Source organism: Apostichopus japonicus, chromosome 17 (assembly GCF_037975245.1).
Source record: "Apostichopus japonicus isolate 1M-3 chromosome 17, ASM3797524v1, whole genome shotgun sequence".
Classification (NCBI taxonomy): domain Eukaryota; kingdom Metazoa; phylum Echinodermata; class Holothuroidea; order Aspidochirotida; family Stichopodidae; genus Apostichopus; species Apostichopus japonicus.
The window spans coordinates 24,293,833-24,438,011 of NC_092577.1; the positions used below are offsets into that span (position 1 = coordinate 24,293,833).

The 144,179-nt window shown below is 38.2% G+C and overlaps 5 protein-coding genes, 1 long non-coding RNA gene and 1 pseudogene across 11 annotated transcripts; 4 read left to right on the forward strand and 3 right to left on the reverse strand.

Moving 5' to 3' along the window:
* The first annotated feature begins 6,118 nt into the window (after positions 1-6,118).
* On the forward strand, positions 6,119-19,543 carry LOC139984972 (uncharacterized). Its single transcript, XR_011799243.1, has 4 exons — positions 6,119-7,353; positions 8,652-8,726; positions 9,255-9,296; positions 18,649-19,543. It is a non-coding gene; the product is annotated as an uncharacterized lncRNA (long non-coding RNA).
* LOC139984966 (uncharacterized) lies at positions 9,985-17,360 on the forward strand. The gene has a single exon (XM_071999128.1). The coding sequence runs from the start codon at positions 10,267-10,269 to the stop codon at positions 17,188-17,190; it is 6,924 nt and encodes a 2,307-aa protein (XP_071855229.1). The 5' UTR covers positions 9,985-10,266; the 3' UTR covers positions 17,191-17,360.
* Positions 19,544-21,717: 2,174 nt separating the features above from the next.
* On the forward strand, positions 21,718-85,003 carry LOC139984967 (ATP-dependent 6-phosphofructokinase, muscle type-like). 2 transcript variants are annotated; one of them, XM_071999129.1, is made up of 23 exons: positions 21,719-21,865; positions 39,145-39,363; positions 39,576-39,649; positions 40,081-40,158; positions 44,989-45,234; positions 47,808-47,917; positions 49,231-49,384; positions 51,510-51,605; positions 53,843-53,935; positions 54,541-54,666; positions 59,043-59,107; positions 59,884-59,974; positions 60,802-60,948; positions 61,762-61,832; positions 62,082-62,172; positions 62,799-62,951; positions 64,368-64,532; positions 65,411-65,472; positions 72,806-72,917; positions 73,832-73,931; positions 76,345-76,488; positions 79,086-79,197; positions 79,743-85,003. In XM_071999129.1, the coding sequence occupies exons 2-23, from the start codon at positions 39,159-39,161 to the stop codon at positions 79,873-79,875; spliced, it is 2,628 nt and encodes an 875-aa protein (XP_071855230.1). In that variant the 5' UTR covers positions 21,719-21,865; positions 39,145-39,158; the 3' UTR covers positions 79,876-85,003. The 2 variants fall into 2 exon arrangements, with proteins under 2 accessions (XP_071855231.1, XP_071855230.1); XM_071999130.1 differs by lacking the exon at positions 76,345-76,488 and having other exon boundaries at positions 21,718-21,865.
* A 3,633-nt stretch (positions 85,004-88,636) lies between these two features.
* LOC139984971 (uncharacterized) lies at positions 88,637-110,015 on the reverse strand. 2 transcript variants are annotated; one of them, XM_071999136.1, is made up of 5 exons: positions 109,861-110,015; positions 93,065-93,214; positions 92,352-92,408; positions 90,729-90,869; positions 88,637-88,902 (listed from the first exon to the last, which is right to left on the reverse strand). In XM_071999136.1, exons 1-5 carry the CDS (start codon positions 109,870-109,872, stop codon positions 88,789-88,791), a joined length of 474 nt encoding a protein of 157 aa, XP_071855237.1. In that variant the 5' UTR covers positions 109,873-110,015; the 3' UTR covers positions 88,637-88,788. The 2 variants fall into 2 exon arrangements, with proteins under 2 accessions (XP_071855237.1, XP_071855238.1); XM_071999137.1 differs by lacking the exon at positions 93,065-93,214 and having other exon boundaries at positions 109,861-109,887.
* A 3,085-nt stretch (positions 110,016-113,100) lies between these two features.
* LOC139984969 (uncharacterized) lies at positions 113,101-117,549 on the reverse strand. 3 transcript variants are annotated; one of them, XM_071999135.1, is made up of 5 exons: positions 117,394-117,549; positions 117,091-117,254; positions 116,377-116,433; positions 115,476-115,598; positions 113,101-114,611 (listed from the first exon to the last, which is right to left on the reverse strand). In XM_071999135.1, the coding sequence occupies exons 2-5, from the start codon at positions 117,250-117,252 to the stop codon at positions 114,459-114,461; spliced, it is 495 nt and encodes a 164-aa protein (XP_071855236.1). In that variant the 5' UTR covers positions 117,253-117,254; positions 117,394-117,549; the 3' UTR covers positions 113,101-114,458. The 3 variants fall into 3 exon arrangements, with proteins under 3 accessions (XP_071855236.1, XP_071855234.1, XP_071855235.1); XM_071999133.1 differs by having other exon boundaries at positions 116,365-116,433; XM_071999134.1 differs by having other exon boundaries at positions 116,365-116,433; positions 117,420-117,512.
* A 4,435-nt stretch (positions 117,550-121,984) lies between these two features.
* On the reverse strand, positions 121,985-137,297 carry LOC139985202 (uncharacterized). 2 transcript variants are annotated; one of them, XM_071999466.1, is made up of 8 exons: positions 136,939-137,297; positions 135,882-136,263; positions 134,746-134,897; positions 131,102-131,192; positions 130,304-130,657; positions 129,626-129,800; positions 127,097-127,206; positions 121,985-125,300 (listed from the first exon to the last, which is right to left on the reverse strand). In XM_071999466.1, exons 2-8 carry the CDS (start codon positions 136,251-136,253, stop codon positions 124,971-124,973), a joined length of 1,584 nt encoding a protein of 527 aa, XP_071855567.1. In that variant the 5' UTR covers positions 136,254-136,263; positions 136,939-137,297; the 3' UTR covers positions 121,985-124,970. The 2 variants fall into 2 exon arrangements, with proteins under 2 accessions (XP_071855567.1, XP_071855568.1); XM_071999467.1 differs by lacking the exon at positions 136,939-137,297 and having other exon boundaries at positions 135,882-136,344.
* Positions 137,298-137,769: 472 nt separating this feature from the next.
* LOC139957823 (U2 spliceosomal RNA) lies at positions 137,770-137,842 on the forward strand (annotated as a pseudogene).
* Positions 137,843-144,179: the final 6,337 nt, after the last annotated feature.

Below are 144,179 nucleotides of genomic sequence, written 5' to 3' on the forward strand. Positions count from 1 at the left end.
ATTTAAAGCCTATATGGGTGTTAATTTTACCGATATAAGGGTACCTTTCATCGGAAATTTCGATGCTCCTTGCCAACCGATGATGGCGCTCCGCTTAGATAGTGGCGTATTAGATAGTGGCGTATACCAAAAGTTGTACATCACCATTTGACCATATGTTCTACTATCAATCCTCTTCAAATTTTTAAACGATATTTAACTATGTAGATACAATTGCAGAAATCAGATCCATATTTCAAGGATGGGTACATGCAGCTTAGAGCACTCGGGAAGTGCCGTTTCCGGCCATCTGGAGCCAAAAAAAATTATTGTACGCTTCGTGCCCAACCGATGGTGGCGCTCCGCTTAGATAGTCTTCCTGGCAGGTTTGCCCCCCCCCCCCCCACTTTCACAACTAAAATCCCGCCCCTGACCTGAGGTGTTAGAACCGTATCAGTTCGAGCCTGTTAAACGAGCCGAAATTGAAGCTCCACAACATATCGAAGAACAACCCCGTTCGGAACTATTGCAAGGAACATACAACGTGGTAAGAATTTATTAACGAAGCATTTAAAGACCAACTATGGAGACTTTTCGATGAACATAAAATCCCACCATTTTTCATGTATGTAATCCTTAACTGACTCCAATTACATTGCTGTAATTAACTTTACCAATTTCGGACGTTAAATAAGTGAAAAATGGGACGAAAAGTCAGCTTCTATTTCAGACATTCCTGAAACATTCCTAAGACATCAGGTGACCATGTGACGTCAACGTTTGTATACCTCACTCACAACTATACTTTTAGTGTGTAAAGTCGTATACTTGAGCTGCCAAAAACATCAACGATATTACTCCTTTTTCCTCAAAATGTCACAATTCTGTGTTGTTGGAGGTTGCAGTTATACCTCATCCAACAAAAGCATCAGCTTTTTTAGATTTCCGAGTAACAGAACCGACGTAAAACGCCGCAGACTTTGGATCATTTTTTTGAGATCCACGCGGAAAGATTTTTCAGCACCCGGAGTATCTCATGCCCATGAGTCCACATGCATGACCCTGCTTCTGTGTATGCAAATGTCTCATTCTGTGAAAATTATATACTGTCGATAGCTGTGTCGGACCATGGTCGGACATAGCTAACGTGAAATTGACCGTAAACACGCCCTGGACGTCCTTACATGTAACATTATATCACGCAATTGACAGTAATATATTTACTGTAAGAGATGACCGTATATATATATACCGTGCCAAGGGTATAGCATTGTTAGTACATGTACGGTAGTTAGTTACAACTCTCGCCGGCGTTGGCTCACAGCATGTGTAAATAGCCATGTTAGGATTTATCTATTTCATTTGTTGTATTCCAGTATCGTGAGTTCGTGATACATGTGTAATATTGTCCGTTCTGTTTATTCCGACATCTGCATGGTCCAAGGAGTTGAATAAAAACGGTAGTATGTAGCGATCGGACATTTTATTTCGTTAGTGACTGTCTATGTGATTGTGGGATGTTAGTACTGGTCAAGGCCTGTTTCAACTAGACCTAACTCTATGTAATTACACAGACTCACGGTAGTTTTTTGCCCAGGATTGAACAAGAAACGTGGATTAGGATATTCACTGCTAAATTTGTTTATTGACAGGATACTTTTTCTGTGTTTGTATACTTTTGGATATTAAAACGAGTAAGTACTATGTAAGTATATTGTACCGTACGGACGTATTGACGCTACGCTATGTAAAAGATGCCTCCATTTGAGTGGAAATTTTGCTAATAAAATAAGCAATTTCACTAAAATTTCTGCTTATAATTGTCTTAAAACTTGTTATTAACCTTCATGTGTTCTTGTTTTAAGCTAACAGCTTTTCAAACGCTCGAAATTGGAAGTCAAAAACAGTACAGTTGTTCGCTATCTGTGTACAAACAGTGCCTATATCAGCGTTTGATTTTCGCGGTATACAAACTTTGACGTCACACGGTGACCAGAGGCTCCTTTGGGTCAATCTCTGTTTTCAGACATTCCAGAGGTTCATGTCACGTGACTACCCAAAATGTCCATTTTCGTGGTCGTTTTTGGTTCCTTGCTTTAGCAAAAGGAACCTATGCAGTCAGGTTGGCGTGTGTGTGTATGTATGTATGTGTGTGTGTGTGTGTGTCTGTGACACTTGCTTGGGTACGCTCTATCTCAATAAGGGAATGTTGGATTGAGGCCAAACTTGGACTATAGATCCGCCATATGGAGAGGGTGTGCCCTATTGTTTCTGGTGCCCACAAAGGTCACCAAAGGTCAGTTATGGTCCAAAAACTGAAAATATTAAAACTGCAATAACTCCCAGTGCCAATGTGCGACAAGATTGATATTTTGGGACAAGTTGTGAACTGGTTAGGGGAGCATTTTCAAACATAACGGTCATGTGATCCGAGGTCACCAAAGGTCAATTAATGATAAAAAACTAGTATTTTTGCAATAACTTGAGAACGAAATGTCTGTTAGGGTTGGGAGTTGCCTCAATGTAATCCAATTGTCGACCCGCATCTGGGTGACCTTTGACCTCAATTTGACCTCTGGTGACCTTTTCGTGTTTTGGGGATTTTTACAGTTTTGATGTTATTTTCAGATGTCAAAGGTACCTTCTGATCATAAATGTCAATAGGTTGACCCCGTGTGACCTTTATGTGCGAAGTTATATGGGGTCAAAGTTTTTCGGTCGGAGTTAGGATGGTTGTACAGACTTTTCGTTTTGTTTTTTGGAATCAGGAGATTAAACTACATCTGAATCCAAGGTCAAAAGGTCAAAGGTCACATTAGAAAAAATGTGCTTATTTTGGGAGGAAACGAGCAAAAAAGAAAATGTTTGGTTTTGATGCTAGATTTGGATATCAAAGGTACCTTCCGATCAAAAATGTCAATGGGTTGACACCCGTGTGACCTTCGTGTGCGAAGTTATACGAGGTCAAAGTTAATTTTCACACATTTAATGCAACAACTCCCAGTTCCAAGGTGTGATATGGTTGATATTTTTGGACAAGTTGCAAATGGTATAGGGGAATATTTTCAAACTTACCGGTCATGTGATCCAAGGTCACCAAAGGTCAATTAATGTCAAAAAACTAGTATTTTGGGGGTAGAAAATGGGCAAAGAAAAACATGTTTGAATTTTTATAGTTTGATGCTCTAATTTAGGTCTCATCAATCAAAAATGTCAATAAATTGACCCAAGGTGACCTTTGTATGTTAAGTTATATGAGGTCAAAGTTAATTTTCAGACAGTTAGTGTAATAACTCCCAGTGCCAAGGTGTTACACAGTTGATATTTTGAGACAAGTTGCAAATGGTATAGGGGAATATTTTCAAACTTAACGGTCATGTGATCCGAGGTCACCAAAGGTCAATTAATGATAAAAAACTAGTATTTTTTGCGATAACTTGAGAACAAATTGTCCGTTAGGGTTGGGAGTTGCTTCAATGTAATCCAATTGTCGACCCGCATCTGGGTGACCCTTGACCTCAATTTGACCTCTGGTGACCTTTTCGTGTTTTGGGGATTTTTACAGTTTTGATGCTATTTTCAGATGTCAAAGGTACCTTCTGATCCTAAATGTCATCAGGTTGACCCCGTGTGACCTTTTTGTGCGAAGTTATATGGGGTCAAAGTTTTTCGGTCGGAGTTAGGATGGCTGTACAGACTTTACGTTTTGTTTTTTGTAATCAGGGGATAAAACTACATCTGAAACCAAGGTCAAAAGGTCAAAGGTCACATTAGAAAAAATGTGCTTATTTAGGGAGGAAACGAACAAAAAAGAAAATTTCTGGTTTTGATGCTAGATTTGGATATCAAAGGTACCTTCCAATCAAAAATGTCAATGGGTTGACACCCGTGTGACCTTCGTGTGCAAAGTTATACAAGGTGAAAGTTAATTTTCAGACATTTATTGCAATAACCCCCAGTGCCAAGGTGTGACACAGTTGATATTTTTGGACAAGTTGCTAATGGTAAAGGGGAATATTTTCAAACTTAACGGTCATGTGATCCGAGGTCACCAAAGGTCAATTAACGTTAAAAAACTAGTATTTTCGGGGGAGAATATGGGCAAAGAAAAATGGTTTGAATTTTTATAGTTTTGATGCTATATTTACGTCTCACTGATCAAAAATGTCAATAAGTTGACCCAAGGTGACCTTTGTGGGTTCAGTTATATGAAGTCAAAGTTAATCTTCAGACATATAATGCAATAACTCCCAGTGCCAAGGTGTGTCATGGTTGATATTTTGGGACAAGTTGCAAATGGTATAGGGGAAAATTGTCAAACTTAACGGTCAAGTGATCCGAGGTCACCAAAGGTCAATTAATGATAAAAAACTAGTATTTTTGCAATAACTTGAGAACGAAATGTCCGTTAGGGTTGGGAGTTGCCTCAATGTAATCCAATTGTCGACCCGCATCTGGGTGACCCTTGACCTCAATTTGACCTCTGGTGACCTTTTTCGTGTTTTGGGGATTTTTACAGTTTTGATGTTATTTTCAGATGTCAAAGGTACCTTCTGATCATAAATGTCATAAGGTTGACCCCATGTGACCTTTGCCTGTGAATTTATAATGGGGTCAAAGTTTTCGGTCGGAGTTAGGAGGGCTGTACAGACTTGTCGTGTCGATTTTTGGAATCAGGTGATCAAACTACATCTGAAACCAAGGTCAAAAGGTCAAAGGTCACATTAGAAAAAATGTGCTTATTTTGGGAGAAAACGGGCGAAAAAGAAAATGTTTGGTTTTGATGCTAGATTTGGATATCAAAGGTACCTTCCGATCAAATATGTCAATGGGTTGACACCCCTGTGAGCTTTGTGTGTGAAGTTATACAAGGTCAAAGTTAATTTTCAGACATTTAATGCAATAACCCCCAGTGCCAAGGTGTGACACAGTCAATATTTTTGGACAAGTTGCAAATGGTATAGGGGAATATTTTCAAACTTAACGGTCATGTGATCCAAGGTCACCAAAGGTCAATTAATGTTAAAAAACTAGTACTTTGGGGGGAGAAAATGGGCAAAGAAAAACATGTTTGAATTTTTATAGTTTTGATGCTATATTCACGTCCGACCGGTCAAAAATGTCAATGGGTTGACCCCAGGTGACCTTTGTGTGTGAAGTTATATTAGGTCAAAGTTAATTTTTAGACATTTAATGCAATAACTTCCAGTGCCAAAGTGTGAAGCGGTTGATATTTTGGGACAAGTTGTGAACTGGTTAGGAGAACATTTTGAAACTTAACATTCATGTGATCCAAGGTCACCAAAGGTTTAATTAATGTAAAAAAAAACAAGTATTTTCGGGATAACTTGAGAACGAATTGTCAGTTAGAGTTGGGAGTTGCTTCAATGTAATCCAATTGTCGACTCGCATCTGGGTGACCCTACTTCTCTAATCAGGTTTAAAATTGCAATATTTTCAGAGGTTAGATATGTAAAAGTTGTCCAATTGATACATTTTGACACCCTCAAGAATCTATGTTGCCTCCAGGTTACCTCCGTCCCCCCTCCCCGATCCCGGTTTACTTAGTCTGGTGTCACCAATGGTGTGATACTCCATGCTTTATCCAAACCTTACCTCAGCTTTTGGACATTTTGCCAACTTTTGTCATTGTGAGGTAAATAGATATTTACACACCCAATAATCTATGTTATCTCTCCCCCTCCCTGTTTACTTAGGCTGATACCACCACTGGTGAGATACTTCATGCTTTATCCAAACATTGAACTTAGCTTTTGCACAATTTGCTAACTTTTGTCATGGAGAGGTCAAGCAGCAGTCTTCACTTCAGATTATTGTCAGCAGTGATGACTGATAGAATGCATGCATGAGCGTAATGGTACAGAGGATATTTCTCCATCTTGACACGGAGTTCAGAATCAGATAATTAACAGCATTTCAGGCCTGCAGCATTCAAAACCATTCTTTCACTCTATCTGGATCGATCGAAACATATTGCAATCAGCTTTGATGACTTACAGCGACTTTGCTTTATAGTTTGAAGAAGATTTGTATTGCAACACTACTATTACTAGAAGACAGTCTTGGCTACAGTATTAAAGGTATGTTACTTTTAATTATTTTCAAATAAGTACGGACTTTATTTTCTTTGGTTATGTAATACTGGATACTCATTGTAAATAGATAGTAAGTACAGACTAATTTTGTGATTGCTAGTGTGGAGCTTGGGAAAGCTGCCCCCCCCCTCTATTTAATTTTTGTAGTTATATGTAATTTTGTTTACCTATCCGAAATGGAAGAACCCAGCAGGAAGGAGGCCAACACTTGTGACTTGCTATAACACATGTTGGACTGATTTCTTAATCAAGGATTCTTTCTTCCTCTTTTACTTAATAGGTGAGTTGTTTGCATATTATTTGTATGATACTAGTTAGGTAAGATACCCTAGATACCATTGTAATTCTTATGTATAATCAAAATGGTCAGATTCACCAGAAATCTCAGTATTTCTATGACTAGTTAGTGCCATACCCTAAGGACCTTAAACCTGTACAGTGTTATTATATAGGCAGTGTAGAGCTAGCACATATATGCTACTCCAGGAGGCAAGCTGTGGTCCACCACAGGGAGCATATGAGGTGTATTGTCTGTATCTCCATGTCATTGGCATATGTCATTAAGTTAGACTGATCCATTATTCAAGGGTTATGTATCTGTTCACACATGTGATTGGTTATTTAAAAGTAATTTACATGTTTCCATGGTACCAAGTGAGATGATGGTATACTCATGATTTCTATTTTGAGCATGTAAGCAGGGGAAAGGATAATATGTCTCTGATTCATGTGTTTAATGCATTGGGTATATATAAAAGTTAGTTAAGTTTACAGTGTGCTCAACAGGTATTTGAGGGTTAGTGGAAATGGAAAGGAGGAAGGTGATGGAAGTAAAGGTTAATTCAGAGTTGCATATCTGTAGGTGTGTGCGTGAGTTTGTGTGTGTGTGAGGGTTGAAATAGTATTTGTTATTGTGACAATGAGATGATGGTAAAGATGAGGAAGCATAGTTAGAGGGAATGAGGGTTATGATAGAAAGTGTAAAGAGTTTGCTGAAAGATCTGTTAATGGGAAAGTAGTAAAGATGATTATTATCAGAGATCGAATGAGATAGGATTGTAAAGATGTATCATTGAAGATGATATGAGTAATAAACACTTGTGACTTGCTAAAACACATGTTGGACTGATTTCTTAATCAAGGATTCTTTCTTCCTCTTTTACTTTATAGTTTATAGCTAATGACAGCAAAAGAGGGTTACACTAGGATCAGTTTCTTGCTTGCAGACTCTCACCATTCCCACCAAAAATAAATACAAGTATGTATAGGCTAGTACTAGTATAGCATGTCACATTGTGTAACATTTTGTAAGATTTTACTGTTTATAATTTAAACAATGAGCAGTTTGCTAGGTTACCATAGGTATAGACTATAGTAGCACTACTATTCATTTAAAAGTAATGGCTAGTAGTACTGAGTACTGTATAGGCTACTGTACTATTATTACTGTCTCCACAGTCACTCTGCGGTCTACATATATGAAGCCTATGAAACTTTAAAAAACTGGCTCTATGTTACTTTAAAAAAACATCTATTGGTTAAATATACTTATGTAGTAACGAGTATGATCAGTTTACGTATGCATGTACACCTTGACCCCTCAATCTAACCCCCATCTCACCAAAGAAAAAGGTGATATACTTTCTTCAATTTATTACAAATTTATTAGTATTGCTAGGCTAGTTGTACTTGTTCAAGTTGTTGTAGCCTCTTTATATCGATTCAAAGTAGTATTAACAACCTACACCTGGCCTTTGTTGTATCTTAAATTTGTAAGGTACTGTATATCCCACCTAATATGTTACTTTCACATTTGATCATTGCTTTACTTCAATTTTTGAAAACATGTAAATCTATATAATTATACTTGATCAGTACCACTGTCAGACTTTCAGTTCAGCCAAACATTTCAGAAAAGTCCTTTACAAATTTTGTTGTAATTGATTGAGGACCAAAATTTAATGGGGAATCCAACCATAGTAAAAAAATAGTAATAGAAATGTTAATTTTGGGGTAAACAACCAGCAATGTTGGGTATAGAAACATATTGAATACGTTTTCAGGATTAGGCCTAGAACTAGGAGTATTGAAGGAAATGTATGTATTAATAGCCTTGGCCTTTTATTTTGTTATTTGACTAATGTTAGCAGCCAGGTGGATGAGAAATCAAATGACCTTGGAAAAGCCATAGTACTTTACTAGGTTTGTAAAATTCAAGTTCACTTCATTGAATCTAGGCTTAGCCTATGTCTTACTCTTGTTAGTCTTAAGAAGGTTTTAGTTGTGCTCCGCCCCTGGTACTTTCCTCTCATCAATTTCCGCACGTACAGTCATTTACATTAATGAAAATAATATGGAAACGGTCCAAGAATAGTGTTGTTTGTTTACATGTTTTGAAGCCAGAAAGTCACCATTATCTAAGCAGTATGCGGAAAGTAAAGGTGGGAGAAAATCAGTAAAATAAGTGTAAGCTACCCCATGTTGGCTGGCCCCAAAGCCAGACTCAGCCATTTTTTTCTGAGATAATGTTTATTTTCCTTTATTTGTATTTTGCAGGTGAGCTATATTACAGTAGTCACCCAAGAGCTTCAAGTTCTAGTTTCAGAGTCAACGATATTGTTCCAAATCAAGGTATACATATCTTTCCTTCTGTTGTTTAAGGTTTCCTTGGTATTTTGCAATTGTCGAGATTCAGTGCCAAATAAAATCTTCAGGTTGGATGGTATGTAAGAGAAATTACCAGGCGTGGTTTACGAAAATAACTGTCACCTAGTTAGATTTTTATCAAGACCACTCTTAACTCGAACAGAATTGGCTAGGCCCATGGGTAATTTATGTAGTCTAGGATAGGCTTAACTTTAAAGTTAGATAACCCACACATTAATCAGGCTGGAATAGGCGTAACTTATACCAACAGTAGTATGCTGAAGTCTGTTAATGAGATATGGAGAAATACATTACATTAATATTAGGCCTAAGTTTTCTCAGTGTTTTCTGTTTACATGTTTGAAAGGCAGAAGGCACCACTTTCTATGCTGTGCGAAAAAGTAGGGGTGAGCGACAATAAGTGTAAGCTACCCCATGTAGGCTGATCTTAAAGCTAGACACAGTCATTTTTTCTTGAGAACATGTTTGTTTTTCTGTATTTTTATTTTGCAGGTGAGCTATACCAGTTCAACACCCAAGGGCTTGAAGTTCTGTGTAAGTTCCATCTTATTAAAAGCCATCCCAGGGCTTACAATACTGGTTCAAACTTGATTTTCATTAAGTCATCCCAGGGCTTACAATACTGGTTCAAACTTGATATTTATTAAGCCATCCCAGGGCTTACAATACTGGTTCAAAGTTGATAACTATAAAGCCATCCCAGGGCTTACAGTACTGGTTTAAAGTTGATAACTATAAAGCCATCCCAGGGCTTACAGTACTGGTTTAAAGTTGATAACTATAAAGCCATCCCAGGGCTTACAGTACTGGTTTAAAGTTGATAATTATTAGCTATCACTTTATGTTAAGATAACTATACAGTTTACTTGGTCAATCAAACCAGCAGTTTATCAGGCCAAATATTATCCAAACTTGATGTCTAAAAATTGCTGACAAGTACTGAAAAAAGCTAAAAATATCAAAAGTACTAATAAAGCAAAAGAACTGCTACAAATTACTAACAAAGCATATGTAAAGCACTGAAAATACTTCAAATAAAAACCCGGAAAACTGCTCAAAATTACTGACAATCAGAACAAAGTATAGTGCAAATAATCATAAAAATAAAAGGAAAATTTGAAACATATATATCAAAGGTATTCTTAAACAGTTCTGATAGAAAACCACATACTACTTGACAGTAATTAAAACCCACTTTAAGAAATCCTTATCACTTCGTGAAATCATTTCTAGGCGACTCAACAAATACTTTGACATAAATCAATTTTAAGCACACAAAAAGAACTAAACAATATTAACAAGAACTTCACAGAGATACAAAAAGTACTTCAATTCCAACATTGCAAAGAAAACCATTCCAGAAAAAATAACACACATTTTGATCAAATGCTTGTGATAGATATCCAAAATCCACAACAGCATTTACAGTCAATCACTCTCTATATACACACTACTATCCCACAGAAACTGTTGTCGGAAAGGAGATTGTCCACAATATTCTGTCATGCCACGAACAAAAAAATTGAGTTACAGACAGCGAAACAAGACAAGAAGAGAATCAAAGCAAAATATAACATCAAACCAAACTTGCCAGTCACAACAATATGCTAATAAAACTCTCTCTGAAAAAGCAATAGAGCAACATTCAGTTGGTCAATCGAACATTACTGATATTAACTTGCAAAGTATACACACTTATGACACGTTTACTTTCTTCCCTCCAGATGACTTATGGCGTGATGGAAAGATTGCTATATTAAAGCAGTTAATAACAGACAAAAACGAACAAATTCATACCAGTTCTTATCCAAATTTCCCAGATATTTGCAGTCCAATATTGTATACTAATACTGCAAGACCATGTAATATTTGGAGAATAGTAGGTGATGGGAATTGTTTCTTTAGATCTTTGTCATTTATAATAACAAAGTCTGAAAATAATCATCATATCCTAAGACGCTTGATAGTGCAATCTCTTCAGGAATGTGACCTACCATCTACTAGTAAATCTGTTCAGGATTATATGCAAACATCTCATATGTCAGATGATTCAGTGTGGGCTACTGAAGTGGAAATAATGACTGCTGCAAAAGTTTTACAAACTGACATTTATACATATGCTGTATCTGGTAGTGAATGGAAATGGCTACGATTTCCAGCATGTGGTAGTCTCTCAGAAAGAATAGATACAAATAAACGTGCAATTTACATACAAAACACAAATAGAAGTCACTTTGATGTTGTGTATGGACTTAATAATACTGATCTCTGTCTTGTAGCACAGAACCTTGAATCTGCACAACCAAAAACAACAAGAGATCGTGTGCAAGAAGAACTGAACAGACAAAACTTGTGGCAACAAAATAAAGATGAACAGAAACAGAAAGTGAACATCACTAAATTACCTCCCAGTAGTAGCTGTTCCAACAGTACTAAACGTATGCAAAAACTTAGAGCAACTAACAGTGCATACAGAGAACAAGAAAGGAAAAAAGACATTACTTACCAAAGAACTAGAAGACAAAACAAGATGTACTGTCAAGAACAAATTCAGAAGAATGTAAAAAGAATGAAAGCCAAGAGGACAGATTGTGTGAACACTCAAAATGAAAGAACAAGAAATACCAAGCGAATGAAAGATATCAGACAACAACCGGACTACTCTCAAAATGAAAAAGTACAGAACAGGAAACGAATGAAAGACACAAGACAAAATGAGGAGTACTCTCAAAAGGAAAAGAAACAAAACATCAAACGGATGAAAGACACAAGACAAAATGAGGAGTACTCTCAAAATGAGAGGAAAAAAAACATCAAAAGAGTGAAAGACAAAAGACAAAATGAGGAGTACTCTCAAAATGAGAGGAAAAAAAACATCAAAAGAGTGAAAGACAAAAGACAAAATGAGGAGTACTCTCAAAATGAGAGGAAAAAAAACATCAAAAGAGTGAAAGACAAAAGACAAAAACTGGAATATTCTCAAATTGAACAGATACAAAACATCAAACGAATGAACACTATTCGCAAAAATGACACCTACTCTGTCCCAGAAAAACAAAAGAATCAAGAACGTATGGCACAAGCTAGAACAGATCCACAGTTTGCAGCTAATGAAATCAAATCCAAATACAACAAGAGAACCAGCTGTAACACTTCATCAATTCAACAATTGCAAGAAAGCTTTTTCAACTCTATTTCAGTAGGTCCAGAATATGTGTGCTGTTGTTGTGAACAGTTATGGTATAAAGAAAGTGTCACTAGCTTTGTACAGAAAACAGCAAAATCTACTTTCAGCATTGCTTTACACAATCCTTCTATCAACAACAAATTGTGGATTTGTAGTACCTGCAAGGAATATATTAATTCTGATAAGATACCACCATTAAGCCTTAACAATAACATGAAGTTTGTGACAATTCCAAAAGAATTACAATTGCATTCTCTTGAAGAGAAATTAGTAGCTCTTCGTATACCATTTATGCAAATTCGAGAACTTCCTAGAGGGCAACAATTGAATCTGAAAGGAAATGTGGTAAATGTTGCAGCTGATGTGTCAAGTACATGTAGACTATTACCACGCAGGCTAAATGAAAGCATGACTATTCCTGTCAAGTTTAAGAGAAAACTTTCTTATAAGCACTCAGTTCAAAGTGAAAATGTCAGGCCCAATAAAGTAATTGATGCTGCAAAATGGCTAGTTGCAAACAGTCAATTATACAAAGATGAAAGAGTCTCAATTGATCAGAATTGGAATGAAACGATACAGCAGATGGATGATGATTGGCACGAATTCATAGAACCTCCTGAAAAACAATCTGACAAAAATGAAAATGCTGACTTACCAGTAGGTGCAACTCCTTCAATTCAAAACAACAATGAAGACAATCCAGATTCAGATGATGATTGGACAGAAGCTCAAAATGATGACATGCAACTTACAGGTACATTAGATACTATGCTAACACCAGAATTTCAGGAACAAAGCCAACTTGCTTATTGCGTAGCACCAGGTGAAGGAAATAGACCTATGGGCTTATTTCAAGACAGTCTTTCTGAAATACTTGCATTTCCAACATTATTTGGTGGACAGCTAAGAAGTGACAACAAAGTTAAGGTACACTACAGCACAATTTGTAAGTGGGAACTGCGCAACAAAGATAGAAGATTTGCCAAATCTGTCCAAAACATATTCTACAAAACCAAGAAGCTACAAATAAACCAAATACAGCAGAAAGTAACACTTAGTATGAGAAAGAAAAAAACACAAGGGAAGAAATTAACTGCTCAACATTTCAAAACAAATGAAAGTATCAAGCAAATCTTGACCCTAGATGAAGGATTTAGAGTATTCCGAACATTACGAGGATCCCCTCCCTATTGGGAAAGGTCCAAGAAAGAACTGTTTGCAATGATTCGACAACTTGGAATCCCAACATGGTTTCTGTCATTCTCTGCTGCTGAAACAAGGTGGCTTCACCTACTCAAAATCCTTGGAAGAACAATCAAAAACAAACATTTCACAGATGAAGAACTTTTAAACATGAATTGGAATGAGAAATCTGACCTTATCCAGAGTGACCCTGTCACATGTGCACGTCACTTTGATTACATGTTTCGTAGGTTCTTGAATAATTTCCTGTATAGTTCATATCATCCAATTGGTGAGATCATTGATCATTTCTACAGAGTTGAGTTCCAACAGAGAGGTTCCCCACACATTCACATGCTAGTTTGGGTCAAAGATGCACCTTTATATGGAAATGCAGCTCCTACAGAAGTAGCATCATTTGTTGATCAATATGTCACATGTAACATACCTGACACAGTCAACCAAACTGTTAACTTGCAATCTCACAGCCATGCAAAGACATGCAGGAAAAAGAGACAAGGTGTTTGCCGCTTTGGGTTTCCTATCCCACCAATGCCTAGAACCATGATTTTAACACCGTTAGAAGTTAAAGGCAATGACAAAACTACAGAACTGTACAAGTGCATAAAGGCTTACTTGGATGATTTGAAACTTGCTGAAGACATTACTGACACATTTGAAGATATGTTGACAAAGTTGGGAAGCACAGAAAGAGATTACATTCTTGCTATACGTTCATCAATAACATCAGACAAAATCTTTTTCAAAAGATCACCATCTGAAGTCAGGATTAATGGTTACAATAAAGTCTTGCTAGAAACTTGGAGAGCTAATATGGATATTCAATATGTGCTGGACCCATATGCATGTGCCATGTACATTGTATCTTACATTAGCAAAGGACAAAGAGGTATGAGTAACCTTATGCAACGTGCAACATCAGAAGCAAGAGAAGGGAACATGGACATCAAACAGCAAGTACGACACATTGGAAACAAATTCCTTAATCATGTTGAAATGAGTGCTCAAGAAGCAGTGTATTTGGTATTACAAATGTCACTCAGAAAAGCCTCCAGGCAGTTTGTGTTTATAAATACCTCACCATTAGAAGATCGAACAATCCTGATCAAACCATTGGAATATATTCAACAGTTGCCAGATTACTCTACAGATATTGAATGTATGGGACTTATCAGGAAGTATGCTGCCCGACCTAAAGCACTACAACATTATTGCCTTGCAGACTTTGCAGCTTGGTTCGATATCACTAGTGACAACAAGAGCAATGAGAGTACTAATAATGATTATGAATTAGATGAAAATGATGATGACCCTTCTATCAAATTGAACAAAGACAGCATTGCCCAAGACTATGAATCACATGATAATGCTGATGGCCATGATATGCAGGATACTGGTGAGGTCAAATGCTATACAGTTGGTGCATTAAACTTTAGAAAAAGAAACAAAGCCAAGATCATCAGATATGTTCGGTTTAACAAGGAAAATGATGCAGAAAAGTACTACAGAGAGCAACTGATGTTGTTTTTTCCTTGGAGATCTGAGAATAATATCATAGAGTCATGTGATACATACCAAGAACGATACCTTCAGGTTGAATCCGAGATTAAAGACAAGGAAGCAGAATATAACCACAGTGGAGATATCATTGACCAGGCAATTGATGATATTGAAAATGAAGACCCTGAGATGTATGATGAGATTGCACCAAATACAGAACATATGGAAAAGGCTCATCGAGACGAAAAGGATAAACAACAAGTGAAAATCCCTTCCAATGAATCACCTGAATTGTATGATATTGGACAAGACATTGGGATTGCAGTCAATAGTGCAAACATAGAAGAATTGCAAAAACCTCGCTTGCCAGATTCAGAATATAGAACTCTAGTACGCAGCCTCAATAAAAAGCAGAAAGACTTTTTCTACTATGTACTGCATTGGTGCAAAACAAAACAAGAACCACTGTACACATTTCTTACTGGCGGAGCTGGTGTAGGAAAATCTCAAGTATTGAAAGCTCTGTACAATGCACTTTTGAAATACTATTCTAGCCAGCCTGGAAGTGATCCAGATGATACTCACATTCTTCTAATGGCACCAACAGGCAAAGCAGCATATGGTATCGAAGGCAGTACCATTCACAGTGCTCTACTCATTCCAGCTAGTCAAGGATTTCATTACAAGGCATTAACATCAGACAAGTTAAACTCACTTCGAGTGAAGTTCCGAAATTTGAAAATCATTTTCATTGATGAAATATCTATGGTTGGTAATGGGATGTTTACATACATAGATAAAAGACTGCAACAAATTATGGGTAGCAAGAAAATATTTGGAGGTGTTAGCATTATTGCTGTTGGTGATCTCTTTCAACTCAAGCCAGTGTTTGATGGATGGATATTTAATAATCTAACTCATGATTATGGTCCACTTGCATCTAATTTATGGAGAGATCATTTTATGGCCTTTGAACTAACTGAAATCATGCGACAAAAAGATGACCAGAGTTTTGCTCAACTTTTGAACCGACTAAGAGAAAATAGACAAACAGATGATGATTTGAAGCTGCTGAACACTAGACAGTTTACAGTCGACAATGTTCCATCAAATGTTACACATGTTTATCAGACAAACCTAAGAGTGAATGCACACAATGATGAAGTTTTTTCCAAACTAGACACTCTAAAGCTCACAATTAGATCTCAAGACATTGTCGTAGGTGATGTCCCAAACACAGTCAAACAGAAAATACTGACTTGCATACCGAACAATCCTCAAAAGACAATGGGATTATTCACTGAACTATCGTTGGGCATTGATCAAAGAGTTGACCTCTGTCTCAATGTTTCAGTTGAAGATGGAATGATAAATGGTGCTACTGGTATCATCAAGTATATAGAGAATGTACATGATCAGAACATTCACACTATATGGGTACAGTTCGATGACATTACTGTAGGTAAAGCATGTCGACACTCTAAAAGAGAACTGTATCATTCAAAGCTTGCTTCAACATGGACACCAATATCAAGAAGTAGTCGACAGTTCAGGATTGGTCGCAACAAAAATGCAGAAGTTATGCGGAAACAATTTCCCCTCAGACCAGCAACTGCAAAGACAGTCCATAGATGTCAAGGAGATACAATGAAAGAGATAGTTGTTGATATGTCAGGTGCTAGATCACAATGTCACATACACTATGTTGCATTAAGTAGAGTGACTTCCATAAATGGATTATACATTCTTGAACTTAATCCAGAAAAAATTAATGTCGATCGAAATGTTGTCAAGGAAGTAGAAAACCTACGATCCATACGATCATTGAAAATATGCAGCCATGCATTTGAAAGTACGGACAGCACTACCATCATTCATCAAAATGTAAGATCACTGAAGAGACACATTTCTGACATAATTCATGACAGCACAATCACATCTGCTGATATTCTACTTTTCACTGAATGCCATATATCAGAAGCAATACCAAATGATGAGCTGTTCATTGAAGGATTTACACTATTCAAAAACATCCCATCTCATGCTCCTGTCTCAAATTCCCCATATGGCACTGTAATCTACACTAAGAATAATATCACAACACTGACTGAACATACTCTGAATACAAATAATATTGAAATCTCCCTGACGACCAAAGACACATGTGCTGGAACTGTTCAAATTGCACTAATTTACAGGTCTAATAAGGTTCCCATGCAACAATTCCATGATGAATTGAGTAACTTTCTAAGTCACATAGATCATACACAACAAACATTGATTATTGGTGATTTCAATGTTGATGTACTCCAAAACACGCCAGAGAAAAAGAGCCTTCTCTCTTTATTCACAAGAACATTCAAATACCAACAAATCATACTCACTCCTACAACAGATTATAACTCATGCTTAGATCATATCTACACAAATATTCCTACAAGTAAAACAATTGGTAGTGGAGTCCTTGAGAGCTATTACAGTGATCACAAAGCAACATGGATTTCTCTGCAAAACTGCCATGAAAACACAACAAGTTAAACCAAAATATGTGTACCATATGTCTTATGTGCTCAAATTTGAACCCAATTTTGAAGTAACTTGAAGAAACTTTTATATTTCTTTAAAAAGTGGAACATATTGATGATATTTCTTTAAAAAAATGGAACAAACTTGATCAAACTGAAACCACATTTGATGAACCTTGCAAATTTTAACAAGTATTTAAAAAACAAGAACAAAATTTAAACAATCATGAACAAACTTGAACACAATTTGAACAAATCTTACCAAAACTTGAACAAACTTGAACCAAATTTGAATAACTGTGAGCGAAATTTGAATAAACTTTAACCAAATTTGAATAATATTTGAACAAAGTTGAACAAACCTTGACCAAAATTTGAACAAGGTTGAGCAAATCGTGAACAAAAATTTAACCACTTCGAATAACTTTGACAATTTTAACAACAATTGAACAAACTTGAACAATATTTTTAATTTCTTTAAAAAATGGAACAAAATTGATGAAACTGCAACCAAATTTGATTAACCTTGCAAATTTGAACCAAAATTTAACAATCCAGAACAACATCAAGCTAAAGACAACAAGGTATCACGTTTCATTACTGTCTGCATTTTGTAGCGACACAAACAATTCTTCACTTGCAAGCAACAGAAAGTTAACTTTCAAATATCCAAGTCCATACATATCAATGACAATCATATTTACAACATATAACTTCTCCAGTACTCAAAGCAAACTTGAAAAGTTAGACATTTGTCGGTCACACATGGAATACAAAGGGCTTTTTGATTGTTGTATATGTCAGTGAATCAATGCAGCACTAATTATAGTGCAAATTATACACCTCTTCTCACAAGCCTCTCACCAGGTATATTAAAGTGAGGGTGATGAACAGAGCCATCAGTTTCAGATATACCCTAACTTAGAGGTAAACCCAGTTTGTGTGTACAAAATGAAACAATTTTTCAGCCGAATCTCCCAAAAATTAAAAGAGATGAAATATGTGTTTTGAATTTGCACATTAAATTAGTTATAAATAACAATGCATCTGTAGTTTGGTGTAAACAAAGAAAGTGCATTCGAACCTCTGCCACCCAGACCAAAATGATCCATAGTCTAACGCCTTGCCCACTGTGCCACTGCACAAGCGTAAGAAACCTGAATTGTTCGACATATAGGCAATAGGCAACTAATGTCGTGGCAGATTTAAAAATACCCCCTCCTTGTTATAGAGGCCAGCTGCCCACCCCGTTGCCAGTCCTATCTTTACGAATAACATTATAATCAGGAATTATAATAATTGATGTTGGTATATTGTCATGAAACCAGTTTTTCGTAGTTACAGCAAACCTAAAAGAGCATTCAAATGGAAAACACAAAAGGTCATTAACTTCTCATTATTTTTTCAGAGACTGCAGGTATTCAAATGAATTAACATGTTAATATTTGTTTCTACAATCTTTTCATTGCAGATTCATGGGCCATAAACTAGGCTCATAACTTCAGTAAACGTGAGCGTAGAAATGGACCAAAAGAACATACAATTCACCATACTTAATAAAGATTAGTTACAATAGCTGACCCTCCCAACCGATAAAACGCACAGCTTTCTTGAAGGAGCCACCATAGAGGACAAGCTCCAGACTGAAGGATGTGAAGAATACAAGGAAGCACAATAACCAAAATCACAAAAACTATACCATCTGCCAGCACTTCAGCTAACTCTATGTCTTCATCCAGCTCTACCTCAAAACAAGGTGTAAAGACCCTGCAGTTCTGACAATGGTGTTCAACATAAAAGTACTCTGTATTTCTTGATTTTAAGATTTTAAGGGTTCCTAATAATTTATTCATTTCTGGTCTACATTTTTTGGCAGAATTGTCCAAAACCAAGTTTAGTTAGGAAAGCAGTATATGTTAATACAATATGGTTCATGGAAGAAATGAGGGGATGGATAGCAGGCGGGTAGTGGTGGGGCTTACATTACAACAATATTTATTTTAAAACAAAAAGTCATAATCATTTACTGCCATTAAACCTCAATCAACACTACATGGTCTCTTTCCTTTTATATATAGTTGTAAATAGTTGTGTAGTTTAAGTTCATATATTTTATATAACAACAGTACAGTTTATATCTAGTATTTGAAAAAAATAAACAATATCCATGTATTTGAGATATCTGAGTATTTGTCTTTTTTCAGTAATTTGACACAAGTTAATTTCGAGCATTTAATGCAATAACTCCCAGTGCCAAGGTGTGACACGGTTGATATTTTGGGACAAGTTGTAAATGGGGTGGTAGAACATTTTCAAACTTAACAGTCATGTGATCTCAGGTCACAAATGTTATCAGATCTGTTGACCCGCTTGGACGTGACTTTATATTTCTTACATTTTCGACGCCACATTCAGATCTCAAAAGTGCCTTCCCGATCAAAAATCCGATCACAATTTGTGATCACAAATGTGTTGGCTATGTTGGTTACTTTATGGGTACAAGTAGGACCACAATTTAACTTGGACTATTTCAGCCCAATCTTGCTATGATAAAATTCTGTTTATTGTCATGTACCCCTGCGCAAGGAACCGCAGTGCCCTTGGAATACCACAATTTAACTTGGACTATTTCAGCCCAATCTTGCTATGATAAAATTCTGTTTATTGTCATGTACCCCTGCGCAAGGAACCGCAGTGCCCTTGGAATACCACAATTTAACTTGGACTATTTCAGCCCAATCTTGCTATGATAAAATTCTGTTTATTGTCATGTACCCCTGCGCAAGGAACCGCAGTGCCCTTGGAATACCACAATTTAACTTGGACTATTTCAGCCCAATCTTGCTATGATAAAATTCTGTTTATTGTCATGTACCCCTGCGCAAGGAACCGCAGTGCCCTTGGAATACCACAATTTAACTTGGACTATTTCAGCCCAATCTTGCTATGATAAAATTCTGTTTATTGTCATGTACCCCTGCGCAAGGAACCGCAGTGCCCTTGGAATACCACAATTTAACTTGGACTATTTCAGCCCAATCTTGCTATGATAAAATTCTGTTTATTGTCATGTACCCCTGCGCAAGGAACCGCAGTGCCCTTGGAATACCACAATTTAACTTGGACTATTTCAGCCCAATCTTGCTATGATAAAATTCTGTTTATTGTCATGTACCCCTGCGCAAGGAACCGCAGTGCCCTTGGAATACCACAATTTAACTTGGACTATTTCAGCCCAATCTTGCTATGATAAAATTCTGTTTATTGTCATGTACCCCTGCGCAAGGAACCGCAGTGCCCTTGGGCTCTTGTTGATGGGTTATAGTAGGTTTTCGAAGATTATTTTTTACACATGTTGATTATGGGTATGTAAACTCCTAAATTAATGGAAAATCTCAACAACAAAAATTGCCTCCATATTTGGTCTTTAAAAACAAAATCCAGTCCATTTTGTCCATGTGTTGTTGGAATTCGCGGAACTCCCTAAATCGTATTGTGTGTTGTGTTACGGTGACTTACAACCCAGTGTGTTGGCTATGTATTCATATACATGTACAAGGATCGCCACTTGCCCATTAGAGGTTTCCTGTTCTCCAATCTGGTCTTCGGAGTTTTGGTCATAATGTTTTTTTCCGTCCTTCGGCCATCGATGAAAGCTAATTGCATGGGTTATGACATTTGTGCAGCCCCAACAACACAACGGACTGGCATTTCTCTCGGATATTGTAAAACAAACTTGAGCTTTCTATCGATATAGCGTAATACAGTGGTTGTTCTCTCAGTGTAAATGTGTGTGTATGTGTGACGGTAAGATCGTCGCGCATCCGGTACGTGCCTGGGCTTGGCACTTGTGTTCCTTACATGACGTTACCATTGTCTTGTTTTGAAAACGCATTTTCAGATATCTATTTTCGGATGCGAATATTAAAACGTAAATTTCTAATTAGTCCTTGAGGTTTTCAAGGTGATGAGGATAGTTGTGTACATAGATTTTTTCATAGATTCAGAGGAAGTTACTCTTGATTAGTTGGATTTTTTCGTGTCATGGCCTCTTTAATACATGTAAAAGGCTGAAACAATCTCATCGAATATCACATGTATGCAGAAGTGGAAACCTAACATTAATATTTTGTTCGTAGTTACACTGCACGTAAAAACATCGCTTTCGATATACGTGGAGAGAAGCCTACTTTTTCACTTGTCATTCAAAATCGACGTCCTGATCATGTGTGCCCGCCGCGGTCGGATAAACCTTTGTTCCTTCATTTAAAACGGATTACAAGGTAACATGAAAGGATCATCGTCCGACCGCGGCGGATAAAGCACTCGACCATTGTTCACCAAGTCTTCTTCCGACCAACAATAGCGCTGTTCATGGCAGTTTACCGCGGTCGGATCCCGCATAGCTGATTTTGTATATGGTGCTCTTTTTGCGTTCCATAGCACGCACACTCATCCATTATCATCGAAACCAAAAAGCAAGTCATATTCTGAAACGGAAGTGACGTTGAGGTCGACTAGGTTGTCGAAACACTAAAACGAGCGGAGAGCCCTAGCCGTCCAATTACAGTTACAGCAAGGGTCTCATTTTTTTACCTGGTGTACCTAGGGTACCGTGCTGTGGGAGAAACTTGTAATTTGTAATAACAAATAATTGACAGAGGTAGTGCATCGATGTTGCCGAAAACGTGAGTATAATCATGAGCTAAGTATAGGCTAAGACTTTTCGAAGAATACGCATATACTAGTCTAGTAAGTAAAACTGGGTACCGTTGTTTTCCGCACACGTTACTTTCCGCTGAAACAAAACGGTGTTTTCCGCAAACAAATTTGTCAGCGGAAAACAACGTTTTTTTCAGCGGAAAGTACCGTTTCTTTTTGGGAGGAACAGAATGACTTACTGAAATTATTAGGCACATGGAAGGATTTAGGAAGATGGATAAGATAGGATTTGACTGTAACAGGATAAAATGTAGCTTCGAGACTAGGGATTTAGGATACAGTAGCTAAGGTTGTACTTGTAGCTTAGGCTGTAAGGCTTACTTATACAGCCATTTTATTTCCAGCGAAAATCAAAGATACCGCCTTTTACACCTTTTTTTTAAACCATCATTACGCGGGCCGAATTTTTAATACTTAATTATATACTCAATCCTTCATAACGCGGGCGTCTCTTTGCCCTAGTATTACTGTATATGCTTCTTTAATAATTCGTAATTACAAACACCCCAAGCCTCCTCTAAATTATACGCAGCTTAACTTTTCTGACATGAACTCAGTCTAACCATCCTTGATCGACGTTCTTTGATACTTTCTCATGTTATTTTAATCATCCTGCCTGAATTTGGTATCTCAAAATTGCGGAAAAATATAGTGTACAGGTAAGTGAAAAATAGGTGTTTTCCGCAGAAGAATTTTTTCAGCGGAAAGTAACGTATGCGGAAAACAACTGAAACCAGTAAAACTTCACGTATCATCCTTAGACCTTAGCTTAGGCGTATATAGCGTTCGTCTTACACGACTTACTGACAGGTGTATCGGCCTACGTTAGGATAGACCTTTATGGAAACCTGTCACAGTAGTCTAAGATTAGAACCTACTCGCCAAAGCGTACACTTCTTGTGCCACTATGATTGCTCTTCAAGTGTCCATAGTACAGATCAACAACATTAAACTAAGGTTAGGCAGATACGATGGTTGACTCATTCACGGTGGAAAGATGAAAATTCCAACAAGAAAATTTGCTTGGTTGCTTGACATTTGTTTTTGAGAGTGGGTTGGGTATCAGTGCTACTGTATTTGGTGTGACGTTTTGGTTCACATAAGAAGTACAAGAACAGTAGGATGTATCAGGTTTTTGAGTGGTCCACACAAATAAGTTAGCATACATCAACACCCGACTGAAATTTATGTTGGTTACTGTTATTCCTAAACAAGAATATATGCTTTGAATATCAAGAACGTTAAGAACATATGGAATATAGAATGAAAACCATATCAATCTCTAAATCACCGATTTAAGTTCTGCCTCAGTAACTCGGCTACCCACAGTAGACACCCATGATCTGGCTGCTAACTTCTGTAGTTTGGACCTGCTCACAGGTTTAGTAAATATATCAGAAATATTTTGATGGAATATAAACAAGTCGTTTGGCACCTCTGTAGACTTCCAACCTAATATCTATGCGCTTGGTCCTCTGCTGGTGAACAGGTTTTTAGCTAGAGCAAAGGCCCCTTTGATATAATATTCACAGCAAATCTAATTATCAAAATTAAAAATGTGACGTACGGGACATAGTGTGGGGGAAACCCTGTATTTATATATATATAATAAAATGGCATGGGCTCCAATGGGGACCTCTACTTGAAACCTTCCAATGCTTACAAATTTATTTTGTTGAAAGATGGTAGTTGCAACTTATATCCCTGCATGCCTGAAGAGCACATCATGGCTTCAAATAAACCATTGACCAATGACCACCAACAGCCCAGGTGTTGTACATTAAACTATCGGGAAGTCAATTGTGTGTGTGTGTGGGATACAGAATCATCTACAATGCTATTCAACATTGACATTGAATGAGGATGACTTCAAGAATGTTGAGTTTGCATTTCAACATTTCGTAGGCCTATTGTGAAGTGTGACTATCATGACTGTGCAACAATGTTCTTGTGTCCTGAACTTAGATAGTAGACATTGATATTTTTAGTTACAAGTGAAGAGTTTGGCTCGCCCAATTTTTGCAGTGGACAACCACTCATGAGTTTGTTCAATAACCAGTATTAGGTCTATAGAGTTTTCTTTGTTGTACTAGTTTCATAGATGGACATTATGTGGATGTTACTTTGGACATTTTGATATGTTTTGAATGGGAAGGATCATATTTCAACTTGAGGGTCAATAGTGGGGAGTATGATACAGTGCTGTACAGTATATACCAAAACAGTTTTGCACCAAAACTTTGCATCTTGAATCATTTGTGGTCTAACAAAGCTAGAATTGATGTTATGAGTATTTGGTCTGGTAACCAGTATTAGGTCTATAGAGTTTTCTTTGTTGTACTAGTTTCATAGATGGACATTATGTGGACGTTACTGTGGACATTTTGGTACAGTATGTTTTGAATGGGATGGGTCATATTTCAACTTGAGGGTCAATAGTGGGGAGTATGATACAGTGTTGTACGGTATATACCGAAACAGTTTTGCATCAAAACTTTGCATCTTGAATCATTTGTGGTCTAACAAAGCTAGAATTGATGTTATGAGTATTTGCTCTGGTAACCAGTATTAGGTCTATAAAGTTTTCTTTGTTGTACTAGTTTCATAGATGGACATTATGTGGACGTTACTGTGGACATTTTGGTATGTTTTGAATGGGATTGATCATATTTCAACTTGAGGGTCAATAGTGGGGAGTGTGATACAGTGTTGTGCAGTATATATACCAAAACAGTTTTGCATCAAAACTTTGCATCTTGAATCATTTGTGGTCTAACAAAGCTAGAATTGATGTTATGAGTATTTGGTCTGGTAACCAGTATTAGGTCTATAGAGTTTTCTTTGTTGTACTAGTTTCATAGATGGACATTATGTGGACGTTACTGTGGACATTTTGGTACAGTATGTTTTGAATGGGATGGGTAATATTTCAACTTGAGGGTCAATAGTGGGGAGTATGATACAGTGTTGTACGGTATATACCGAAACAGTTTTGCATCAAAACTTTGCATCTTGAATCATTTGTGGTCTAACAAAGCTAGAATTGATGTTATGAGTATTTGGTCTGGTAACCAGTATTAGGTCTCTAAAGTTTTCTTTGTTGTACTAGTTTCATAGATGGACATTATGTGAACGTTACTGTGGACATTTTGGTATGTTTTGAATGGGATTGATCATATTTCAACTTGAGGGTCAATAGTGGGGAGTATGATACAGTGTTGTACGGTATATACCAAAACAGTTTTGCATCAAAACTTTGCATCTTGGATCATTTGTGGTCTAACAAAGCTAGAATTGATGTTATGAGTATTTGATGAATGTGTAGAGTAAATTTATACTTTACGCATTCCATGTTTTATGTAGTGGAATGATCTCACAAGTACAGTCACTGCTCTTTTTGATCCCAGAAAGAAGGAAATATGGCATGAAATTACCAATGACATTGTTCTGGCATATCCAAATTAATGTTTTTATGTAGAAATCAGCTTGTTATGGTATATTCAGGAATAAAAATATGAGTTTTCATAGTCAATTTTTGGTTCCTTGCTTTAGCAAAAGGAACCTATGCAGTCAGGTTGGCGTGTGTGTGTGTGTATGTATGTATGTATGTATGTATGTGTGTGTGTGTGTGTGTCTGTGACACTTGCTTGGGTACGCTCTATCTCAATAAGGGAATGTTGGATTGAGGCCAAACTTGGACTATAGATCCGCCATATGGAGAAGGTGTGCCCTATTGTTTTTGGTGCCCGCAAAGGTCATCAAAGGTCAGTTATGGTCCAAAAACCGAAAATATTAAAACTGCAATAACTCCCAGTGCCAATGTGCGACAAGATTGATATTTTGGGACAAGTTGTGAACTGGTTAGGGGAGCATTTTCAAACTTAACGGTCATGTGATCCGAGGTCACCAAAGGTCAATTAATGATAAAAAACTAGTATTTTTGCAATAACTTAAGAACGAAATGTCTGTTAGGGTTGGGAGTTGCCTCAATGTCATCCAATTGTCGACCCGCATCTGGGTGACCCTTGACCTCAATTTGACCTCTGGTGACCTTTTCGTGTTTTTGGGATTTTTACAGTTTCGATGCTATTTTCAGATGTCAAAGGTACCTTCTGATCATAAATGTCAATAGGTTGACCCCGTGTGACCTTTATGTGCCAAGTTATATGGGGTCAAAGTTTTTCGGTCGGAGTTAGGATGGTTGTACAGACTTTTCGTTTTGTGTTTTGGAATCAGGAGATTAAACTACATCTGAAACCAAGGTCAAAAGGTCAAAGGTCACATTAGAAAAAATGTGCTTATTTTGGGAGGAAACGAGCAAAAAAGAAAATGTTTGGTTTTGATGCTAGATTTGGATATCAAAGGTACCTTCCGATCAAAAATGTCAATTGGTTGACACCCGTGTGACCTTCGTGTGCGAAGTTATACGAGGTCAAAGTTAATTTTCAGACATTTAATGCAACAACTCCCAGTTCCAAGGTGTGACATGGTTGATATTTTTGGACAAGTTGCAAATGGTATAGGGGAATATTTTCAAACTTAACGGTCATGTGATCCGAGGTCACCAAAGGTCAATTTATGTCAAAAAACTAGTATTTTGGGGGTAGAAAATGGGCAAAGAAAAAAATGTTTGAATTTTTATAGTTTGATGCTCCAATTTAGGTCTCATCAATAAAAAATGTCAATAAGTTGACCCAAGGTGACCTTTGTATGTTAAGTTATATGAGGTCAAAGTTAATTTTCAGACATTTAGTGTAATAACTCCCAGTGCCAAGGTGTTACACAGTTGATATTTTGAGACAAGTTGCAAATGGTATAGGGGAATATTTTCAAACTTGACGGCCATGTGATCCGAGGTCACCAAAGGTCAATTAATGATAAAAAACTAGTATTTTTTGCGATAACTTGAGAACAAATTGTCCGTTAGGGTTGGGAGTTGCTTCAATGTAATAATGGATTTTTACAGTTTCGATGCTATTTTCAGATGTCAAAGGTACCTTCTGATCATAAATGTCAATAGGTTGACCCCTGTGTGACCTTCGTGTGCGAAGTTATATGGGGTCAAAGTTAATTTTCAGACATTTAATGCAATAACTCCCAGTGCCAAGGTGTGACAAGGTTGATATTTTTGGAGTAGTTGCAAATGGTAAAGGGGAATATTTTCAAACTTAACGGTCATGTGATACAAGGTCACCAAAGGTCAATTAATGATAAAAAACTAGTGTTTTTGCGACAACTTGAGAACAAATTGTCCGTTAGGGTTGGGAGTTGCTTCAATGTAATCCAATTGTCGACCCGCATCTGGGTGACCCTTGACCTCAATTTGACCTCTGGTGACCTTTTCGTGTTTTGTGGATTTTTACAGTTTCGATGCTATTTTCAGATGTTAAAGGTACCTTCTGATCATAAATGTCAATGGGTTGACCCCCATTTGACCTTCGTGTGCGAAGTTATTTGAGGTCAAAGTTAATTTTCACACATTTAATGCAATAACTCCCAGTGCCAAGATGTGACAAGGTTGATTTTTTTGGACAAGTTGCAAATGGTATAGGGGAATATTTTCAAACTTAACAGTCATGTGATCCAAGGTCACCAAAGGTCAGCTAATGTTAAAAAAGTACTATTATGGGGGGAGAAAATGGGCAAAGAAAAAATGTTTGAATTTTTACAGTCATGCTCTATTTAGGTCTCACCGATCAAAAATGTCAATTGGTTGACCTCCGGGTGACCTTTGTGTGTGAAGTTACATACAAGTTCAAAAGTTAATTTTTTGACATTTAATGCAATTAAATCTCAATGCCAAGGTGTGACATGGTTGATATTTTGGGACAAGTTGTGAATGGGGTGGTGGAACATTTTGAAACTTAAAGGTCATGTCATCTGAGGTCACCATTGTTATCATATCTGTTGACACGCTTGTAGGTCTCTTATATTTCTTACATTTTCGACGCCATATTTAGATCTCAAAAGTGCCTTTTGATAAAAAATCCGATCACATTTTGTGATCACAAAAGTGTTGGCTATAGTGTTGGTTACTTTATGGGAACATGTAGGACCACAATTACTTGGACTATTTGAGCCCAATCTTGCTTGATAATATTATGTGTATTGTCATATACCCCAAGCAAGGAACCACAGTGCCCTTGGGCTCTTGTTATTTGGACAAATTGTCCCGTACGTCACATGTCCCGTACGTCACAGGACAATTTTCATTTGTGTACAGTAATCACTCAACTGGAATGGCTTCATATTTTTTTCTATTATGTTACAGCTTAGCCCTTGGAACCTGGAAGGTTAGGCTATTCACTAGTTATAACAGCTTGATCACTGCCCTCCTAATTTCAGAGGGATTTCAGCTTTGCTCTTTACAAAAGAAAGCACAAAATTCTCTGGTCCCGTACGTCACACTGTACATTAATTAAGATGGGACCTAATTAAAGCAAGTGTAGGAAATCTTCATGAGTTTGTACAGTAATAAAGTAGCAGCAATAACAAATATGAAAACCTGAAAAAGTTTCTGGAAAATAGATTTCTCATAACTTTTAGACACATTTAAGTCTCTGAAATGTCCCGTACGTCACAGTGCAAATAGCTTGGACCTGCCCGATATCAGTGGACCATTCTCAGTAAATGGGAAACTTAAACTAACTTTTTCATTTTAAATCTAGTGGCTAAACCCCTTCTGACATCCTCTAGATTATTCCCTATTGGTTGTAATGATGATATCATCACCCAGACAAGAAATTATGGTAATATAATTTTCTTCATATTTAGTATACATGTACACACTTTCAATTTTGATACCGGTAAACCACAAAAGTATACTACTTCTGATCAGTATGGTAAACAAGTATTGTTTACACCATAAGTTTCAAAGAGAATGGAGTCTTGTGTAAGGTGACTTTAACACATCATCAAGGGATCAAAGTTTGCCATTTTCAAGACTGATGTATATAGTACTAGATAATTAGGTTTTGGCTGTAAAAATAAAATATTTCAGAGCACTTCAACAAGAAATGTCATGTAATTTTGAATTATTTTCTTCAATTTCTTTATTCCAGTATAAATTACAAAATTTATAAATAGGACACATAATAATGATACATAAAAGACGTAAAAAAATGTACAATCATGAAAGCATGAACAAATAAGAAATAAAATGGAGGATTAGAAGTTTGAAAGATTAAAAGGATTATAACAGATTCTAAGAACCCATTTTGAGTATAAATGGCTGCTCTGTAGATAAATGAGTAAAAGTAGGATTTCGTAGATTGTACTTGTTGGTTCTATTGCACAGAGAGATCAACTCGGAGTGAAGTGGGTGATATTTGGAACTATGTATATTCTTAGCTAGTCTTATGAAGTAATTTCTAGCAGCAGTGTTTACTTTACCGGCCACGCTTTCATAGTCGAGATTAAATATATTTGAGCAGTATTTCAAGAAACTTCCGATTCTTTTCTTGTCCTTTTCAAGTAGAAGGTGATACCAGACAGGAACTGCATACACTCACAATCACTGGCAGAATTGATGAGTTGAAAACCTTATCTCTTACATTAGAATGAAAAGAAGGAGTAATGTATGCCAACATTGATACTATATAATACGCCTAATAGACATCATTTTATATATATGGTTACAGGTAGTAAAGGTTTTGGCATCAATATCAACTCCTTAGTAAGTTAGTACATAGTATGAGATACCAGCTCAACAATGGAGCTTTGAACATAAGTTTCTGATCCCTGGTCTGAATGAGACTTTGATGTTTAATGTTAATGTTCTCAAAAATGATTTCTTTAGATTTCTTAGGGTTAAGTAAGCGGTTCTTCTGCTCACACAAATTGACAATATTATCAATACATAGTTATAGTCATTTTGATTTTCAAGGTTTGTCCGCTTTGAAATGTTACAGGATATAGCTGTATCATCAGCGTACTTAATTACAGAAGAATGTATATATACTGTATCATCTGTGTATATTGTAAAGAGTAACGCAGATAGAGAACCTCCCTGAGGGACTCCCATTGTAATCTTTGATTCCTCTGAATAACCTATCTGTAGCTTGACTTGTCGGGACCATCCTTGTAAAAAATGAGCCAACCAATGTATAAGCCATGGCTCATCGATAAAACTACACAAACCTTGGATTAAACGATTTGGTAAAACCGTATTAAAAGCACTTGAAAAATCTAAAAATAAAACTTTAGTGCCTGTTGTGTCACTCTGATGTAAACCAGAAACAACACAATGTACGAGCTTGAGTATAGCATCTGTGCAGGACACGCTTTTTTGCAGGCAAACTGATTTTTATCGTGTGATATGATGGCCCGCGTCAAGTATGGAAATAATAATTTTTGGATACAGCTAAAACCAATACTGGACATATCAATTGGTCTAAAATCGTTTACAGATGTTGGAATGGAGATTTTAGACACAGGTGATGTTTTAGCATGCTTCCATAGGGACGGAATTGAATTCTCATTTAAACTTACATTATATAAATTAGTGAATACGCCAGAATGATGATCAGTGACATATAGGACTTTGTACGTAACTTGATTTTTTGAAAACATTACTTGATCAGAATCAGCATTTTGAGGGGCATTAAACCAGCGTTTTGAGGGTCAATAAAAACAAATATGAAAAATTAATAAATCCATTATAGTGTAATATCAAAACTGTATTTTTACACTAATAACACCAAAAATAAACACTAACCTCACATATTTGGAATTTAACTACGTTAAATAAGTTGCTCTCATTTTTTTTAAATGTTCTCATAAATATTTACTATTTCCTTCTACAGTATTCCCTCAATTCTATGTCCATTACATTTACTACAGTAAGATGTACAATTCACAACATACTGCCCAAATGACTACTATATAAATGAAGATCTAATTTGGATGTAAGTTTTGCTACCTTTAAGATTTTTAACATTATGGGTCAGTTCAACTGGGTGGGTGCTTATGGGTTGGCGCAAAATACAGTACCACACACATATAGTATAAACGAATATTAATTACACTTTAAAGAACCTACATTCACATGTAGCAGTTCCATGTAGCTGAAGAAAGAACAATCTGCTTTTAACTGTAATGATTTATATTTAACAGATAATAAACAACTTTCATTAAACAAATAAAGCATCATCAGAAAAGATAAACTTGTAAAGGGTAATAACTAAACTATAAAATTAATCAACTTTTCATTTCACATACACATGTTTATTGATAAATGTATTTCTACATTCTTCCACATTTCACCATCCCTGGTTGCACTTCTGCTTCATACACTTCACCATAAAAAATGGGAGCAGACTCTTTTTCCATTTCCTGTGGCATATCGACTTCATCTCCCACCTTTTGTAGAACTTTACCAATACAGTACACACTTCTTCTTCATATTTCACCTTAACCCACATCGACACTTTCACATCCTTCATATCCAACCTTCTTAACCCCATCACATCTACACCTTCAACCTCGACAGCATCTACACCTTCAACCTCAACGTCATCTGCACCATCAACCTCAACCTCTTCTGCACCTTCAACCTCAATATCATCTACAGACATCTCTTCAACAGATGAGTCATCAACAAGAAGTTGCTGACGCACACGCTTCCCTTGTGTTGAAGCAGGCAAAATCATATCAGGCTTGACTCCCATTTTCATCTTTACATGCAGCTTTACTGTATATAATTGGGAAGCCAGCACATTCAAGCATTTGGGACACAGTTTCAACTTCTCTGCCTCACACTTGCCATCTGGTTTCAAGCAAACACAATGTGACTTGCACTTCAAAAATGTCTTGCACTTCAACTTATTGTCTTGTCTGGCTTTGTCCCTTGCTTCGTTCTCTATATTCAATAGCTCCACTGACTCTTATATTTGTTGTCCTTCCATGGATCCATAGACTTGAGTTACCCTCATGATACTTGTTACCTTTGGTTTTGGCTTCACTTTGTTAATTGTCAGTAGTCCATCAATCTCCTCCAATGGTGTACTCGTGAATGAATCTTCAAGCTTCTGGATGGTTTCTAATGAGTTCTCCAGTTTTTGCGTATAGTACTGCTTGGTGTACTTCTTGATGCCAACTGGCGACTCAACCATTGATGTGTTGGAAGTTGATGATGAAGGTCCTGCTGTTTCATCAGTTTCATCTTGAATAACAGATGATGCTTGAACAAATTTGTCCTTTTGCCTCCATTCAACACTCAGGCCATGGTTAGTTACACCATGGAGCTATAAACCTGGGATTTATAGCTCCATGGTTACACCAACACGTTTTGCTGCATTTTTTGGTTCCTTGCTAAAAGCAAAGGAACCTATGTATTCAGGTTGGCGTGTGTGTGTGTGTGTGCGTGTGTGCGTGTGTGTGTGTGTGTGTGTGTGACGCTTTAGCTTGTATGCACGATAACTCAACAAGGGTTTGACTGATCATGATCAAACTTGGTGGGTGGGTGGCCCATAGTGAGTAGATGAACCCTTTTGTTTTTGGTGCCCACAAAGGTCACCAAAGGTCAGTTATGGTCCAAAAACCCAAAATACTAAAACTGCAATAACTCCCAGTGCCAATGTGTGACAAGGTTGATATTTTGGGACAAGTTGTGAACTGGTTAGGTGAACATTTTGAAACTTAACGGTCATGTGATCTGAGGTCACCAAAGGTCAATTAATGTTAAAAAACTAGTATTTTTGCGATAACTTGAGAACGAATTGTCCGTTAGGGTTGGGAGTTGCTTCAGTGTAATCCAATTGTCGACCCACATCTGGGTGACCCTTGACCTCAATTTGACCTCTGGTGACCTTTTCATGTTTTGGGGATTTTTACAGTTTCGATGCTATTTTCAGATGTCAAAGGTACCTTCCGATCATAAATATCGATAGGTTGACCCCTGTGTGACCTTTGTGTGCGAACTTATATGGGGTCAAAGTTTTCGGTCGGAGTTAGGATGGCTGTACAGACTTATCGTGTTGATTTTTGGAATCAGCAGATCAAACTACATTTGAAACCAAGGTCAAAAGGTCAAAGGTGACATTAGAAAAAATGTGCTTAGTTTGGGAGAAAACGGGCGAAAAAGAAAATGTTTGGTTTTGATGCTAGATTTGGATATCAAAGGTACCTTCCGATCAAAAATGTCAATTTGTTGACACCCGGGTGACCTTTGTGTGTAAAGTTATACAAGGTCAAAGTTAATTTTCATACATTTAATGCAATAACTCCCAGTGCCAAGGTGTAACAAGGTTGATATTTTGGGACAAGTTGCAAATGGTATAGAGGAATATTTTCAAACTTAACGGTCATGTGATCCGAGGTCATCAAAGGTCAATTAATGTTAAAAAACTAGTATTTTGGGTGAGAAAATGGGCAAAGAAAAAAATGTTTGAATTTTTACAGTTTTGATGCTATATTCACGTCTCACCAATCAAAAATGTCAATAGGTTGACCCCAGGTGACCTTTGTGTGTGAAGTTATATGAGGTCAAAGTAAATTTTCAGACATTTAGTGCAATAATTCCCAGTTCCAAGGTGTGACACGGTTGATATTTTGGGACAAGTTGCAAATGGTATAGGGGAATATTTTCAAACTTAACTGTCATGTGATCCGAGGTCACCAAAGGTCAATTAATGACAAAAAACTAGTATTTTTGTGATAACTTGAGAACAAATTGTCCGTTAGGGTTGGGAGTTGCTTCAATTTAATCCAATTGTCGACCCGCATCTGGGTGACCCTTGACCTCAATTTGACCTCTGGTGACCTTTTCATGTTTTGTTGATTTTTACAGTTTCAATGCTATTTTCAGATGTTAAAGGTACCTTCTGATCATAAATGTCAATGGGTTGACCCCCGTGTGACCTTCGTGTGCGGAGTTATACGAGGTCAAAGTTACTTTTCAGACATTTAATGCAATAACTCTCAGTTCCAAGGTGTGACACAGTTGATATTTTGGGACAAGTTGCAAATGGTATAGGGGAATATTTTCAAACTTAACTGTCATGTGATCCGAGGTCACCAAAGGTCAATTAATGATAAAAAAACTAGTATTTTTGTGATAACTTGAGAACGAACTGTCCGTTAAGGTTGGGAGTTGCTTCAATGTAATCCAGTTGTCGACCCGCATCTGGGTGACCCTTGACCTCAATTTGACCTCTGGTGACCTTTTCGTGTTTTGGGGATTTTTACAGTTTTGATGCTATTTTCAGATGTCAAAGGTACCTTCTGATCATAAATGTCAATAGGTTGACCCCCGTGTAACCTTCGTGTGCGAAGTTATACAAGGTCAAAGTTAAAAAATATTAATGAGGTCACAGGTCAAACGTGAAAAACTCCCAAGTTGCAATAACTTGGCTACTATTTATTGGAATTTCGTCAAACTTGGTATGATGATATTGGTAGATAGTCTCCACACACTGATGTGTGTTGCAATTGATATCATGCATGTTTATAAGGGGGGGGCCTAGCATTATTTCGTTATGAAAAGTTTGTATGCACAATAACTCAACAAGGGAATGACCAATCATTACCATACTTGGTGAGTGGGTGGCCCATAGTAAGTAGATTAACCCTGTTGATTTTGGTGCTCATTTCATGAATATTAATGAGGTCATAGGGTCAAACGTGAAATACTCCAAATTGCAATTACTTGGCTACTATTACTAGTCGGAATTTCGTCAAACTTGGTATGATGATAATGGTAGATAGTCTTCACACTCTGATGTGTGTTGCAATTGATATCAGGGCTTAGCATTACTTTGGCAACAAAAGTTTGTGAGCATAAATTACTGTTGTTGTATTAGGGCTTTGTTAGAAATTTCCCTATGAATGGAACTAATGAACAGCAGCAAGGAACCATGAAATGTTTTCATTCTGGTTATTATTTCAAGTTTGTTTGCCCACCGTGGCCAAACATCTGCCAATTTCTTCATGAAACCATCCCTATTGACTGTGCATTCTGCTTGCTGTTATGGTATTCACAGTGCAAATTTTGATTGATTTGGTCATGTAATTGTGTGACTCCAGTGGTATCAGGTGGAGTGATGAAAAGATGCATTTCTTTTGCTCTCAAGAACCTCAACACCTCAATATCAAATCTGGAACTGTGGCCATCAGAAATAATGACAACTAGTCTACCTTCTGTGCTGCTAAGTGTCGATCTAATCACTTGTACGTTGACAATTCATGTGTTTGAGAACCATGTTCAGTTGTTGATATAAGAAGATTTGGAATGTTCTTGACAGCAATGTCAGGAGCCATATGTACAAGTGTAGATAGTTGAGTTAGAAGAAATCCAAATTATTGTTAATTGTCTCTAGGATGTTTGTTGGTTACTTTTGCTCTTTTATTACTTAAGTGGGGAATATTTTTCCATTTGTTGACTGTCAATATGCCAAGGAATGGGAAAACAAAAAAATTTTGGGTAAAGGAGGTGTCATGTTTTGTATTTTTCATTAGGGAAAGTCAGCATTCTGAGGGGCAATACACCAGCATTTTGGGAACCTCAGTGGGAAAAAATACAAGAAACACAATCAATTTTTAGCTCATACCAGCATGCTGGTGTGAGCTATTGTTACAGTGCGGCGTCTATCACTCTATCACTCTATCATTCTATCACTCTATCCGTCAACAATTGGTAAAACCGCTCCCACTCGCACAGTGTTTGATGGAATTTCATGAAACTTGGACACAAGGACCATTAGGTATAGGTCCATCAGAGATGATCCAAAATTTGGGGTCAAAGGTCACCTGTGGGCCGTAATGGGCCATTTTGTGGAAATACGCAAAATGCTTCTTCTCCTACAGATTCCATGGTACAATGTTGAGGGTTTGTCACGATAGTACTATGGTAGTTTTACCTTCAGGGTGTTCATGAATTTGAGATCAAAGATCAACTAGGGGTCTTTTGTGGCCCGGGCCGCGGCCCTATATTTTCAAATTACTCCTGTTCGTACAGTGTATGGCCAATTATAATGAAACTTGGTCACAATGTTTCTCGGGATGAGAGTTACAAGGGGTGTTCGGAAAATTGAGGTCAAAGGTCATTTAGGGGGTCATCGGGGGTCATTCTTTGTAATATTTTCAAATATCTCAATCTCCTCAAGATTTTGATGGATCATATTCAAAGTTGAACTGATGATTGTTGGATTGTGTATGAATAAGGTGATGCCTAAAAATTTTTGGTCAAAAGTTAATTAATTACAATTAATCCCCATTGTTCAAAAAAATCTGAGCCTTCACTTTTTGCCAAAGCTCCTTTAATTTGTCTCCCAGTGTCTGCAGTGTTTGTTTACATTTGTGGTTAAGCTCTGCAGAGGCTGTTAGTGGAATTAAAGCAGGACTGGGAGTTGTTATTAACTGTTGAACTGTAAGCATGAGAGCCCTATAGCCAATCAGCACTTGCCGATTCTTAGAAGTCTTTGAGCCTGAGGTATGTAGGCAGCTTGTGAAGTTATGCCTTGTAGGGAGTGCTTGTTATGTCTGCTAAGGTAGAGGGGAGAAAGTTTAATAGGGTAGGTCAGTGGTATTGTCTGAGAGAGTGGGTAAAATAGGATTTAAAGGGGAAAATAGGAATTATAGCCAGTGGTGTGGCCAGGATTCTGCTAATGGAGGGGGGGGGGGGTATCCCTCACGGGCCCAAAATTGGTTTTGTGGGCCCTACATTTTTAAGTTCGAAAAGGTATGAGCTTCTGCACCATTGGTGCTCTAGTTAAATAACTCTTGGAGAGTTTAAAATGAGTGAACCAGTCAAAATTTGTTGTTAATTCATCACGTTCCTGGAAAATTATTAGCAAAATTGTTGACCAGCGTTTTGAGGGGCAAGTGTTTTTTAGTGTGGTTTTTCTCCATGCAAAAAAATAAAATAATAAAAATATTTTCATGTTTGGACCCAAATGCAATCTAAGTTAATAGATAATCTTCATAATTATTCATTGTTTTACCCAGTAATGTAAAACTGGTGAGCTGTAGGTGACTTCCAAAAATCACCTACATTCTGAGGGGCCCCTACCTGTACACCCACCAGGGAATTTTATCAAAACCAGACGCAATTCCTATCTTAACAAGTCCCAATTGTCTCTTTACATCTTTCTCTTGTATTACTGGTGGTTCAGCAGTTGATAGGTCGTAGTATAAGTGAAATATCTTTACTCTAAGCATCATTAAAATGTCCGAAGTGTTGACTTAATTTTTGGCCAAACTCATCATTTCCCAAGTTTCTATGCTGGTCATCTGGTTTCCGTATTCACTTAAGTAGATCCCAGAGAGACTGTTTGTCTGTTGTTACCTTTTGGAAGTATTCATTCCTCCTCTTGAACACATATTTATTTATTTGTTTCTGTAGCCTGTTTCATAGAGCAGTGTCACCATCATCAATTGCTTCCTTTTTCTCTTTCTCCAACTGCTTGATCTTAACTTCTGAGTGTGACAATGCCTTATAAGGGATGCAGATCGGAGTTGTAAAATTGATGTAAGATGATACTACTTGTGTCATTTCATCTAGTGTGTCACACGTATCTGTAAAAACACTCCAGTCTGTTGAATCCAACATCATTCGTCAATTGTCAACATTATTCTTCCTGGTGTCTCTTTCCTTTGGTCTTGGTATCTTTTGAACTTCTCGATAACGTTCTGTGTATCGTGGCATAATAAGCGATCTTGGCGGAACATGTGGAAATTCTGCATTTGTAGACCCTCATCAGCAACTTGGTGTTGAATATTCTCACCTTCCCATTTGTTTCCAACCGTTTCGTTGCAAGGCAATAAAACATAGGTTTGGCATATTTCCAACCTTCTGTTCTAGATGTATAAATTTCCCCTGAAGACTGTTAATATTTGACGAAAAGCCATAAGGAAAGCTGAAATTTGATCCCTTCGTATGCTTTAGCCTCTCCTGAATACCGGCTTGTGTGCCTGTACGCCTGCGAACAATGTTAAGTTCCTTTAATCTAATGATTTCCTGTGGCCTTAGTTCGGTCATGTGTGACCTTATACTTTGAGTGTATCTGGGCTGTAGGTAAGTCTGGTTATCCATGTCCATGTGTGTTAGGCTATAGTTAGGCAAACAATCGTGATGGTAATGAGTAAAATAATAAACTCACAAAACTTTGCATCCTCATCCTTTTAATAATCCAGAAAAGCAAATTGAAAGTTGTTCGTCCTGATGTTACATTTGACGTTTTACAGCGATGAGTAACGTGACAATTTAATTAGTAAAAATGTGAGAGCAAAAATAACTATCGTGTCAGCTCAGTGAGGAGCGCCACCAAAGATGTCATTCTTTGTCATTTGTCATTCTTTTAACAAAGGGGGTTTGTGGCAGAGCTGATTTGATAGCACAACTTAGAAAAAGTGTTTCTCATGAACCTACGTACGTATGTGACTGTACATATTCCACATACGAAGACATGAATTTCACATACAAAGACATGTATTCAACATACAAGACATTTTTTCTGGACATTGAAATAGTGTTGCATTAAAATTTTATAATGATAATATTGTTAAATAAAGTCCTTGATGCCCACAAGAGTATATAATTACAATTTATTTAGTGGTCAAGGGGGTTTGAAATCTCTCATCTCATCTATCCTCATTCCACTTAATTTTATTTTATGGCAAGTAATCACCAAACATTGTTGCTCTGGATAATTTTTTGGATCAATCAGATAATGACGAACAGAAAACTAACGTATAGTTACATTTTCGATCAATCTCTTCCCGGTCTACGGACACTTACGGACAAAATTGTTCTAATCACTCTAAAAGGCATTAGAAGTCGTGAAAATACCTGCAACTGTCATTAAAATTCAAAGATTGACCATTTTACTAGTCTTTTCTTGTCAATTCTAGTTTTATTTAAATTGATAAACAGTAGCTAATTATGCACAATTGCACATTCATGATGTAAAGGGAGTGAGTGACTAAATTTTATGCCATGTTATCCCTTTGCTTTTCACATGGTTTGCACATATTTAATGAGTTTCCCAGTGTTCTCAAAAATGTGTGTATCTTGATAAAGAAAATAGCTTTTCAACAATTTTTTTAGGAGATTCTCCTACAACAAAGGTACTGAATTTGTGGCAAATTAGCTAGGTGTGGGTAACATTGTAGTACTTCAAGGGCTGAAATTGTTTTGATGTTTTATGTATGTATGTCTACCACTGTGCACTCACTACTATTTTACATGACGCTGTTGAAAATCTGAATTGAGCCTAATTCAGGTTGTTTTTTGTTTACTACAATGCAGATAAAGATCAGAAGATGGCTCAAGAAAGTCCAGAATCCAAAAAACTTAGAATGGCACGGTCCATTCCTACCTTCTTTGACTCAAGTAGGCACAGACCTTCTGTCATATTTGATGATTATTCTGATACTGTGTCAAAGTTCTCCTCACAAGGGCATGGATATGGCATGGTTGGAGAAGGCAAGAGTTTGGCGGTTTTCACAAGTGGAGGAGACTCGCAAGGTAGCCTACTGTACAACATTCATGGTGCTCTAATGTACAATACTGTATATTGTAGGCTCTATCATCTCCTTAAATTACCTCTAAAAGTAAAATCCTTGCAATGTTGGATTTATGCATCATTGATAACTCTTGCATTAGTCTATTTTGTTTGTAATTAAATACCCAGAGGACACTTTTGGTGCACTTAAAGACAAAATGATTTCCCTTTTCAGGTATGAATGCAGCTGTGCGGGCTGTTGTGAGAATGGGAATATATGTTGGCTTCCGTGTGTTCGCTATTCATGAAGTAAGTATGAAATGGTAGAATAAATTAAGCAAATTAACTGTTCTTTTCTATTACACATACCCATGTGTGGCATATACACTCTTTGATGATGAACGTACTGAAGTTCAGTCTTGCAGCCTTTTCCTTACATTAAAAATGTGTTTACAGCTGTGTGTTATCTTCCTATGTACAGTATGTTTTAAAAAGATCAATATTTTAAAGCTTTAGAGTGTTACAAAACAGTGTATTGCTAACCTGCTCACCGAGTGCTAATTTGTTAATACTTAGCTAACTTGAAGGTTTTCTGAAGATGGGAGCTTTTCATCATACGGTGTACTCATAGCTTACACTTCATTTTGATATGAAAGAGTGCAATTCTGTGTTTTACTGCTACATTAAAACTCAAAGTTTGGACAATAAAAACAATGACCCTGTTCCTCTCTGTATTGTAGGGCTATCAAGGAATGGTAGATGGAGGTGACCACATCCAAGAAATGGGATGGAAAGATGTCTCTGGAATCATCCAATTGGTATGTACAGTACATTTATTATTGTAGGACAGTGGTCAATTGTTATGCTATAATTTAATTACGGAGTGGTCAGGTGATCTACCGTTACTGGTGGGTTAAAAATTTTCTCAACTTTTAGGTACTTTCAGCCAAAGTTGCAGTGAGTAAAAGTGGGTACTTGTAAACATTATCTTGGTAGTGATTTATTCATATACAGTAAACGATTATGGTATGTACTGTAACTGATCCCTACAATTCAGTGCATTCATCATAGTTTGTTATGGATATTTTGACGATAACAATATAGTTGACTAGTGTTTGCACAGGTTATCCGGGTACCCGCCCGATGCGATACTACCCGGTTCCAAATTTATTACCTGAATCCTACGCAAAGTGTGATTGTTTTAAAAAAAAATTGCAAACCGATGGTTAATGTTTGCTCTCCACACCTCTATTGGATTAGACCATATAAATATCCAATTTAGTTCTATAAGGTTTAAATTTGGGAATTTTTGGAGAAGGTGCAGCAACAGCCATCCGTGCTTTGACATGGAATGACCCACTTGCGATTATAATTTTTTAGTTACCCTGTCTACTGTATAGTCCATAAACATCTCGTAAAATTCCCTGTCAGCCTTTCCTTCTATGAAATAAACGAATCAATAAATATTAATAATTTCTTCCACATGGTAGCCTAACACCACACTTAAGTCAATGAGAAATCTAGCTTAGCCTACCATCTGTTTATTCGCTGAAATTGTGACACAGTTATAAGATATCCATGGAATACTTTCATTATTGCTGTTACATTCGACAACATGGTTGCCTAACACCACACTAAGTCAATGGGGGAAATCTAGCCTAGCCATCTGTTTATTAGCTGAAATTGTGACGCAGTTATAAGAGATCCATGGAAATACTTTCGTTATTGCTGTTTTCTTCGACCACATGGCAGCCTAATACCACACTAAGTCAATGGGAAATCTGTCAACCAACGGTTTGCAAATTTTTTTTTTTTAAATCACACTTTGCGTAGGATTCGGGTAATAAATAAGGAACCGGGTAGTATTGCGTGGGGCGGGTACCCGGGTACTCGGAAACTAACTCAAGCGTTATTTTGTGTGCATTGGTATTACAAGGGTATCTGTGATAGTATAGTAGATTCAGCATATATACTGTACACAAGCATTGTTTTTTTTTGTGCAGTGGTACTACAAGGGTATCTGTGATAGTATAGTAGATTCAACATATATATACTGTACTCAAGCGTTGTGTTTTTGTGTGCAGTGGTACTACAAGGGTATCTGTGATAGTATAGTAGTTTCAGCATATACTGTACTCAAGCATTGTTTTGTGTGCAGTGGTACTACAAGGGTATCTGTGATAGTATAGTAGTTTCAGCATAAACTGTACTCAAGCGTTGTTTTGTGTGCAGTGGTACTACAAGGGTATCTGTGATAGTATAGTAGATTCAGCATATATACTGTACACAAGCGTTTTTGTTTGTGCAGTGGTACTACAAGGGTATCTGTGATAGTATAGTAGTTTCAGCATAGACTGTACTCAAGCGTTGTTTTTTTTGTGTGCAGTGGTACTACAAGGGTATCTGTGATAGTATAGTAGTTTCAACATATACTGTACTCGAGCGTTGTTTTTTTGTGCAGTGGTACTCCAAGGGTATATGTGATAGTATATAGTAGATTCAACATATATATACTGTACTCAAGCGTTGTGTTTTTGTGTGCAGTGGTACTACAAGGGTATCTGTGATAGTATAGTAGTTTCAGCATATACTGTACTCAAGCATTGTTTTGTGTGCAGTGGTACTACAAGGGTATCTGTGATAGTATAGTAGTTTCAGCATATGCTTTACTCAAGCATTGGTTTTTTTGTGTGCAGTGGTACTACAAGGGTATCTGTGATAGTATAGTAGTTTCAGCATATACTGTACTCAAGCATTGGTTTTTTTGTGTGCAGTGGTACTACAAGGGTATCTGTGATAGTATAGTAGTTTCAGCATAAACTGTACTCAAGCATTGTTTTGTGTGCAGTGGTACTACAAGGGTATCTGTGATAGTATAGTAGATTCAGCATATATACTGTACACAAGCGTTTTTTTTTGTGCAGTGGTACTACAAGGGTATCTGTGATAGTATAGTAGTTTCAACATATACTGTACTCGAGCGTTGTTTTTTTTGTGCAGTGGTACTCCAAGGGTATATGTGATAGTATAGTAGATTCAACATATATATACTGTACTCAAGCGTTGTGTTTTTTTGTGCAGTGGTACTACAAGGGTATCTGTGATAGTATAGTAGTTTCAGCATATGCTTTACTCAAGCATTGGTTTTTTTGTGTGCAGTGGTACTACAAGGGTATCTGTGATAGTATAGTAGTTTCAGCATATACTGTACTCAAGCTTATTTTGTGTGCAGTGGTACTACAAGGGTATCTGTGATAGTATAGTAGGTTCAGCATATAAACTGTACACAAGCGTTGTTTGTGTGAAGTTGTACTATGAGAAAATCTGCATAGTGGCAAGTCTGACTCTGCCGCGGTGCATGTGTGACATGAAAATGTTGCATCGTGGGTAATTTAAAAAAAACGTTGCAACTTGCCGAGAATGTGTGTGAGATTTCCTTAAAAACTCCTGTTTCCCTAGTTTTCAATGGTATCCTCGGGATTGTATATTTGAATTTTGGACACTGCTTATAGGCTCTACAACAGTTGTCCTTCAAGTCTTTGTTCATTTTCATTGTTCCAATATTAAACAGGGAGCTCCCTGATTGTACATGTATACATTGAAGTTTGTAGTATATACTGACATGTAGGCTGTTGATGTGCAAGAAAAATGCAGTAAAAATCGTATAAATACAATTTGTAAACAAACTGGTATTCATACGTAGTCAAATATACTGTATAAAGTTTTGTGTAAAGAGCATAATATTTTGCTGGTACATACAGCAATGAGCATTCCCACCATTAGTACATACAATACTGAACATATTAAAATGATGTATTCTGTTTGTAAATACTGCTTCAATGGTAAAGAATTATTTAAGTAGCTTTAAGACCATGCCTTACATAAATAACCAAGCCCCAGAGTAGTATATGAACATATTGCCCCATACAGTATGTTGAATCAGACTTAATATGATATCTGTCAAGGGTAAGCCCTGGATGATGAGGATGATGTTGTATGAATACAGTTATATGAGTTCTTCTCTGGCAAATGCCTCTCAGGCAAATGTCAGCAATATAACCACACATGTACTGTATGTCTACTATACAGTGTATGTATCCTTCACATGTATGTCTGAAGTCACATCTGAGCTACAGTATTTAATCAAAGTTTCATATTACCCAATACAGTAGCAGTGAACACAAAGCCTAGATACAGACACTATGCCTTTATTAATAAATGTGGATGCTAGACAGGTCATACTGTTATTTACTGCCATTCTCTAGGGGTTACCAGTGTATGCATGTCATTATGCATTTTGTATTACTATCTTTATGTGTATACTCAATTGAATGGATCTAATATATAGGGCCTATAAGACATGTGTCTATAGCTGAATTTAATACTGGTAACAAGTCTAATGTAATGGCAACAGTTGTCATGTCATGACAACATTGAATTCAATACCAAAACATGAAAAGTTGCCTTTCTCGGTCTTCTTTTCATAGTGTTCTGACAGTTAAAATTCTTATTTTGAACATTTCAAATAGGTTCTTTCCCAGGTTTACCTTGCACACTCCTGCACTATGTGAGAGCACTGGTAGCCATGTGAATATTTAGTCATTGACTTGATGTAATCATTCGCCATCCTTATACCTCCTCTCCCATCCCTCCTGCCCTATCCCCCCCCTCCATTCATCACCTATCCCTATCATCTCTCTTCTCCTATCCCTCCACCTCTCCTATTCCACCCCTCCATTCCTATTCCATCTCTCCTCTCCTCTCCCATCCCTACTCCACTCCTCTCTCATCTCTCCACCTTTTACTTTGCCTGGCCTTTCAGTACTTCTTTTAGAAGCCTTTAGAATTAAATGGATAAAAAAGAGAAGACTGCAGCCTGTGTAACACTACAGTACATTCTACAAATGTGCAATGGTAACCATACCGATGATGGATTCAGTTAATGTACAGTAGATGTAATACTGTATGTTGTATCATAACTGTGATAAGTTGCAACATGTACAGTACATTATGTGTCCTTGCACATGACCCTACAGTATACAGTACTGTACCTATTACCCAACAAATTGGAGCTGGCACTATCCAAAGAATACAGTACATGTAATATCCTGTCAATGACAGAAGCTTTCAAAAGGAATATTATTGACCTATTGTACAGTAGGACTTCGTTCACATGAGCACTATATATACTATGCATAGTGGCTTACTTGGAAGGGAGAGTAAAGAAGGGAGGAATAGAAACAGGGAGAGGAGGTATGGGGCAGGAGAAGTGGATGGATGGGAGAGGAGAGGTGGAAGGATTGGAGAGGAGTGGAGGAGGGATGAAAGAGGAGCCCAGGCAAAGTAAAAAGGAGTGACAAGATCTGTAAGAAGTACATTAGCTACTTGTCTTATTTTCAATAATAGTCTGGTATATGTTGTATAGTCTTTAGGGGCCAGGATGAGGTGGATGGGAGGGAGGGGGGCAGGGCATGGAGAGAGCAGGTGACATCACGACTGATACTCAGTAACTGTTCATTGTTATTGGTTGGTGTAAAAATACTACATGTATAGGGGCCAGGGTGAGGCGAGGGAGATGTATTATGTATAACTGATATTCAGTAGGTGTACGTTGCATTGCTAAAGGGACACATTCTTTTCATACCTAGGGAGGGACCGTCATTGGCAGCGCCAGGTGTAAGGACTTCAGGCAACGAGAGGGCCGTTTGAAGGCAGCCAAAAACCTCATCAAGCACTGCATCACCAATTTAGTGGTTATTGGGGGAGATGGGAGTCTGACGGGTGCAAATCTGTTTCGAAATGAATGGTCAGACTTAGTGGAGGAGCTATTACAGAGAGGTGAAGTTGATAAAGTTGAAGCTGAAGAGTGTAGGCATTTAGCAATAGTTGGCATGGTAAGTGCTTCATCTAATATCCTGTTAAACAAACTAAAATGGGAGAAAAACTGCTGGCATTGTTTTGATGCTGGGTGGAAACTCTTCAAATCAGCTCTTCAAACCAGACATTGGTCAAGAAGGGTACATTAGGTGATAATTTTTACGTTTGGAACTAATGCAAGCCTATGTCATAGACATATTCTAGCAAGAAATGACATTCCTGTATGTCCAATATACACTGCAAATGTTTCCTTTTTGGTTCCTTGCTTTAGCAAAAGGAACCTATGCAGTCAGGTTGGCGTGTGTGTGTGTGTGTGTATGTGTGCGTGTGTGTGTGTGTGTCTGTGTGTGTCTGTGACACTTGCTTCGGTATGCTCTATCTCAATAAGGGAATGTTGGATTGAGGCCAAACTTGGACTATAGATCCGCCATATGGAGAAGGTGTGCCCTATTGTTTTTGGTGCCCACAAAGGTCACCAAAGGTCAGTTATGGTCCAAAAACCGAACAAATTAAAACTGCAATAACTCCCAGTGCCAATGTGCGACAAGGTTGATATTTTGGGACAAGTTGTGAACTGGTTAGGGAAACATTTTCAAACTTAACGGTCATGTGATCCGAGGTCACCAAAGGTCAATTAATGATAAAAAACTAGTATTTTTGCGATAACTTGAGAACGAATTGTCCGTTAGGGTTGGGAGTTGCCTCAATGTAATCCTTATGTCGACCCGCATCTGGGTGACCCTTGACCTCAATTTGACCTCTGGTGACCTTTACATGTTTTTGGGGATTTTTGCAGTTTTGATGCTATTTTCAGATGTCAAAGGTACCTTCTGATCATAAATGTCATCAGGTTGACCCCGTGTGACCTTTATGTGCGAAGTTATATGGGGTCAAAGTTTTTCGGTCGGAATTAGGATGGTTGTACAGACTTGTCGTTTTGTTTTTTGGAATCAGGAGATTAAACTACATCTGAAACCGAGGTCTAAAGGTCAAAGGTCACATTAGAAAAAAATGTGCTTATTTTGGGAGGAAACGAGCAAAAAAAAAATGTTTGGTTTTGATGCTAGATTTGGATATCAAAGGTACCTTCCGATCAAAAATGTCAATTGGTTGACACCCATGTGACCTTCGTGTGCGAAGTTATACGAGGTCAAAGTTAATTTTCAGACATTTAATGCAACAACTCCCAGTGCCAAGGTGTGACATGGTTGATATTTTTGGACAAGTTGCAAATGGTATAGGGGAATATTTTCAAACTTAACGGTCACATAATCCGAGGTCACCAAAGGTCAATTAATGATAAAAACTAGTATTTTTGTGATAACTTGAGAACAAATTGTCCGTTAGGGTTGGGAGTTGCTTCAATGTAATCCAATTGTCGACCCGCATCTGGTTGACCCTTGACCTCAATTTGACCTCTGGTGACCTTTTCGTGTTTTGTTGATTTTTACAGTTTCGATGCTATTTTCAGATGTTAAAGGTACCTTCTGATCAAAAATGTCAATGGGTTGACCCCCGTGTGACCTTCGTGTGCGAAGTTACAAGAGGTCAAAGTTAATTTTCAGACATTTAATGCAGTAACTCCCAGTTCCAAGGTGTGACAAGGTTGATATTATTGGAGTAGTTGCAAATGGTATAGGGGAATATTTTCAAACTTAACGGTCATGTGATACAAGGTCACCAAAGGTCAATTAATGATAAAAACTAGTATTTTTGCGATAACTTGAGAACAAATTGTCCGTTAGGGTTGGGAGTTGCTTCAATGTAATCCAATTGTCGACCCGCATCTTGGTGACCCTTGACCTCAATTTGACCTCTGGTGACTTTTTTGTGTTTTGTGGATTTTTACAGTTTCGATGCTATTTTCAGATGTTAAAGGTACCTTCTGATCATAAATGTCAATGGGTTGACCCCCTTGTGACCTTCATGTGCGAAGTTATATGAGGTCAAAGTTAATTTTCAGACATTTAATGCAATAACTCCCAGTTCCAAGGTGTGACAAGGTTGATATTTTTGGAGTAGTTGCAAATGGTATAGGGGAATATTTTCAAACTTAACGGTCATGTGATACAAGGTCACCAAAGGTCAATTAATGATAAAATACTAGTATTTTTGCGATAACTTGAGAACAAATTGTCCGTTAGGGTTGGGAGTTGCTTCAATGTAATCCAATTGTCGACCCGCATCTGGGTGACCCTTGACCTCAATTTGACCTCTGGTGACCTTTTTGTGTTTTGTGGATTTTTACAGTTTCGATGCTATTTTCAGATGTTAAAGGTACCTTCTGATCATAAATGTCAATGGGTTGGCCCCCGTTTGACCTTCGTGTGCGAAGTTATATGAGGTCAATTTTCGACGCCATATTTAGATCTCAAAAGTGCCTTTTGATAAAAAATCCGATCACATTTTGTGATCACAAAAGTGTTGGCTATAGTGTTGGTTACTTTATGGGAACATGTAGGACCACAATTACTTGGACTATTTGAGCCCAATCTTGCTTGATAATATTATGTTGTATTGTCATATACTGTACCCCAAGCAAGGAACCACAGTGCCCTTGGGCTCTTGTTTTTTTTTTTACTTTCATCAGGTGGGTTCTATAGACAATGACTTTTGTGGTACTGACATGACTATAGGAACTGATTCTGCTCTACATAGAATCATTGAGGCTGTAGATGCTATTTCTACCACAGCACAAAGGTAATCAATAGCATGGTTCTGCTGACATACATGTTAATCTCTCATAGATTACTGACCTCGTGTAACTGTTAGTCTGTTACCTTAGTGTAACTGTTAGTCTGTTACATTACAGTATTTACACATGATGTGATTTCTTAGGGCTCATTTTCATACTGTATTTAAAAGGGGAAATGCTGGAGAAAGGGAGGGTGGTTGGGTGTGGGTGTGTGAGGGAATATAAGAGGGTATAGTAAGGGAGAGATAGATGGGTGGAAGAGATGGGGGATGATTTGAGTGCACCGCTATTCCCTCCAGTCTCTCCAATCTAACAAGGTTAAAGCTCTTATTGGCTCACCCTTTGGCCCTAACTTAGCTGGTTGCAGCATGGTATGCACATCAAAAAGAGTATATAAATTATATTGGTTACACTCAATATCCAGTGATTCATAAGCCACCTTTTTTAGAACATTCCCAATCACTGGTTTATGATATCAGATCAGGAAGATGGGAGAAGAAAGTTTAATATCAGTAGCAGGGTACTCCGTGGGTGTCTAGTTTCTACCAGTAACATTCACACACAAATTTAAGCAAAAGTAACCAGAGCAAGCACTGTTTATTACATTGCTGAAACATTCATATAGTTAATGGATATTGTATCTCATCCTTAAAGGATATTATCAAACCCAAATATTAGCAAACCCAAAACCCAATATTAGCAAACCCAAAATTGCTAGATATACTAAAATCTTTAGTAATCGCACAATTTCTTAGGCTGTTTGGAACAATTATTTCCAAAAATGTTGTAATAGTGACACTAGAAGAGCAGTTGTCTACCAATAATACTTTGGTGCTATTTTGTTTTGTTTTACTACTGTACTGTAAATAGTGAAGTTACTAACACAGTCAGCATTATCATAGAAAAAAAAATGTTAAATCAATTGTTTATTTACAGCAAGCAGACTATGTTAGTATGGAGAGTCTAGAGGGCCTGATGTTTTGATCCTAACAGGATCATCTTCAGTACCTAACTGAAAACAAAAACAGACACATTAAAAGAGATAGTAAAATAACTTGGACCAATGAACAATGATTATAGTAAAAGTAGATGGAGCTGTTTTTGTTTGAATTTGCCTCTGAAGAAGATCCGGGCAGGTTTGAAACGTCAGGCCCTCTAACATTGATACATGGAGCATGCCTTGGTGAATTTGATTTGTGGGTGAGCGTGTGTAGGTTTGATGGAATACACTCTGGCTTTCTTGTACAGGCTCTCAGGAATGATTTTCCACATTGTCGGTTAACTTTTATCTGTGTGTTATTTTTCCCTTTTTCGACAGTCACCAAAGAAGCTTTGTGATGGAGGTCATGGGTCGTCACTGTGGCTACCTTGCTTTAGTTGCTAGTCTTGCCTGTGGTGCTGATTGGCTCTTCATACCAGAAGCTCCACCTGCTGATGATTGGGAAGATAAATTATGCAAAAAATTATCCCAGGTAATACCATCAGCATTGAAGAAGAGCTAATCTTTTTGTAAATCTTATATAAATTATACAAATATACATATTATAAATATTATAAATAATATAAATCTTATTAAACATATGGCATTTCCCCTCCCCATACCCAGAAAACAGCTGGACAAGAGTATCCGTACAGGTTCTTATAAATTTAGTCAAGTTGCACAATCATTGAAATATACCACAGTCTTTTACCAATGGTGAGACCATCTGATATTTATATATTGATTTATATTGATTTATATGTGATTATAAGATATTAGGGACACAAACCAATGGTGAGGCCATCTAATTAATACTCTAAGATATTAAGTACACATACCAATGGTGAGACCATCTAATATACTCTAAGATATTAGGGACACATACCAATGGTGGGACCATCTAATATACTCTAAGATATTAGGGACACATACCAATGGTGAGACCATCTAATATTTACTCTAAGATATACCAATGGTGAGACCATCTAATATTTACTCTGAGATATTAGGGACACATACCAGTGGTGAGACCATCTAATATTTACTCTAAGATTCTAGAGTCACATACCAATGGTGAGACCATCTATACTCTAAGATAATCTTATATTTACTCTAAGATATTAGGGACACATACCAATGGTGAGACCATCTAATATTTACTCTATTAGAGTCACTCTAATATTAGAGTCACTCTAATTATTAGATATTAGAGTCACTCTAAGATATTAGAGTCACATACCAATGGTGAGACCATCTAATATACTCTAAGATATTAGGGACACATACCAATGGTGGGACCATCTAATATACTCTAAGATATAAGGGACACATACCAATGGTGAGACCATCTAATATTTACTCTAAGATATACCAATGGTGAGACCATCTAATATTTACTCTAAGATATAAGAGTCACATAGCAATGGTGAGACCATCTAATATTTACTCTAAGATATTAGAGCCACATACCAATGGTGAGACCATCTAATATTTACTCTAAGATATTTTTTTTAGAGTCACATACCAATGGTGAGACACATACCAATGGTGAGACCATCTAATATTTACTCTAAGATAATAGAGTGACATACCAATGGTGAGACCATCTAATATTTACTCTAAGATATTAGAGTCACATACCAATGGTGAGACCATCTAATATTTACTCTAAGATATTAGAGTCACTCTAAGATATTAGAGTCACATACCAATAGTGAGACCATCTAATATATACTCTAAGATATTAGAGTCACATACCAATGGTGAGACCATCTAATATATACTTTAAGATATTAGGGACACATATCAATTGTGAGACCATCTAATATTTACTCTAAGATATAAGAGTCACATACCAATGGTGAGACCATCTAATATTTACTCTAAGATATTAGAGTCACTCTAAGATATTAGAGTCACATACCAATAGTGAGACCATCTAATATATACTCTAAGATATTAGAGTCACATACCAATGGTGAGACCATCTAATATATACTCTAAGATATTAGGGACACATATCAATTGTGAGACCATCTAATATTTACTCTAAGATATAAGAGTCACATACCAATGGTGAGACCATCTAATATATACTCTAAGATATTAGGGACACATATCAATTGTGAGACCATCTAATACTTACTCTAAGATATTAGAGTCACATACCAATGGTGAGACCATCTAATATTTACTCTAAGATATTAGAGTCACATACCAATGGTGAGACCATCTAATATTTACTCTAAGATATTAGAGTCACATACCAATGGTGAGACCATCTAATATTTACTCTAAGATATTAGAGTCACATACCAATGGTGAGACCATCTAATACTTACTCTAAGATATAAGAGTCACACACCAGTGAGACCATCTAATATTTACTCTAAGATATAAGAGTCACATACCAATGGTGAGACCATTTTATATTTACTCTAAGATATTAGAGTCACTTAAAGATATTAGAGCCACATACCAATGGTGAGACCATCTATACTCTAAGATATTAGGGACACATACCAATGGGGAGACCATCTAATATATACTCTAAGATATTAGTGACACATTCCAATGGTGAGACCATCTAATAAATTGAAATTTGTCATTTTTTCCAGACCAGAGAAATGGGAAAAAGGTTAAACATCATCATTGTAGCAGAAGGTGCAGTTGACAGACACGGTAATACGATAACTGTCAACCAAATCAAGGAGGTAAGTATGTGTGAGGTGGCCTGATAGCACTCTAGTGGGCTTAGGGATTTGTCACACTGCTCTAGGTATTAAAAGGATTGTCTGGTGGTCCAAAGAAGTTACCTTAAAAAATGATAAATAGTTTTCAAACATGTTGTCAAAGTATGAGAACGCTAATGTTGCGTTTGACAGAGAAACAATTTTTAATCGTTGAGGATGGACATTTCCAATATGATTTGAACACTACAGAACGTGATGTCATCTACGCTAATGCAGATTGCGACATAACCCACGCTCCGGACAGTACCTACAGTAACCACAACAAAAACCGTGTTTGTAAACAGATTAATTTCCTCCTTGATTTTCGAAGAACAGTTTATGAACTGTGGTTTGAGTGTGAGAGTGTATTATGTGCAACGCTATACAAGTATACCAACTTGGCATGGTAGGATATAAGTTCGCGATAGCTATGTAATATATAATAGGCAATCACCTGTGTGTGTACACGTGACTGTGTTTTTGCTGCGGAAATAGGAGTGCTAACTTCAAGTCGCCTGTTTTGCCTATTTGCCTGCGCTACGTCAATCACCAAATTGATGCGTTCGAACAAACGGTACTTTTGGTGAGAAACTGGTGAATTTGAAAACCAGATTTCCACAAGAAGAAAACGTCAAATGGGGACATTTTTTACATGTTTAGAAAGAGAAAAATAAGAACTTAAAGAGCAATGTATCAAAATCTTCCACCAGACAATCCCTTTAATAATCGAACATGGCCAACACTGTTGTGTACTTTCATGCAGGGCATTTATTTGTGCCACTTCAAAGCACAATTCTTTTAGCCTAAGAGCATGACATTGAGTTGTGAACTTTACCAGCAGAATTTGTGGTGCATTTCTGTTAATGCAGGATACCATTGCTGACAGATGAGCCCATCAGTGGTGGAGTTCATAAGTACAGTTTACGTGGTTTTATACATAATAGCAGGAAGCACAGATGTACCCATTTGATGTAGCACATTGAATGAACCCTTTAAAGGGTGTGAAGACTCGCACAAAAAGAAACGTCTGATGCCGGTAATCTGACCTAGTTTCGAATGAGGTCTAACAGAAGTGTTAGACACCACCATCGATCCCAGAAAATACACACACAACTTGCTACCGTAGGTAATTAGACACTAGTGTACAGTCAGTACATACAGCTGCAGTCAATACCCACAGCACAGTGTATAAACGATACAGCGATGGACATCTGAGGTCCAGCTAAAGATAACAAGGTATCACGTTTCATTACTGTCTGCATTTTGTAGCAACATAAACAAAATGTCACTTGCAAGCAACAGAAAGTTTACTTTATCAGAAGGGGGGCACTCTGTTTGGGGAGAGACTTCAATGCCTTTAAGCACACTTGATCTGTTAGTGATAGTGTTCCACTATGTGCATCTTAAGTAGGGCACTCCATTATATCAACTGATAAAAATCTCTACATCAAACTAAAAATGTTTGAAATTATGGATTTAGCAATGATTAAGTCTTGATTGAGTGACAAGTGTTGGCTGTGGTTGCCAGGATGCACAGTACACTAATCATGTTTGCCAGTTGAACTGTTGCTGTTGTGATCAAAATACTGCATGTGTCTATGTGACTTGGAGTATACTTAACATCACTTGTGGGGAGGAGAGTAAGAAGGAAAGCAAGCATAATTGTTGCATGGGGGGAGGGGAGGGTTAAATGTTTTGACCACTGAGGGAAGGAAGTGTCCTCTGCCCTTGAAGAAATATTGCTTAGGTTGTACATGAAGGTTGTGTTAAATATTCTGCCTGGCTTGGGAAGAGGTGGAGGGGTAGGAAGGGGGGCACTGTAATGCAATTGTGTAGGAATGATATTACTGCATTTGGATGTCCATATTTAATGTACACTGTTTACAGGACCATACTTCCGACGAACAATTACATGATTGAATAACACTTGTACAATTTCAATGTTACCAGATGTTTAATCAGAGAAACTTACATTCTTGATGAGATACTACTGATAAATATGACCAACATTGTAAATCTGAATATAGGCTGGTTGCAAATGTAGTTGGCTTGGTGTCTATATTGGGTTATATTAACATAAACTCCAAGGCTTTCGATGAGTATTTTAACTTAATTAGAAAGCTTGTTAGGTTACACTTTCAAGCGTCACTTCAGTCTGATCTCCATTTCATATTGTTATGAAAATGTTGCCAAATGTCAATAATATTTTTCCTCCATAGCTTATTATTGAGAGGTTAGATTTTGATACACGAGTGACTGTGCTGGGACATGTGCAAAGAGGAGGAAACCCTTCAGCCTTTGATAGAATTCTGGTGAGACTCACATCTTCTACACTCGTCTTGTGTTGTTTATACTCATAGTATCCACCATGTCATGGACTTTAGTCATAATGGTGTAGTCTTATATTTTCAACTCATCTGGCTGTCCCAGTTTGATATGTAAATGCAGTTGTCTTTCTGTATGTCTATAAATACGTCTATAAATACGTCTATAAATCTGAAAGTAGATGACAGTTGTTGGTTACTAGGGTGTCACAAAGGTTTTACAAGGACAAGTGGTCACAGGTTATAATGAATTGAAGCTTATCTTTGTAGGACATTCATTCAAGTCGAGTCACTCTAGCTGGATTCACTCTTCTTATGACTGGTTTTCCCTACAAAATAATCAGTAATGTCAGCAATCAGAGTAATTTCTGAAACTGTACTTTGACACCAGGGATGATGTTTAGCATTAGTGTAGAAGAGTTCCATCGTAGGTGTTAGGTCTCTACCTGTTGAACAGATATATCCTGTCACAATGCAGCATCAAATCTGCAAGCAGCTTAGTGGAGGTAATTAGTCTGGTGGCAATGTTTCTAATGCACTTAATACCTTTTGATAGAATTAGATCATGTGTTTTTTTCTCCTACCTACTACAGGGTTGTCGTATGGGTGCTGAAGCAGTACTAGCCCTGACAGAGGCTTCCAAGGACTCTCCAGCATGTGTGGTCTCACTAGCAGGCAACTCTGCAGTAAGGGTTCCTTTAATTGAATGTGTTGAGAAGGTGAGTAGTCATTTAATGATTCTTCAAAAACCTGAAATGTAATCATAAAATGCATCAACTTATGGTGTGAATAGTGTTTGCACGGGTTATCCCGGTACCCGCCCAACGTGATACTACCCGGTTCCTAATTTATTACCCGAATCCTACGCAAAGTGTGATTTAAAAATATAAAAAAATTGCAAACCTACGGTTTGGCAGATTTCCCATTGACTTAGTGTGGTGTTAGGCTACCATGTGGTCGAAGATAACAGCAATAACGAAGGTACCCGCCTGACGCGATACGACCCGGTTCCTAATTTATTACCCGAATCCTACGCAAAGTGATTTTTTTTTAAAAATTGCAAACCGATGGTTAGGCAGATTTCCTATTGACTTAGTGTGGTGTTAGCTGGGCTACCATGTAGTTGAAGATAACAGCAATAACGATAGTATTCCATGGATATCTTATAACTGCGTGACAATTTCAGCTAATAAACAAATGGCTAGGCTAGATAACCCCATTGACTTAGTGTGGTGTTAGGCAACCATGTGGTCGAACGTAACAGCAATAACGAATGTGTTCCATGGATATCTTATAACTGTGTCACAATTTCAACAGATGGTTAGGCTTCGCTGATTTCTCATTGACTTAGTGTGGTGTTAGGCTACCATGTGGAAGAAATTATTATTTATTCATTCGTTTATTTCATAGAAGGAAAGGCTGACAAGGAATTTTAAGACATGTTTATGGATTATAGACAGGATAACTAAAATATAATATTAGCAAGTGCCTTTTTACTAATCGTTTATGCCAAATGCGATGAAATTGTGCGAATCGCACAATCTCGCGGCTAATGCGAACCCTGGGCCTGCATAATAGATAGTAGTAGTAACAACTGAGCTAAAGGGATATTTATATGGTCTGATCCAATAGACGTGGAGAGCAAGCATAATAGAGGCGGCAGTGCGATGTTAGTAGTAATGTTAATTATATTAAGTAATTAACAAGTTAATGAAAGAAAAAAAAGCAAATAGAAATTATTGAGAAAGGTTTTATACCTTATCTTACACCTACCTTTTTGAACATGAAAACATTGTCAGTAGAGAATATAATTCATTTATTATAGCATCCAATATGTAATTTCTCGAAAATCATGGTACACGAGGGTAAACAATTTTTCCGGGTTCCCGATTTTTGGACCCGTGTAAACACTAGTGTGAGAGATGTCATATGATTATTTTTGCAAAAGGGGTGCTGCATGTGGTGATGTTTGTTGTAATGGAATTGGTTGCACTTCAGTTATAGTCATGTTTTGATTCCACTGTGCATGTCATGTCTTGAGCACAACACACTAAAATGGAGATGTATGGATTTAATTCAAAAACTCCATTGTTACTAGGGCTGTGAGTTTTCGTATAAAGACCTAAACGTTTAAACGGCCTATTTTTCGGTCGTTTAGACGTTTAAACGTTCGCGAATATCGCGAGAAAACGCCGAGTATAAAGGCGTGGGGTCCAGGGGACCGCCATAGGGCCCTGGTGGGGCGAAGACCCCGGAAAAGGAAAAGGAATTTTTTGCGTGTCTGGCGATAAAAGAGGATGCAAAATACTGACAACTTTTTCAATTTAAATTGTCACGAAGCTGATGAAAAATTTTAAATGATAGCTGTATTATGTTATAAAATGAAAAGAGATTTAATCTGTTTTACAATCTTTAAAAAGTTTAACTTACAGAACCTCCGATATTATGAAACAAAAAACGTTCGGCAAAGCCCCGTTTCTAGAATGCCTAACAATGAATAGCGCGCACTAAACGTACATCAGTTTACAACTGCAGTACGGTTTAACCTAACTTAAATACTACGGTAGGATACTGTATATGTGCTCAGAATTTTCCCAGGTACCTTGCCAAACAACTGCGTGCTCATCCCCTGTCTAACACCTGTTTGTTAACATTTTTGGCACGTTTCCAAGAAACGTTTCATAGAGTATTCTCTATGATACACGAGGCACAGTTCAAATACGCAGCACAAGATATCAAGCTATGGCCATATTTATGAAAGTAAACCTTGTAATAAAATATGTTTTAGGCCACACGGCATGATTAACTAATGCTTAACATTATTTCCATGTTCTTGTAGGAAACGTCAAGTTCGCAAAATACAATTGGTTGTGTTTTTGTAGTTACGTGAGATCCGTAACAGACGAGGTGGTTAGGCTATTTGCTATACACTTAACTGTGGCAGGACATTATTTTTTCCGTATTTTTGGAAATTCTAGAAAATACTTTCTTTTCCCCCCGCTTAACACCAGATGTGGTCTTACGGTTTATTCATAAATGGGTGTACTAGAGCCTTGTATACATGACATTAGTTGCATTTAGCACGATTTGCCAGTTTCGCGTGAATTTTTTGAAAGTGTTTTGCTGGATCTTTCGTAAAATTTGAAAGGTGTACCAACTTACTTTTTGTACACAATTGGTAATTTCTCTACTGATTTTCAGAGTTTTTTTTACGATCTCCAATCGATACATTTCCTTTGATCATATATTTGAACAACTATTACCAAGTCGAGTATTCAACCCGGTATTGTCTGGTCAGTGGTCGGAGAGTTCAACGTGATGGACAGGGATTGTAATTTCGATCGAACATGCATTGACTGGATTATCTGCGCCGCTGCTGTCGGCTCGATATAAAGTACACTTGTGCCACGAATCAGGAAGTTTTCACAAAAGGATAACAGCGTTCAAGTTTAAGCCATTCATATCGCCGGATACATCGGGGAGGGGGGGGGAACAAAAGTAGGATTACGTTCGCGGTTTATGATTCGACTGATCGTAAGTTGTTTTGTTATTTCGCGTAGTAGGCAAAATAAACACAGGAATTGATATGCAATTTTTTGCCATTAATTTAATTTTCAGTTGATATCATAGTTCGTTTAAACGTTCATAAGGTTTTATTAAACGTTTAAATGATGTTTCGTTTGTTTAAACGTGTAAACGGCACAGCACTAATTGTTACAAGAAAAATAATGATTTTGATTTATGGAATGACTGCATTTTTAGCTCATACCAGCATGCTGGTGTGAGCTATTGTTACAGTGCGGCGTCTATCACTCTATCATTCTATCACTCTATCACTCTATCCGTCAACAATTGGTAAAACCGCTGCCACTCGCACAGTGTTTGATGGAATTTCATGAAACTTGGACACAAGGACTATTAGGTATAGGTCCATCACAAATGGTCCGAAAGTTGGGGTCAAAGGTCACCTGTGGGCCGTAATGGGCCATTTTGTGGAAATACGCAAAATGCTTCTTCTCCTACAGATTCCATGGTACAATGTTGAGGGTTTGACACGATAGTACTATGGTAGTTTTACCTTCAGGGTGTTCATGAATTTGAGATCAAAGATCAACTAGGGGTCTTTTGTGGCCCGGGCCGCGGCCCTATATTTTCAAATTGCTCCTGTTCGTACAGTGTATGGCCAATTATAATGAAACTTGGTCACAATGTTCCTCGGGATGAGAGTTACGAGGGGTGTTCGGAAAATTGAAGTCAAATGTCATTTAGGGGGTCATCGGGGGTCATTCTTTGTAATATTTTCAAATATCTCAATCTCCTCAAGATTTTGATGGATCATATTCAAAGTTGAACTGATGATTGTTGGATTGTGTATGAATAAGGTGATGCCTAAAAATTTTTGGTCAAAAGTTAATTAATTATAATTAATCCCCATTGTTTAAAAAAAATCTTTGCCAAAGGTCCTTTAATTTGTCTCCCAGTCACTGCAGTGTTTGTCTACATTTGTGGTTAAGCTCTGCAGAGGCTGTTAGTGGAATTAAAGCAGGACTGGGAGTTGTTATTAACTGTTGAACTGTAAGCATGAGAGCCCTATAGCCAATCAGCACTTGCCGATTCTTAGAAGTCTTTGAGCCTGAGGTATGTAGGCAGCTTGTGAAGTTATGTCTTGTAGGGAGTGCTTGTGAAGTTATTTCTGCTAAGGTAGAGGGGAGAAAGTTTAATAGGGTAGGTCAGTGGTATTGTCTGAGAGAGTGGGGAAAATAGGATTTAAAGGGGAAAATAGGAATTATAGCCAGTGGTGTGGCCAGGGTTCTGCTAACAGAGGGGGGGGGGGGTATCCCTCATGGGCCCAAAATTGGTTTTGTGGGCCATACATTTTTAAGCTCGAAAAGGTATGAGCTTCTGCACCATTGGTGCTCTAGTTTGTGATAAACTTATTAAAACATCACAGAAATAATCAGGTGTGCTTGCCACACATGAAATTTTTATTTTGAGTGTCCAAGTGTTGCTATGGTGTCTTTCATGTATATGTGTTTTACAAGTATATATATAACATCATACATATTTTCTAGAACTATATTTTCCTTTTTCCCAGACTCAGCAAGTTGGTAAAGCCTTAAAGGGGAAGTCTTTTACGCAAGCCACTGAACTGAGGGGAAGGTAGGTTGTTGTTAGCAGGTTGTTATTTAGTTTTGGCTCATTGTGAATGACACTTGCAGGCATTATTTAAGTGGCTGGTTGCCTGTGGTTACTACACCACGTGTTAGGTGAACAATGTTCTTTGCTAAAGCCTACACAGGCTTTATATAGTAGATAAGCAATTTACTGACATTTTTTGTTTTGCTCTTTGAAAGCTATTTATTAGGTTTTTTTAACTCTCTCATTTATAAATATGTATATCTATATATTTATATACTGGACACAAATAAATTTGAAGTGCAATTTGTGGTTACTTGCTTCAGCAGCTGTGGAGCTCTAGGTTAAATCACTAGTTCTTTTGAAGGGACAAGCAGCTGTTGTGACAATGATACAGGGGAAGGGTAAATGATTGGGTAGATGATGCTGATGGGAGGAGGTGGAAGGAGGAGCTTATCCCCTACATAGACCCCAGTGTGTAATACGTGTATATATAACACATATATATATAGCACACATATATATTATATATACATATGTATGTAAGCACCATATAAATTTAAATAAAGAAAATTCTGGAAGTTAACAAGTGATCGCTCTTGTCTTAGACCTCTCCCTGTCACAGCACAACATCTTAACCCCAATCTCCTTCCCCCTCCCCCCATCCCCCGCCCGCCATAACAAACATGGTGGTTGTAGACTTGACTTCACTATATGATAAAAACCTTTCTGAATCCAAACATATTCATGATGTTTATATAGTCTCCTTGTATGACAATTGTTCCTTTATCTTCCTACAGGAGTTTTGAAAACAATTTAAAAACCTACCTTACATTATCCAAACTAAAACCACCGGAGTCTGTTTGTAGTGAAGATGGCAAACAATGTTCAGTAAGTGAATAATATATTTTAGAATTGAAAGAGTTTATTATAATGTAAACCAAAGTTAAAAATACTGATGTTAACTCATCTGATTCTCAGATGTTTTAATTGGTACATCTCAAAAAACTGAGCACAGCTCCCCTTGTTAGAATGTGTCAGTAATTAATACCTTGAGATCACAAAACTTGTGGCAGATAGGGGGCGCAAGATAGTTCTTAGTTTAGCTGATTTACCAAGGTTTAATTCAGGAGAATACTGTGATGCATATAGACTACAATCACCAGGCCACTCTTGCAACTTTAGTTCAAGGTGAACTTTCATCGTTTCTTGAGACTATGGTATTTAGGGTGGGGAGATAACTGGATGGAAACTGTTGGCTAGAGATAATTTCACTTGCTTGATTAGTGTACTCTGCTACCCAACAATCAATCAATTTCTGATGGTTTGAGGTAGTTCTCCCTAAACCTGTGGGTATGAGATAACTGCTTGCAGTGGTTGGTTCTGTGTGCTTGGAAAGACATCACTCCCACACCCCTTACCAATGTAAACTGCTACCAGCTAGCAATAAATATTTGTTGCATCACCATAATGCCATGAAAATCCTTTACATAAGGTGGGGCTTCACCTGCAACATTGATACTGTTGGCATTGATACTGAATTTGACCCAAATTCCCTCATTAATGAGGCTCTGCTACCAGCAAGCACTCTTTATCTGTTGGCTTGAAACACTTCACCCTGTGCTCTGCTATTTAGAAGCAAGCAATACATTTCTCTTGGCTATTGATGATTCCTCCCACACCTTCTGTTTTGTACCCTTTATCTTGTTATTCGACAGAGAAACTATAACCTAGCAATTCTGAATGTAGGCGCCCCAGCAGCGGGGATGAATGCTGCTGTCAGGTCATTTGTCAGGTCAAGTCTAGTAGATGGTTACAGGGTCTATGGTGTTCATGATGGCTTTGAGGGCCTTCTGCAAGACAAGGTTTGTTCATACTCTATTAATATTGCTTATGAATCAACCTGATAGTAAAGTTCAGTTTGATACATTTCTCATAGGTGGAATAACTGGGCTGTAGCCTGGGTAGAATCCCTGGGGGGCAGTTGAGGAACATTGAGAAACATTATGTATTGTCCAAATGTTACATATAGTAATACCAGGGCCTTTTACCAAAACTGCCTCCTAGATTGTCGGAAATGGCACTTCCCACCCATCGTAAGTTGCATCTAAAAATTCTTTACTTTGAGAATGAGCTGAGTGTGTGGGTTGTGTAGGGGACTGGGGGGCCACAGCCCCGTAATTAGTATGTTATTAAAAAGGCCCTGGTACATACGTGTATTCACAGTGCCTAAATGTTCTTAGTTCAAACATTGGAGTACTGATATAGGGGTTAACAATGAAACTGATCGGCCTACATGAAACACAAAGACGTAAAAAATATATTTATCAACAGTAGTTGATGAACGGTGATGAACGGTTAAAATATACGTTGTGTTCTATTTCAACGCCATTACTTCAATACGTGCCTAGCATCTTGAGGTTGCACACCACTGACTAATGCAATCATTAGGAATGATGTGAACATTTTGCTGAAATAATGCACCACTGTCCAGGCATTCACATTATGGTAGGCTTACTTTCATTTAGGAAGTGGAAATCGCAGATTTGCCTCACCCCCCCCCCCCCCCCTTTCCTTGCTTTTGCCCTGAACAAGTGTTGTCACATTTCTAAGAAAAGTTTCAATTAAGGTTTCCCTCGTATTAGCTGCTGTTAATCTTTTGTTTTATTTTTATGCAGCTTGAGTATTTTGGATGGATGTCTGTGAGTGATTGGGTGAGGGAAGGAGGCTCCAAACTTGGTACTAATAGGTAAGTCTCTTGTTTTTACCTCCTGTTACTTATAATATGTCATGGTTCTAAGAAATATCTGTGCGATGCCATTGGTAGCTTTAGGAATACTTTACCATAAATATTTGTGCCAATTGAATTAAATCAATGAAGTAACTTGGTACTGAAAACTGATCATCTGTTAGCTTTGTTGTTATAATACTTGTAACATTTGAAAACAAACAACCCCTGTCAATTATAATGTTTTTCCTTTTTGTTGTCACTTTGCAGGAGTATGCCGAAGAAACTATCTCTTGAAGAAATTGCCAAAAAATTTAAACAGTACAATTTTCACGGACTTGCGATAGTTGGAGGGTTTGAGGTGAGTTTCGAAGACCATGTGGAAGATGTTAGGCAAAAATTGGTATTAAAGTGCAATTTACCAAAGAAAGAAAAACAAGAGAGATAAAAGCAAAGAGTGTTTGGTGTCCTCTCCTTTGCTACTTGAAAAGTTCTTTAGAGATTCTCATAAGAAATGAAGTGAAAATCAAATAAAACTGTTAGCAAACTGCTTATCCACTAGAGAGCCTGTGTAATAGAATGTGTAAAAGTAAGTTGGCCTAACATTTCGATCCTAGCAGGATCTTCTTCAGAGGCTAAATGACAAGGCTTGTCATTTTGCCTCTGAAGAAGATCCTGCTAGGATCGAAATGTTAGGCCAACTTACTTTTACCCAAGAAATGAAGTGGTCAACAATCATCATCTTACATCTTATAAGGGAAACAGTTTAGAAATATGTGTTGGTGTGGTCAACTGGTGGGCTCTGGTTGAGTTTGTTTTGCTTATTTAACCTTAACTATATTACATACATAGTAAAGTAATGAGCACCCGGTGTGTAGTCATTGGTCATCTTGCTATGGATATATGTATAGGCAGAGTAATAGAGGGAAACAATGGGCCATTTACGATCAGACTGAATTTAAGATAATTAATGATTCTTGATTTCAGGCGTATATGAGTGTCACAGAACTGGCTGAAGCAAGGCCTAGATATCCAGAGTTTTGTATCCCAATGGTGGTGATTCCTGCCACAGTGAGCAATAACGTCCCTGGGACAGACTTCAGTCTGGGGTGTGACACAGCCCTGAATGCCATTACAGAGGTAAGCACAAGTAGAGGGAGATGCAATCAAAACATTATTTTGACTAGTTTTATTTGCACATGTGTACAATTACTTACAATACAGCTTTTCTGCGAAACCTGCCGATGTTTGTACAGAATGCATGAAATGTTGAGAAAATATATTGCTTTGCAAAACTACTTTCAACACTTACATATGACCTACATGCAGTTAGAAGCCACAGTGACTCCAATTGTGCTCTGTATGGAATGCCAAAAGTGCAAGTACAAAGATAGTCATGTAGCATAGTTTGGAAGTGGCAAAAATCTTCATTGTGTTCTAGAATTTTTGATAAAGATGAAAGAACTGAGATGAGTCTAGAGTTACAGTAGAACACATAAACTACCACCACCTTTAAATATCGGAGTTACTTTAGCTTCCTTGGAACGAAGTGGTACAACACCAGTGGAATTGATAAATTGAAAATGTAAGAGGTGCCGCTCTAGCAAAATGATTATCTTGGAGAAAATTAACAGAAATATTATCAATACAACATGCACTTTTCATATTCATAATTAAGTCAATAATTTCTTTGTAACTAGTTGGTAATAGGAATAGAGAAGTTGGGATAACCTCAGGAAGTATATCACAAAATTGATAATTAACAAAATAATTGTTGAATGAGTCAGCAATTACATGTTTAAAGGTAATATAATTGTCATTCTATCAGTGATATCCCAAGTTTTCTGGAGGTTGTTTTTATTGTCATCAAAACATTTCTCATAATGCATCTTTTTAGCCAATCTGATAATATTGGTTAGTTTATTTTTATATTCAGTGTACCTGTACTTATTAATAGAAGAGGGCGAGAAAGATATTTCTTATAAAGCTTGTTCTTTTTGGAAATAGATCTTAAAATACCAGGTGTAATCCATGGAGACTGGAGCTTATGAGAATTAACCTTGAATTATATAATAATATAATATGGTGAACATTATCAACAAATAAATGACATGCAACATCTGCATCAGTCTCATTACATAGAGGTCCCCAATCAAAAAAGAAAGTTCAAAGTTTGAGATTGTGTAGCGCTGTACACTAGTATCCCTCCTGTGGTAAACAAGCTTATTAGTGTAACAGATAAACTAGTACCAAAATCCATAGAACAAAAGATTGGTAAGTGGTCGCTTATGTCAGTTAATAGTATGCCAGATTTTTCATTAACAATAGCATCATTACAAATAATGCTATCATTGAGTGATGAAGATGTTGCTGTTATCCTTGTTGGTTTTGATATCAATGGTAAATATGAATGAGAATACAATTAAATCAAGAAAATTTAGTTTTAGTGGATCTTAATTTAAGAGGCAATGGGATGATACTGCTGTTACCTAGCAACTAATGTGCAAATCTGTGTTGTGTTATGTTGAAATAAAGTACAATGTTCTGTTTATTTAGACATGTGATAAAATCAAGCAGTCAGCCAGTGGATCTAAGAGAAGGGTCTTCATTGTGGAGACGATGGGAGGATACTGCGGTTACCTAGCAACCATGGGTGGTCTTGCCAGTGGAGCTGATGCTGCATACATATTTGAAGAGCCATTTGGAATCGTAGACCTTGAGGTAACAAGAAAAATGGAGGGTGAAATCAGTGGCTGCATGGGATAATAACCGCCAGTTTACAGCTTCTTTTGATATTTGGATGATTTGTTTGTAGGGGGTCAGTAGTATGTGAGGAAGTTGGGATGGGGTTAGGAGGTTGAATCAAAGGTGTATTGTGTTGAAACATTGCGTGTTCGTTGTTGAAATGACTAGAAAGCAAGGTAAGCATACTGTCCATTAGACTGCTCCAAATCTTGTAGACTGCTCAGACTTCAACAAGCAAGCCTTACAATGACTGTACTCTTTGAATGTGAAAGTTATCCATATTGATTGTTTAGGATGCACTGTTTCCTTGTGTTATCCACACACCAAATTATCCTGAGTATTCTGCAACACACTTGTAACATTGATCTTTTATCAGTAACATATTTATTGAACAAGTCGTGGCTAACTATTACGAAACAAACTATTGCTATTATGTTTGGCAAGGTCTCCTTAGGTATTCGGTCAGCTAGTACTCTCAGGAGCTTCCAATGTAACCTGAAATAGTGATCATAGCTATTATGTCATGTTTCTTTGTTTCTCTATGTTTTCTTATTTAATTTTTCTTTTGGTCACCGGCTTTTATTTTATATGATATTTTCTAATTATATTTTAATTCAGTATACCAAATACCTACATTAAGTGTTGTGTAAATTTGAGAAAATAAATGTGAATTGAATTAAATGTACAGATACCACATGGCTTGTTAAGACTGATATGCTCCAACTCCATGATCTAGTTGTACTTTTCTACTTTCCACTCCCATCCAAACATCTTCATACATACCCACTTATACACACACATGTACAAAGTCTCCATTCTCTTTTGATATCAAACTTTTCTTCTTTTGTGCTCAGGGTGATGTCAGACACTTGGCAGGGAAAATAAATGACGAAGTCCAACGAGGCATTATTTTAAGGTACTGTATATCAGATCCTTGCAATTGGTTTTCAGTTACTGAGCAATCACAAAACATATATTGACCTTGAGATCATATTATGAAGGTATATGGATCATATTAAGCATATGCTTGTCACCATAAATTATTATACTTGATTTTTCTCACGGTTTTAGTTAACTGAGCGGGTATGGTATCAACCACATTAGTTATGATCTGCTTATGTGCATAACATCACATCTCTTGCCATGAAGTTATGTGAACCCACAAACTGGGCTTTAGATGATTTTGAACAGAGACACAGCAAATGGGTCTGTATTTATATAATGACATGTAAATAAGGAAATTAAATGCAGTTGATATAGCAAAATACTATATAATAAATATGATAAATATAATAAATATACCAAAATGCATAAAACTCTTGAAATTAACACATAGCAAAAAGATAAGGAAATGTACTAATACATTTAGGAAAACATGGGGAAATACAATCTAATACAGTTCCTTAAAGACCAAATATGGAGGCAATTTTTGTTGTTGAGATTTTCCATTAATTTAGGAGTTTACATACCCATAATCAACATGTGTAAAAAATAATCTTCGAAAACCTACTATAACCCATCAAAAACGACCACGAAAATGGACATTTTGGGTAGTCACGTGACATGAACCTCTGGAATGTCTGAAAACAGAGATTGACCCAAAGGAGCCTCTGGTCACCGTGCGACGTCAAAGTTTGTATACCGCGAAAATCAAACGCTGATATAGGCACTGTTTGTACACAGATAGCGAACAACTGTACTGTTTTTGACTTCCAATTTCGAGCGTTTGAAAAGCTGTTAGCTTAAAACAAGAACACATGAAGGTTAATAACAAGTTTTAAGACAATTATAAGCAGAAATTTTAGTGAAATTGCTTATTTTATTAGCAAAATTTCCACTCAAATGGAGGCATCTTTTACATAGCGTAGCGTCAATACGTCCGTACGGTACAATATACTTACATAGTACTTACTCGTTTTAATATCCAAAAGTATACAAACACAGAAAAAGTATCCTGTCAATAAACAAATTTAGCAGTGAATATCCTAATCCACGTTTCTTGTTCAATCCTGGGCAAAAAACTACCGGGAGTCTGTGTAATTACATAGAGTTAGGTCTAGTTGAAACAGGCCTTGACCAGTACTAACATCCCACAATCACATAGACAGTCACTAACGAAATAAAATGTCCGATCGCTACATACTACCGTTTTTATTCAACTCCTTGGACCATGCAGATGTCGGAATAAACAGAACGGACAATATTACACATGTATCACGAACTCACGATACTGGAATACAACAAATGAAATAGATAAATCCTAACATGGCTATTTACACATGCTGTGAGCCAACGCCGGCGAGAGTTGTAACTAACTACCGTACATGTACTAACAATGCTATACCCTTGGCACGGTATATATATATACGGTCATCTCTTACAGTAAATATATTACTGTCAATTGCGTGATATAATGTTACATGTAAGGACGTCCAGGGCGTGTTTACGGTCAATTTCACGTTAGCTATGTCCGACCATGGTCCGACACAGCTATCGACAGTATATAATTTTCACAGAATGAGACATTTGCATACACAGAAGCAGGGTCATGCATGTGGACTCATGGGCATGAGATACTCCGGGTGCTGAAAAATCTTTCCGCGTGGATCTCAAAAAAATGATCCAAAGTCTGCGGCGTTTTACGTCGGTTCTGTTACTCGGAAATCTAAAAAAGCTGATGCTTTTGTTGGATGAGGTATAACTGCAACCTCCAACAACACAGAATTGTGACATTTTGAGGAAAAAGGAGTAACATCGTTGATGTTTTTGGCAGCTCAAGTATACGACTTTACACACTAAAAGTATAGTTGTGAGTGAGGTATACAAACGTTGACGTCACATGGTCACCTGATGTCTTAGGAATGTTTCAGGAATGTCTGAAATAGAAGCTGACTTTTCGTCCCATTTTTCACTTATTTAACGTCCGAAATTGGTAAAGTTAATTACAGCAATGTAATTGGAGTCAGTTAAGGATTACATACATGAAAAATGGTGGGATTTTATGTTCATCGAAAAGTCTCCATAGTTGGTCTTTAAAACTTAATGATATGCAGGTAGTAAAATTTACATATAATCCTAAGAGCTGGAGCTTAAAGGGTGTTTTCTCCATCAAAATTCGATGAAATAGTTTTGCAACCTACTTTCTCTTTCCATTGATCTGCTGATTTTGTGTTTCTTTGCTAAAAAGTGCTGAATGTTCGAGCCATCAAATGGCAGCTCTACTAATCAGCTCCTTTGAAATAAACTTATTTTTACTGCTTGGAGAGTTTTTGATGTTTCAATACTCATTATATATGCTGTTCTGGTCAGTTTGGAATTGATTATTAGATATTTGATCACGGAATTGCAGCTGAAGTTTGACAGAAGTTTAAGACTTTTTATCTTACTAGCAGTAGCGTAGCCAGGATTTTTTTCAGTGGGAGGGGGGCGCTGGGGGCTTGACCATTTCCTGGGAGGGCGTCTTGTTACTATCTAAGCGGAGCGCCACCATGAGTTGGCGCGCAGCGTGCCAAAATTTTTTAGCTAAAGAGGCCTCCTAGATCGTTGGAAATGACACTTCCCAGGCCTTGTAAGCTGCTGTAAAGTTTTCTCAACATCCTTTATTTTGAGATCCCAGGTCTGAATATGGTCATCAAATAGAAAGAAAAAACAGTCTGGTAAGTTACTTTGAATACTATAACATATCTTAATGAGTTTGACACCGGCATTGACATTTTTCGACAAATATGCAAATTGCGCGTGGAAAATAAGGAAAGATTGACTGGGCTTTCAGGCAAGTAACATACTGAAATGACCGAACTATATGGAAAACTGACATCAAAGGTTGCGTCTGAAATATTTTTAGGGTGATAGACTGATTGGCCGGTAGTTCTCATCGATAGTATTGTCTTGCAAATTTGTTTTTGGGCGGTTTTAAGAGCATCAGGGCACGTCCCAGAAGTGTAAAACCCGATTGAAAATGTAACAGAGTATCGAGGCAATGACGCGAGCAATGATGTGAGAAACCTGTATGATGTCAGCATTTTCTTAACCTATTAACATCTAGGCTTTGGCATTCCAGTACCTGGAAACCACCTTTCTATAAGGGTATAGTATAGCTCACTAGCTTGTTTGATCAGTTAATGTGCACTGGCTACATGATCCTGGTTGGCTGTTTGTATTAGTATTTATTCAGGCGCGTATAGAGAGGGATTTTCGAAGGGAGGGGTGAACCTGTAGACAAATTATCAGAGCCGTAGATTCGGCATTGGAAACTATCTAAGCGTAGCGCCACCATGAGTTGGCGCGAAGCGCACCTGAAAATTTTGGCCGAAAATGTCTCCCAGATCGCTGGAAATGGCACTTCCCAGGCATTGCAAGTTGCATCTAAGCATTTTCTATTTTGAAATTACTAGCGATATCATAAAAACGTACAAAAAAATATGCTTAAGGAGGGGGAGGAGCGGGCTCCCCCTTGGCCCCCCCCTAGCTACGCGCCTGTATTTATTAGAGCAGGTATTATATAATTCAACGGTCGTTAACATGCGTTTTCAGTACAGTGCGACTACTGTAGATGTCTTCTCATCCTATGCGCTATGTCACGTCAGGTTTTTTCAGCAACTATAGCCTACTGCAGGTCCACAGTCGAAGGGTCGTTCATGAGTGGTCATCATGGAGATTCGAGACCACTCAGACCAATGATATATTTTTCGCACATGTAATTTTTTTTCGACACCCAAAATCCCAGTGGGGGGGCCACAAGCTTTCATGGGGGGCTGTCGCCCCCCATGCCCCCCGTAGTTACGCCACTGCTTACTAGTGTAAAGAAAATGTATACAGGCACTATAACATACACAAGAGGAGCTTTTCTTGCTATTTAGGAATCAGTGAAAGCTTGTGTGGGGGGGGGGGAGGCAATCAGCCATGGAAAAGGAAAATAGATACTTTGTCTTTATTCAGAAGACCTACTTGCAGAGGGAACAGAGGCAGGTACGAATTTCAGGAGGCCTATACCAGTGCTTGCAAATAGAGAATTTTCTCAATGGAATCAGTTAAACCATGGGGATAAACAATCAGGGATGAACTTGAACGTAGTTCCAGGAAGTAAACATGGTAAAACTTCATATCAGAATCATGTGCAGTATGAAATACAAACATTGATACGACCAAGACTTGGCAAACCCTGCAGTTCTAATAGAATATGTCATAGTAGTTTGCATATATCATCGGAAAAGAAAGTAGTCCAGATAAGCAGCACACCAAACCACTCAACAGTCTATTTACAAAATGTCAGCTGGATTAGCAATAAAGCAATATCTGTCTCTGATTTTGTTGTATCAAATGATATTGACATTTTAGCACTAATTGAAACATGGCTGGGAACTGAGACGGACAGTTTAGTTACAGGTCATCTCGTCCCTATTATGATTTTCTGCATGCGCCAGGTCCAATTGGAAAGTCTGGTGGAGGTGTGGGACTGTTATATAATGTCCATAAATATTAACACATCAACAAAGGATGGTCTCTGTACCTATTTTGAGCATATGGATTGCTGTGTTAGTATTGGCGATTCACAAATTGTACTGAAACTTCCTCCCTCCTCTAAAAATGGATTCAACTCTGTTTTCGAGGAGTGGGCATTTAGAATCTGTCACAACTATGAAAGATTGTTCGGCCACTGCTAGTGATTTAAACTTTCACTTGGATGACCCCAATGATTTGGATTCTAAAAAATTTCACAGACTTCTAAAATGTCCATGTATTAAAACAGCATGTGGAACTGAGACGGACAGTTTAGTTACAGGTCATCTCGTCCCTGTTATGATTTTCTGCATGCGCCAGGTCCAATTGGAAAGTCTGGTGGAGGTGTGGGACTGTTATATAATGTCCATAAATATTAACACATCAACAAAGGATGGTCTCTGTACCTATTTTGAGCATATGGATTGCTGTGTTAGTATTGGCGATTCACAACTTGTACTGAAACTTCCTCCCTCCTTCCTCCTTCCTCCCTCCTCTAAAAACTCTGTTTTCGAGGAGTGGGCATTTAGAATCTGTCACAACTATGAAAGATTGTTCGGCCACTGCTAGTGATTTAAACTTTCACTTGGATGACCCCAATGATTTGGATTCTAAAAAATTTCACAGACTTCTAAAATGTCCATGTATTAAAACAGCATGTGGTTGGTGCCACACATCGTGCTGGACACACTCATGTTGTTGTGATAACTCAGGAAAACAAAATACTGCAGGGTTCACCCTCTATTGTTGACGCTTGTCTTGGCAATATGGATGGAATGTGACCTATGATCATAATGTTGTTTAAACCAGAATACATTTGCAAAGTCACAGGAAGTGTTCCCAGTTTCATTGAGGACATTAGAGACTGGATCCCTGTAGCATGTGGGTCCACCGGTTAATGAGTGAGTGAGTTCTTACAACACATGCTCAAACAATATAGGCATTTGCCATGTACCGAAATGCACGAGGTCCATCACTCTGAGACCCCATGCCCCCTGGTACACATGCATGAACGCACGAGGGCTGAGAGAGTTTGGAGGAAGACAAGACTGTAATCTGGCAGATATACAGAAAACAATGTCAAGTTGTGAACAAGCTTCTGATCCAAGAAAAACAAAACTACAAATAGCATATATATATATGCATATATATATATATATGCGCATATATATATATATGCATATATATATATATGTATATATATCATATGTTTATATATATGTATGTATATATATATGTATGTTTTATTGTAAAGCGCTTTAGAGTGATCTTATTTTGGATAAGGCGCTAAATATACATGTAACAACAACCCTACAGCTACCTGTAACTACAACCCTATAATAACCTGTAACTACAACCCTATAATAACCTGTAACTACTACTTTATAATAACCTGTAACTACTACTTTATAATAACCTGTAACTACAACTCTATAATAACCTGTAACTACAACCCTAAAGCTACCTGTGACGACAACCTTACAGCTACCTGTTACTACAACCCTATAATAACCTGTAAATACAACCCTATAATAACCTGTAACTACAACCCTATAATAACCTGTAACTACAACTCTATAATAACCTGTAACTACAACCCTATAATAACCTGTAACTACAACTCTATAATAACCTGTAACTACAACCCTAAAGCTACCTGTGGCGACAACCCTACAGCTACCTGTAAATACAACCCTATAATAACCTGTAACTACAACTCTATAATAACCTGTAACTACAACCCTATAATAACCTGTAACTACAACTCTATACTAACCTGTAACTACAACCCTATAATAACCTGTAACTACAACCCTAAAGCTACCTGTGACGACAACCTTACAGCTACCTGTAACTACAACCCTATAATAACCTGTAAATACAACCCTATAATAACCTGTAACTACAACCCTATAATAACCTGTAACTACAACTCTATAATAACCTGTAACTACAACCCTATAATAACCTGTAACTACAACTCTATAATAACCTGTAACTACAACCCTAAAGCTACCTGTGGCGACAACCCTACAGCTACCTGTAAATACAACCCTATAATAACCTGTAACTACAACTCTATAATAACCTGTAACTACAACCCTATAATAACCTGTAACTACAACTCTATAATAACCTGTAACTACAACCCTATAATAACCTGTAACTACAACCCTAAAGCTACCTGTGACGACAACCCTACAGCTACCTGTAACTACAACCCTATAATAACCTGTAAATACAACCCTATAATAACCTGTAATTACAACCCTATAATAACCTGTAACTACAACCCTAAAGCTACCTGTGACGACAACCCTACAGCTACCTGTAACTACAACCCTATAATAACCTGTAAATACAACCCTATAATAACCTGTAATTACAACTCTATAATAACCTGTAACTACAAGCCTATAATAACCTGTAACTACAACCCTATAATAACCTGTAACTACAACTCTATAATAACCTGTAACTACAACCCTAAAGCTACCTGTGACGACAACCCTACAGCTACCTGTAACTACAACCCTATAATAACCTGTACCTACAACCCTATAATAACCTGTAACTACAACTCTATAATAACCTGTAACTACAAACCTAAAGCTACCTGTGACGACAACCCTACAGCTACCTGTAACGACAACCCTTTGTCACCTTACCTTTTATGAAAATCATTCCAATGAAAACTAATGCAATGCAAATAAATTAATGTAATGATTCTGTTTTTTTGGTTACTGCAGGAATGAAAATGCTAACCCTAACTTCACCACAGACTTCATCCACCAACTGTTTGCTGAAGAAGGACGTGGTCTGTTTACAGTCCGTAAGAATGTTCTGGGCCACATGCAACAGGTATAGCTGTACTGGTAGAACGGTACCATTTCAAAGTTCTATGAACTCATTACTCTGTATAGAAGAAGTGACAGAGCGTCCTGTGATCTGCTATGAGATGCTAAGGTCTGCTTAAGAAGAAGGGGAAGAAGAGATCATAACATACTTTTAACAAATTTACAAAATGATGCCACCACAAGGTTATAATGCTATGACAAGATTTCCAGAAATCCCTTCCCAGAGAAGGAAGTCTCCCATATGTTGATGAGCAAACTGGATAAAACTGAGCACCCCCCCCCTTTCCAGCTTTTACAGGGACCATGCAACCTAATTCACAGACATATTGATGGATCTATTCTTTGTGATTTAGAGTTTTTTATATGAGCTTTACAATGATTGGTCATGTGCAATAGTAATGGATAAACCATAATTGCGTTGGCTTTACCACATTCATACCGGTGTACTGTTATTAGGACACTGCACTCCCCACCAAGCACAGACACACCTTGTGCAAACAATTTCACAGAACAATATACTCATTGTATGCAATAGAACTATCTTATACAGTGTTGTAGCAGTACACAACCCATGAACTGCAATGCTTAGTTAAGTAGACTTTGCTGTTCTTGTAGTAAGTCAGCACCAAAATTGTAAGCTAGCACTTATAAAGACACAAAGAAAAATTAAAACTCAAAACATCTAGAAGGATTTGGGTGAAGTTTGCATATATATTGCTCAATGCCAAAATGTACTGTTTACATTTGAAGGTACAGTCTATTCCCTGGAGTCATGCTTTATCAGCCAATTTGATTCTTGGCTTCCCATACAAAAGACGTGTAAAATTCATGGTTTGGGTGAGTAAGGAATGTTGTGTTATTGTCTGTACTGAATTTAATTAAAAAAAATGAGAGCAGACAGTCGCTGTTTTATTTCAGGGTGGCAGTCCATCAGTGTTTGACCGTAATCTAGGAACCAAGCTGGGAGCCAAAGCAGCCAACTTCCTGGTACATTCAATTGATGAGAATACCAAAAGGAGTGAGTACCAACCGTCAGGTCACAGATAAACTATACTTTAATGATGAGTAACCTTGATTTGTTCCTTTATACAGCTAACATGTTGAGGGAAGGCTTTGTAAGTGAGGATGGAGTGACATGGGAAGGCTTTGTAAGTAAGGATGGAGTTACAGTGAGGATGGAGTTACATGGGAAGGCTTGTAAGTGAGGATGGAGTTTACATAGGAAGGCTTTGTAAGTGGGGATGGAGTTACATAGGAAGGCCTTGTATGTGAGGATGGAGTTACATTGGGAGGCTTTGTAAGTGAGGATGGAGTTACATGTGTTTTGAGTTTGAAAAGGTTGAGATATCAGGGGGGAAGGAGATAACAGACAGTTGGATACTTAGTGGGACCAGATTTACATAAAGCACAAAGATATTTGGTAATTCAATTAAACAGGAGAGCATGTGAAATTATGACTACTTTATTAGAAGACTTTTCATAGCTGTCCTCAACTGTGTCATAGAAACTTGAAACAATTGAATGCAGCTTCCTGTTTCAAAAGAGATAAGAGGGAAATGTGATAAAATGGAATCAGAGCTCTTAAAGGAGTGGCAAATGTTTGTTTATGCTGTGGGTTCGTATGAGAGGTGAATTTCATTGTATACAAGAGCATTCAACTGTGTATGCCAATTTGTTGAGGTGTTCAGAAATTAATGACATACAGAATGATGGAAAAGGGAAACATGTCCAGTCTAGGTGTTGAGTGTGTTCATAAAAGGAAACATGTCCTGTCTGGGTGGTAATTGTGCTCATAAAGGGGAAAATGTCCTGTCTGGGTGGTAAGTGTGCTCATAAAGGGAAAAAACCTACCTGGGTGGTAATCGGCCCCATGAAGGGAAACAGGTCCTGCCAGGGTGGTAAGTGTGATCATAAATGGAAACATGTCCTGCCTGGGTGGTAAGTGTGCTCATAAAGGGAAACATGTCCTGCCTGGGTGGTAGGTGTGCTCATAAAGGGAAACATGTCCTGTCTGGGTGGTAAGTGTGATCATAAATGGAAACTTGTCCTACCTGGGTAGTAAGTGTGCCCATAAAAGGAAACATTTCCTGTCTGGGTGGTAAGTGTGCTCATAAAGGGAAACATGTCCTGTCTGGGTGGTAGTTGTGATCATAAAAGGAAACATGTCCTACCTGGGTGGTAAGTGTGATCATAAATGGAAACATGTCCTACCTCGGTGGTAAGTGTGCTCATGAGGGGAAACATGTCCTGCCTGGGTGGTAAGTGTGCTCATGAGGGGAAACATGTCCTGCCTGGGTGGTGAGTGTGCTCATAAAGGGAAACATGTCCTGTCTGGGTGGTAAGTGTGCTCATAAAGGGAAGCATGTCCTGACTGGGTGGTAAGTGTGTTCATAAATGGAAACATGTCCTACCTGGGTGGTAAGTGTGCCCATAAAAGGAAACATTTCCTGTCTGGGTGGTAGGTGTGCTCATAAAGGGAAACATGTCCTGTCTGGGTGGTAAGTGTGCTCATAAAGGGAAACATGTCCTGTCTGGGTGGTAAGTGTGATCATAAAGGGAAACTTGTCCTACCTGGGTAGTAAGTGTGCCCATAAAAGGAAACATTTCCTGTCTGGGTGGTAAGTGTGCTCATAAAGGGAAACATGTCCTACCTGGGTGGTAAGTGTGATCATAAATGGAAACATGTCCTGCCTGGGTGGTGAGTGTGCTCATCAATGAAATTATGATAATGATATGTTTATTCTCAGTTTTGCCAAAAATGGCATGCATCCTGGTTTCTGCATATTTGCATAATCAAAGGAGTTTACATTCCACAGGCATTTGTTGATGGATCAAAGGAAGAGAAGTGAACCAACCACAGCCAGTGTTCTGTTTTCATTTTGGCTTTTCATGCGGGCAATATAATTTATTAGTTATGATATTTCTGTTTGCTAATTAATGCGGGATCATTGCATGTTCATCATCAATAATTTATTCATATCTCAGTGTTAGAATGAAGGTACATTTTCCACAGCTGTTTTAGTTTTTTGGTACATGTAAAACTAAAAATATGGGATAGATTTGAAAATTTTAAAAAACATGAAAAAAGTGTAATGTGTTACATAATGACTTTTCCAGTGAAAGACTAACTGATGCTTCCTAAAAGGATGAACAATTATCTGATAGCAGCTACTTGCCCAACCCACCCTAACCACCTTTAGTGTGACTATTCTTGGGCGGATAAATTCTCTTTGTAAAGTTTGAGTGTTGCTTTTGTGTTTCCTTTAATGACTTTTTGTTTCAATTCTGGCTCATTTGTGCCTGGCTCATGTAAACCGTCCATTTGTAGACATAATTTCAAATGATACCTTTTTTGTTTTGCCATTGACATCAATTGTGATTGCAACAATTTGTATTTTCATTACCTTTTTCTTCCTGTGAAATGTGGAAAGGTATCCCTTGGCGATCTTTTATCTCTCTGGCGGTATCGTTGCTTGTGTTTGGTATCAATAGCACACTACCGGAAATAAGTAGCTATGTGTCAAAGTGCTCTTCAGAGGCTGTGATGACATTAATCTTTGGCAAAAAATACACATGTAAGCATTCTCTCAAGTTTTTGCATTTTCCCCCTAATTTCTATACATTGTGGCTAGTGCTGGAAATACCATTCTTATATACCCCAGTATTTTTGTTTCAAGTGGGTAAAGGTTTTAGTTACAGAGCAGATTTTGTAATGAAGTTTTTATTGAAACTATATTAATATTCAGGATAACAATAAGAAGATATTTATTGAACAAGATTTCATGGCTTAACATGTACAGTATGTAGTTTTGTTATTGTTAGGTTTCAATTAATGGGGAAAATGCAAAAATTTGGATAAGTGAGTGTATTTTACCTGAGATGAAAAAAATACTGGGGTATACATGGAAATGCTCCCTCCACTTATGTTGTGTTACAACCTTAAAGTAATTCGCTAATGGTAATTGTTGATATGGAATGTTTGACAACACTATGTCTACTCTCATCACCCATCTTGTTTGATATCTTATCTTTGGTGTAATAAGTCACTTATCATGTGACATATAATGTTTTAAGGTCACAACCAAACATATTTCATCTCTTAATCTGAGACAGTTGAATGTTAATTTAAAAAAAAAACCTTAAATATGAAGAGGATTCTGAAGATTCTTTAACTTACTTACTAACAAACAATTACAATTTGACAGTCACTTCAAAGTTATATAACTTTGAAAGGCTGTTTCAATGCAGCCAAAATATAATTTTACCCTTCTATAAAAATTTAAAGCTGTACACATGGAATGGTGGGATTAAAATTTTAGACATCAGTGGAAAACTTCTACCAATTACTCTTTTCCAAAGGGCTTGGTAACAGCGGAACTTGACAGTATGTTTCAGCAGCAGAACATAAGACTATATATACACATGGAAAAGATTCAGTTGAAGGAATAGTGAATGTTAACATGCATGTTACACCTATTGCATCAGTAGTACACATTTTTAACATGTTTGTGTTGTTGTCCTTTGAATGATTGTAATATTGTTTGTAAACATCTATCCTGTTTAGTAACTAGCTAACCAATCTCTGCAGCTGCCTTATTTATAATGCTCATCAGTTTACCCAAACATTTGCTGTGATTATTGGTGTGATTATAGGTCAGTTGAACCTTGCACAAAAACAGTGAATTAACTGTTATTGGCTTGGCCATTCCTCTGATTATCATTGCTAGTTGTAACATACTTTGAATCCTAGGAGTAACATATAGTTGATGCAGTTTCTCTTGTGGCGTGTCTTGATCCTGGTTGATCCACCAAGACACAATCACTCCCAAGGTTATATCATGTTGTAAAATCATTTGCAATTTACAAACACAGAATTTACATAAATTGATTCAGCACAGTACAGGAAAAATGTAAAGAAACTAAAGTGATCTGAAATTTGTCTCTGATATACAATTATATAATTATTGGCTAAAAAAGTAGAATTTGTCATCCACCATGTTTGGACTGTTGTTTTTCAAAGTTGCATTATAAGATGTAGGTTAACTGCAGTAGATGTGTTGTGATTTTTTTCCATGATTCTGCTGCAATCTATATGTAGTGAAGAATATGGCAGTCTACTGGCATTCATGTTCTCAGAAAGCAGGTTAAGTCTTCCGAAATATTGATTTCACAAAGTTGATGTCAAATATTAGTACTGTATATATTATTATTATTATTTGACATTGTCAAAGACGACACATTCCGCCAAAATTCTGTTTGATTTCACTCAAGTAATTACTGCTCCACAGACATAAGTTGTGATGTGTCAACCTTATTTAAAAATTCAAAAATATTAAGATGTGAATTGACAAGGAGGCACTAATCCACTGGCTACTGGAATATAACTTCCACTATGCAAAGTATTGAGAAGTTTCTTCTGCATTTCTGCTCTAATTACCAGCTGTCACATAGATTGAATATGCTGACAGTGTCAATGTATCCCCGATGTTAGTGATTTTATACAAACATCCCAAGTTATCAGTGTTGTATTGCTTCTAACCCATAACATTTAGTGATCAAATTTACCTCAATGAATATAAGGTTTGTATAACCTCTTGCAAAACAGATTGCATCTGATAGTTTCATCAATTCCACAAAGATGATGGTTTTGTAAACTGATAATCTGGCATGACTATGCACATTTATATATTTTCTGTACTGTACAATATATGTTGTTCGTATCTGAAAATCCCATATTTCATATACATATTTCAAGATGCACTTGTCTACATTCGTTGGATTTTCATTGACCTTGTTGGTACAGTAGTCAAAGTTTGTGTAGGCTGTGAGTGGTTACAGTAGGTGTTTTCTATGGAATTATTATAGCAACACTGCTTTATTTTGTGGTGATATGTTTGCTAGAAATTGGTGTAATATAGTATTGCTGTATCTTATTTTGAGGTAATTTATGTGAGGGGATTTCAATATATTCGTTGAAGAAATATCTTGGATTGGGGAATGGCATGTTCATCATGTCCTATTGGTAGTTGTAGGTAGTTAGAAAAAGTTTGTAGGAAAGATTAACAATTTGAATTTATCATCATGAGTGTGAAACATTGTATGATTATCTAGTGAAACCAAAATAGACATGTTTGTGGTTGATTGCTATGTTAGATGTGTTTGTTGTTTACAGATCAGGGTAAAATTCACACTGAATCTAGAGAGTCTGCCTGTCTACTGGGTTTGAGCAAACGAGTCATTGGATTTACACCAGTCACTTCCCTCTCGCCAATTGTGGATTTTGAGTGAGTATTTTATTTGATTCTACTGTTTTATTTGCAGTAGATGACTTGTACAGATTCTCTTGTACTGGCACAATGCTTATGTATTCACTGTTGGTTCAGACTTTTCAAATCAATTCTTGACATAGCAAAAGCTGTTCAAGTTTATGATATTCTCTCATATTTGACAATATTAAGCCTTTAGGTGGAACCACAAATTGAATGTACTTTCCTCTAAAACTATTTTTTTTGCTTCTGTGTATTAAAATTGGAGGGAGGATAAACTTATATTTCTCTAAATATTTTGTACCAATTTAAGTCATTACTTTCACAGAAATAGGGATCCTTGTCAATTGTTTAGAGTGCACCAGTTATGTTGCAAAAGGGTATGGAGCTCTACATTATTTGAGAATTGCCTGTGCTTGATGTCCTGTAATGTTAGCTTCTCAATAATTGAGAATAAGTTTACACCATTTTATATTTGATCAGTTTTCATAACTACAAATAGTATGAAATGGTGCAGTAAGTCGTCCATAGTAAATGCATTTTGTCCATCCTGTATCCACTAGACATCGTATACCTAAAGGCCAATGGTGGATGAACCTGCGTCCATTGCTTCGCATCCTGGCCAAGCATACCAGTACCTACATCAGTGAGACCGAGGGTGGATTCGTGGCTGCTGGTGATGTCACTTGTGATTAGCCTCATTTCATAACTATTTGTCAGTAGCATTCATTTCCTGCATAATTTTTAAGATAGTTGCATGATTTGTAGTGTGTTTTGCAGCGTGAATATTAACTTCTGCCTAAGGAGTTTAATAGTATTATATGGTGAAGCTCAAGTTTTCAGTTTTGCCACCTGTGCTGTTATCTGGAAGAACTAGTTGCTTCTTATAATATGTGATATGTTTTTTCAGTAGGAATACCTGACTGATATGAATCACCAAATCGTGTGATTTGCCCATGTAACCAGCTTAGTAGAAATGCATCTCGCAAAATCCTGCAAATTACACTTAATTGAAACAACTGTTACCGAAGAAATTTGTTCCCTTAACAAAAATTCAAAATGTTTACCCTATTCACAAGACTAAATTTACATCAGTAAAATGAACAGTTGAGGTAATTAGATAACTCAATTAGGGAGCATCAAGCTCATTTATAGTAGTTTGAAGAAGAAACTGTAAAATACACACAGTTAAGTCCAAGAAGCTAATGAAAAGATCTATGAACACATGATCTGTCCGAACATTCTGTATAGAAAAACAGTCTCATGAAATACAGCAAGGATATTTAGAGGAATTATTGCATTGAACTGATACACCTTCAAATATGTATATATGTATATGTAAGAATGATGAACTGTCCTGAAGTATTTACATTGTGACTATGACAAATCATGACATCTCTTAAAAAAAAAAATTCTTTAAGTATAGTCAATCCTTTCCAATTATAGTATGTTACCACACACTGAGATATTAAAAGCAACTGAAACAACTAGACTGGTTACATTGTTGAAATGTGTTGAAATGTGTTCAATGATACAATTAACTGCAAAGTGCAATGGCTACTGTAATAACGCTGCTTATATTATAGTTGCTAATGGCAATTATTTGGTATCAACGTATCTTTATCACTGAACAACTCTTGATATGCTTATTATCACCAACACAGTCTGCATCGTTTTTCCTTGCAAATTTTCTTTTCTTTCATGATACTCTTAGTATAGTAGATAGCGACAACATTAGATTGGTTGGATTGCAGGAACTATTATTTCAAACAGTAAGATTGTTAATGTTAACTGACTACATTTGATTTGAGTATTATGAGTAATTATAGTAACAATGTGGTAGTGCTGATAGTCGACTCATTCTTTTGTAGTCGATGAATCGCATAGCTTTTCTCGCGATTACTGGGTTACAGATATGACCTCATCACTGTCATTTTTAGCTCATACCAGCATGCTGGTGTGAGCTATTGTTACAGTGCAGCGTCTATCACTCTATCCGTCAACAATTGGTAAAACCGCTCCCACTCGCACAGTGTTTGATGGAATTTCATGAAACTTGGACACAAGGACCATTGGGTATAGGGCCATCAGAGATGGTCCGAAATTTGGGGTCAAAGGTCACCTGTGGGCCGTAATGGGCCATTTTGTGGAAATACGCAAAATGCTTCTACAGATTCCATGGTACAATGTTGAGGGTTTGTCACGAAAGTACTATGGAAGTTTTACATTCAGGGTGTTCATGAATTTGAGATCAAAGATCAACTAGGGGTCTTTTGTGGCCCGGGCCGCGGCCCTATATTTTCAAATTGCTCCTGTTCGTACAGTGTATGGCCAGTTATAATGAAACTTGGTCACAACGTTCCTCGGGATGAGAGTTACGAGGGGTGTTCGGAAAATTGAGGTCAAAGGTCATTTAGGGGGTCATCGGGGTCAAATATTTTCAAATATCTCAATCTCCTCAAGATTTTGATGGATCATATTCAAAGTTGAACTGATGATTGTTGGATTGTGTATGAATAAGGTGATGCCTAATAATTTTTGGTCAAAAGTTAATTAATTACAATTAATCCCCATTGTTTAAAAACAGGGTTCGTACACTTTTTTCACAACAAAATTCAAGCACTTTTCAAGCACCAAATTTATGTTTTCAAGCACATGCTTATCATTAACAATAGACATTCTGTGAGACAGAGGCATAAAACATATCTAATGCAATGTGTACGCTGGGTATATAAAGACATGATCAGTGTTGGATTTTCAGGTATTTGAGAAGGTTGTCCGTGTGACTACCAGTTTCAAAGATTTTGGTAGTCCTGCAAAAAACTTGGTAGTCCTCCCAAATTTTCCACCAAAATTGTTCACAGCATGCATGTGTTTACGTGATATATCCGAATTGTAACGACACTACACGTGCGCCGCATACAAACAGTATTGTTTATGATATACAATATAAATCCTACCAACTAGAATGATAAATAATTTATCGTTCAGGTAGGTAGGATTTAGATTGTTTACTACTGTACAGCTCACGTGCGTACGTCCAGCAATGCATTTTCACTCGGCCTATAGACTGTCCGTGTCTGATCGACTGTTGTTACAACCAGGGTAGAAATTAAGATTTGGCTTTGGGGGCAATTTTGGAAAATGAAAAGTTAAAAACGACCCTCTTAATGAATTTACGAGGGTTTTTTTTGTTAAGGTTTAGGGGTGCTCTTTTCTAAAATTCAACATGCTGTTTAAGGAAATGGTTGTAAGCATTTAATAGGATAAAGTAAGCACAATTACCCTCTTCCTAGTGCTGCGACCTAAAAGCAAATTCATTAAAATTTTAATCGCAAAAATTTGCGATCGTTTAGCAAATAACGTCAAGACACCAAATATATAACGAAAAACCAACAACCCATCAACTGAAATAGAAAACATGTAGAAACACATAGAAAACAACGTGTGTGGATGACATCGCCACCAAATACGAAACCATTATATACTGCTGAAAAGTAATCGAAGTTAAAACCTTCAATCCATCGCCACAGCAACGGTGTACGTAAAATACAACATTCCCTCTTTAAGACATAGCACATACCATCCAAACAACTGCCGATTTTCAGTAAATTGAAATTGTAAACAAAGCTACGCATTTTTTTTTTTTTTTTGCAAACCGATGGTTGTCTACATTTCCCATTGACTTAGTGTGGCTGTTAGGCTAACATGTGGTCGAAGGTTGCAGTATTTCACGGATATTTTAGTTCTAGCTAACTGCGTCACAATTTCAGCAAATAAAGAGATGCTGAGGCTAGATTTTCCCGTTGACTATGTGTGGTGTTCGGCTACCATGCGCGCGACGATAGCAGCAAGGAAAGTGTGTGAACAAAGCTACGCAAAGTTTATTTGGGGGGCAAACCAAACTGATGGTTAGGCTACATTTCCCATTGACTTAGTGTGATTGTTAGGCTAAAATGTGGTCGAAGATTGAAGTTTTTCATGGATATTTTTATTCTTTATTTGCGACACAACTGAGCGAATAAACAGATGGCTAGGTTAGATTTCCATGTTGACTCAGTGTGAAGTTAGGCTACCATGTGGTCGGAGATTTGTGGGGATTTTTGGTTATTGTCGCTGGTACTGAAATTGCTTAGTGGAGGCCGTAATTTGCCAGTGACTGTGCGAGAAGTTTGGGGTGATTGTGCGCGACCCTCCCTCGTAATTTTTTAGACAACTAAGACATTCTTTTATGTTTTTTGTTTGTCACAATTTGACTATTCCACGGTAATTATTGTGTAACAATTACATACAAAACATGTTTTGCATTAAGCATGTTAAATTTCAAGCACTTTTCAATGACATTTTCTAAAAATATAAGAAATCAAGTACTTTCAAGGCCTTGAAAACTGACCAATCAAATTCAAGCATTTTCAAGGTTTTCAAGCACCCGTACGAACCCTGTAAAAAAATCTGAGCCTTCACCTTTTGCCAAAGCTCCTTTAATTTGTCTCCCAGTCTCTGCAGTGTTTGTTTACATTTGTGGTTAAGCTCTGCAGAGGCTGTTAGTGGAATTAAAGCAGGACTGGGAGTTGTTATTAACTGTTGAACTGTAAGCATGAGAGCCCTATAGCCAATCAGCCCTTGCCGATTCTTAGAAGTCTTTGAGCCTGAGGTATGTAGGCAGCCAGCCAAAATTTTGGCAAGGAGTGCTTCAGGTCTGCTGAGGTAGAGGGGAGAAAGTTTTATAGGGTAGGTCAGTGGTATTGTTTGAGAGAGTGGGTAAAACAGAATTTAAAGGGGGAAAATAGGAATTATAGCCAGTGGTGTGGCCAGGATTCTGCTAACGGAGGGGGGGGGGGTTATCCCTCATGGGCCCAAAATTGGTGGAATCTGAAAAATGGCCTGAAATTTGGTGGGCCATAAAGTTTTGTGGGCCCTGCACCATTGGTGCTCTAGTTACATTGCAGAAATAGTCAAAACAAATCTCCATTTATTTGTTCTTTCATTTCTTAACGTATGGTGTCTAAATCATGTTAAAGCATCTACCAAACAAAAGCTGAACAAGTTTCAATCTACGTTTCTTAAAATCATCCATAGTAAATCAAAAACTTTTCAATGAATCTACGAGGCTACTACAGCTACAGGCACTAATAAAAGCAAACATGCAAACAATGGTTGTGACACCTTGTAGTGGTGAAATGATCAGTATGCAAGAGTTTTCTGTAGAAGGACGTTCAGCAGGAGCATATTTTGCACAGTGAAATGAAACTCCACCGCAATCGACGCACTCTATCACAGACATCCGATAAATGTGAACCAGGCCAGTAATGAAGTAATTGTAAACATGTCTGAAGAAATGTCAAATACTTTGGCAATCGTAAAAGATTAATAAGTTACCAACTTGCCATTATGTGCAATGATTAAGCATAACACGCATCACAAGTAAACGCATGAATCTAACTGGAGCAGATGCTTGCCAATTTTTAACACAGCACAGTGCTAGTGTAGCATTGTGAGGACCTTTATACTTATTGCGATAGTTGCTTTACTGTTGTTTTTGGATAGCTTAGGCTATTTTTCAAAAGCAGATTATGTGTAGTGCTAGCTTGTAGTCGAGTAATCGCAACTTAGGTTTACAGGGCGATTAATCAAACTTCCAAAGTGTTATCGCGACTACTGGCGATTAATCAATTACGACTATCAGCACTACAAGGTGGCCACCCAAAGCCTTCAAATTTGCCAGCAGGATGTGCTTACATATTTAATTTGTGGTCTACATTGTTGCATAAAAATGGCAGTGAATTTTACAGATAGAGATCAGAGTAGGAAAACAGATGAGTGATTTTTCATATCAAGATTGATTCAAAGTTCTTTCCAAATTGTCCTAAATAACCCAAATACACCAAATATACCTAAATACACCAAAGCATCTGTCTAGCCTTTTGTAATACAGTTTGAGAGAAAACTTGTATCCTTTTTGGTTCACTTCTCAACCGTTCCTAGTGCAAAATAAGTAGCAAATTTGGGGTTATATTCAATAGCTATTTTTAATCTACCTTAAAAAATTAATTCAGCAAACGGTTTAGTGTAGTGTGTGTATTTTAAGGTTTATCTACCAAAAAAAAATAATGCTGACCTACTTTATCAAAGATTGTAGTTGCCAATAAAGATGGATACTGTAAACATGAGAAACGTCATACCACCGCTATAAATTAATCATCCTCACCGAAAGTTGTGGACTAAACCCCCTCATTCCGTAGCATTCATTTTTGTCAGTGTGATACCAATAGTAGCCGCTCAGTATTACAAATGAGGTATTCGTAAAATATTAACCAAAGATTGTCTGAAGTAGATATTGCTGCTTTAACAGCTTAAATTTTAATAATAAATTAAGTTTTATAATTGATTTTGAACAACTTGGTTTGTTGAATTAGCTCAACTTGTAACGATGAATGAAATTTCTTTATCAAAATTGAGGCATTCTAAATTGTGTGCATCATATAATATTTACACCTATTGTTTGTTTGTTCAAACTCTCCCAATGATTGTTTTTATGTGAGACTTCTTTTTTTCTTACTTTATTTCTTTGCATAGAGATAGCTAATATGCTTTAAGAAATTAGATTATTTAGGTTCAGATGGAGAGTAGTTGTAGCTTGTTCTATATGGATTTATACAACAGTACAAAATGAAATGCTTATTGATTACTACAAGCTGCTTCCTCTTTTATATTAACTTTTTTTTTTAAATTGTGGTCGGGTATGATGGAAAAAGCTTGAAAATATAATCAAAGTATAAGTCAAGTTGTTCATTGTCAGGCGTGTATCCAGGGGGGGGCGTTGGGGGCGCGCGCCCCCCGGGTGAGAAAAAGAGGAGAGACAAAAAGAGGAGAGAAAAAAAGAAGAAAAAAAGGGAAAAAAGAGGAGGAGAGGAAGGAAGGGAAAAGAAAAAGAAGAAAGAAGAAAGAGAAAAAGGAGGGAGTAAAAGAAAAACGCCAAGACACCTGGAAGAGGAGAAACAGTGACATCATTACAGCGCTGATCCCTATTATATAAAAAAGGGTAGCCAGTGACTGATCAAGGATTTCGGAAGGGCGTGCGCCTCACCCTACCCCTAACATCGTCAACTCCATTTTTGACGTTTCCATTTTGTCCTCTCTCAATATTGTATATGTACATATATACTATATATGGTCTATCATAACGCGTGTGTGTGTATATGAAACCTGCTATGAAACCAACTGTGGCTGGTCTCGAACTCGACCGTGTCGTCGGGGAACATGACGCATTTCGGGAAGGGGGCGACTGCCCCCAGCCCCCCCCCCCCCTTGAGCATATTTTTTTATGATATCGTTGGTAATTTCAAAATAAAAAATGCTTAGTTGCAACTTACAAGGCCGGGGAAGTGTCATTTCCAGTGATCTGGGAGGTATTTTCCGCCAAAATTTGCTTGTACGCTTCGCGCCAACAAAGGGTCCTGTGTAGTACCAGTTCCAGCGATCTGGGAGGCATTTTCGGGCAAAAATTTTCTTGTACGCTTCGCGCCAACACATGGTGGCGCTACGCATAGATAGTGCCTGCTCGAATTTGTAAAGCAAACAGCAGATATCACCTTATATCAATGAGGATGAAAATGGTGTTCCAAGATGAACAGCCTCAAAACTGTCTGTGTGAAGTCATGGGCATAGGAGCCAAATTTTATTTGGGGCTGTAACGACTTGCCCGAAAAAAATAGCCAAAAATTTTCACGCGGTCCGGGCGCGTTCAACATCTTAATGTCAATATCATATAAGCCAGCATCGGTTATTACATTGTATGCCATCGTGTACCTTACGATCCGTGAAAGTTGCGCAGTATACCGCGGGATGCTAATGTAAACAACGAAATGTCTTATGTAGATGGGGAAAACCTTGAAAAGTGGGGCTGACAGGTATTGTGGGCCTCGACGTAGAATCACCTACACAAGCAATGATCCACAGGACATGCGATGAGGTCGAACATGATTTGTGACTGGTGACAATCTTAAAAAAGGTTATGGATATAAAAAAAAACTATTATGAAATACTATTTTCTTGTACGCTGCGCGCCAACCGATGGTGGCGCTCCGCTTAGATAGTAATTGGCGCCCCCCGGGCTAGAAAATCCTGGATACACCCCTGCTTGTACATCAATTTTAAACGCGTAGGAAGTGCACAAATTACTTGCCATTGAAAAAATTGTCACAATGTTCTTTTTTAATGGCAAGAAATCACTAATTTACTTTAGCTTTCCGATTCATACTACTGTAATGAAGTATTTATATAGTCAGAAAATGATGACAACAAAGAAGTGGTCTCTTGTTAATAAAAGTTCCACTTGAGTTTCATTGAATTTACAGATCTATTTGTAAAGTCTAGAAGAGGAAAGACCATCATGGTACCAGGACTGTTTGTGATTTGTGATCTGCAGACTGGAGGTATTTATTTATACCAAGCTGTAAAGAATGTATGTCACATAATGCAGATTTAATGGTTACTCCGCTGTATTTCACCTGCATATGTGGAGTATGTCAGTAGACCGCCACGATATACGAAAATGTAAATTAATTTCTTCTTGCCATATATTTTGAGATTTCTCCGATTGTTGGACATGATCATTAGGCAAAACATAAGGCATTACACCAATGTTTCCACAGATAAGATTTAGTTGATTTGTACACCACCGTGCGCTGCTCAGATTGTCCTAAGATGCAGTCAATTTGTTTAAAAGATACTCATTTTACTTGTCAAGCCCAACCGTAGCTTCAATTTATCTAGTACTGTGAAATTTAGTATAAATACAAGATCATATTAATACACATGAGAAGAAATTTATAGAATTATCATGATAAATTGAGAAATATAGTGAGTTATAAATGAGCATCAATGTTCTTTGTTAAAGTGTTGCATAATGCAGCTTTAAAATAAATTCTTAGTGAATGATTTCATTTGTACTGAGTTCTTATTCAGTGGAAGTCTGATGTTAAACCCATTTTACGTTCATCAAATATGACAAGTTATTAGATTTTGCTTTCACCGTTTTGAACATGTCATGCGCCACCTTGATATTCAGACTTTCACATGTAATACTTAAATGGGCAAAACAGAAAGAAGGAAAGAAGAACATTTTAAAAGAAAAAGTGCATTGTTGTAGAATCGTTTCTTCCATCTCAAATAATGCAAATATATAATACCAGTCCGATACAGCACACAGCGAATATCACCATTAGAAACCCGCATATATATCCTGATTTTGTATTCTGATTCCATGAAATGTGATAGTCGCTGCCTTATGGAGATGTCGTCCATCAAATTCATAAAACTCGAAACGATGGATATAATATCAGCGACTGGTAACTCAGGCGTGGATCCAGGAGAGGTGTGGCGGATTTATCAACCACACAGAAACAATAGTAGGTGATCTTGTAGCTGTAGCCTAATTCATATATTTTTTTCTAAGGTGGGAGGGGGGGGGGGGTGGGAGGACCCCTGACCAGCCACTCCTACCTGGATCCTCCCCTGCAATGTGACATTAAATTTAAGGATATTTCTCGGCAGAGGTTATCCTCCATGGAGTATATGAAACCTCACTGTCGGATGCAATGTCGCTCGTCAGTCTGATAAGCCTCGCAGCGAATGGGACAATATCAGACTACTGAAGAGACACAGTACTAACGTAGCTACAGCCGTTGTTATGATGTAGAAATGTACCCTGGTGCATTCAAGCTGAATGAAAATGAAAGAGTGAAAATAAAATAAAGGTATGGTACATAACTGATAGAGCACTGCTAAAGCATGATCCACCAATATTGTCTGCATGGGTACTACAAAACTATAAACTACAAAGATGGTCAACCATTGTGAATAGTTGAAAAATCGTCTCCCACACTACCCATAAATAGCATGCAGAGATGTCGGGGGAAATCCTAATGATATTTCTCCATTGTTGTTCATTAACAATCAACCGCTGTGCATAACATATAGTAATTGAGTAGCCAGTCATACTTTCTAACGTTGCTCAAGTATGGCACTCTAGTCTGGTGGGTCGTTCAAAGTATTTGACCATGTTTAACATCGTTAACATGTTAACATCGTTAACATGTTTGACATCGTTAAAGGAATATTCCCTTGGTGAGCGCCAACTACTTCAGTGATCCGCATCCCGTGATGATTAAAGTTGGAAATTCTGTAATAGTACCTGGTATCAGCAACATGCTCCAAATCAGTCAACCTGGCAAGATACTGAGATTGCACCTGGAACGTCGAGTACTGATTCTTGTCCCTTTAAATGTCACATGGCCTGTCAGCGGAATATTCCTTTAAGCATTTCAGACCCTTAAATGGTTTGATTGGTATGTATATCTCTCAGTGACGTGAACAGGGCATCAAATATGTGGAGGCGGGAATTGGAAATCCACCAGACTAAGTTTGGTACTAGGAGATTGAACATTGTGGAAAGGGCCTCCTGGGCCTGGAGGAGTGTGCTTTTTACGTGACCCACCCTGCGGGATCCAAAACGTCACGGCCAAACGGCACTACCTAATGTTATGAAATAGTAATACTGCCTCTTTGATGTTCCTGAATCACTCCATCGAGACACCATACAGGCCCTTTAAATATTTATCTAGGTCGAGGATTCAGTTTTCCCACGAGAAGTTTTAACTATCTTATTGAATCACGTTACAGGCCTTTTCCCAAAATAGATCCGATGTGTCTGTGGAACATTCGAGAAGGTTCTTCTCACGTGGTATGGAAGTTTCCATAAAAAAGGGGTGGACTTCCAAACTCCCAAACCAATCAGGGCAGATCAGTGCCAACACACTGATTTTTATATCGTTAGCTAAGGCAGGATGGGCAGGTTATTGGCTGTCTTCTGACTGCGCGCAGTGGGAATTTCGGTAGAGTGATCTATAAAAGGCGGCATGGGTTCTGCAAGTTCATCACTTCACTCTTCGAATTGCGAAATTGACGGAGTCAGATCATTGTATTTTTAGTTTGTATGTTAACGGCAAACTAATCATTTTATTTAATTACAGATGAGAATCGACAGAGAAGAAATTATAACGAATCACTAATCAAATCCTATCTTGTCAACTTGTTTTTATGTGAACTGTCAGTGTTTTCCTCTATCGCCCGTTCGAGACGTCTCATGAAGAAGCGTAGACTACGGCATCAAGATACCCCAGTACCCCTCTCTCTCGCTAGTCCCGATATAATAAACATCCCATTCTAACAAAGAAAGCTCAAGTCAAGCGAGCCAAAAAGTAAAATACGCCCACCGACCTGCTGAAACAAAACGAGTTGTCTTCGCCGATTGAATGCCAAAAGGAACCTGACTGAAGATGAATATTGGGGTGGAGAGGGAGATTAGTGTGCGCCGCACTCCACTGCTACGTATAGTATGTTATATCTTTCACAAGTTCTCATTTTCTATAAACATAAAAACATTATAAGCCTTTGATTAAGACTAACGTTGTCATGAATTGGTTTCGTTGGCGTTCATGTGGTGTTATTTTAACAAGTTTGGATTTAAATACCAGATAACGACTTACCTTACACTCTCGTCGCATGAATCCTCCATCTTTTGCTGTTTGACAAAAATAATGATCCATTTCTAGGCCGACTGACTCCATGGCGAGCTCGAATGCCGATAAAACAACAGAGAAGGCAGAGAGAGAAATGTATACCAGAACCTAGACGAAAGGGTTGGAAGAAAAACCGCTGTATGACACAAACATCAGTGTGTAAAAAAAACAAAGGACATATGACGCAAATGCCCCCAAAGGGCCTCTATGAATTCATCCAGCACATGGTTCCTTAGAACTCTAGCACTCATTAAAGTTGTGAAAGCATTTGTGGAATGAGAGGCATGTCGGAATGAAAATTATTTAATTTTTAGACGGATTCGTTATTGTCATGGTATATTGGGCCTCTGTACAGTCATTTCATTGAGATTACGCGTGTCGGTAAAACTGGAACGACTGGGTAAGTCTTTACAATTTCAAACATATCGCTTGACAGGTCTTCCAGTTCAGTTCTTAATGTTCTTTAGTTTCTTCTCATTATGAGCTATTTGTCATAGTAGGAACTAAAGCTGGACAAACATTGCTTTGACTAAAATGGTTGACACTGGCAAAGTTCCAGACTCACGTTTACAAGGACGTGGAAACGGCTATCTACATGGATTACTAAATGCAATCATGTAGTATGAAGTCTTCCTTTACAAACGTAAAGCAAATAATACTACAGATACGTCTCTTGTAATGCAATATTTTAGACTTTCCATTAGTTGGGCAAAAAACATGTCGCATATGAAATTAGGTTAAATCAATCGAGAATGACGACTATTGCATCGGCTACCGTCGAAAATGGTACAAGCTTCAGTCAGGTTTTATCGACCTACAACAAAAGCATCTTTCTTTTTAACGTTATGAAACACCGTGCATTCTCTGTAAATTATAAGCAGGTTTTGATATAATTGAGATCGTAAGAATGAGACATTGTTACTCTCGGCATCAACTTGCTATCAACCTAGCCTATCTTCTTCGTGATATATCTTTGTCACCAATTTGGTTTCACTGAACGTTGTGTATTACTCGTACATCTGTTGACTTTATATCTGTATTATTATGTTTTAGTTGTAGATAGTGCAATACATTTATAGACCGCGCATACAGCTTTCTCAAATGAAATACTTTTTGAAAGTTCATTGATCATGCACTGATTTTCACTACATCTGCTCTAAATTATGTCATTTGTCATGGACAAGAGTAAACAATTTTGTTCATGATTTAGGAAGGTATAGTCGAAAATCTACCGTAACTCTATCGATAGCAGTGATTATTGCCTGTGCAAGCAAAACTCTGTCAAAGTGTCCTGGTGTTCAAATCCTTACACTAGAAAAATCAAGAACTTTCAGAATCGTGCGGCTTGTGCCGAGTGCCGACAACCTGAAATGGTGTGTTTTCAAGTCCAATCGCCACATGATGGTATTGGTGATCGCGTTGACGATTGCTAATGATTTGTGCACATGGTGGAGGTCATAAAGGTAACGATGAAGAGATTAACTTAAGCGTAACCTAATGAGCCATCTTAATGAAGTACACACGATGTACACAGACTATAGCATACTGCTATTGCTCCAATGGTTCACACTAAGTTTTGACGTTACTCACAAACTTTCTTCTAGTCTCCACTGCCAGTGCCAATCCAAGAGATGCGCAAGCTAAACTCTGCATATGAGAAGAAAGAAGGTGCAGTAGTTTATGTCGTCATTCTCTTTCGTTATTAATTAATTGATTGATGTTGCTCATTTAGACATGTCGCTGGTAATTATCTAATCATCTTTATCATTTTAGCATAAAGACGTTCCGTAGTTTAGCGTACTAATTTCATCGTAAAGTGGTAAATCATCTGACCTTTATTGTCGTTTTCTCTATTTTAATCTCAAAGATCGGGCTATACACTTGCATTTGTTTAAACAAAAGTATCCAATGCATAAAGAAAACAAACCGAAACAAATGCACCATCGAATACTTGTATACATAATTTTTTTATTATACATTCATTCGTCTATGCATCTCAACGCTTTATCATTTCTGTGTTTTACACATGTCTGTGTACAATTTATTGCTTATTATATATTCCTGCGTATAAATTTTCCATCTTATAAAAATTCATGTCATTGAAATTTCCTGCACCTTTAAATTCCTGCTTGTACAAACGGTTTTTCAGCGTTGCGGAGACAGAAGGTTCATCTAATTTTACTACTTCAGTTTTATCTACTGCAGCGTTGTTTTTGCAGGTTTAATGGTAGTGATTGTTGATTAGTTATGAACATGGCATTGGTATAGTTGACATTATGTTTACTAAATTAAGAGATCCTTACCGCTACAGATCCCCATGCTCCGGCGAATTTACCGCTCTTCTGACAATTTCCAACAAAAGCAAATATTGCGAGATTGATTGCAGTGATCCCGATGATAATGTGAAGTAAAGAAATAACCAAGATGAATTTCCTCACAGGTATGGTGGTATTCTAGATGGAGAAAAAGTAAACTTTTTCTTGTATTGTCGGTCGGTCATCCGGAGTTCTTCGTGACCCGGGTCAATCGCAGCCAATTTAATGGAAGCAAATATGACTTGTAAACACATAATTAACGTTGACTTACAATCATATTACCAATGACTCATATGTTCCAACTTTAAAGAAAGCATACACTTTCAGAACTCATAAAAGGATGGGAAAACCTTTTACGCATGCAGAGAGTGCTAGTCGTTGGAATGCAAAACAAAACGGGAACACTTCGTCATGTCAGATTATGAATTACAGCGTAAACGTTACCCTTTGTTCATTTTTGTATTACCAATTAACTGGCTCCCATTTTGAATCAACGATTACATGCGGGTTGACCCGTCGATACATATTTATGCACAGAATGAAGGTAAATGACGATCTTTGCGAAACGTTCACAGACACATACATATCACTGCACACTATAGTGTTTTCACTCCATGCTGCGACATGACGTAAACCTTATATTTTACAGGAAGTGACGTTTGTGCGACCCACAGAAAAGAGGCAGTTATCGGAAAAATTGCGGTAAGGGTCTGTTGGTACTGTAGGAGGATATGTTAATATTCTGCAGAGAGGTAAGAAGAGATGGTTAGAGATAACCAACTGATTGGTATGACGAGCTTGGTAGCGTTTTGTTGATCTTAAATACAAGTTGTAAAGAATTTTAATCTTTGTCTAGCATGGTTCTTACACTAGTATCTGACATTATACCCCAGCCAGCAGGCCCAGTTGGGGCCCAATTGGGTTTCACTCGGTTGAATTGGGCCTGGTTGGGCCAGCCCACTCAGTGCCCATTCGGGCACAATACAGTTTGGCCCTTCTGGTTAACATACTTCAAAACATTATTGACATGTTCAACACATACTTGTTTTTTGCTTTGGAAAGCTTAGGTTCATCCTTAGGGCCACCAATCCTTGACAACGGTCAATTCATTAACGTAGTGGCCCCAATTGGGTTAGACTCGGTTTTTGATCAGGTTAGCCCTCATGTATGGCCCGCTTCGGGCCCATTCGGGAGCAAGATGGTTTCACCAGGGGCGTCCTGTTACTGTTTCGAGTGGTGGGGGGGGGGTGTACGGACCCAAATTTACCGACCAAAATTGATTGTTAGCTCGAAAAAATGAGGCTAGTCTGCGAAAAATATGTTAAATTGGTAAGATTGTAAGCCGAAAAACTGACAAGCAAAAAAAAAGAAAAGAAAGAAGGTCATCAGTATATTTGATTTTACCGACGAACTCACGAACACCCCCCCCCCGGACGGTACGCCCCTGGGTTTCACTCTTTCGGCTGACCTACTTCAATGTATATATCTCATTTTTACACTGCACTACCGTTATGACAATGCCAACTGGCAACACTGATTCCCGAATTAGGCGCGTTTTTTTACGCCAATACGTATCACGCGCGCTCCATTCCGGGCCCTCACGTCGTACGTGATCATTCTACGGCAATAAAGCTAAAGAAATGACAGAGAACGCTTTCCGAATTCCGATATGATTCAACGAAATCCATCGAAATAATTCAATTCATAATTGATAATTCAATCATTCACTCGAAAGGAGTTGGTACTCGGTGAGTATTTTGGAACAATTTTTTGCTGTAAGTGACTCATTTGGGTGAATTTGTAGCAAGTTTTATTTCCTTGCACCATCATCTCCGAAAGTGAAAACTTTCTGTGACGGGTTGCCTCGTTTGGAAAATACTTTAAGGGACTCGCCAGAGGAATACATGCGTCATCTTAGCTTGGGACCTCCGCGACATGTGGATTATTACTATTACGAGTACCAGCTGACCTATATATACAGCTCTACACGTATATCTTTACCTCGGGAACTTCAACCCTTATTATCTATATTTGTTCGGACATTGCCCACTCGTGTTATTTACTGCTCCGCGAGCTCTTGGCCTAACGATCACCTCTCTAACGTATTACTCGCGACAGCCTATCCTTACGGTCTACATTGACTTAGCCTTTTACAGTGCAGAGCAATCGCAGTTGGTGTATTATTTGTCTTCATTATAAACCTTTCATAGATAAGTCTCCTTGTTCGTTTTTCAATACACATGTCTCGTAGTGGATCACCACGCATTAATTTTCTGTTTGTAACTGATTCAACGGCATATTCTTTCGATCGCTATCGTAGGCCTTAAAGATGAACGATAGTGATTTTTCAGCATCGACGAAAAAATACGATTTTATTCAAGAGTATTCTAGTTGGTTTCCATATTACACATGTGAAAATTCAAGTCAATCCGATGTTGGGAAAGGCCTTAAAAAAATTCCTAAACTCGTTGATTTTTTAAACAAAAATTGGGCTTTTCGCGAAAAGCGATTTGATGATCACGTGATCTACAGTGACATGTGACGTCATTTTGATGATAACAAAGTGAAGTGTACTTCAGCAGTGTGCACTTAGTGCGTAAGTTTAGTTGCAACCTACTCTGTATTGGACTCGACAAACAACTTAAACCACTAGCAAAATGCCAAGAAATTGCGTTGTAGGGGGATGCAACAGAACGAATGTGGACTCTACAATAAGTTTTTTCAATTTTCCAAGCGGAAAAAGTGGAGAGAGATATCGGAAACTCTGGATACGATAGCCCCTCATCGATTTTTTTTAACTTAAACGTAAACGTAACATTGAAAGGGAAGAGAGGAGATTTGATACACTGCTTGAAACAAAGGTGTTATTGTTCCTGCTTTTTCTTGTCGTTTAAGTGAAGCTGACTGCCCCAATGTAAATTACGGAATAATCGGTCATAGAGCCATCTCGGGCCAAATTGAAATTTGCGTGTGGCAAGGTCACTAAAGTAAAAAAAGTTTGAAAGATTGATGCTTTTATGCCGCATTATTTATATATATCCCGATAAATGCAACAGTAGGTGTTGGAATTGGAAGACATGTCAGACGTGAACAACCTAATGACTATGTGAGGAGAGAATCAACGTGCAAATTTCAATTGGGGCATGGACGTCGCTTAGGCAGTTTTTTTGGGCAGAGATGTGTTCATACCCTCCAAACCACTTTAAATGTAATACGAATAGGAAATATGTGTATGCTCGAGCGAAACAAAACATCGTGTAAGTATTACTATACGGTAGCGCACACTGTCACTTATGTTTGCACAGTGTGAAAGTACCGTTTGCGGACCTACGTGAAGTTGGGCTAGATTACGATTCCTCCTAAGCCCAAACCACGAGGCATGCATGTGAATAAACGCAAAAGGCATTGCATGTAGTGAGAAAATTTTTCGAGCTAGACTAACTACTCGATTGAGTTCAAATGCGGTTGTATTTCAAGCTCAATGAAACCTTTCTGTTGGATTTAATGACGCACGGAACAAGGAACGTTTATGTTTTACAGTAGGCCTAGTGCATACAAGCGAATCTACTTTGTTTAGAACTTTGGATTTTCTTTCGGATGTTATACTAATCTACGTTTAGGCGTGAGACTATCATCACTATTGTTATTGTGCCAGTTTGACTGGTAAGTGAGCACATTCATACATCACTCTGTATAAAACCCGCCAAAAACGTGATCTTGAGATTTACGTTACTTTGGGTCAGCTTGCGAGTTACCTCTTCAGATATTGGGAAATCGTTGCGAAATCGCCGCAAATTTCGTAAAAACAAACTTGTAAACACGTGGTGAAGAAATCAAGCAACACCATGATATTCATTATCTATTTATGACTTGAACATTACGCCGGAAAATAACAGTTATGCTGACACGAAATGCACGCACAGCACCGTACTGAACAGTTCACAACAGAAAAGATCATCACAGTGACGTCATTCACTGACCTGAGGGCTGTTCAAGGTCGTTTCAGTGTTTGCAAATTCCTAAATTACGGAGACGAAAAAGCCACGTTATAATTCCCTTTTTTATAACTTTCCGGTGTGCTATTTGGAAAATTAAAAAAATGGATTGCTTGGTAACATATGAACTACATTATATATGAAAATGAGAGATTTTTTTTCTGTCACTATCGTTCCACTTTAACTTGAAGGACCCGTACTTAGCATAGACTTTGTAATTAGAAGAGAAGCCACTGTTGCAGACTTGCTTCCGTATACCATAGATAAACTACGTCGCTATCCTACCAACGACTGGGCCATTCTTCGCTGTGCTGCAGGCATTTAACAACCTTAAGGAATTCGCCAGCAATTCTTCAGGTCACAGAGTTCTCCGTCGCTCTCCAGTTACTGCTCCTCGGCTAATTTCACGTCTCCAACATTTTAGGGACGCTGTTCAACTAGAGCACCCACGCATTCTTGTTGCCTTTATTACTATTCCTACAGCCTCTTTTGTTAAGTTCCAGGAAAGTAGGCAGTCGTTTTCGCCAATACTCACTACTGAACAACTCAAGGCCTGTCAACACGATCTCGACAATCAATTGGACGCAGTCAACCTATTCATTCATTGTTTCAATCATCAACCGCAAGACAATTTCAACATTTGTAAATATGTATTTTTCATGTTCAAACCGATTTTTTTTGGTAGATTAAATGGGGCATTTATTCAAACTGTAGTTCACCTATCTGATAGAGCATTGGAAATCATATCGGTAGCACTATTTCCATCTTCATAGCATGTTCAGTTACCGAGATATGACTGTTTGCAGTTTGTTATTTAATAGTAGTAGGATGGCCACACCATATTTTTCATGTCAATACCTGGCTATTACTAAAAGTGTTATATTTCCCTTTCAAATATATAAACGCATGTTTCCACACGTTCCTTACATGTGAAATAAATAATATTGTGTAAACATCATCTAAATCCCAAGTGCTGACATAACATGTTAACACTTTAGAACGGATAGGGTTATAACTTCCACGTTTATATGACTATGTATAACAATATAAAACAGGAATTGCTACAAAACTAAGGAACTGATGTCATCAAATATTAGTGTTGCCGTTTTATTTTATTTCTTTAGGAATTTCCAAATGCTCTTAACTCTGTAGCCGGACATGCTATAGAGGGACGTCGCTAGAAGGAGGTTTGGGGGGTTGTCTCACCCCCCCCCCCCCAATCTTGGTAAAACTGACGATAGTTGGAAAATTTGAGTGCGACAGTCGGAATTTCCGACTGTCGCACTCTAATTTTCAAATATTCTTGTAATTTGTGAGTGACCTAAAATTTTCGGTCAAATTTCACCTTAAATCAGTCATATTTACCATCTTTTCCTTGTAATATTGAGAAATTGTATCTCGCGATCCTTATAATCCACCATACAAAACTTTGTATGATTTTGAATACTGTAAGAAAAATGCCTAGAACTACTGTACAACGTTCAGCTTCAATTTGGTTAATTTATGTATTAATTTTGCTATTGGGTGGGTCGACCCTGTTTGCTAGCTTCAAGTAAGTTCAGGATATACATCGGCTCTATAGTATACACAATTGAAACGCTCAATGCTAATCTATGGAAGCTTAAAAGTGCCATCAACATAAGAAAAACTTTGCCCCATAAGTTTACATTTTTCAGTGAATTGTTTAGATAACAAGATAAAATCTTATCAAAATATCAGACAAAGTTTGGATTGCTCAGTTGCTTTAACTGAGCAATTGAAAATTTTTCTGCAAAATGTTTAATTGTTCACTTCATTCCAAATTCTCAGTTGGAATGGAGTGAACAATTTAAATTGTTTCATGTGAGTAATAAATAGCCCCACCTCCCCCCCCCCCCAAGGAAAATAATATAAGCGTGCTAGTAAAAAGCACTGTATTTTTTGGTAATTCACTATGTCGTCGAATATAATTTGTTGAAGAAAAAAACGTTTTCCCCTTTGTTACATTAACATAGCTTTTGTAGTCAGGGAGTCTATGTAGCCTTAAAGCAGATAACTATACTCAGTTGCTTACTGTGAAGTGAGGGCCAGTGGTACGCGCGTTCAGCATGGTAATGTTGATGAGTAGTAAGGTGGGGGGGGGGGGAGGGGATACAAGGCAGAAGTCGGAATTTTCTGGCTCCAAAACCCATCCAGTTGGAATTTCAGCCACTACACCCCCCCCCCCCCAATCATCAGGCCTTAGCTACGTCCTTGTATAGAGATGGGATGAATAGCTACTGGAATGGTTTTTAAAGCTCTATAACATACATAAATCACATTTTGAGTACACTTGCCCTCTAATGTGAATTTTTATGCTTAGTACTAAACCATTCCATTCTTTTTCATTGTGTCGTATCTACATTAAATGATTATACACCTTAATTCTTGCTCATCAATGTTCATTATTCTAGAGTACATCCATCCATTTATATTTTTGTGTTTCCAGATTTACTGTATTAATATTTTTTATTACCTATGCCATTATCTTGTCATAAAACATTGAAGATGTTTATACTCACCTTGCCAGAAAAAGTAAATGTTCAGCTCTCTGTCACGATTTTAAATGGGTTGATGTTTTTTATGATTCCATATGATCCAGAGGATGATCTAGCATACATACTGTTGGCCCTGAGCAACATTCGCATTGCATTTGCAATGCAAAAGTATGTGCAATATATAGCATCTTGCCCTCATCGTTAACATTTGCAGGGTTTGCCTGGACATTCTATTCTTTCCCCAAATGCCAAATGTTCCCTCCAATTAGGACGCATATAGTTTCAGTTCTGAGAGTTTCATATGTTTTAAAATAAAATGTAATTATGGAGTTTTGGAATGATTGTTTAGTTTTCATCGTTGTCTTCTTGAAAAATATATTTCAATGAATGTAGACACGAATACATTTGTTTGGATTTGGATTTGCTTCAATTAATCTCTGCTGTACCACGACAGTACATGAACGGTTCAAGTGTTATTGACCCCCATTCAACAACCTACTATAATATGTGGGACACAAGTGCAACCAAGCTATATCCAGCTCTTCTCTCGTCCTTTGGATGCTCCCAGGACTGTTATTTTACGTCCCCATCCCATGGTCGTGCTGGACCACACAGTTGGCCCAGTTGGGCCCAGTGTGGGTTTCACTTGGGTCAAGCTTAGTCAACTGGGCCCGAAATGGGTCCCATTTGGGCCCCATGCAGTTAGCCTGATTGGGCACAGTATGGGTTCTGTGTGGGCCAAAACGATTGGGGCCCAGAATGGGTCCCAGGTAGGCCCCAGACAGCTGGCCCGGTTGGTCCCGTATGGGATTGGTTTGGGCCCCAATCAGTCTGGCCCAACTGGGACCAGTTTGGGCCACTCGTGGGCCCCAATCTGTTTGGCTCAATTGGGCCCTGTGTGGAACGAAATGACAAATCTGAATGGGCCCCAATTTGGAAGCCCACTTGGCAGCCCAATTGGGCCCCATTTGGGGCCCAATTATGATTGCTGGCTGGGACTCCTTGAATTTTGCAAGAAGAAGTTGATATCATTCATCTTTTCCATAAAACGTGGATGCTTGTTATGGCCGAAAGAACACACGTAGAAAGAATTACAGAAATAATTCCTTTTCCATGGTTTTGGTATGCATGTTAACGTTTCTTTCAGGTATTCAAATCGATTTTGGAAACTTTTTCAGGTTTTCATAACTGTGTCGAACACTGATAAAGTAATACGAACCTACTATACTATTTATTTTTAAAGAGGTAATGGCGCTTTCCCTAACTGCTGCATCGTTTGATCGCTCTGACTTTCAAGCATTTTTACACAGGGCCGTCTTAACGCATGGGCCCACTGGGCCCCTTAATCGTAGTAACCCCATGTCTTAATCTGGGAGGAAAACTTATTGAATAGGCCATTATGCCTGATTGAATTCGATACTTGACAACTTGTGACGAGAGTTGGTGAAACACTTGAGAGTTTGACATTAAATATTCGAATCTGAGTTGGCAACCCTGGAATATACAATGCCCCGAAGGCTTACAACACCAGACAACTCGGGTCCGCGGTCCGAGCACCAGTCATTTTTTTCAGTGCAATTCTCTCCCAGGAGAATATATCCGGGTAAGTTGATATTCATTTTCCATCACTTAAAATCGATTACCGTCATATTGTCTGTATATGGTCATAAACAAATGAGCCTTTCGGCACATCAATGATCAGGTGGAATTGATCCTAAATCTATCTACTGTAATTACTTTGTGAGCTCTTTATAGGCATGTCCATGATGTCCTAGTAGTAGAAGTGAACTGCTCCTATATATGCTATGCGCGATGTCTAGACAACCCTTTACGTCCCAATGTATGAGTGTGTCAGGAATGCTGATCAGGAATGGTCCACACGAATCGAAGCAGAAGGACTTAGCAAGTTGGAAACCGTCATTCTGACAATGGTGTGGAATGACATTCTCGACCGGATGAACAAAACAAGTAAAGTTCTGCAGTCGAAAGATGTTGACACCCTTGCTACTGTTGATCTCCTCAAGTCCCTGAAATCCTATCTCGACCATATGAGAGACGAATTCGAAGATTATGAACTTACAGCAAAGGCTAACAGCAGGTGTCCGGATCCGGAATTCAGCGACGTGCACGAAAGCGAAGTGTTTAACTCACCAGGGATGACGGGTCAGCCGAAGAAGTACTACTGAAAGGCCGTGAAAAATTCAAGCTGGATACGTACCTTCCTATCCTGCACTCACTAACCTCTCAATTGACCAAACGCGCGGAAGCATACGAAAACATCGGGGAACTGTTTTCTTTCTTCAATCAGCTGAAAACAATACACAGTGATGAACTTAGTCGGAGCTGTGAAAAGTTTGCCAAAGTTTATAATGACGATCTTGAATTACCACGAATTACTCAACGAATGCAAACAATTCAAGCACCACCTCGTCCTCGATGAAGAATGCACAACACTCCCAGATATCTACAGGAAACTCATTTCAGATCAATTGAAATACGTGTTCCCGAATGTTGAAATTGCCCTCCGAATTGTCCTATGCATGGTGGTTACAAATTGTACTGGGGAAAGTTCATTTTCAAGTTAAAAACTAATCAAGAATAATCTCCGGAACAGAATGGGGCAACGGCGACTTAATAGGCTCTCTCTCATGTGCATAGAAAGCGACATCCTCAAAAAGATTGACTTTCAGCCAATCATACAACAGTTTACGATCAAGAAATGCCGCAAGTTCCGTTAGTTTCCCCAGTTCAAAGACTCAACACAAGGGTGTTACAAATGGTGAGTCCAGTATTGTTAGGGAAGGGATGGAGGGCAACTGGAAGATTACTCTTCTATAATGTATTTCAGCTTTTAGATATATCACGTATGTTATTCAGCTAAAGTTTTATGCTTTATGAGCGACATAGGGAGGGGTGGTAAATGCAGGCATGTCTATGCTTGAGCGATTGTCAAGGATGTCAATTTTTCACGCAACTTTTTTCGAACTCACTTGATTGAGGGGCCCCGCTCCATTGCCGGGCCCATGGCCCGGTGATCACTTAAGACGGCCCTGTTTTTACACCGTTTCAACAATTCATCATTATTTTAACAACTCACCATTAACTTTTATGAACGTTGTGACCATTTTGGACCAAATCGCGTTGTTTTCCGTTCTTGTATTGTCGAGAATCGTTGCTTTTGATGTTCGTCTGCTGTCATTGATTCTGTACGTATTACTTAATTCGTCCTATCTACTAGTACCTGTTCCGCGATGTGTCGTCAAACATACACCAGAGACATCGCCTTGTTTCCACGCAGAGGGGTGCAATTACTTGTATTGTTCCTCCGCCTTTCACGGCCGATAAATGGCATGAACTGAAGTCGTTGAATATAGCGAGAATAACAAAGCGTGGGCGTCGAGGCGGAAAGCGGCTGATCCCCTCAAAAGTAACAAACCGATTACATTGCGGATCGATTTCTGAATTCGGAAGTGTTGTCAATCGATTAAATACCGCTAACCTGATTCATGTTAAGAGAACAAACCTGAATGCCCCCTCAGCAAAGTTTGCTGTTTGGAATGCCCAGTCAATTAGGGGACGTGGTAAATCCTCAGCGATCATAGACTATGATCTCACGTCAGTGCGATATTTTAGCGATAACGGAGACCTGGCTAACTGGTGATGAAAGGGATGATCGTATCCTTAAAAACGGCGCTCCCAGATAATGTCATCCATCATATCCCACGTGAAAACGTGCTGGCGGTGTTGCGATACTCTTAAAGAATGGTTTTGACACTGTAGTATATCCGGTTTTTCCCGCGAAATCTTTCGAGATTATGGACATTACCGGTCAGGCTTTTTATCATATATAGACCGCCTCCATCTAAGGTCAACAAACTATCTACCAGGATGTGCTTTTTTACGTGACCCGCCATGCGGGATACAAAACGTCACGGCCAAACGGCACTACCAAACCATCCCATTCTTACAAACGAAACTCAGGTCAAGCGAGCTAAAAAAGTACATACGCCCACCGACCTGCAGAGACAAAACGCCCAAACCCCCCACTGAAACATTCCAAAAACTACAAAAGGACGACCAGCACGCAGCGAAACAAAACACCCTTCCCCAGCACACCATCTTCCAAAAAAGGCAGCCCCAGATAAACGGCGAAAGTCGCCTTCAACCTGAAGGCGAATGTCAGACTTCACCGCCTTCAGGACAGCCTTGAATGCACCGAACGCCATACTTCGACAGGATGACGTCCCTGTACAAAAATTGCATTCAAGGCCCTATCCCGCAAGGAACTGAGAACGAGGGCCGGCCGTGACAGGTCAACAGGGGGCAACTCAATAAGAGCGGAGCAAATGACACGCACCACTCTACTTGGTGTGCTACTATGCGGTTCTCTGTTGCTAAACAGCGCCGGAACCCATCGACGCAAGTGCAACCCGCCCCAAAAACGTACAAAATATGAACAAGGCAACCCTGGGTCAGTTACCGCTACAAACAATTGCTTAAATAACACACAAGTTAACTTACTTCCCAGATGAACCACCCCTAGTCCCCCCTTCTCCAGTTTTTGGTACAATACCGCCCTCTTGACAAGCTCTGTACCACCAGACCATCTGAATGAAAAAATCGCCCTCTCCAACCGCACCAGGACGAGACGCGGAATTGGGTACACCGCGCCCGGGTATCACAACATGGAGTTCAGTTCCGTTCTCGTGGAGTGCGGACGTGTTTTCGGCTGCTCTCCACTTTTCGTTGACCAGACCTTTTTGTGTTTTTACGTTGGCCTTTCATTAGTTTGCAGTTAGTGTTAGTGTAGTTTGTGTGTTTTGGGTTTGTTTTCGTTTTGGTTTTTGTATAGGTGCGTGGCTTTGCCACACCCCTAGCTGTCATGGCGGCTCGCCGTGACAGCAAAATCGTATTGTTGAGTTTTTCGGGGGAGGCTAAGGTCGTCCCCGGACAAGTTTTTTCAGTTTTGCGTTCTGTTGGTTTAAAAGTCCCTGGAGAGGTTGACGCGCTTCAGCGTAAACCTCTCCGGGGTATGAATTGTTTTGATGTTCGTTTTACCTCGGAGGCTGCCCGCGTCCGAGGCGTCCATGTGTTGGAGGGAGTCGAGGGACTGAAGGTCACACCGTATGACAGTTCGGTGTGGGTGACAGTCCTCCATCTCCCTCTAGACATGTCTGAACAGGATGTGCGGACACTGGGGCGTTTTGGGAAAGTGACCGGCTACGAGGAGCCGGAATTCCTTCAATGTAAAGGTGTCAAGACCGGGACTAGACGAGTTAGAATCGAACTCAAGTCCGACATCCCCTCTACCTTGTGGGCTAATGGGTACAGGGCCCACACTGCATATCCGGGCCAGCCTCGCACTTGTTGTGTGGGCTGGAAGGGCATGAGGCCAGGTGGTGCCCGAACAAGCGGTGTAGCCGCTGTTTACAGGTTGGGCATACCCTGGCCGAGTGTAGAGGGGATATCGTGTGTAACTCGTGTGGGAAAACGGGCCATCAGGCCCGTTTATGCCCAGACCGTTCATACGCCGCGAGAGTGGCTACGGGCGTGTTTGAAGCGGTCCCCGTCCCGGCCTCTGACACCGTACCACCTGATGCTCCTGTCATCGCCCAGTGTCCAACACTAGCGCCCCGGTGGAGGCTTTGTTCCCCCTTTCGTGTCCGGCCTCTCCCCTGATCGAACTTGCCGAGACTGCCAGCCTGCCCACTAAGGCAGAGCAGGACAAAACGGCGGAGATGGTACTAACGGAGTGGCATGCGGCGCAGGATGCCGCTTGTACTGGTTTACCGGTAGCTTCGCCCGCTATCGGTGATACTAGTTGGGCCCCGAGTCAACCGGCCCAAGAGACATTGAGTGGCCCAGAATCTGACTCGCCAATGGAGGACTGCACTACAGCCTTATTAGTTGTGGCTAAGGAGTCCTCCGATTGGTTTGATGAGACGAAACAGGCCACTGATCTCATTGACTCGAGTGGCCCTTCCACCCTACCCGCAGCCGCTTCCGTTATACCGGACACGATGGTCGCTAGTGGACCTCCTGTTCCTAACAGGGAGGTCCACTCGATCAATGACGAGAAGCTAAGAACTCTGCTCCCTCGTAAGAAAAGGGGGAACACTGCCAGGGGCCTGAAAAGACCCATATTGGGAAAACTTCGCAGGTAATGCGCAGGCCTGTTGTCTACCATCGGGACGGCGTACCCCGGATGAAGTTTTGGAGTGGGTTATTTTTCAGGTGTGTTGGGGGGGGGGTTGTGTGGTCGTTACATAATATGGGTTGGGGGGGTTCTGTTTGTGGTTTGGAGTTGGCTTTTTGGGGCTGGTTTGTGTAGCGTTATTGTTTTGGTTCTGTTGGCCTTTGGGTCCGTGTCCGTTTCATGTCACATTGAACGCTGCATTGAATACATTTGTGGGTGGGTGAGAGATTTCTGTTTGTGGGTTTTCGGTTGGGTTTGTGGTGGTTGTTGGACAGACTGGGGTTGTTTTTGCTTTTGTTGACCTTTGGTCCGTGTCCGTTTTTTCTTTGCACGTAAAAAGCACACAACATGGGCGAAACGAAACGATTAATAACGGTGACTTTCCAAAGATCGAAAGCCAGCGGGTGCCAAAGGTTTCGAGTCTGCTCTCAAATACCTCAGCCCTCTCGCTCCAGGTGAGATCACAAGGTGCATCGTAGCCGAACCATATACCATTAATTTTGATATTCTGATCCGACCACGACGCACCGAATGGTAAGTCTCTGTATCTCCAGCTACCAAGACGAATGCCCTTTGTCTTTTCTGGATTCAACTTCGCCCCGGTAGCTCTTTCAACCAGAATGAAAACATTTCATGGTTCCTTGCTGCTGTTCATTAGTTTCATTCATAGGGAAATTTCTAACAAAGCCCTAATACAACAACAGTAATTTATGCTCACAAAACTTTTGTTGCTAAAGTAATGCTAAGCCCTGATATCAATTGCAACACACATCAGTGTGTGGAGACTATCTACCAATATCAATCATACCAAGTTTGACGAAATTCCAATAAATAGTAGCCAAGTTATTGCAACTCGTTTGACCCGTTTCTCGTTTGACCCGTGACCTCATTAATATTTTTTAACTTTGACTTCGTATAACTTCGCACACGAAGGTCACACGGGGGTCAACCTATTGACATATATGATCAGAAGGTACCTTTGACATCTGAAAATAGCATCGAAACTGTAAAAATCCCCAAAACACGAAAAGGTCACCAGAGGTCAAATTGAGGTCAAGGGTCACCCAGATGCGGTTCGACAACTGGATTACATTGAAGCAACTCCCAACCTTAACGGACAGTTCATTCTCAAGTTATCGCAAAAATACTAGTTTTTTTATCATTAATTGACCTTTGGTGACCTCGGATCATATGACCGTTAAGTTTGAAAATATTCCCCTATACCATTTGCAACTTGTCCCAAAATATCAACCTTGTCACACCTTTGATCTGGGAATTATTGCACTAAATGTCTGAAAATTTACTTTGACCTCATATAACTTCACACACAAAGGTCACCTGGGGTAAACCTATTGACATTTTTGATTGCTGAGACGTGAATATAGCATCAAAACTGTAAAAATTCAATCATTTTTTTCTTTGCCCATTTTCTCACCCAAAAATACTAGTTTTTTAACATTAATTGACATTTGATGACCTCGGATCACATGACCGTTAAGTTTGAAAATATTCCTCTATACCATTTGCAACTTGTCCCAAAATATCAACCTTGTTACACCTTGGCACTGGGAGTTATTGCATTAAATGTCTGAAAATTAACTTTGACCTTGTATAACTTTACACACAAAGGTCACCCAGGTGTCAACCCATTGACATTTTTGATCGGAAGGTACCTTTGATATCCAAATCTAGCATCAAAACCAAACATTTTCTTTTTCGCCCGTTTTCTCCCAAACTAAGCACATTTTTTCTAATGTGACCTTTGACCTTTTCACCTTGGTTTCAAATGTAGTTTGATCTGCTGATTCCAAAAATCAACACGATAAGTCTGTACAGCCATCCTAACTCCGACCGAAAACTTTTGACCCCATATAAGTTCGCACACAAAGGTCACACGGGGGTCAACCTATCGATATTTATGATCGGAAGGTACCTTTGACATCTGAAAATAGCATCGAAACTGTAAAAATCCCCAAAACATGAAAAGGTCACCAGAGGTCAAATTGAGGTCAAGGGTCACCCAGATGTGGGTCGACAATTGGATTACACTGAAGCAACTCCCAACCCTAACGGACAATTCGTTCGTAAGTTATCGCAAAAATACTAGTTTTTTAACATTCATTGACCTTTGGTGACCTCAGATCATATGACCGTTAAGTTTCAAAATGTTCCCCTAACCAGTTCACAACTTGTCCCAAAATATCAACCTTGTCGCACATTGGCACTGGGAGTTATTGCAGTTTTAGTATTTTAGGTTTTTGGACCATAACTGACCTTTGGTGACCTTTGTGGGCACCAAAAACAATAGGGTTCATCTACTCACTATGGGCCACCCACCCACCAAGTTTGATAATGATCAGTCAATCCCTTGTTGAGTTATCGTGCATACAAGCTAAAGCGTCACACACACACACACGCATACACACGCACACACGCCAACCTGAATACATAGGTTCCTTTGCTTTTAGCAAGGAACCAAAAATAGATAAATCCTACGAGAGTGCGCGAAAGGAGCCCAGACTCGAAACAACACATGTCACGTCATCTGCATATTTAGCTCATTTCACTTTGGCACCCCCTGGCACAACGAATGGAACAAGTCTGGAGTTCCTTTCCAAAAGACGAGAGAGGGACTCTCTAAACAAAACAAAGTAATGGAGACAGAGGGCACCCTGGCGCACCACCCTCTCTACGTTAAAAACCTCCGAACAAAACCCATTTACGATAACAGAACTGAAACTTTCTTGATACAAAACAGAAATCCATTTACGAAAATTTGGGTCCAACTGAAACGTCTCAATACATTCATTAAAAACCCGCGATCCACCATGTCAAAGGCCTTCTGCTTGTCCAGAGACACCAATGCACATGGCAGATCACGCTCAATAACAAAGTCGGTCAAGTCGCGCATCAACCACAAGTTCTGCTGGATGCAATGACCCTTCACTGCACAAGTCTGGAGATCACCCATAAGTGGAAGCTCAAGTCATTTGGTGAACAATCCTTTTCTAATGCCGCTCCTACTCTTTGGAACTCACTCCACATAAAGTCGGCACCCAACGTTAACATTTCAAAAAACAGACTCAAAACTTATCTGTTTTGCACTGCCTTCTCAGGACTGCCTTCTCAGTGGACTCCCAGTGGACTGCCTTCTCAGTTCCCTGAGCACTAGCGCCACTGAGCATTGGTTTTCCTCTGGGTATTGGCTTTATCATTATTATTATTTCTTTTTTAATATGTACCTTTCATCATATAACACGTTATTAACTTATTAAAATTATAGGTTACCATCGAAGCTGTTCCAGACTTGAACGGGTCTGATTTAGATCCACGGAATTGGACGACAGGCGATATTAAGGCGCAGTTGTCGACTGCATATGAAAGGACGAAGTACCTCAGCCTCACGTTCAACGGCAGCAAGATTTCATGACAGTCAAATCATGCTGAATCAGTTTCGGGTCAGCATCAACATCACATTTCTATGTGTAATAGCTATTAGTTGGTATATGTGGTATAAATTTACTGTCTCATTTTATATTGATAAAAAACATGGATAAGGGAAAGCAGGCTGTAACGGGCCGGTGACCGTTTACTCGTTGCTTAGTGGGTTTACTCATATGGACAACTGAGCAATCATGTTTTAAATAATTTCATCAATTTGGCTCAAATCTCATGTTGGTGTACTTTGAACAGCATTGGGGATTTATATTACTACTCTAGTACATGCATTAGGAAGATAGAAAATTGGCTTCAGTTTATAAGATATCAAGTATTAGCGGCAATGTGACCCAGTGACATCTTGCAAACATCAAACTTTCATATCATTAATTATAGTACTGTATATGAGGTTACGACTCAAGTGGAAACCCAAAGAAACTCTTCGTTACGAAAAATCCCTATCATCGGCGAACCATGCAGAGAACCTGATCGCAGTTACAAAAAAAAAACATCGGCCCTGATAGGCGACGAAAGGCATGATGTAGTTGGCTAACTATAATGCAAGAAAAAGTAGTACATGTAGAGTAAGCACCGATTTTAATATATTGGTTAAGTCGCTTATGTAGAAAATATTCTTACCTTATACGACATTTAAAACCACTTTGCAGTCTCACTGGATCTATTTTACATCTGTCTCAGCCACTGTTGTGTATTGCAGTTGTTGGCCTACATCAATGAGCATTGGTAGTTGCACCGAGAATAAAGACAATTAACCGTTTCTAAAATTAACCAACAAATGGGTGGTAAGTAAATAATGAGATCCTCACGCGATTTACACTCCCTGCGAAGACTTTGGTCATTATCAATCATTTGTGTACTCTTTCAGATAAGATTAGACGATAATTTAGGTCATAAATAAACATAGTAAAGTTCACAGTCGGTGTTAGTTGGACGGAACTAATGAGACACAATAGAATACTTAAGCAGAAGTGTTCAGTTAAAAATACTGTTCGGGAGATGTTTCCCATTCTTGTTCTGCGAAATATGCTATATTCATAGCAAATTATACCAAATGTGCCTCTAAACATAACCTACAGATAAAAATAATAATAATAATAATATCGCGCAATTTCAGATGCCTTAAAAACTGTTGTCTTTTTTAAACGTGTTTTCACTGTAACCAATGATATCATTATGTCATGCTAAAAGGTGTAATATTTTAAATCCAGTATGTGTAAAATCAATCTCCATAACACACAATAAACAAGGTGCGAAAAGGAAATACTTCAAAATAAATACAAGCACGTAAGGCTCGATTATGTCATACCTGGACTCTATCAAATTCTTCAACCTTGTGTGCTAAGGGACATTCAGTTTCACAAATTTAATAAGATTTTCTCAAATCTTTCGGAAAGTTTGTTTTGCGTCCCCTTTAAGACGAATATGTAGATACACATTGCCTACTAGGTAATATATGTATTGCATTTTCTTCACATACCTTATACAAGGTTGTAGTGCATTTTACTCATGTCAAATTCGATGGAGTATTACCAATGGAGTGAGAATGATAGCAAAGGTTATAATTCCCGCATCTGATTGAGCTAGGTACTGAAGCCTTTTCGAAGGACTAGAGACGAATATGATTTGATTAAGTAAAAGATGCTGCCCTGGGATCATTGAAGCTGAATTCAATGTACACTATTAAAACAGTAAACGTGAGATATTGTGATAATGAATGGTAATTAAGAAATTGAAATTTCCACGACTGATTAAGGTAGAGGCCTGAATCATTGTGGGTTTTCATAAGGTGCTGCCCTGGCGTCATTGAATCCCAGTCCTACGCACCAGAAAGTGAGGAAAAAATTTAAACGTCAAATGGTGTATTCTGAGGCATAGTTACACGATCAACTAGGTCTTTATTAGTTACTCTGAAGGCAAGTTTCTGCTAATAAATATTTTGTGTGAGGTTGAAAAACGAGTGGGTACACCCAAGGTAGTGGTCTAGATCTACACCTGCTCAATGAAAACATTCCCTCATTTAACTATGTTCTACCGACTGACGATTGGAGATGTGGAAGGGGGATATCCAGTCAGTCCCCGGTCCCATTTGGCTACGCCACTGCACATTACAGTCTAACTTTAGGTTCTTAGACACTATATGCGGATGCTTGAAAATGTTCACGCCGGAGTTTGGTTGCCTGCATGGTTACAGTGACCATGAGTTGTGATATGCACTCTAAGTTCAAGAAAGAAGGGGTTTGTACCTCACGAATTCTCAGCGACCCAGCGAAAGGTTACTGTGGCGACATTCAAAACCTTAAGTCCTCTTTGCACCACATATAAGCATTAGTTGCCTTATTGTCAAAGGCGGGTATCACTATCACCTCCAGCTCAGTAATGATGTTGAACCATGCAGGACGGGTCCATGATTTCATAAAGGATGTCACATGAGGTCGTTCAAAACGACACCCTGGTAAGGGGGTATGAGGGTCCTACTCCAGGGAAATTTTAAATTTACACGTGAAATGGTGCGTTCTAAACTGTAGGTAGGCTATGATTTGGGTATATAATTACATCTACAGGCAAACTTGTTATTTCCTTTTTGTGAATTTAAAATCCTGGATCCATCCCTGATTAACTGGAAGATAATGTGCTGTACTTTTGACTTTAAAAATTTAAATGAGTGTCCATATCATCGTTTATATCATCGTTTATATCAGTGTTTATCACTGTTTGTGTCAGTGTTTACATCAATGTTAATATCAGTGTTCATATGAGCGTTTACATCAATGTTTATAATGGTGTGTTAATATTCAGTGTTTATATTAGGGTGCAATAAATATAATTGTATGGAAAAAAACAAAACAAAAAGCCGACACAAAAATAGCAAAGCAAATCCAAAACAAAACATTTGAATTAACAATGTAATATTGTACCCCAAGTGAACAGTTCGATGATACGTAGTTAGGCATTGTTCAATGTTTCTTGGAATGTTACCTAATTGTGTATGGTCTAAATCCCGACCGCGCTTCACTGTAGGTGGAACTCATTCAAATGGAATAATTTACAGACAATCCCCAAATGAATAGTAAAACAATTTTAAACAGATGGAAAAAAGGGGGCAACATCCAAAGACAATAGCTAAGAGTGGAAAAGGGCATTGGCGTCAGCAGGGGTGGGGGTTGCCCTCTGACCAGGCATTTTCATTTCCAGTTAACAACATTTATGCTTTCACTCTCGCCACCAGGGTCTCCAATTTCCTCTTTCGAATGATGTTGGCACGGATATAGCATTTGTCTAAATAATTTAATAAAAGTTAACTCATCCATGAAACTCACCACATTTCACCACAGAATGTTATCATTCTATACACAGAACGTTTAAAGAGATAGATATTCACTGCCTCTCTCACGAATTTGCATTAAAATACACAAGAACTTAATTCCCACGACTCCAAAGTTAACTTATAACTTGTTTACGACTGCGATATATCATACGAGTTAATAACAGTTTAAGCGTTGTTCGGAAAGGTTATATTTCTAGAAGCTTGAACGGACATTTTATTGCCACCTATGAAAAAAAATGTCCTCCAAAAAAATGTCCAAAATGACCTATTTTCTTAATGTCTGTTTTGAAGAATGTAAGATTCAAACAATCTCTTCGGTTTGAACCTGCCTTATGCAAAGCAGAGGTTCAAATCCTTTACGGTCTCAAATTTGAATCTGCCTTTTGTTTTGACGCCTAATAAAATTTTATTAAGTAAATAAAATACAACTCAAGATGTTCTTTACTTATATTTATTTATTAATTGTACCCTGTCAAGAAACCTTGTAACGATCGATAAATCGGACATTAGATAAATCGGACAAAGATTAAAAATCGAGAGCATAGTAACGTTTATTGTTTCATTCAGTTACCTTGAGGCGATAACATAACCATTATGGGATGTATTTATATTTCAATGATCAAATATTACAATAAAATCATCAAAGTCTATTCCATGGAGGCACATGACAGAGTTTAAGAAACAATTTTTTGTAAATGTTTCTTCCTCATCCAACTTACAAAACTCGTGCAACATATATTGATAGTGGTAATTAAACCGAAATTAGGTATGAAAGATCACGAAACGCCTCCGCACTCTGCTTGTATTTTTGTTCCCAATCAACAGTGATACTAATAGGAGATCAATAACTGAGAATATTTGCGAAGCTTCACTCAAATGGCGACAAATCCATAATAATGAAAGCTTCACTCAATTGGCGTCATACCCCATAAAAAAGAAAGCTTCACTCAATTGGCGACAAACCCAAACTAATCAAAGCATCACTCAGTTCATGACAAAACCATTATAAAAAAGCTTCATTCAATTGGTAACAAACCCCATAATAAACAAAGCTTCACTCAATTGGCGACAAACCCATAATAATCAAAGTCCCATTCAATTGGTGAAAAACCCATAATAATGAAACCTTTTTTTCATTTGGTGACAAACGCACTATAATGAAAGCTTCACTGAATTGGTGACAAAAGCATAAGTAAAGAAAGCTTCATTCCATTGGCTACGAACCAATAATAATCTGCTGTTTTCCTGTTCGCTCGAAACGCTAACATTTCAAAATTGGCTAACTAGATTTGTTTTGGGCATAAATGCTTTTGTTGTAAGAGAAAATATATTGTAGTCAAATGTAGCCCAAAAAGTAAAACAAATACAAGGAAGTGTCCGAGTTTGATCAACCCTCGAATCCAGAGCGATGTATTCGCCAAAAGTGAATTGTCATGAAAAATGTTGGCACTGAAATGAACAGTATTTGCGATCGTTTGACGATTCTTACGTAACATAAAATGTAGTAAAATATAATAAATCGTTCATTGCCCTATGTAATCAAGTATTTGTCATATTATGTTTAAGGCCCTTTTTTCCAAAAGGTTTCTATAATGAAAATGCATAATATGTCCCCAAAAAAAAGGAACGGAAACTTGCAACGAAAATATTTCTATGAATCACTGTCAAGAATATCAAATCAGGTAATAAAACATTGGAACGGAATTTGGATAGTAAGGTATGAATCCGGAAATGAAGAAAATATTTCGTTCAATTGCTCATGCAGTTTATTACAACTTAAGAAAAGGGTTTTTAATGCATTGGACAGAGAACTTTAGTTTAGGACAGAGAACTTCAGAGAACAGGACAGAGAACTTCAGTAGGACAGAGAACAGGACAGAGAACTTCAGTACTAAACGTCCGTTGTAAGCCGTTTATATGGGACGCCAATGTCACATTTATCTTTTCGCAAAGTTCTAGCGCCTACAACCACGGCGCCAATACAAGCGGCTTGCAAAAACTCCCCAGTAGCCATAAGATAACGATGGTAATTTAAGCAGGTCTCCTGTAGGGAAAGTAAAGGCATGTTTTAATTCATGTAGATTAAACATGTTCATTCAACCATGCCATTCATGGGTGGTTGAAGGGCTATGACACCCGCTGGTATATAATGAGCCTACACTTCATGCAACAGGTTAGTCTGCTCTTTAAATGTCAGGAAGTGACAGCATTGGAGATATCGTTCAAGGAATCATATAACTATATTTAATCATCCTCCAGAGTGGGCATATTCCTTTAATGCACTCATCTTGCAACTATAAGGTCTATGGTTATGATTTCCATAGTCAAGGCACATACATGGTTATTTGATTATTAAGGGCTGGGGGCTGGGTAGAGCACAGGTTTTACCGTGAGGTCAGCATATCAAATTCGGTTGTAACATGAAACTCACGTGTTGCTCTCTCGTAACTGTAATTGATAAATGTAGATGGTGACTTCACACTATGTATCCACTCACCGTTGACGTGTACATGATTTCGACCGCCTTTGCCACTCACTTTCATGTATACCTATATGTTAAGACGCCATTGGGCTGGGTTACGTGAGTTTGGTACATACTCACACAGTGTGATATACACTCACACAGGTAACTGTGTATTTGAATGAGCATTATCCTGTTATAACCTCTCACCTTATTCCCGTTCGCAGGAATATGTCTAACAGGGTGCGTCTAACGAAGATGTGACTATTGTTTCGAATACCGTCGTGGGGAGGTGTTACTTTTTGTATGGTGCTTTTGAATGGTGCTTGGTGTAAGTGTTATCCTCCCCGGCAGCATGAAAGACCACAAATTACTCCACAAATAAAGACCACAAATAAATCTGATAAAGGCCTATGGAGAATCTATTAAAAATATTGTCATACTCACATCACATTCTCTGATAGGAACTGTGCAGTCAATGTATGTGAAAGTGTAAGCGACGGTTTCCAAGGTAACCAGAGCAGCTGCTACCAGGATCGATACAGCTGACGTCCACATATAGGTCTCAATCTGCATAAACAAGTTGTTATATAGTGGTTTTATGGTATGCAAAAAGCAATAAAATTTTAAATTGTTCAATACCTCTACAATAGATTAAATCAATGACAGTAAGGGATTAGTGACAGGTGTGGCAAATATGAATGAAACTGGAAAACAAAGATTGTGATTACATGACTACGGTGTATTTTACATGGCTTTCCCCAAAAAATACAGCAAATTCAGAAATGAAATAAAGCAACTAGTAATCATTTATAGCAATAAAATATCGTCCTATTTATATTTCTTTCAAACAGTCTGAATCTCTTCTCCTCCTCCTACTTAAAAAAACAAAACGGATCTTTACGTAATTTATTTAAGATAGCTGGATAAAACCTGCAATCCGTTTCAGTATTGGACCAAATCGTAAATATAATTCTACGACATAATTGTGCAGTTTATTCTTAAATATGTAGTTATTGTAACAATCATTATAATAAAGAAGTCTTTTTTGATACCATTCTAAGGGATCAGTACTTTTCACAATAATTTTATAATGTACAACCCAAAGCAACGACAATTGTACTCGTCTCCTAGCATTATTAAATCAGATTGACTGTTGACATCTGAAATGTGCACTTAACCGTAGAGGAACTCAGTGGTGTCGAGAATTTGAGACGTGAATAGTCAATCTGATTTAGTAATGCTAGGAGACGAGTACAATCGCATATATCGTATATATACATGTATGTATGTTTATGTATATATGGATTCCATTCTGAGAATAACACCGATGTACCTCATGGCTTACCCATCCTTTAGATTCCTTGCAGTACGCAATTATACCAAATATCCCCGCTAAAACGATCTGCAAGGCGAAGAAAATGTATATTTATGATTCATTTCTTGTAATGTCATTACAGTTCTTGGCACTAAAAGAATTTGGTCATGTATATGTCATGTATATATATGTGTATATGTATATGTATGTATATATATGTCAATAATATATAATATACAATATATGTATGTACGTACGTACGTACGTACGTATGTATGTATATATACATATATCACTATCCTTGATTTTCCAACTCATTACGATTTCAATTATAGAAATATTTATTTGCCTTCTTCTATTACCTCCGTTTCATTAACATAAAGTCCGTTCAAAGTATCTCTTTCGAGATTCGGCTTTATGGATCACAAATGATTTCGAGTTGGTTAGCATCATGTTTGATCTCTAGAGTAAGGCAAAATATTTCTCCAAAACAGACCTAGTATTGTTCGATACAGGTGACAAACGCCTACCGTGGAATTACGACCTTCCTTACCGGTTTAGAACATCGGGACATCACGATTTCAATTATAGATATTCATTTGCCTTGTCGTTTACCTCCATTTCATTAACATTAAGTCCTTTCAAAGTCTCTTTCGATTTCAATTATATATATACATACATACTTTCAACAGATATATATATACATACATACATACATACATACATACATATATAAATACTTACAACAGATCCTGCCCAAATCCCCTGTGCTATGTAGCCCAATTCGCAAACTCGCTCTAAGGAGAAACTTCCAAAAGTAATCGCTACGGAACCCAGAATTATCTGGAAGATTGAGGTGTACAAGATACCCTTGTTCTTCAGAGCTGGTGCGGCAAATGGCGCCATGACTAGAGATGTTAATAACAGACAGAAAGAATTGAATTAAGGGTATATCAATACTGTACTTTATTTGAGAACCGTATCATATGGCAATTACACGTAATTAACTACGCATATGATACATAGATCTATCTGTATTGACGTTACCTTTAAAAATCCACGGGAATTTCTACCTGTATGTCAAAAGAGAAGCTGAAAAGACTTCTATGTCGCGAATGCACCGCAAAGTATGGATACACTACACTGAATAATACTAATTTTGTATGACGCATCTGCATTACGAACGCTTCTCATTACACCAAAGTCAATATTTATATGAGTCTGCGTAAATCGCAACCGGTGCTTATGTTCAACCATCTAAAAAAAAAGACTGAAAAGCAAATTAACAAAACCACCCCTTCAAAGTTTCATACACTGATAGTCGACTTTTGAGAAATTGCTCGCTCAGATCATGTGTCAACTCATTTCAGCGCATACTGGGGAGTAACTAGCGTGTTTTCGAAAGTCTTTAAAGTTCAGTGACTAATCTGTAAATGATATTTCGCGATCTGAAGACGAAAAGTCTAACATGAAATTATTTATTACACGATGTGGAAGCCTAAGAAATAAAGAAGGAAAACAAAATAAGAAATATGCTTCTCTTATGCTTCGTGGGAGGTTGTATATTCTCTTTCAATTTTATTGGGGACAAAGACATGAAACCTTCTTCACGAGGTCTCATGGCCACTGGGGATGCAATGCAGCGATAGTTACGCAGGACGAACTGTTTTTTTTCAGAGATCACCTTCGAACAGAAGATCAAAGTCGAATAGCTATGTTTGTATTAGCAGACTGCGCCATTCTTCGAGATCCGGTATAGTCTACGTGATAAAATATGAACCTAATAAATGAACTTTCCTGTAACAATTTTATTGATGTTGTAGGTGTTTCTATTTAAATTGAAGTCCAAAAATCGGAAATAACATAGAAAAATGTATATCTTTTCTACAAAGATGGGAATTTATGATGGAAAGGTATGGGCAAAGTATTAGTTGGTAATTCTTTAATGATATCTAGGTTAGTGTATTTAACGAGTAATTTTACTGTGCCAAGTTTGGTATGAGACTCAATTCGTCAAGCAGTAAATGATTTTATATGGGATGGTTAAACACCTTTAAACAGTCTTAAGTCATTAGTGTTGCCTACAAATAAAGAGGGGCTACAGCTATATGACTTTAAAAAAAAATCAACCAGAAAGACATTATAATGTTATATTTTCAGTCTTTACATACTATGCGACCCTTAGCCAGAGAAATTCTACTTGCATGGAAAAATATTATGATATGTGACCTTGCATGAGGTCATCCCAACACTGCTGTCATCAGAAGCCGTTCATGAATGAATTACACTTACTAATCCCGATAATCCCTTTTCCTTCAATAAAGTACAAACGATTAGTACTATGATCATGAATGTATTACCCGAGAACTGGTTGACAGAGATCTATTCATCTGACAGGATGGTATCTACGCAATCCGATTTCGAATACTGCATTGATTTTAGATGTGGTTGTGAAACTATTGATTGTGCTGTATAAAAGAGGTTATGAAATGAAACATTTTTATGTCTTGGAATGGTTTATCTACTTTACTACAACACCACCCATGCACAACATTCCGTAAATACGGCTTCAAACGCCAGAAATTCGCTGTCAAAGTATTCCCTAGAGACCTCTCGAGCTGCCACTCGTAAAAAGCAAAGCTTCCCACCGCAGTTCATCTGACGTCATCAAAGGAACCATTTCAGGCCAAGCCGACTCCCCGCTGTTTACCGATACGGCGTTTACCAGTTTACTACATGTAACCACAACACTCTTCTCATCAATTGAAAATGTCTTCTCCCGAATCTTTCCGATTCCGAGGAAATAGGACTTCACCTCTCAGGACATTCGTTAGCTTTGACGAAAATTATTTCTTAAGGAAGAAGAGGAGGAAATAGTTTTCGAGGGTGATGAACAGAATATCGGTGTTTTTTCCCTATCAATTGAGCCCCTTGCAGAAGAATTGTCAAACGATCCCGATGGCCGAGACGCGTTGCTTCCGATCGAAGTCCTCAACGGTTGGACGACCCTGAACCGAAACTGGTCGGTTGAGCATAAACAAAACCACCGTTATTAAGACCGTCATATCATTTAAATTATCTCGAATGTCGATGATCCTGTTACTTAACTTCGTAGTGAAGCTTCTACATTTTTTTGTCTTACCACTGTAACACAAAAAAATGTAGAAGCTTCACTACGAAGTTAAGTAAAATGTGACACTCTGTAAAGTGCAACCCTATAGTACTAGTAGTGGTAACATGGGGTCTAGACCTAACTAATAGACGTTGTATAACAGGCTATCCCGTGTAATTGTATCACTGTCCAACTGTTACGTAAAATCACAACACAACGCCAGTTTTACCACAAAAGAAAACTTGCAGATCTTGTATTGATTGTTCTTAGACCAACTGGCTTTAAGTTGTGCAAAATATTAGGTAACCCAAAGAAAATCGTCATTTGCGGTATCAAGGAGGCCTAGGCTATGGTCATAACAAGTAATTTGGCAACAGTAAAGGCCTACAGGCACTCGTAACGGTGTGTATGTGTAGTGTTTTCAGCGAGTCGTGTTCAAATTCTTCGATTTCTGTCATCTTTTGGGAAAGCTTGCAGTAGAAATCCGTCTTTACTTGTGGTGGAGCAACCTGATACCACATATCGGCTCGGCATATTTAACAGTTACGAGATAAATTTACATAAAAACAAAACTCCAAACACCAAATCTCAATACTACGGAGCACTGCAACAGTGTAATATGTTGTGTGTTCTCAGACGTTTAAGAATGTAACCATAGCGTCTCGGAAGTGAGCTGAGTTCCTCGACTCACGTCACGCCGCATTACCGTAAATACCAAAATTTTTAGAAAGTTTTTATTAGCCTCGAATTTGTGATCGTTTATTCCTCGAGGATGCAAGCTTCGTTTGACACAAATTGAGTATCATTGGAAGGTACGAGTGTACAGAATACGATGATAAAGGAAACACATTCCATTTCATAACCTCTTTAACTTGTAGAAAGGCATCTGACCTTTTACGCACTGAGAGTAATAAACATGCTGAAATTGATTATGTATATTTTGCAGACGTTCGGTTGAACAATACATCATCTTTTTATAAATTGGTCTGAAATATCACCCATTTGGGTAAATTTAACAATGATAAGGCATTGTGCAAGTAATAACGTGTTTATTATAAGCCTTGGTCTACTCTGATGCATTATCTGATTGGTGGTAGAATGTTAAAACTAGAATTAAAATGCTTGCGGTTCAGCATGGCACTCGCATTGTTCGTCAGAAAAGAAAACGCTTCACAGATCTCCAAACGATTTACAGGAGATGACAATACTATTAATACTGGTGCTTATATTCGTTCCAGAATCAAATATCTTGAAGAAGGGGAAAACCCTCCGCATTCTTCTCTAGAAAAGACAAACGTCAAGCCGAACAGAAAGTGGTTCACCAAGTCCGCAAACCGGACGGTAAATATCACCTGAAACAATAACGGAACTCTCAAAGTTTTCAACAACTTCTTTATTGATCTCTATTCCGATCACGGTAGGTTTGATAAGATTTTTCAAGATGTTTTCATAAATCGTTTAAACAACACACTATATAATGAGGACATCGAAAGCCTTGAAAAACATTATTTTTGTAGATATTTTGGGCGAAGACTCCTCGATGTCTTTAACGACATTTTCAAAACAGTCCATATCTCAAAGTTCTATCACCGTTACACTTCTCCCATGGAAAGGTGATCAAACTGATCCTATCAAGTTGCGTGCAATCAGTCTGCTAAACACAGACTATATATAAGCTGATGTCGAAAGTATTACAGGTCACAATGTTTAAAACACCTTTGGCGAAAATTTTGGGGTTTCTGCCTCGCTCACTTTTTTGAAGACTATGTAACAACTGGCATCTACCCTGTAAGGGCTAACTTCGAAAATTACACACAGCCCCCACAAGGGGTCGCAAACATCATATTTTGTACAGGGTGAATAGGAAAAATTGACCTTATATTGTCATTGGTTCCATTTCTTAATGAAATACTGTCTTAATCAAATCAGCGTCTTCGATATTAAAATGTTGGCCTATTTTTTTATCTTTCATCTGATTATACTTTTAAGGCATTCCATTGCAAACATTTATCGCAGTGACTTTTTCTTAAGAAAACCAAGTCTGTACCAAATTTGCATCTAGCACAGATTTGCATCTGGCAACACTGTCCTGTTATTGCTGACGACTACCAGTGTATCACAGCCAGGTAAACTTCACTAGTCATCCGATATGATGACGTTATTAACCAAACAAGCCTGAAGAATTGCATAATAAAGAAGGTATATCAATAATTGTACATTGCAAAATAATTCCATAGGCAATGTGCATAAGAAAACTTGATTTTATCAATGATATTTAAGAACTTTCTAAATAATTATCCATATATATTAGTGTGTGCAGCAGTTGTGCTATGTAAGGCTAGGCTAGCCTAACATAGGCCTAAACGTTACTGGCTGGCATAAATGCAATACCTTACAGTATGAATGTAGGCAGCAGGCACAAATCCAGGATTTTTAGAAAGAAAGGGGCAGCAAGGGGTCTGAATGACGAGGCGAAGCCCTGCGTTAAATCATGCGGGGGTGGGGGGGGGGGTCAGTGCCCCTCATACCTTTTTAATATAGATGCTGTAACTTAGATGTACTTGATCTGCGGGCAACGGTGGATCCATGATTTTATGAAAAGGGGTTAAATATATCATCTTTTGATTGCCGTCCTAGAGGGTGGTAAACTAAGTGCAAAAAACTAAGTGAAACATTAGACAAAATTCAGGATTCACGTTAGTGTGAAGGATTGGACGACACTCACGTAGGTCTAGGATATCACCATAGCCTAGCCTAGGCCTTCTACTACTGATCCCTAAATCAATGTACGTTGTAGCTACCTGCATAAAACTCTCTCACCCTCCATAAAATTGAGGGGAGGAAATTTCCCCAGTCATTTACAATCCTAGTGTGAACCCAGGCTGCATTAGGGTCCTAATAGACTACATCTTCTTATGAAAAAATGCCGACTGGGATTAAATTCATTCTAAGACAGGAGGCACAGGGGCTCCTTGGGATCGAGCTTCTTTTAGGCTAGCCAGTGTGCATTCAGTTAGTCCACTAAAACAAGTTCTTTGGCATGTACTTAATTTGTGTTGGTGTGTCGACGTGCAAGCAACGTCTTGCTGGTGTATGAATATGTCAGGCTAGCCTAATTAATGTTTCCGATAAGCTGGGCAAAACGTTACTGAGCTGTATAATAGCTAGGGCCTTGGTGTGACAGGAATGCACCCTGCATGACGCTATGTATATCTGTGTGAGCAAGAGCCGTAAAACTACATGGATTGTAGCTTGCAGTTAATATATTAGGCTTATGAGAATAGTCGACCATGAGATGTGTGGGTTTGGGTAAGCTATGATAGGATGAGGGTATGAGTTAGGACTGTGATCCAATTTTATTTGACATTTATTTATTTTGTTTCAGTTTCTTGTTCACTGATTTTCATTTTTCTTGTTACAATATCTAACTGTATCTGATAATGTTAACCAAGGGGTTTTTAGGTTACCCACAAGATTTACACAAAGTTAGATGTGCCTTTCTTAATTCTACTTTACATGACATATATTGGTTTATTTCACATTGTACGCTGCAAGTACAAGCCTATACACTCAAAAAAATTAAGTGTTAAATTTGAATTGTTAAGTGTTGAATTTAACACCCCACCCTGTTTGGATTAGGGACAACACCGGGTTAAATTAACACTTCAGAAGTGTAACATAATATAACACTTTGCGAGTGTTGCCTTAACAACACCCAAACATGTCAAACTGTTTTTTTTTTAGTGTCAAAATAACACTTCCTGGTGTTGAAGGTACACTTACAGGGAGTAAAATTAACACCATAAAGTCTTCATATGTTAGAACTCCTGGGTGTCAACATGACACTTCAAGGAGTAAAATTCACACAATAAAGTGTTCATTTGTTAAAACTTCTGGGTGTCAACATGACACTTCAAGGAGTAAAATTCACACAATAAAGTGTTCATTTGTTAAAACTTCTGGGTGTCAACATGACACTTCAGGAAGTAAAATTACCACCATATAGTGTTCATTTGTCATCTGTGTCAAGATGATACTTAATGGACTCTCAACACCCAATAGTGCTCTTCTGGATGTATATTTAACACCAGCTCTTATTTGTTAGCACTTCTGGGTGTCAAAATAAGGCTGTGTGGTGTACAATAACTCAGTTTGACATACCATATTCTAAAGGCTCGAATCCTGCTTGAGCCTTGCTTGCTAGTCAAAAAGCTGTTCCTGCAATGCTGGTTTAGTCCAAGGATTGTGCTGAAGTTGTTGCTTTCGTTGTAGTGTGGGGGGTGGGGGTTATTCGGCAAAAATGGGCTCATTGGTTAGGTTCGGCACCGCTGCCTTGCAGTGGTGATGGACAGGTTGCTGTCCCTCTCTCTCAGTATTTAGGAAAGTGTCTAAAGGCCGAGTGTTTTACGCATGTCCGCTGGATGGGGACGTTAAATGCCGCTCCTGGGAGCAGGATGAGATAATAATTACATGCTCGTTATGCTCTGAACACTGTTTGAAAAGAGAAGGCAAGCTATTGTATCGCCGGTGTTCATCCATTATCACATTTGGCTTCGGGTTCTTCGATGAGCTTCAGTTGGCTTCCTGAACCCGTAATTAACTAAATTATTGTACATTCATATACATTGAATGGTAATAAAAGTGACGTGGAAATATTAAGGAAGGGGCATTAATCAAAATTAAAATTTTGGGCGCTTATTAACACAAAAAAGCAAGGGCACTAAATACTGTGAATACGGTATTCCTTCTTCACTTGACGTTAAATGTATAACAACAACTACAACTAAGTGATTAAAACTTCTGGATATCTAAGAAAGTAATACATGTACATTTTACATATACTTATTTCCAACTATTTATTCATCAAATGCTAACATATCAAATTCAATAATAATCACTCCCGGGTCTTTTGCATGGAAGTTCACAAAAAATTATTTTGATGAATAGTTCGAGTACTGCACAATAAAGGTACCCAACTTTGAATCGTTAATCAACAAACACGAAAGAAAGGTAACATAACATACTTCAAGTATATAATGTAAAAGCTGAAACATTTAAAAAATAGCGGAACTAGTTCCAATAGTGTTTATAGTTAACAAAAAACAATGTCTAGGGTTAACTGAATTTGCATTCAAATTCCAATAAATCGTTAGGTTATCAACCTATGACGTACATTAAAATTATTCCGGGTCCATTAAAGGAATTCATATGTCTGAAATGTTTCCAAAATTCACAAAAATAGTGGAATTCTGAAGCAATATTGCAATAAATTTGTTTACGCTGTTTTATAGGTATGGAGCAGCGTGTCGTCGACGGCAAAAATGAACTCTGGCAGTATATCAATGAGCACGCGCAAATTGTATCTACGAACTAGCTTATTGACTTCCTTTGAGGTGGAAGTTGTATGGGAGATCGCTGACCTGTAATGTATTTGGCCGATCGAATATTAAGCATTTGCTCAATTTGATTTACACTTTTTCAAAATCTTGGTTTACTCCGCTGAGTTTCAAACCTAGGCCTCAGTGGAAGTTGCCTCTATGGCTGCATTAAGTTCAATGATTTTATTGGGAAGTGTATCCGTATTCATGGGGACAATGCCATATACCACAGAATCCATAAACATATAAAACATACGTAATTGTTGGGCATAGTGGATATTGAACACGTAATGCAACTTGAAAAGTTTGTCGATGGCCGAAACAATGTTTTCTTGACAAGGAATTGCATGAGAGTCAACGATAATGAAGAACTGGGAAGGGGCCTTCTTCGTCCCAATGCAGAGCAGGTACGGTTGCGTCTGATTCTTCTTTTGTAACAAATACTCTTCAAGAACTACACCGATCTGAATGTAGATAAAATCAGTTACATATTTGTCACTATGATTTCGACCAAGTTAAAATGTCAGTAAATATCTTGAAAACAGGAATGTATGCATAGCAAAATGAAATAAATCAAATGAAATACTTATATTACCTTCTAAGGTTGACATTTAACCATTTGGGGGATTCTTGCAAGCAATAAACCTTTGCAGTTCTTGGCGTGTGACTTAGTGATTGTGTACAAAAGGAAAAACACAATCACTAACAAAGGTATAGTAAGGTGGGGTATATACTTGTACATAAAATATATACTCCACAATTGTTGTTATTTATCACATCACTGATCAATTTCATCATATGCTCACATTCAGCCAGATCCTATCTATACACTATACAGTATGTACCATACTATAATGCACACTCTGTATTTTACAGTGTAAGTAGCATGCAGTGAATTTTTTTTAAACATTTAAAACACCAAAGAAAATGAATATTATCTGCTTGGCATATGAAATCAACATTAATGTGTCAATAACTGCTTTTAGTAGGGAGAGTAATTCCACTTTAAGGAGTGTAAACTTACACACTAATTGGTACCATATGCCATAGCTGTTGGAATAAACTCTCGTTCATTTAAATGCTGTATGCTAGAACAACTTTAGCAAGCATGGTGAAAATTTCAAATTTCGCTATTATTTTCTCTCTCTCTAAGATATGGTACTCAGTGGTGAAGTAACTGAAGAGACACATACAGTATGACTATCAAACAAACTAAATAAAATAAATGCTGGTATTCTCATCAATAAAATTCTAGCTATTCCATATCTTATTGCTCATAGCAAGCCTAGTGAGGCAATTAGTCTACTTTGGATATGCCGTGTTCAACCCTTGAGTATATACTAGTCACTGGTTTGCTATCTTATTTCTTGCATTCTTGGCAGGCCTGGTGAGATAATTTGGTCTACTCCGAGAGTTGGATACCCTATATGCAACCCTTGAGTAGACTGCTCACTGTTGTCAGTCAGTTCTGTGGGGTTCATTTTTGTTGACTAGACTAGATCCTCTTTGAGAGACTGTTAGGAAAGGCATCCAAGTCATAATACTAGTTAATTACACCAGTAATCTTTACATTTCTTGAAAAGGCCTCTGTTGAACCCACATTAGTCTGGAAAATTGACGTTAAATGTATAACAACATAAGGGGGTTATTGTTCACCCCAACTACCCTGTTGTTGTTTTTACCCCATACATTGTATGTTTATCATAGCTGGTGGCTCGTAGACAGGTGCCAAAGGCATTTTGAGGACGGTCCCTGTTGTTTTAGTGCACTAGGCCTGTATACTAATGAGATTATGGGCCAATTTGCCCAGGAAGCTTGCTTTGGGCTGTTACCCCTGCTTGGAAGCATACACGTGTTTGTCCTGTGCCTAAGAAGGGTGACAAGTCTAACCCTTCTAATCACAGGCCTATTGCCATCACCTACGTTCTATCTAAGTTCTAGGAACCATAATCAAGTAGCATGTTTTGAAATTTTTATGGGTTTATGGGTCTCTTTCGTTACTGATCAATGGTCTCGTTTAGTGAAAGTATGGTTATTACTCTTGACATTGCCAAAGCCTTTGATCATGTGTGGCACGCTGGTCTTCTACCTAAACTTCCTTCGTTTGGATTCAGTGCCAATTCTATTTCAAAATATGTGTGCAGAACAGCCAGGATGGAATTCGACCACTCAAACCATCTCCTTTTTCGGTTGAATTCGAGGGTTGGAACATGCTGTAAGGTAGCAGAAATACTTAGCCTAAGAATAAAGAAATACTCACAGGTTGGAAGTCAATCAACAACTTCATTGTCTGCTTCTGGGATCCTCTATTCCGTGGAGTGGACGGCAGAAACAACACCAACAGAAGAAAAGAGTACATGGCCAAAACTTCTGCAGAAATAAACATTATGTAAATTGTGTCAATTATAGTAACTACAACGGTACTGCTAGAAGTTTTACCTTGTAAAAATACCCTTGTTTGCCCAGCAGTGTTTGTGCAATGTTGGTGCAATGTTTGTGGAAAAACAGTCAAATTTTCACTGAACATTTACAAATTTTGTTAATAACCAAACAAAATCAATTTTTGTGTTCAATTTTTGTTGTCACTTGGGTCATGCCCAAGGGGGGAGGAAGGGTTGAACCTTTCATGTTTTAATTTTGACCACTTACACAAACCTGTAAATACAGCAAAAAGTTAGTTTTTTTAGCCTATATTATACAAATATAATATAATACATAATTTCAACTGATATATTTGAATATGATAAATTCCTTTTGGTTTATTTTACATTTTCTGCATCTAACATATAAAGGGAGATATCAAGCAAAATGTTGGTGTCGCGTGTAATGGGTATTTTGTGTCCCCAGTTACATCGGTCAAACACACTTCTCAGATATTTGAGTGAGGCAGCTGGTATGGAAATATAAGCTAGCATGATTAAACATTGTTTGCAGTATTACAAGGTTGCTTTAAACCCTATTTTCAAAATTTGAAGCAGATTTCCTGTTTTGAATTACCAACATAACCCTTGAGCTCACGTCTGGGTCGTAAGTGTTCCACCCCTTCCCCTGGCCGCTTGCGGCTCGGAACTGAAAGTTGGTACCCGGAAATTCGGCCACTGGGATGCATGGGCACCGGGGGCATGACGACCTGCCAGGGTAGGATTTAATTTTTGCCTAACGGGGGCTCTTTTCAATTTTTTCCTAAAAAAAAGCCCCGTGGGAAGAGGACTTGGGGCGATTTTGACCCACAGAGGGCTCTTTCCAAATTCAGAGATGTCATGCAAAAAAATGAACCGGGAGGTACAAGAAGGAATTGTCCTGTCAGGCTGTCTGTCTGTCTCACTCACTTTATTTGTTCTAACATATCTACAATATGAGAGGAAGAGTAAACAAAAATGTGGACCAAAACGGAAGGAGATATGCACTTTTCCGGCAGTATAGGGAATTTCAAAATATAATTTCGATACGGCCTCTCCAGCTGCGCAACGTACTAAACGATCGGACATCGTTTCCCGAAGTTATGTACCCATGTACCAGTTCCATGAGACTTGAAAATATGTGACTTGGCTTACAGTAAGCTGCTCTCCAAAGCTATTCTCTGTTATATGCTCGTCAGGGCTTCGTGTACAATGACACGCAGAGACCAAAATTTTAGGTGGAACGTTAAATGTTGTGGCTTATATCAATAAGTTCACCTTCTCAAGTTATCGTGTTTACAAGGTTTTCACTCTTTGACCTATGTTGACCTTTGACCTGACACCAAAACAATAGGGACCTACAACTCACCATGGAGGATCTACCTACCAAGAATGAGCTTCATCAAAGTTGAACTTCTTGAGATATCGTGTTTACAAGCAGCGTAACAGACACACACACAGACACACAAGCGTGACTGCATAGATTCCTTTTACCTCCGGCAAGGAATCAAAAACTCTTGCCGTGACTTCCAGCTCAAGAAAAATATCTCAGATTAGCAGTTGGAAAACATACTGTTTATTTGTCCCACCACTTTTGGACATCTCACATATTTGGAAATGGTCACAAAAATAAAGTCGAGGGTAATGCAGAGAATATATTGTTGTTGATTCTAGTTACGGCCACCAGGTGCTCTAATTTGACAGTTAAAATGTATCCATACTTCATACTTCAAATAATGGTCTTTCAAAATGACCAACATAACTCATTATTGGGCATTCAGAGAATTACCCATATACATACATACATATAACTAAACCCATGTAAGCAGTTTTAGATTGGAAACCTAATTTCATTGTTTGGCCTCTGTTGACTTCATACTACAAACGAAAACAATGGGGACCATGTACCAACTATTATGAACACACATATGACCTATGAGCACAATTTAAGTTTGCCCTACCAAGTTACAAGATTTCAGTGTTTGAACTCTGTTAACCTTTGATCTCAACTAACAAGATGTACACAATGTGTACAGTACATAAAACATGAATTTCCTTGGAAGAATAAGTTCACTCATGAAATTTATTGAAATTGGCACCAGAAAGAATAAGGACCATCTACTCAATATGGGTATACCTACGCATGTACCCCCATGTACAAATGCCCTAAAACAAGTTTGAAGAGAAAAATATCTGGCATACGGATACCGAGATATGAACCTTTACAGAAATTGCTTCTTAACCCCGCCCACTGATGAATCATACTGAGATTGGCAAAGAAAACAATAGGGACCATCTATTAATTATATGAGTAATCTACCACACAAGTATGACAATGAGCAGACTTGCTTTGTCGTAAGATTACTGTATCTCACCAGAAATGCACATACCTGAATTAAGTTCCTCACTAACATCCACATGGCATTCACCGTACAGGTGATGCACATCTGCTGTAGTAGTAGACGCCGCCAGCTTCATTATTACAGGAGCAATAACACTCTCCCACTTCAGTAACAGCTGCTTGGAGATATCAGAACTAAACTTTATTCTGAAATGCTGGTTCACCTTTCGATATGAAAAGAATACATCTGAGCTTGTTAATGAAATCACTAACTAGAATGCACAAACCGGTTGACGTATTTTACCTTTTTGCAAGCCACTTACAGTGGTTATGGACTGTGGTCACCCTACTTGTTGATGTTCCTGATCAACTCATTCATTGTGTACTAATAACGATGGGTCATCTTTACATATCTTGTAAAAGGCCCCCGTCAAACCCACACAAGTGTGGAAAATTGAGGTTAAACGTATAACAAGTAGTGCTTGCAGCGGGTATCCGACTACCAGGGTACCCGACCGTCACGTCACTACCTGGATCCGTTTTTAATACCCGAATTCGACATTTACTGTAAATGTTGACATTTTTCACGTCCGGGCGTGTTTTCTTCACGTCCGGCACTGCCCGACATTAGTTATTACTGCCAAATTATCGGGCGAGAAGGTCCGGTATAGCTGCACAGCTACGAGTACCGCATGGTGCAGCGTAGACCACACATCTTAATACTTACCAACTCATCAATATCCTTAAAACGAGGATATTCTTGCAATACCTCGTATGCAGTAGGTGCTTCCTCGAGGATCCACTTGGAAAAATTGCCATGAATGTCAGCCATAGCTTTAACTATATCTTTTTTCAGGTCTGGTGCCGCTCTCTTACAAAAAGATGCCAATTTAGTAGCATTTTCATCCGGAAGTGGCTCGACCACGATGCCCCCCAGTTCCATCTGCTTGGCGGGCAGTTCGTTGCTTGTGTTTGCAGTACTGGTTCGTTTCTTTGCAGACTCTGGAATATATCGTCTTAAGTTCTTCAGTCTATCTTGGATATATCCAGATTGTCTACCCTTGTCAGAGAAAAAGTGTTCCTGAGAAGAGCAAAAAAACATTGAGCTAAACCCTGGAGGTGTGAGAAAATGGAGCTTTGATAGATGGACCTATTTTATACAATACAAACTATCCTTACACATCAACCACAAAGTAGGCCCATGGGAATCAATTGAACTCTAGTTCTAAACATTAATGCAGGAGTGGCGGACACAATGGGAGGGCATATGGACACATGCCTCTCATCGATCCATATCAATATTAAATAACAATGAAATACAGAGGCCCGATCCGATGTCGGATCCGATTATCGGTTGACCCCTTAAATATACAACTGCCAAAACTGACATACATTAACAAAACACTGAGCAGTGCAGCATGTTCATCATTCATGAAAGCATGTGTATGGCTTAGCTTGAGTAACATCAGTCTAAGCATCATTTCCTCCATGTTAGACCCGCTTCGATATTCTACTGTATACTTACATAACCGGTTTTGGAGTACTTGTTCTTCAGTGAAGGAAATCTTTCCACAATGGCTAACGCACAACTGGTCTTCTCATGTTTAAGTGGATAGCTGTAACGACAATTATTCGTAACAATGTTGCTCACTTTTTATTCATTGGTTATTAGTGGCAGAGATGCCATACGGCTACTGCATGTTAAGTCATACAAGTACTGTGGTCACAGTTTGATGTGTTCCCCAAGCAAGCAAGACATACACAATTAATAGTGCCCATTGTTATTGTACATCAAACTAATTGGCATTCAGATTAAGATTTTGGATTAACATTGAAATTGCTTATAGTGAAATGTCAGACAATTTGGAATTTAGTGATGATTCGGACCCAGTGGCAAAGCAAGAATTTAGCATCAGGGGGAGGAAAAATATAAATAAAGGCAACAGTCCCTGGCGACTGGATTGAGCAATTTGAACAAGTGACTGTGAGGATATATATACAGATAGAGTGATAGACACAACACCATGACAATACCCAACCAGCATGCTGGTATGAGCTAACAATGTTCATGAACAAGAGCCCAATGGGCGGCATTTTGGTTCATTGCTGAATGGAATGAACTGTGAGGAGCATACTAACAAAATTTGAGCTTAATTGAAGTTTACCTATGGTGGTTATGAGGTTCCAGTGATTGACCCCAAATGACATTTGACATCCACTAGTAACAACAAAGACCATGTACTAATTATGACAAACACTAGACTGGAGAGGATTGACCACGGATTCTGAAAACGAGCCAAATGGAAACAGTTTTCTAACGTAAATACCAGCTCAAATGTTTTAGTTCGGAAGATTCATCAAAGACTTTGTACAACACAACTGTGTTTGCACTTGTATATATGCAGTACAGGGGTAGAATTTGTCGCGGCATACGGTACCGATTTATGTCAAACAATCAGTGTTGGCCTATGTTATTGGCTATTGAGCCTCACATAGTGCGTAATGATTCTCCCAACCCTGTTTGGGAGAACGTAACTTGCGAATGCCTAGTCATGGTTGGGAGAATATATATTAATCAACACCAATGGCTTTGGCAAGATGGTGAAATGATTTTGACCTTTGATCCCACCAAAAAGTACAGAATGTGTTCAACATGTTATGAGGAACATACCTACCAAATATGACCCTAATCACTTTAGGCATCGCTGAGAGTTGGGCCTATTTTAGGATTTACGATTTTTACCCATATTTAGGTCAAGTGAACTTCGATCAAGGCCAATTTCAATAGGGTTCTTCCTCTTATTATGTACAATGTATGTACCAAATTTGATGAAGATCCGAAATTGTGAGTAAATCAGGATCCATGACGGTCGCTGTTTACACACACACAGACATACATACTCCGGAAGTGAGAGTGACTACATAGATTCCTTTTGCAAAGGCAAGGAATCAAAAACCACCTTCCCTCTTTTTGCAAAGGTCTTTGCCTTCAATTCCTGGGCAATTTGTACCCACTCTCTCCTACAACACCACTGACCTATAACCCTCTCCCTGTACCTGAACAAACAATGGACATTGCCTAGAACTCACAAGTTCACCATAAAAAAAATATTCCTTGCTCTCTACATACATATATTGTACTACTACTATGGAGCTGAAATAACTCCTTGGAATCGGTAAGTGCTGATTGGCTAAAGGCCTTCTATACTTACAGCATACCAACTCGAGACTGCTACTTCAACCCTACCTACAGCTCCAACAGAGCCTAACCACAAATGTAAACACACACTGCAGAGACTGGGGGACAAATTAAAGGAGATTTGGACAGAGGTGTAAGCTCAGATTTGTTTTAAAGAATGGGGAATAATTGTAATTAACTAACCTTTGACCAAAAATTCATAGGAATCACCTTATTCATACACAATTCAACAATCATCAGTTCAACACTGTGCGTATGGGAGCAGTTTTAACAATTGTGAACAGATAAATAGACGCAGCCCCATCACATAGCTCACATCAGCATGTTGGTATGAGCTAAAAACAGGGACCATCCATCTACTAACTAACTACAGTATGATGAACCAACATTACCCAGCAGGGTTCGCAGGTTTCTTCCGGGGGTGGAAAAAACCGCGGAATAAACCGCGGTTTTTTCCACTCGGAAGAAATAGGTTTTTTCCAGTTTCTTCCGGACAAAATGGAAGAAACTCATTTTTTGGGGAAAAACTGTTGATAAAGTTTCATAACAACCTGCAATGATTTCTAACTATGTAATAAATGGACAAGAAGCACTATAGTGTCATCTAGGTAGTCTATGAGCACATGACCTGCTTCCAGCATATACTGTACACAATATAGTACTAGGCTACTAGCATCGGACAATTCAGGGAACAACTATGGGCAAGCAATATTTTGCAGAATGGTCCTGATTATAGCCCAGTTCTTAGTTAAAAACTAGTTTCTGAGTGGAGGGGCAAGTGTTCCCTGGAAACTAGTGTAGGCCTACTAAAATGCACACTCATTACTACGATTACATTGACCACTATGGCCATATTTTGTGGAGATTGAACTCAAGACATGAGGGTTACAGATTCGACTGGAAGTTGTAGTGTGAAATGAGGGCTGGCTCGTGTCCAGCTGTGTTTAAAGGGTATGAAGACTCGCCCAAAAAGAAACGTCTAATGCCGGTAATCTGACCTAGTTTCGAATGAGGTGTAACAGAAGTGTTAGACACCACCATCGATCGCAGAAAATACACACACAGCTTGCTACCATCAGTAATTATACACTAGTATAGTCAGTACATACAGCTGCGGTCAATACCCACAGCACAGTGTATACAAACAATGCAGCGATGGACATCTCAGGTCCAGCTAAAATAAAAAGGTATCACGTTTCATTACTGTACTGTCTGCATTTTGTAGCGACACGAACAAAACGTCACTTGCAAGCAACGGAAAGTTAACTTTTTCAGATGGCCGCACACCGTTTGGGGCGAGTCTTCCATGCCTTTAATTGTGGATGTTTGTTCTTTTTGCTGTTGGGATGACAAGTCCTCCTGTTAACTACAAGTTGTAATTTAGGGAGTTGCAGAAATTAAACTGTTGCCTAAATCTAACAGATATTGTTCGGCTATTTTCTTGGTGTTCATTGTATTAAATCCTCAGTGCATGGGCCAATCCAGGTTAATCATTCATAAAGTATGGCCAGTTATGCAATTCTGGTTGATGGGGGGATCGCGAGATGATAAGTAGTCCTTCAATATTGTGATTTATAAGCAAACATCTTTTGGTGTAGAAAAACAACCCAAAATTATAATCAAAACAAAAATATCATATTTTGATGGTTTCAATGGTATGCATTGATGGTAAACTATTTGTCTCTTTATCATGTATGTGGGCTGTGCTGCGTTTATGCCAATTTTCACAGTTTCTTCCAGTTTCTTCCGGTTTCTTCCAGTTTCTTCCGGAAAAACCTGGAGAAACCTGGAAGAAACAGGTTTCTTCCAGTTTCTTCCACGTCCCCGGAAGAAATAGGTTTCTTCCGGAAGAAACCGAACCCTGTAATACGCAGTATGCAAACCCACTGAACTTTTCCATGAGCATCGCGGAATTGGGATCCAAAATAATGTGTTAAAATAACTTAGCCATGAATACTAACTATACTCACTATGGGGTGCGACATGTCTTCACCAATCCAGATGTCACAATGTTGACAAGGTTCCTTCTTGATTGAGGTGTCAAAGTATTGTTTGCTGCATACTCTTCCAGAATAGATTCTCCCTTGGGATTGTCATTGAGTAACTGGTCAATATCAAGTACCTGCCGAAACATGAGTTTTGCAGATAAACATTTTCTTTAGCTAATTTACACCAGCATGGTGCATGCTTTGGCAAGTTATTGTTTATGGTACTTTACATACCATGGTTCCAGTCTACATGATTCTTTCAGCTATGATTATGAACAATTATATACACAGGTCATTATTTTTTCTCAAATTTGTAAATGTGCAAAACTGCAAATGGATGTTAACCGTTTAACCCCACTGTGTTCTAATAGTCCACTGTCTGATTTATGTTCTTTATTGAATAGGCCTACAGATTTATTACAAGTAAATAATAGAGCCAGAAAAGAAAAAATGTTCAGTGATTCCTTTCAGGCAAGGAATTAAAAACCAAAAGAAGTGCTGAGCGGTGTGAAATTTAAAAAATCTTTTGTGAAACTGGTATGCAATCATGTAGGGTTGCACGGTTTCTGTTATTTCGAAAACCATTTTAGTCTGGCCAAAGATTTTAGGGTTTTTTTTTAACCGATTTGCGGATATTTCCATTTTTTTGGGGGAAACCGGTGTCACCTCGGGACAGGAATCACACATCTGACGCTAAATGCATGTGTTTTACAGTATATTAATGTTGCAACATTAACTTTCCTTAATGCTGAATTATTTTTACCCAAACTGCCATACACCATTAAAAACCTATGGAGATGTATACCATACGGCATAATCCATTATTACGCTATGGTAGCTTGTAGTTTGTACTCACTCATGTGCAGCACAAACAGATCTTTGTGTACACTGTACGCCATCTTCTAAAAATGCTGCCAATAGCCTACCGAGAAACCGTACTACTGCAAGGTTACAGTTCTACAGTACTTAAACTTTTAGCACAGATTGTCAGACTTGAGTTAATATTTAGGGGATAAATAGGAGGGTAGCCGCTCACAATCAGCAGCCAGTATTTCAATAAAGGTATTTATGAATGTCGGTTACGCCATACTCTTTCATTATGCATACTCAGTACTTACCAGATCTTTCTTATAATGTTTGGCCCTTGGAGTTGAATGTGCAGATGGACTAGAGATGGAGGCCTCAGAATCAGCTGTGAGGGATTCATCCAAACTCTCTTCATCATAAACTGAGGATTCGCTTTCTGTAACCTTCTGTTCAACCGACACCAACAACTCTGAACAGTGCTGAAGGACGTAAACATCGTCTTCGTCATCAATATCGATGTCAACAAATTTTGAAACGCCTTCACACTTGGCTAATAATTTGCAGTTTCCATCAATGTTAAATTTGAGTCTAATCTTTTCTATGGTGTTGGCAATGTCATTCGTATCCAGTACAATTAATTTGGACTTCTCTCCAAATGTCACTACAAGTCTCTTTTCAGCCATTGTACAGTACCTACAGAATTACAAGAAAGCATTGTTAGAAACAATCAAAGAGAATACAAGATGAGATCTCTAACTTCTCAATACAGGTCAGTGTTAAGTTATAGCTCTAGGATTGACAAAACAAAGGGGGGAATTCCTGCTTCCAAAACTATTTTGGGGGAATCTCAATATAATACAGAAATGCTATATGAAGTCTTATCTGATTATTAATCAAGAGTATTAGGGGGGTCTAAACATGGAAATTATTCTATCTGCAGAATAAATTGTCATTTTGAGCTGCCTGTAGAGAAAGAGGTGTATGAGATACACTTGAATTTTCAGCTTTGTATCTTATTATAAAGGCACTCTGAAAGGGATTACAAAAATATTACGCAAAATATGCAACAACGCGAATCGTGCACACTTGAAGGGAGTTACCACCCCAACTAATTTTGAAACGAATTGGAGTTGGAACCTAATATTTTGCATGTAACCAATATACACATACAGTAGATGAATGTTAGAAATGAATTTCAGCCAAAACGAAGAGGTGACCCATCCCACCATTGGTTGATTTGACACGGAATGACCCTACAGCACAAAATCACATAACAAAAAGGCTTTTTATGTGGCCCTAAAAATATTTGTATTTAAATTTCATTCTTATTTCTGAGTCCTGAGTAAACAGTTTAACATTTACACTCACTTTTACATGTATCTCAGATACTCATTAAATTGCATATTTCAAAGCAATGAAGTCTTGCTCAGCTTTGTTGATCTTGTGAAGAGGTTGTACATCCATTAGTTCTTCATACTTGACGAAGAAATGGGTCTCAGGAGTTAACAGCTTGACTGCATATGCATGATAACATCGTGAAAAATACAGAGACTGCCATTTTCTTCCATGGAAATAAAGAACATTTCCTCCCATGACAATGATGTACATAAGTTCACCAAATATAGGATCCCCGGTCTCTTTATCAATACCAATAGCAATGAACATAGATGACCGATACGGAATACCAGAGACAATAATACGATGTGTGATGTAGACTTCATCATGTGGAGATGAACCAGGAACTTTTTGGAGAAAAATGTTGTAGCTATCGATGTCTGAAATTTCTACTGCAGACATGTGAGTGTCATTCAACTCAATTTCAGCATGCAAACCACATCCTGTACGCCATTTAATACAGTGACTAGTCTGATGTCTTGACGAAACTGTATAACATATGTAGTGAAATGTATTTTGCGTTTTTTCGTTTTTCGTATTGTTGTGTGTTATATAACATTTGGTAACTTTGTTTGACCATACCTCAAATTGTTAAGATTCAGCTGCATAATTATTTGCTCATGTTTAAACGAGTACCTTGCGTGATTGGCTTGTTGAACCCTCGTGATTTATGTTATGTAAATAAGTCCTTTTCAATGTCCTTTGATATATATATTGGGCGCACACGGAAAAGGGACCACTGGCATTGGTTGCGTTTAGCCAGAACACATAACTTATATATATTAAGATCTTATATATATTAAGATCGCTTCTCGGCCTTTTGGCTAAGATCATGTGTAGTATCTGTTCCCTTAGGGAATGGTGATACACACCTGACGATGATCACACAGTCACAGTCCCGATGCAAGGGGACTGGGGCTGAGAGCGGATCAGTCGTTTGGTAGTTTGGTTTTCGTGCCCAGGTTCTTTCCTGGGTGACTTTTTCTTAAAAAGTATATATTAAGATCTGAGATCCATGCGAAGCCAATAAAGTAATGCCACGTAAGCAGTTGGTGATAGTGGTTGCTGGAAGTTCTAGACATTAAAGGGCTAAAGAGGTATTTTGGTGTTTATATATTATAAGTTAAATGCTTTCTTCATGTGTATTTGATGGTTCATGTTTGTGCAATAGTGAAGTTTGTGTAGTTTTATTTATGCCAAAAAACAAATTATAAAAATGTTGTATTTAGTACTGTAAGTTTTCTATTTTTGTATTTTCGATAGTTTTACGGGAGTTATAGTCATAAACGAGTGCGGAGCGAAATAAATTGCGGTGACTTTACCCTAGTTCGAAATCATCCGTCTTTTTTCGTCTTGCCACGACCGGTACAGTAAAACTCTTGGATGGGACTTCCGTGCGTCTTCCAGGGAGTCTTTCTTCAATAACATATCGGCGTGGAAATCTCCGAGAACTTCATCCATACCACCATCTTCGACTAGCTCTACACTATTTGCAGCCAAAATTACGGCAGACGTGTCACGGCCTCCATATCCATTCATCATATAGTATTTAATATACCAGTTTGAGCGACGTTCTGGCTATACCATAAAACAGGTATTTTGTTATTTTGCGGAACTGTTGAAGTAGGTTGCTATCTTCATATCGTTGACCATTGACTAGCAATATGCATCCAGTTCTGCGAGGTTCCAGGCCTGTAGCCATGTAACCCTTCGTTACTATTACCGCAAGACCGGTGTCGTTACTCTCTGAACTTTTCAGAATTATAAGGTATAATGGTTGCAATGTAAAGGCTTAGCCAGATATATATATATATATATATATATTTTTGATATCCGTTTTATATCTTTCTATCTGTTTCATACCGTTAATTTTGTGTCGTGACAGTCTAGTCTATGTAGGACTGTATGTTGATATTGTTGTATAGTAGTAAAATAGTGTTAGGTTTGGTAGCCTTGATTTTATAACTGGGTTATGAGTGACTGTGTGTTCGGTCCTATCATCATTATATATGGTACTTTAAGTTGAACCTTCACAATTCAGTATTATGATGGACTCTGCTGATGAGGGCACGGTTTCTGAAGACCAAACGTCTGGGTTTAATACTCGTCAAAGGATTTTGACTGAGAAAGGTTTTCAGTATCAGTTGGGTCAAAAGGAGCAAAGATTTAGAGGCATAATCTCTAAGTGGCGTAAACATGTGTTAAAGATAGAATGCCTACTTTCTGAAAGGAGCAATTTAGTAGATGTTAAGGCCGAACGTGATGTTCTATTAGAAACTATGGCAGATTTGTCTAATCTGTACATCGAAGTCGATAATTTGCTTTCGACCGTTGATCAAATGGGTTCTAAATATTCAATTTTTGAGGCAATAGAACACTCTAATTTAATAAAGAGGGTTTCTGAGTATATCCATTCTGTAACTAGCCAAGGCTCATGTTCAAAATCATCAGTGTCGGCAAAATCTCATTCTTCTACGAAAGATGAAATTGTAACAACGATTGCAGCCCATGAGGCCAAACTAAAACAAATAGAAATGAAGGCAAAATTTGAGGTCCAGCAATTAGAGTTAATGGCAAAGCATGAAGCTGAATTGCAAAGGTCAGAATTAGCCATAGCTAAGGTAAAATTGGATGCAATTGGAGAACAGGGTTCAGTGCACATGGATTTCCCAGACGATAGTCTTAAATATACTCAAAATTATGTCGAAACCCTGGGTGATGTTAATAACCCACAGGATAGGAAGCACCTAACATATGAGGCATACTTAGAGCAACCCGTACTAAGACAAGGCGTCACTAAATCTAATGTTCCCCTAACAGGTGGAAACAATGATCAGCCTACGGCAACCCGTGCCAACCTAGGTAATTTAACCAATGATTTTTTGTATCAAGTATCTCTAAATAGACTTCCAGTTCCAGAACCTGAAATATTTAGTGGTGACCCGTTACAGTATCCTGGCTGGAAGTGTGCTATTGATTTATTGTTAGAGAATAAGGGCATACCCCCCTCTGAGAAAATATACTATCTTAAACGGTACCTTAGTGGTCCACCTAAGGATGCTTTGGAGGGCTATTTCTTGGTTCCTTCTGATTCCACCTATATAGAGGTACGAAAACTTCTTGACGATAGATATGGTAATAATTTAGCAATCGCCGATGCATTTAGATCTAAACTTGAAGGGTGGCCTAACATCCAACCTAATGACGGACTTGCACTTCGCAAGTTTGCAGACTTCCTAGGCCAGTGCGAGTTTGCTATGAAATTGGTCAAGGGTAGGCTTAGCTTCCTAAATGATAGTTGGGAAAATCGCAAATTGCTTGATAAATTGCCTGATTGGTTGGTTAAAAGGTGGGGACGAGTACTGTCAGAATGGGATGATTTTCCGCCATTTGGTAAGTTTAGACAGTTTATCGCCAAGGAAGCTGATATTGCATGTAATCCTTTAATAGTTTCTAGCCAGAAGGGCAAGGGGTCAAGAGGCACAAGGGGTGCTAGTAACTTTGTAGTCGAAACAGGGTTTGACAATTCAAGTACAAAACTCAATGCCCATAGGTATAAATGCCTAATTTGTGAAGGTGATCACCGACTTGACTGTTGTTATAAGTTTCTTGCTAAAACGGTCGAAGATCGTAAGATATTTGTAAAAACCAAAAACTTGTGCTATGGATGCCTACGTCAAGGCCATATATCAAAATTCTGTCGCAATCGTCTCGTATGTAATATTTGTTCGAGGTCTCATCCTACAGCACTTCATGGTGACATTGTTTCTCACATAGGTAAAACTGTTTGTAGTTCCAGTAAGTCAATTGGAATTCAAACAGAAGCAATTAACACAGGATTGAGTCATGTAAGTGGGTTAAGGGACATAACAATGAATTCTCTCATCCTTCCTGTATATGTTTCTCATGTGGATGCTCCGCAAAGAGAAGTCCTTGTGTATGCCCTTTTAGACACTCAGTCAGATAGTACATTTATTACTGATAAGACCTGTGAGCTGCTGAACGTGGAAGGTTGAAAGACGTTGTTGAGTCTGTCCACTTTGTCATCTAAGAATCAATTGGTAGACAGTAGTAGGATTGGTGGCTTGTCTGTTAGAGGGCATAGGGAAGGTACCAAAGTTCCCTTGCCTGTTTCGTATACACGTTGTTCTATACCAGCCAATAGATCTCATATTCCCACTCCGGGAACTGCCAGGCAGTGGCCACATTTGAAGCGAATAGCCAATCATCTTATGCCGTTAGAACAGTGTGAGATAGGATTGTTGATAGGCTATAATTGCCCTAAAGCATTAATGCCTATTGAGGTTATCTCTCCTCCTGATAATGGTCCGTATGCTGAAAGAACCAACTTGGGTTGGGGTATTGTTGGCATAATTAACCCTCGAGAATTGTCTGTGGATAAGTGCGATCCTGTTGGAGTTAGCCACTTTATTGTGACTCCTCGCCCCACTTCTGAATTTGACAGTATTCTACCACGTGATGGGGCTAAGATTTGTTTCAAATGTAATGTTAGGGAGGTTGAACCAACTCAGGTGGCAGGGTTAATGGAATTGGAATTTAATGAACGAAATTTTGAAAGTGCTTATTCAAGAGAAGATAAGAAATTTCTTAACATCCTTAAGGAGGGAGTATGCCAGTTAAGTGATGGTCATTATCAACTGCCATTACCCATGAAATTGTCTCAGGTTTTTCCAAATAATAAATGTATGGCTCTCTATCGTTTGAATCAATTAAGAAAGAAAATGGAGCGTAATAATACTTATGCTAAGGATTGTTACCTTTATGCAAGACATTATTGACAAGGGGTATGCGGAATTAGTTCCTAGTTCTGAGCTAAATGCTGATCAGGTAAACTATATTCCTCATCACGGAGTATATCACCCTAAGAAACCAGGAAAGATACGTGTAGTATTTGATTGCAGTGCAAAATTCAAAGGAATTTCCTTAAATGATCAATTACTTACTGGTCCTAATTTGACCAACGATCTACTTGGTGTTCTCTGTCGTTTTCGTCAAGAAAGAATTGCATTTGCAGGAGATATAGAATCAATGTTCTATCAGTTTAAGGTTAATCCTGAACAGCGTAATCTTCTAAGATTCCTTTGGTGGAGTGAGGGTAATGTTAACGGTGACCCTATGGAATATGACGATGATCACACAGTCACAGTCCCGATGCAAGGGGACTGGGGCTGAGAGCGGATCAGTCGTTTGGTAGTTTGGTTTTCGTGCCCAGGTTCTTTCCTGGGTGACTTTTTCTTAAAAAGTACCCTATGGAATATCGTATGACTGTGCATTTGTTTGGAGCAGGATCATCTCCAGGGTGTGCAAATTTTGGCCTAAAACAAATTGCATTAGACTGGTTCTAAATTCGGGGAGGATGTAGCAGGTTTTGTGAATCGAAGCTTTTATGTGGATGATGGTCTTAAATCTGTTGATACAGTTAATAGAGCTGTAGACCTTATTTCTCGAACGAAACAAATGCTACATAAGGGTGGCGTTAACTTCACCAAAATTAAGTGTAATTCTAAGGCTGTGTTGCAATCAATTCCTGAGGAAGATCTTGCGGTTGCTTCTGGGCATTTAGATCTCTCCTCAAACGCAACTCATTTGGATCGGGTTCTTGGAGTACAATGGTGTATTGAATCAGATGAATTTCAATTTAAGATAACACTTAGTGATAGCCCTTTGACACGGCGTGGTATCCTTTCTACGATTGCTTCGGTGTATGACCCGTTTGGGTTTATAGCTCCAGTTGTGCTTCCAGGAAAGCAAATCTTACAGCAATTATGTTATGATCATTTAGATTGGGATAGTCCCTTGCCAGATGAGCTACATAGTAAGTGGGAAAAGTGGAGGATGGGTTTATCTAAGTTAGAAACCATCAGAATTGATAGGTGTTTTAAGCCTGTTGAACTTGGCACCGTTACAAAGACAGAACTGCATCATTTCTGTGATGCTAGCACCATTGGGTATGGTTACTGTTCTTACCTGCGCATGACTAATCGTGAAGGTAAAGTTCATTGTAGCTTTGTTCTTGGAAAGTCTAGGGTTGTTCCCCGTAGGCCTGTTACAGTACCACGCCTAGAGCTGACTGCAGCTGTATTGTCGGTAAAAATGAGTGCCTTGTTGAAACAAGAGTTGGAGTACAATTTTATCAATGAATATTTCTGGTCTGATAGTCAGGTAGTCCTTGGGTATATCAATAATGATGTCAAAAGATTTCATGTGTTTGTGGCAAATAGGGTGCAACAGATTCATGAAATGAGTAGTAGTAGCCAATGGCATTTTATTAAAGGGTTTGAAAATCCCAGTGACTGTGCCTCTCGTGGACTTACAGTTTATGAATTAAGGACATCAAGCTGGTTTAGAGGGCCAGAGATGTTATGGCAAAGTCAACTCCCACTGGTTAAGCACGTTACAAACCTTGAGGTCTTTGATCATGACCCAGAGGTTAAATGTTACCAGGTAGCATTTTCCAGTGTCAAATGCTCTAATCATTTGGAAGTAGATCGTTTAAGCTCCTTTTCGAGTTGGTTTAAAGCAAGGAAAGCTATTGCATTATGCCTTTGGCTAAAGGCTATGCTTAAGGCTAAGGCTAGTAAAACCTTCCTTCCGGTTAGGGAACTTAATGTAGATTCTTTGTTTGAAGCCGAGATTGAAATACTGCGAATAGTTCAGTCCTATGCATTTAAGGAAGAGCTTCAAATCCTTCGTACATTAAGTAGTGATCCAGTACAATGCTTGAAGAAAGGCAGTCCACTCTATGCTCTAGATCCATTTTTGGATGAAAATGGTGTTATTCGTGTTGGTGGTCGTATATCTAAATCTAGCTTCGAGTTTAAGGTGAAGCATCCTGTAATTATTCCTAAGTTATGCCATGTTGCAGAGCTTCTTGTGAGACATTTTCATGAGTTAGTTGCCCACCAGGGTAGAGTTTAAACTTCAAACGAACTTAGGGCAAATGGTTATTGGATCATTGGTGGTAGTTCTTTAATTGGTAAAGTGATATACAAATGTGTTACTTGTAGACGGCTTCGTGGTAGTTTGGGTCAACAGAAAATGTCAGACTTACCAGTTGATCGAGTGGAGTCTAGTTCACCCTTTACATATTGCGGTGTAGATTGTTTTGGTCCCTGGCTTGTAAAGGAAGGTCGTAAGGAGTTGAAGAGGTATGGCGTGTTATTTACATGTATGGCCTCAAGGGCGGTACACCT

What these genes read in the sequence shown, in the direction of transcription:
- LOC139984971 (XM_071999136.1), bottom strand. An exon ending in GAGCATGGGGATCTGTAGCG is followed by an intron (nt 92,409 to 93,064) that starts GTAAGGATCTCT and finishes TCTCATATGCAG; the next exon opens with AGTTTAGCTTGCGCATCTCT. An exon ending in TCATGCGACGAGAGTGTAAG is followed by an intron (nt 88,903 to 90,728) that starts GTAAGTCGTTAT and finishes ATTTTCATTCAG; the next exon opens with CTTGAATGCACCAGGGTACA.
- LOC139984969 (XM_071999133.1), bottom strand. Translation starts at nt 117,252, where the DNA reads ATGGCGCCATTTGCCGCACCAGCTCTGAAGAACAAGGGTATCTTGTAC. An exon ending in AAGGATGGGTAAGCCATGAG is followed by an intron (nt 115,599 to 116,364) that starts GTACATCGGTGT and finishes TTGTTTATGCAG; the next exon opens with ATTGAGACCTATATGTGGAC. An exon ending in TTCCTATCAGAGAATGTGAT is followed by an intron (nt 114,612 to 115,475) that starts GTGAGTATGACA and finishes CTTTCCCTACAG; the next exon opens with GAGACCTGCTTAAATTACCA.
- LOC139985202 (XM_071999466.1), bottom strand. Translation starts at nt 136,253, where the DNA reads ATGGCTGAAAAGAGACTTGTAGTGACATTTGGAGAGAAGTCCAAATTA. An exon ending in AAGACATGTCGCACCCCATA is followed by an intron (nt 131,193 to 134,745) that starts GTGAGTATAGTT and finishes TTGTCGTTACAG; the next exon opens with CTATCCACTTAAACATGAGA. An exon ending in TGTTGATTGACTTCCAACCT is followed by an intron (nt 125,301 to 127,096) that starts GTGAGTATTTCT and finishes ATCTACATTCAG; the next exon opens with ATCGGTGTAGTTCTTGAAGA.
- LOC139984966 (XM_071999128.1), top strand. Translation starts at nt 10,267, where the DNA reads ATGCCACGAACAAAAAAATTGAGTTACAGACAGCGAAACAAGACAAGA.
- LOC139984967 (XM_071999129.1), top strand. Translation starts at nt 39,159, where the DNA reads ATGGCTCAAGAAAGTCCAGAATCCAAAAAACTTAGAATGGCACGGTCC. An exon ending in AAGTGGAGGAGACTCGCAAG is followed by an intron (nt 39,364 to 39,575) that starts GTAGCCTACTGT and finishes TTCCCTTTTCAG; the next exon opens with GTATGAATGCAGCTGTGCGG. An exon ending in CGATAGTTGGAGGGTTTGAG is followed by an intron (nt 62,173 to 62,798) that starts GTGAGTTTCGAA and finishes TCTTGATTTCAG; the next exon opens with GCGTATATGAGTGTCACAGA.